The sequence below is a fragment of the Fringilla coelebs genome, assembly GCF_963513975.1.
Source record: "Fringilla coelebs genome assembly, chromosome: 5".
NCBI classification, from domain to species: Eukaryota; Metazoa; Chordata; class Aves; order Passeriformes; family Fringillidae; genus Fringilla; species Fringilla coelebs.
The window spans coordinates 50,615,400-50,719,420 of NC_140033.1; the positions used below are offsets into that span (position 1 = coordinate 50,615,400).

Here is a 104,021-nt window from a genome sequence, read left to right on the forward strand (position 1 = left end):
AAAAAAAAAAAGAGCAGAGTTTTTGCCAGGCCTTGATCTCTGTGTGAGACAGGCCAGGCCGCCAAGCAGCACACAGCAGAAATCCCTGCTGGCAGAAGTGCCTTCAAACTCAGCAGCAGCCTGCATAAAGCCAGGGAACGTGTCATTTCTGCTTGGTCCGGGCCCCACATGGGCAGAAGTCTAAAGAAAAACGTAGCCACGCAGCTGACACCTAATAGGTCTGCCCATGTTTAGAGACATATAAAGTATTCTAAGCCAGTAATTTTGAACCATGCTGGTGCTCTTGAGTAACAAGGGCTGGCTGTTGCACAAGCCCTGTGCACAGACGTGGAGTCCACAGGCTGGAAAAGATTCATCTAATCACAGAATCACAGAATAGTTTGGGCTTGAAAGGACCTTTAAAGGTCATCTATTCTTCCCAGCCTCTTCTGCTGCCTGGCCAGACATGATCAGCAATCCTGCTACAGCAGAGTGACAGCTGCTGTTACAGGATAACCTGAGGGCACCACAAATCACTGAAGCAAAAAACCACATTGCCACCTTTTAATGTCTCAGGTGCACCCCTCCCCATTTACTGGCACTATGGAAGGGCAAGGCAAAGGCACCCAGGAGCAGCCAGGCTGTGATGGAGAGGAGGCAAGTGCAGAGCAGTGCTGCTGGTCCCTTCCCAGCCCTTGAAACACATGTGAGCTCTCTCTCCAAGGGTAGTAACAGCAGTAGCCAAAAGCCTGAACTTTGCTTCCAGAAGGAATCAGCTGTTGAGCGGAGCAAATTGTGATGCTGCTCAGGGTGGGTGGAAGAAAGGAGGGAGGAAGGGAGGGAAGGAGGGAGAGAGGGAGGGAGAGCCAAGCCTGACACGGGCCAGAGCAGGAGGGGAGGCACTCACAAAGGCCTTGGAGGCAGGATGGAAAAGACAGTAATTACATAAGAGCACTTGGCGAGCATCTGGCTGGAGTCAGCTGGGCCCCGCCGGCCCTCCCTCCCTCTCTCCCTCCCTCCCGCGCTGCTAACCAGGAGCAGCTGAGGATACGGGATACGGGATAGCGATAACCCAGCGCGGGACCCGCCGGGGAGCGGAGGTAAGGGCTGCCCCGCTGCCCCTCCCGCCTTGGGGCGCCCTTGAACACTGGGGGCAGAGGAGCGGGGAGCACGGGGAAGGAAAGGCAGCTGTGGTGGAGGAGAAGCGGTCAGGAAGGGGAAGAGAAGCGGCTCTTGCTCTGGCTCTTGGTGCAATGATAGCCCTTCACTCTGGAGGTCTGGCGAGGGAGGAGCTGCGAAGGGCGAGCGTCTGTGCCTGGTGTGCGTGGATGTGCAACAGGTCCACGTGTGCTACAGGGGAGCTGAGCCGTGCACAGGGGCTGGAGAGGAGAAAAGGCATCAATTTCCTTCTCCATACCTGTGGTAGAGGGGGTAATGGGATGGATGCAGCCACTGAGGTAGAGACAGTCTTTGTCCCCCCACTTTGCCAGTGCTGTGGTGGGTACAGGAAAAGGGAGGAAATGGAGAGGAGGAGGAAACAGCTGCTTTTGAGCAGGGATTGTTGCAGTATAATCTGGACAGTGCTTGCCTGGGCTGTCTCCAAGGCAAAGTGTGATGAGGGAGAGCGAAGATCCTTGGGCACACAAGGTGCCCTCAGGCTTGGACCGCACTTTAAAGCATGGCTGGCACAGGTTTACTGGATAGAATTCTCAAAATCTCCTGTAAATGTGACAGCCCTGGCAAAATATTGCTGGTACACACTGTTCCCTTTGGGAAGCAGGGCAATATTACTCTAGCAAAAGTGTCTTTACTGGCATAAACTTCTGCCCAGCTGGGCAATGCCACCAGAGCAGGTCTTTGTGTGCTGGCTCCTGGCAGGCTCCTATTCAGCCCAGATGAGACATTAAATACAAAGTCCTGCTCACTCCCCAGTGTGAGCTGTTCTTGCAATCAGATGAGACACAGGCAAAGGCCCCAGCTGATGAGGTCCCCCGTGAAGAACATCTGCTTGGCTGTGAGCAGCTCAGGAGTGCAGATGGAAATGTGGGACGGAAATGAGGACAATGGCCTCCCTGCTACCTGTTTCCCTTGGAAAGGTGGAAGAGGCCAGGCATAAGGCCAAGAACCCCAAGTGGGTAATGTCATGCTTGGAAATAAGCCAGGCAGGAAAACCTGAGAGAGGCACTGCAGAAGCTTTGTCTTCCACATCAGTCTCCAAGTTTTCATGCACCCCAGAAAGTTTTCTTGCCTTTAATAGTACTGTCAGCTGCCAAAATTCCCACCAGCAGCAGCCAGGAGAAGGCAACACAACTCATCACAAAACCCCTCTTCTGTCAGCTGGTAAGGCTCCATTAGCAAGAAGTTTTGCCCTAACCTTTCCCCCCCCTCGTTTCCCAAAAGGGGAAACTGAGGCACGGGCAGACGTGGGCAACTTGCAGTGGGTTTCATTGCCCGTCCGTGCTGGAGCCCAGTGAGGAGCTCACACGCTCTGCAGTGCATTTCTCCGTCCTCTTCCTGCCCCAGCTGGAAGGCATGTTCACTCCATGTTCATTGAGCTCCAGGCTGACAGGCAGCCTGAGAATATCTCCAGGCCTCCCAGCCCCCATTCCTCCCTTCCCCCTCAGCTCACAGTGCATATTTTCCCAGAGTTTTCCGCTTGCTTCTCCAGTGGTTCTGGGGTCCTGCCAAACGCCAGCCACTCTCTGGGAAGCGGGGCCTCCCATTCCTAAACCAAACAAATGGGAGAAGGGAAACAGGGGAAAAAAATCCCAGCACACGTAGACACGCTCAAAACCTGATTCCCCTCAGAAACCTTGGAGCCTTCTGCAGCTCCTCTTGGAAATTGCAGGAGGCACAGTGCTGACTTGGCATTTCTGACCCCTGCAGAACACAGATATTGTCCGTCCTTCCTTTTGCATCCCAAAGATCCCTATAAGCACACACCCCCCGCCCCACACATACCCAGGGTATGAATACCCAGGTCAGTTTTGGTGCAGGATAGAATCCTCCAATCCTCTTCCCAACAGACTCCGCCACGTGAGAAAAATCTCCCATCTCTCCCACCCCGCATTCTTCTCCCCTCCAAAATGCCCTTCATTCCAATGTTCTGGAGCATTCACATTGCGCTTACCCCAAAGGCACAAGCTTGTCAGCCTGGCGCCGAGCTGGGGACAATGGTCACAGCCAGGGTTTGTTTCCGGGTCCCCAGGCAGCTCTGGGCAGCCAGGCTCTGCTTCAGGCCAGGCACACCCCTCCCATCCAGAAACCTCGGCCTGAAACCTAAACAGGGGACATGACCGGGGGATGACACGTGCTGGAGCACAAGGCTTGGGGCTCTGCCCAGGCAGGGGATGACCAGAGAGGGAAAAAACTGATGCCTCTCCCACTTGGCAGCTGCTCCTGCTAGAAATATCATGCCTGGGGCAAGAGGCCACAGTGATGTGCAGAAAAAACAATGCAGGAGAGAATGAAAGATGAAGTTTGGGGACTATGAGTGGGTCAGGCACAGCTGGGGAGAGAGCATGGCCAAGCATGGCCCTGGGACAAGGGACTAGCACAAAGGACTGAGGGCAGAATTCCGTAGCACCCTGCCTGAAGGAAAGCCTGTCTCTTGCCCCAATGCACCTTACCTTGACATCCTGAGGTGCCAAAGGTGGGACACTGCCCTGCTACTGTCCACCCCTTGCACGTGGCCTGGGCTGCCTGCATTTTTTGCTGGCTGGAAGTGAAAAGGCAGAGAATAAAACCAAACCAACATCGTGCACAAGGAAAAGGAACTTGCTAGGAAAGAGTTAAAAAGACGCTGAAACCCAAGCCGGTTTAGGATGGAGAGCACCCAAAGCCAGGGAGGGAGAAGGCGGGAGAGGAGAGGAGAGGGGAGGGAGCCGGTCCAAGCCTAGCTTGCGCACCCGGCCAGCGCGGAGCGGTGCCTGTGCCAAGAGCCGGCTTCCTTAAAGCCATGGCTGCGGGGGCCTGCCCTGCAGGCAGAGGGGAGCCGGCAGCCGCGGCTGGGATGCGGAGAGGGAAACCTTCGGGCCCCGGGGTGAGCAGCCGCGCCGTGCCGGGGGCAGGCAGCACGATGGGGGCACGGGCTGCCAGAGGGGCTTTCTCAGCTGCTTGGCGTGGCTGTCTTTCGTAAGCATACTTCTCTGCAAGCTGCGGAGCTTCACGTCCTTCACCCTCGGCAGCGAGGCATTTCCCCTCTGGTCCGCCCAAAGGCTGCGCTGGGGGCCGGCCGAACCCTCGGGAAGGTGCTGGGCTTCGCCTGGGAAATCACTGGGCACGGGTGGGAGGGCACCGAGCCGCCGCCACGGGTGGGATTTGGTGGGGAAAGGAGGGGGCTGGAGTCAGGGTCCCAGCCCACAGGAGAAGAGGCATCTCTGCTGGGACGTGGGGATTTTGGAGTTAGATTCCTATAAAGAGTTGGTATGCAGTGATAGGAGGGCTGGAGAACTTTTTTACAGCGCTTCCCACAGACTGAGCAGCCTACCAGAGCCTACCAGAGCGTGCTTTTGCTGAAGAGCTGTTGAGGTTGGACTCAATGACCCTAGAGGTCTTTTTCAATCGTAACAATTTTATGATTCTGTCTCCTTCCTCTATCCCAGCCTGGGGACTGAATATTCTAGCGGCTTTAATGGTTTGCCTAGTCAGCACCAAGCCTTCTCCCAGGGTCAGCACCGAGTCTCCACTGGCCTGGGCAGAAGGGCGTGGGGCATCCTCTTGGGCCATGTGGTTGCTGCTCTGATTGCAGCCTTGAACAAGCCTGTAAGCTGCCTCCACAGGACAATGCCATTTCATCCCACCCCTGTTCCCGCCACAGAAAGATGTTTTATCATGATCTCTCTTCCATCTCCTGTGTCCTCCCCCTTCTTATACCTCACTCTTGGCACTTCCTCGTATCTTCCCAGGTCACCATGGACATAACCTACCTGCGCACATCCCTGACCTTCCTTTTTCTCCCTCTTGTTGTGTTTGGGGCACCCGCTGATGAACCCAACCTCACAGAACCAGGCCCTGGTGCTTGCAAGCGCTGTTGTGACTCACTGGACTCTTCCACAGATACCCCACCGGTCCCTCCCAGCCACCACCACTTTCCCTACCCAGTGCCAGAGGTCCGTCCCTACATCAACATCACCATCCTGAAGGGTAAGTCTTTGCCCTGGGATACCAAGGCTGGCTCAGGGACTGATGGCATTGCAGTGGAGGTGACAGCTGGATTGCTGGCCTGCTGGTTGTGCTAACAGACCACCAGGAGCCATCCTGGAGGATAAATGACCACACACTCTGTGCCCAGGCTTTAGGTGTTTTGTGCTGTGATGAGGAGTAGCCTGGGGGGATAGAAGTCAGTGCTATCTCTGCTGTGATGCCCGTGTCTCAGGATGCTGCCTGCTGCTAACTCTTCCTCCTTGCTAACACAGGACAGCCTCTTGCCAAGGTGGGAGAACACATTCCTTGTCTCAGACTTAGAGAGTCCTGTAGTGCCTGAGGGAAGGAACACTTCTTATCAACTGCAAAATAAGCATGTTTGGAGGGTATTAGTACCCAGGGAGATTGTGGGGGAGCCTTCTCCAGCTCCATGGGTCATGTGCATTTTGGGAGTGGGAGGAGGGCAAAGGGAAGCAGCAGTTATTTGTAAGCCCTTCCAGGTTAAACTTGCAGTGACCCTCAGCTCATTCCAGCCTGCAGTGGCTGGCTTGGCTAACGGGAAGGGGTTCCCTATTTTAGATCAGCTCCTCCCTTCAGGACTCCCCTTTTAGCCTTTGCTTTGGGCAAAAGCCTGTTCCCAGCTGGATGCTGCCACACGCTTCTTGTAGCTCTGTGGTTTGTCGAGGTTAACTGGGTGGAGGCTCGCCCTTCCCTGCCCTGCCTGGAAGTAGCTGCAATCCATCAAAACTCAGAAGGGCAGATAGAGGCCTAGGCTAGAGTGGGGTGTCATAAGGGCACCTTCAATACCATGCAGGGGATGGAGAGGAGGAAAAGAACAAGATACAGATTTTGAATGCTGTCACTTAGAGCTGGAGGCTGCTCTGAGTCCCATTTCTTCTCTGTAGACACAAAGTATGTTATGGTGCTGGTCTCTCTATCTATTGATGCCTGCCCAAGTGTGCGATGGGCAGTGCACACACCCCATGTTAGAACTGCAGTATTAATGATACAAGATGCTCAAAGCATGCCAGTATTGTGAAAGCACCATCCCTGTATGCTGCAGTGCTCCATCTAGCCAGTCAAGCTTGGATCTTTTCCCTCTGACCCACCCTATTGTCCCTCCCCAACCATATTCCCCCACAGGTGTTAGCAGTTCTTCCCCTCCTCCAGCCTACAGCCAGACCAGTGTGCATCCTCTGTGGATAACTGGGTCATAGGAGAGGGGTGTGGGAGGGCAAGGCTGTGCTGGAGGTAAAGGAGTGTGGGGAGGAAGAGGAGGTCAAGAGCCCCAGTGGTACTTTGGACTGCTGGGCTCCCTCTGAGGCTGAAGTCTCCTAGGGAGACATTCTGGTGCCTCCAGCAGAGCCACTTCATTTGGTGAGCAGGGGATTCATTGGAGAAGAGACTCCAGTCGCTCCCGGAGTTCTGCTAGCTCCTTTCCCATGAAGAGTAGTGGTATTGTTGCCCTCAGAAGTGTTCCTTCTTCTGGCATTGCCCCATTCTTGTGCAATCCTCTGCCTCCTCATTAGGCTTTCTCACCGCCACTTCCACGTCTTCTGGTATCACACAGGAGTTGTGTCCTCTGCTTCCTCCTGCAGGAGAGAAAGGAGACCGGGGAGAGCCTGGGATGCCGGGGAAATGGGGCAAAGAAGGACCACGAGGCGAGCGGGGTGCCCAGGGCCAGAAAGGCAGCAAAGGACAGATGGGCACAGCGGGAGACCCCTGCAAGCATCAGTACGCTGCGTTCTCCGTCGGTCGCAAGAAAGCGCTGCACAGCAGCGAGGGCTTCCAGGTCCTCATCTTTGACACCGTCTTCGTCAACCTCTACAGCCACTTCGACATGTTCAATGGCAAGTTCTACTGCTCAGTGGGTGGACTTTACTATTTCAGCCTCAATGTCCACACCTGGAACTTCAAGGAGACCTATATGCACATCATGCACAACGAAGAGGAGGCGGTCATCCTGTACGCCCAACCCAGTGACCGCAGCATCATGCAGAGCCAGAGCCTCATGCTGGAGCTCCAGGAAAATGATGAGATCTGGGTGAGGCTCTACAAGCGGGAGCGGGAGAATGCCATTTACAGTGATGATGTTGATGTGTACATCACCTTCAGCGGGTATTTGGTCAAGCCCAGCATTGAATAACTCCTCTTCCTTAGGGCCTCTTAGGCCTTTTCCTTATTCCTCTTTCTCCCTCTCTCTCTCTCTCTCAATCTCTTTCTCTCTCTCTTTACTGCCCGTAACCACTGCAAATCACTTGGAAATGGGCCTGTCAAATCTCAGGCACCGAGTGTGAAACTTGCCACACTGGCTCCCACCTCACGCTCTCTTGTAGCCAGACCTGTATCTGTCCACTTTACATCATGGCACTACCGCCTCTTGCCCCTCACCTCAAAACCCCAGCTTAGGTTATTGGCTTCTTCTCAATCTGCCAGCAAGCTGCCTCTGGAATTTAGGGCTCTAGAGCAAGAGGAAAGCCAAAAGGCTGCTCCTGGGCCTGTGTCCCTCCTTGGGGCTTCATACACAAAGGACTCCTGTGGAAAGGGCTAGAAAGTCCCCACTGCTGAGGTACATCCTGGCTCCTCTCCATCCCGACTAGACATACCAGTTTTGCAGCCTGAAACAAGCTTTTGATGTCACCTCTGATATCTGTAGTCTGGAGAGCAGACTGGGGTCTGATGGTCTCCTGTAGCACAAGGAAGATGTAGGAACACTGGGAGAGGATATTATCTTTTCAAAAGGGGAACACTTGGCCTTCTAAACTGGCTTTCCATAGACACACTTCTGTTCACAGAGTCTAGGCTGGCTGTCAAACCTAGATCTGGTGAGACTGTCCTCCTCTGTGCCAGCTCTAGCTGTTCAGAGGGATGAAGGGCGAGACACCGGGCCAGACCCTTCATGGGCATCTGCCCATGATTCAGTAGAGGCAACCATTCTCTTCCCACTAGGGATCACCAGTAGAGAACAAGAGAGAGAGAGATAAAACCTTGAAAACCCCCTCCCACACCTCCCCTGGCGTGCTACTCAGTCTTGGCTCATCAGCTATGGGAAGCTAGTCCAGAGAGGGAACCCAAATCTGCTCTCCTTTGGCAGAGGTGCCATTGCATTGTCTTCCTGAAGGTGGTTCTCCCGCGCTGGTATTGAAGGACCACTGTTTCGGGGCCTGAGCTCCAGGCTGTAGGGGCAATTGCAGTTCAATCCATTCCAAACGTGGACAGGCTGCCACATCTTTGCCTCTGTGATGGAACAGAGATAGAGGTGAGACAACAGCACCTTGCCCAAGGGTTAAAAGCTTCCCTGCCGTATGCTCCATGCCCTTTTCTGGCAATCTCATCAGAGTAAGTGAGGAAAGCACGTGGCTAAAACAAACCCTTGCCCTTTTTGTCAGGTTGGAGATGTCGCAGTGAGAAAGGAATGCCAGCGGTAGGGTTTTCTAGTACTATTTATTTTGGTCTCACACTGCTCCCACTGGCATCCCTCTGGTGGGGATGCTGCAGTCCTGGGGGAGCAGGTGAGGCTGGCTCAGCACTTTAGGAAACCTACTTCCACATGTGATGCTCCCATAAACAGCAGTGCCAGGACTTGTCTCCTTTTTGAGTCTCAGGGCAGGACAAGCAGGAGAGACACAGGTACTTCTCCTCTGCTCATCACTGGTCATGAAGTCTTCGGACTTACCCGGGTTCTGCTGTCTCATTGATGAGCCACGGTCTCTGCCTAAAGCACCTGGGAGTTCCAGGGCTGTCCCAGAAGAAATGTGCATCATTATACAATCTTATGTCTGGTACACACAGCCTGGGATAGCAAAGGAACAGGGACCAAGGCTAAATATTAAAACTGACCTTGAAAAAATTGCAGGGCATTTTCGCTTTTATCCTGTTTACTTACTCTCCATGCATGTCAAAGGAAACTGTACAGTCTGCAGTGAGTTTCAGGAACTTTGCTCTGCATCCTCCCCACCACTGTCAATGAGGCAATGGGCATAAAAACAAAGTTTCACTAAGGTAAGGCTGACTTTTTCACAGGGAAACACGTGATGAAGGGATCATGGAAACTAAAGGTGACCGTGGGTTTCTTCCTCTCCCTTAGCAGGTCAAGTGTGTTGAATTGCTCAGAGACAGGACTTCAGATAGCAGAGGAAGCAGAAAGCTGGAAGTGATGCTCGGGACCCAATCCCTTTCTCTTTTTCTCAACAGGCTGCAAACCCAAATATAGTCAGTTTACAGTGTATAGTGCCCCATGCCTCCCTGAGGAGAAGCGAGCCTCTCCAACACTGAGTATCTCCATAAACAAGCTTCCTTCTTTCTCCTTTCCGATTTGGTGGTTGAATGCTGGTGACAGGTCTCCTGTGGTATCCATGAGCAGCCAGAGGGTGCCTGATGCACATGAGAGAGGAGAGCAGGGGGACCAAAGGATGTGTTTAACAGGCTTCTGGTGCTAAACAAGATGGCATTCCCTTGGTGCTAAATCAGATTTCAGGAGTATTGGGTGCTTTCTGGAAAGTGCAGTAGGCTGAGTTGTGATGTACTCTGGAATTAATGGTGCTTTATGTAACAAAACCAAACAAACTCCAAGAACTTTTGTATATATATATTTTTTCAGTGGTATTAAACTTTTTTCCTTGGTTGTTTTGCACTTAAATTTGTTTTTTTCTCCCAGCCTATTCCTTCTAGCTCTGGTTATTGCTGAGTGATGTGATGGAAAAGACACTGGCCTGAAATTGACAGGTACAAAGTTTAACTCCGCTCTGAAACTTCCCTGAGTAATCCTTGGCAATCTTGTGTCTGTTTACTTTGCAAAGAACCATTACCTTAAAATATTAACTGCTTGAACACTTCTAATTATGACAACCCTCTTCCTTTTGCTGGAAAAGCTTTCAGCAAATTCAAAAAAGGATTCTTTGGAGATTACCAAAAAACTCCCAGGACAATACAGTGGATTGTAGGAGTAGGCTTCAAGTACTTATTTATATGGAGGAAGGCTGGGTTAATGTTGGAGTTCTCTTAAGGGAAATCAGATCCCTTTATCTTATGAATTTTTTTAGCACATTCTTCTCTCAAGTACTTGGTAAGCACTGTTTTCCCTATGACATTTCTCTTTTCTCTGCCAAGAGCTGAAGGCCAGGAAGTGGAGTGTAGGAGGGATAGTAAACTGTTGATTGGACACTTGTGCTTCCTAATATTGGAATGAGTGGGAGTTCCATGCTGGACATGCATATTTTGGAAGACCTGTGTGTGAGGATGAGAGAGGCCTGAGATTCAGGTCAGAGGTGGAAGGACAAGTGGCAATTGGTCATAAAATTGAGGGAGAAGGGAAGACACGAGCAGGGACTGGAGACTTGTAAGCTTGAGTGAAAGATCTGGAAGGATAGATTCCTAAGAACAGGGAGATGCCTTCTGGGGTCTCAGTCCAAGTGAAAGAGGTGCATGGGGTTTTGTTTATCATCTTTGGACTGAGGGGACTCCTGCTGAGGTAGAAGGACAGGCAAAAGAACAAGGCGAGGTGCCCATATAGGACCTTCTGTTTTGAGTTTAATTTGCCTTCACATAGTTTCTCCTGTGGTTTGATGTGAACCAGACTCTTCATTTGGCAAAGGGTGGAATACATAGTCATACACATCCCTACAGGCCTCTTTGGTCCTGTGACAGGCCCAGAGCAAGGGCTATATATATCCTAGTAAATGCAATACTCTGGCAGGTCAGAGCCCAGGCTTATTCCCATTTTATATTTACTTCTGAGGAAGCAGATAAAAAATGTGTCCTCAGGAAGTGTAGTGGTTGTGTTTGCGCATGTTCTTGTTCCTTGAGGTGAGATGCTGGCAGATTGGAAGTGACTTTGTCACACTTACCAAAGGTGAGGAAAGGAGAGAGGGAGGGAGAGGGGACAGGAAATGTGCAGCCAGATCTTCAAGAAAAGTTTTCTATGATTCAGCCTTTCAGCCTGCCACCTGAAGAGTCTCCTCAGCCAAATCCCTTGGGGCTAAGGTGCACGGCGACGGGCAGGGTCTGTCACTGGTGCCACCCATCACACCACGAATGCCTGACCAGGGAGTTGCTGCAGGTGGGGCTCAGATCAGGCAAGGTGAACCCTGCAGTGCTTTGAAGGAACAAGGTCTGGAATGGGTCAGATCAGCCCTGCTGGCCAGCCAGTAAGTGCACCCATGCCCAGAAGGCCCTGAGACTGTTTGTTCGTTCATTCATTCATTCATTCATTCATTCATTCATTCATTCATTCATTCATTCACCCCAGGTCTGTGTTTTTTTCCATGCAATGGAGCTGCCCTGTGGAATGTGATTCAGGGGTTGGTGACAGCCGGAATCTCTCCTGGACAAAGCAAGTGCCCTGGGATGCACTACCCCTGGAGCTGTGCCTATATTTTCCCCTGAAAGAGTGATCCAAACTCTGCTGCAAAAGGCTCTGTGGACGTGTCTGAAGTTTTTTCAAGGCATCTGTCACAGGGCTGTCCCTGAAAACTGCCTTCCTGCAGGTCCCTGGTCTTGCAGGTATGAAAAGAAGGGAGTGGGAGAAAGGAGGTGAAGTGCAGGGCATGGTGCTGTTCCTGGGAAAGGAAGCACATGCCAGGGACAAGCCAGGAGAAGCTGAAGGCCCTGCAATAGCTCCTTGCCCTGTGGTAGCTGTGGGAAAGGGGAAGAGAGAAGCAGGGCAAGAAAAGTATGAAGGAGGCCTTTGGCCCTGCAGTGGGCACAGGCAGAGGTGCCTGCACCCAAGCACCAGGGAGAGCAGGGACACAGGAAAGCAGGGCCTGGCTCCACATGCCTTCAGAGCCTTTGTCACAGGAGGGGCAGCCACAGGAAGAGTCTCTGGCCTCGCCTCAGCTGCCAGCTATGGTGCAAGGTCTGCCCCACACCAGTGCACTGTTCAGGGGCTGCCACGCTATACTGGAGCAAGTTTCTCCTCTGCTGCAGCCTGCTGTCCTTCCTCCTCTCCCAAACCTCCCAGCCAGCCTGCTTCACTCACACCTCAGCCTTGTTTATCTCCCAGGGTCCGGAGAGGGAGAGGGGGGATGCAACACCCCCGTGCCAGAAGCAGAGCTGCCACCTCCCTCCGTCCAGCCCCCTGCAGCCAGACATCAGCAGTGGATTCAGCCTGCCCAGACCTCCTATCTCCCATCTTCCCTTTCCCACTGCTGGCTGGGAGCTCCCACAGGATTGGAAGGGCCGGATGTGGACCCTGCTCGAGGCGATGTGGAGGATGGTGGGGCACAGCTGCATTTGAGGGCAGCTGTCAATGCACACTGCCTGGGGTGCTGTGGCCCTTCTCTGACCACAGGGGCAAAGCAGGACTTGCCCAGTCACACCAGGCTCCGGAGGCCAGCTCTGTGCACGCTCTGCTGCGACACCCACACATGCCAACACACAAACCAGCCTCATCTGGACACCTCTCACCTCCCTGACGGCGGAAACTGTTGCCCTTTGCAAGCCTGAAGATGCTATCAGGAGGTGGGCAGAGGGTGCTGAGGCTCCAGGCCTCTTTGGTACAAGCACAGCTCCCCCATCTAATGAAATGCCTTCTCCTTCACCCACGAGCTCTCTGTGATCTCTTGCCTTGCAGTTACACCACAGTGAGGGCCAGGGCAGAAGGTTTAAATCAAAGGCTTCCGACGGTTTCTCATTCCACAGACCATCCACTCTCTAGAGTTTGTGTCACTTAACTCACAAATGACCTGTGAATTATTGCAAAATTTCACACTTTTCCCAGTCTCTCTTTGCCACAGTTAAGATGGGAAGGAGCAGGATGTAGAGCTCTCATCTTGGACAAGCTAAGGATTAGGGAGCCCCCTCCTCTACCTGGGCAGGCTGTAAATAGAGCTCTGGCTGAGTGGGAGGCAGGAGTCTGTGTTCTTTCTCGATTCATTTTAACATGCTTGCACCCGTTGCCAGTGTGGGAGAGGATGGAGAAGTGCTGAGGTGCCTCCCCTGCCAGTGTGAGCTGCAGTGCACCCCTGAGAGGCAGATGTGCCCAAGCCTCTCAGGTGCTACTGCGGGCAGCTGCAATGCTTCAGAGTAGCCAGAGGAAGAAATGGTCCATGGAGAAGAAGGAGGACAACAGGTCTCATGTCTAACTGACCCACATCCTGCAGGCATCATTTTCACTGTTCTGATCCTCTGCTATGGAGCCCTGATCACCATTGTGGTGTTTGACACAACAATGTCCTAGAGCAAGCATCTTCCAGGGGATGCCTGATGGTCACAGCATTCTGTTTGCCCCACACATGCTTTTCTGGGTTTGTGGCATTCTCACATTCACCCCCACAGACACTATTTTTCTCCCCACACATCCTCAGTTCTTTCCCTGAAATAGTGGAATGGGGCAGATCACTAGAAAGCACATTCCAGGCAACCAAGCCCTGTCACCTGCAGCCACAGCCAGCCATTCAGCAGATCTTTAGGGCCAAGGGTCCACAGGATTACTATTCCACACACAATCCAAAACACCTCTCAAGCCCTTGCTTTGCCCCAACTCCCACTTTTCTGTGTGTGGTGTGCTGGTGGCTTTGTTTTAGTCTAAGACAATTTTACAGGCTTTGACAGCTGTACCACATGATTTTAATTTATTTTTTTTTAAATCCTATTTGTTCATTATATAGCAGATACTGAAGCACTCCCCTGACCCTCAGACAGGCTTCCTTCTCCATCATCCCCAGTCCTGCCAGCTGTGGAGGCAGAGCATTGAGCCTTCAGCTCAATGGGTAGAGCAGGCAGGGACAGTGCTGAGTTGGCTGAGCCCACGACTCTCATCCTGCAGGACGGCAACCTGAGCCCAAAGGAAATGGAGAGAGGATGAATGCATAGCTTTCCCTTTGCTGCAGGTCCTTCTTTTTTTCACTCCCCCCTCCTCCTTTACGTTGCTATGCCAGCCCTCCTCAGCACCTCAGAGCACTGTGCAGAGAGCTCCCGTAGTGCAGAGGGCAGGGGAGCAGCGGGAGGGCAGGTGAGGACAGAGAAGGCGAGAGGAAAAGGTCAGTGACGACAGCCCAGAGCGATGGCTCTCAGCTGAGCTGCGGTGTGTCCGTGGTGCACTGCTGCTACTCGGCAGCACTTCACACATCTGGGGACCACAGCTCCTTCCACCGCCCACGCTCATCCCTCCCCCACCCCGGGGGCTGAGGCAGGGGAGGGGGAAGGAGGGAGAGATGCTGCACCAGCCTGCCTGCATCATTTCCAAAACCAAAAGGATGAAAACCTTGAGCAGTCCTTTCCATCAGCCACCTTCCCTCTGAACACGGCATCCCTGATGAAGGAACCTGCTGCCTGCAAAGAGGGTGGGGAAAGTAGCAAGAAAGGGAGGGAATCTTTTGTGGTGCACAGAAGGTCAGCATGGAGAAATGTAGTGACACTCTTGTCCTTGAAAGATAAAAGCAACAGTACATGTTTCCTATTAGAATGAAAGCCTCACCTAGGTGGGCTGTGGCTAAGAGAAGGGACTCTGGTGCCTGTGGACATGTGCTGTCCTTGGCCTGTTTCCAGGGTAAGCATTCAAGTGGAGCCAAGTGCTTGATGCCCCTCATGCTTCCCCACCGGGCCTGAACTGTGCTCCGTGTGTGTGTTTGTGTGCACGAATGTATGCTCAGGTGCAGGCACAGGGCAGTGCCCCCACGGGCCTTCCCCGCAGCCTGCTCCAGCTGCAGGACACAGCACCTGCCTAAAATAGCCCTCCCAGCCCTGTCTACTGCTCTTTGCAACTGCAGGGAGAGGGAGGGTGCCATTCTGAACTGCTTCGTGCTCTGTGCCCTTTCCTGCCTCTCATGTGGGAGCTGTCAGAGCAACAGGGAGCAGTGATGCACAAAATGACATTTCCCCCTGCCCATGCGTGTCAGTCAGGAAGAGAAGAGGAGGAAAGTGTAACCCTGTGTGTCTTTCTCTCAGTGAACTAAGTCCCATTTTCCCTGAGACATATGCATCCCATTTCCCAGACAGGGGCACAGCCTGTGGAGCAGACGAGGTGAGTTGCAGCTTGGGCTTTGTGTTATGGCAATGAGCTTGACAGGTCCTACATGGACAGGGCTCTGGGTTGGATCTCTCAAGGACCATCTACAGGTTCCTCAGAGACCACCACAGTGAGGAAAACAGCAGTGTACACAGAGCTTGTCTTTCCTCCAAGTGGTGGTCTTGCAATGTTCTCCAGGATCTTGTTAGTAGTCTCCACTGATATGCAGCCTTGCCTACCCATAGCCACAAAATAGTCTTTTCAGTTGTGTGCAGCCTCATGGAGCCACAGAGCCACTCTGCTGCAGGCAGTTCACCTCAGAGGAGGGCTCCACAGGAGGAAAATCCTCAGGGGAGCAATCCCAGAGGTAAGACCTTGGCAGAGGTGTGCTCTCAGGAGGGCTGGGGGGCTGTGTTCTGAGCTGATTCACAAGGTAGTGGTACATCCCTGGAGGGAGTGAAATGCCCTCAAGTCCTGGGGTCAGGTGGTCCACCTGAACAGCACTCTTCCCTTCCATTCCTTACACCCAAGTACACTGGCTGCAGCCTTTCTCATCAGACCTTCTGCCTCCCGAGCTGGGGAGCAGCAGTGTTAGAGGGCAAATGGGGGGAGAGCTGAACCCAGGAAACCACAGAGCAGAGGGAAAAGAGCTCTTCAGGCTGAGCCCAGGGGAGAAAGAGGAATGCAGCTCCTGAGCAGTGAGCTGTAAGGAGACAGGAAGCTGCCTCCAAACAAGCAATTTCTGTTCAGGCATTTTAATGACATGAAAGTTAATAATTACTGCAGTCACAAATCACTAACCCCCAGAAGGGCTTAAGGGGGAGTAGGAGGTTGGCCCTTGGATATGCATGACATCACCAACCATATTTTAAAACAAAATCAACAATCTAATTAACTCCCTTTCTAGAAGCTGCTCAGGCAAAGAGATGAAGAAAACGGAGGAGCAAGGAGAGCTCTGAGCAGAATGGGGGTGGTGGCTGTAATGATTTTTTTCCTCTAGAGAAGGAAGGGAAATGTGATTAAACTGGAAGCAAGCCTTGATAATCAGAATACCTGAGGGTTTATTCTCAAAAATCTCCTTACAGTATTGTGTCTTGCCTTCAAGCAATTTTGAATGTACAATAAATCCCTAAATTCTTCTCAATTTATTAGGTCTGGAAGCTGTCATTGCTTCATATTAGGCTTGTCAAGTATTTGTACCCTCTAACTTTAAACAGAGAGAGATGTAACACATTGACAGGCTGAAAAACAGAGCAGGGCTTTATCTCTCCAAGACTGCCCAGGTAATAAGGTAATGATTTCCCTCAAGGACAAGAGCAGCCACTGATGCTGAATAGCAAATCAGCCAGCGTTCAGCTCATTGCCTTGCTTGGGCATAGACTTGGTGTAAGGCTGTTCTGTGCGTCCAGTGCTGCCTTCCTGTGGAACATGTCACTTGTACAGGTAATCCATCTGCAGTACAGGTCTGTGGGCAAGTCCTGTAAGCAGTCTAGCCATGCATCTTCAGTATTCAATGCCAGGAGAACCCTCAGGGACTTGCAGAGGCATGTTTATATGCTGTAAGTCAATAATGGCCCTACAGACCTGGGCGGTGGACACCTGGGTGTGGTGCAAGAGCCTGGTCTATGAGTCTGTTTTTGAGCAAGAAGGGAAGGTGTCCTTTACGTCCCTTTCTCTGCTGTGGAAATTGAGACTCAGAGAGGATGTGAGAGCTGTGCACACACGGTGATAGTCCCGTGGGTACGCACCTTCCTTCCAGTTCCCGCTGCTGAATTTTCCATCGCAGTGCACCAGAATAGGAACATCTGCATACACAGGCACCATGATTAAGCTGACAGAGATCACCTGCCACACTGCTGTGGCTCAAATGCCTGCTGGGCCTCAGACACAATGTTCCCACACTCAGACAAGGGTGTAGGCAGTGGTCTTCATGTTACTGAGCCGGGCCAAGGGTGGCAGCCCAGGTCTTCCTTGAGAGTCTCTAGGGAGGGACTCTGGGTCTGAACAGCCCTTGTGGCACCACAAGCACTCATCAGGGAGACAGACATCCACTTCTAGGAGCTCTCTTAAAGCTTGACTCTGCTGCTGACACTGTCTAGTTCAACCCAAACACAATGAGGAGCCAGGGCTCCGGTCCCAAGCAGGAGCATCTCGTGACTGTCCCATGCTCCTCCTCATGAGATCATAGCAGTGTGTTCCCAGCCAGGCAGGCTAAGAGTAAAACTGTTGAAAGTAGCATGCTCTCCCTCCCACCCTTTCCCTCCACTCTTCTCTAGGGCTGTGACCATCACTATCAAGGAGTGAAAGTGAACACCTCCTCCATCACCTCCCACCTCTGGCCTCTGACTTGCCTCAAGTGAAGGTGCCTGTGAATGCCTCAGCCTCCTACCACTTTTGTCCACATTCTTCTATAGTCTACAGGGCTATAGAAGGGCTATCCCTACTTTTGAACATTTTGTGTGTTCATGTGTATATTTGATGTCTGCTGCCTTTATCAGGCATGTCTACCAGGAAACTCTGTAGGGCAGAATTTGGAAGGAAAGAAATGCAGGAATGTCATCTGCTCTATAGGTAGGCTTAGCACTTGCTGCCCAGCATTGTTACTCCATTGTGGTATCCAATTCCAGATCTTAAACTCTATTTCTTAAATGCCTCTCCACTTAAACACAGTGATGGAGATTAACCTGAGGGCAGTGTTTAGCCAGTAGCAGCCATATCTCTAGGAATCATGGAGCAGGAGGGAAAAAAATCTCTCACACATCAGCCCAAGTTTGCTGTTATGATGCAAAGTAAAACCTCTTACAGGCTTGTAATGTGAACAAATTCAATAAAGACCTCACTTATACACTGAGCAGTGGTTTCCCACAAGGCCATTTTCACAGACATTTTTCGGAGTAGAACCACAGTTTAAGGGGAAAATAACTTCAGATGTAGAACAACAGCGTAGTTTTGAGAAGCGCACGCATACGATTGGCAGGAAATTCAATGCAAAGGTTATAGTTGAAACAACATTATTTGGAAAGTACCAGAAATAACTTGCAGAGCTTCTAGACTGTGTATCCTGTCAGGAAGCGAACTTTAGTGGCCATCAGGGCATCTCTGCCCTCATGCCTTCGCCTCCTGCTGGTTCTGCGCCCTTTCCACTGCTCCACTCCAGAGGGCCGTGGGGACAGGACACCGAGATGGATCTGCTGAGCCCTGCACTGAGCTCACCCCAGTGAGCTGGGCAGTTTGCAAGGCATCCCAGTTAGCCTGGCACTCTGGTCCCACTGAGAGCCAGCAAAGGGAAGGGGAGTCCCCAGCCTAACAAAGGTGATGAGCTGATGAATCGCAGGGTAATTTGACACCACACAATGCTTTTGCCCTTCACGCTCCTTCTGTGTCTGCTCCCCTGTTTGCCTTTGCCATTTTGCAGAGACTCTCGGTGGACACACAACTGAAAATGAGCAGTTTCAGCAGCACTCCTCTTCTCTAATGAAAGCAGTGTGAGGGCAAAAAGTCTTGTGCGTGAGTATATGCCCCAGTCTTGAGTATTTTTAAAACTTATGCTGCGCCTGAAACGACTCTGGACCAAACAACACCTTTAACCAAACCTCCATCATCACACTTTTACCTACCACTTTAACACTGAACAACAACACCGAGTGCAGAGTTTACCTACCTCAGCACCATTATGGGGACAGGAAGGTAAAGCCAAGAACACCTCTATGTGTTGCTGACATGTGGTGGTGTTTGGCTTCTCACCTTACGAATGGTGCAATTCCTAACAATATCAGTGTGAAGGAGATAAAACGTGCCACGTTCTCACTAGCACAGCATCTTGGGCAATCAAGTTCAAAAACTGTGCTGACAGCAGGTATAATTTACATGTGCCAGGTGGGGCCTGGACATAGTACCATTATCATGTCTCTGGAGGAAACCCTCTCATTTATGCCACACGGTCATTACTTCAATCCATTTTAAACTGTGTTTCCAAGGAAAATGTGCTGAGGAAGTTCGTGTCTCCACACAGGCTGAGGTTTGGTTGTATGCAGCTGATCCATGGGATCATTCCCCCTCCCTTCACAGTTTTGGAAAAGTCAATCAATTCCAGTTGTCCTTGACAAATGGGTATATCCCTTATTGAGCAAGGGTATCCTGATAGAGGAGTGCTGGTTCTCCATTGGGACCCTCCATGGGAAAGTCTTCAACGCGACATCAGTCCTTACTAGATGGCAGAAAATCTGCACAAGAATCTATCATAGAGAAACAGATCTAGAAAAAAACAGCCTCCAGAGAGGCAGCTGATCACACAGCAAATCCTTGTTTCCAACTGCATCAGCCACCCGTCCCCTACAGGGGCTGACTGCATCTTAAGTTTCCTTCTTCCACTATTTCAGGTGCCATAGTGCACATCAACCTCATATGACTTTTATGCATATATTTTTAAAAAACCAAAAAAGGAAAAAAGCGAATCAGTGGAGTTTTTTTCCTTGATACGCTGAATAATTAAAAACCTGTGCTATGTGCATTTGCTTTCCCAAAGTGATCTCTGGTCTCAAGGAAGGTGTAGGTTTCTCTGGCCTGAAGGACAAACAGGAAAAATTATAGTTAATATAAATGTTCCATTTCAGCTGCAATGGCAGCGATTCCAATACCTTCCTCACAGGGAATTTCATTGCTTCAGCTGAGGATTTCTGTGCCAGAGCAAGCTGCATTCCTGGGAGAAAAGGTCTGTGGCCTGCTGATCCATGCCATTACATCTCCATCCCAATGGGAGCCTCCAAGGTGCAGCATACACAGCCAGCAGTTACCAGAGCAGGAGAGCACACAGCAGCCCACCCTCTCCCCTGCTCCTCTTCAGCAGAGGCTGGCTGGTTTTGATTCCCTAGATGTCCTCCCCAAGCCTGGCCCAACAAGAGTTTTCAGATGCATTCCAATGACAGCTCTCAAGACTCCTGGTCCTTGTTGTGTGTGGTGAAGAAAGAGGTGCTGCACCCCACTACTGCTGGCTAAGTGAGTGCTTGGTTCTGTATCAACTGCAATGCTTTCCCAGAAATGGCCATGAGGGTTAACTATTGCAGCCTTCTGCAAAATGGCTCTGCTTCAAACTACTGTGTTTTTCTCTGACACTATTTCTTTTTGAGGTCTAGTATCTTCTGAGATCCAGTCTCTGGGCTGGGCCCCTCTGACTAAGAACTCATCTTCCTCCTACACCCTTTTTCCACTACCTGAATCCAAGATCACTTTGTTGCTATACTAGGTGCCATCCTCCAGGTTTATAGAGTCCTCAAACAAGAACGGCCTGGAGACTTGAGATTAGCCTCTGGCAACTTTTGGTCAGCAAAACCTTCTTGCCAAACCTGAGTTTTGGCCTTGAGCTGCTCTAAGAGGGAGAGATGGGGAGCACCAAGTGTGGTGACCCCTGTACCCGTGAGAGGAGGCTCTCATCATGCGGCCTCACGCGAACGGCCATCGCTGTGCAGCCCAGAGCAGACAGGAAGCGTGATGTGCTGCACTTCAGAGAATTCTATTTCTGTATGGAAAAGAGAAAGGGGTGTGAGGACACATTTGCGGGTCCGTGTCTCTCTGTGAACCGGGCAACCATCAGGCTGTGGATTTGCATTTGTTCATCTGCCTTGGCTTGGGACATGAAGGCAAGGAAAAGGGCTATCTGTCTGCAAAGGGGAGGGCATAGGAAGCTCTGGAAGAAGGTGAAAATATTTTTTATATCTTTTTCTGGGCTGTTGAATGGACAGGCCATGCCAAACAGGCACTGCACCTACTGCAGAGCAGTATTGCCTGGCTGGACTAGCTGCAAGGCTCAGGTCAGAGAGGGGTGGTTCTTCCTTCTGTGGAGTGAATGGGGTGTTTGGCCTGGTAGGGAGGCAGTGGGATGGTGTTCTTGTGGTGTCACACCATCTGCAAGTGCGAGGGTGTGCCTCAAATGTGTTCACACTCAGCATTGACCTGGTTCTACTCCCACTGTGACCCAGCATGGATCCTCTAAAACTGGGGCACCCATGTCTGGTTTCATTCAGGTGTTGCTCAGGTCAGCAACTCCAGCTATTTTTCACAAAGTAGTCCATGGTATTTCTACTGTAGACAGACTCCTACCCCCAGTTTCAAAGTGATCTGTAAACTTGTGTAGACCCTGAGAGCAATATGAGTGATCCATTTAGATGTCCAAGGGAGGAAGCTATGGGTGTTGTCAGTATCCCAAGAGGTCCTTTTTGCTCTCTTTTGCCTCTCAGCAATGGTTTGAAGCTGGTCCTGGAGTGTCTGAGCATTGCTGAGACCGACCCCTCTAACCTGCGTCTGTACTTACTGCTTTATCAGCAGGAAGTAAATGTGGTTTGGTTTTGGTTTTTTTATTCTTGGCCTTACTAGCCTTTTCGATACTCTGGGGCCTTGTCTCAGTCTGACAAGACAGGCAAGCAGCAGCTTCCTGTGCACAGGTAGAGGGAGACGACAGAGACCATGCGCGTATGAGAGAAGCAGCTTTGGAGCAGAACTGCCGGGCTGTAAGCACCTCTTCTCTCGTGGACATGCACTGAGCCAGGATACCTGCCTTCATCGCTCTCCCTTTTCCCCTCACCCTGCTTGACATTCAGCACCTGCTGCCGTCCAACCTCACGACCCCAGGGACTCCCTTCGTCCGGACTGCTCAGTGCCTGGAGCTGGAAGGTAAAGGGGGTAATGCCAGCTCTCTCCCACATGGGGGTGGCTGATCTGAAAGCAACTTAGAAGGAGTTTCAATCTGACAAACTGTGCCTCGCCGTTGGGAAGGGCTGAGAGCATATTTATCTCTCTGTCTCTCCACAATCCTCTCAAATCATACCTCGCATCTCACAACCATGCCGCCCGCTTTCTCTCTTTCTCTCCCCGTCTGCTAATGTGTTGTCATCATGTTTTTCTTCCTCTGAACCTAATCTTTTATCACAAGGGGAATTGGTGTTAAGCTCATGCTGGCCCTTTATAAGCCCTCTCTTCACACCCCTCTGGCAGTCCTGGCAAGGTCCAGTGGGGCTTCCATCCTGTTTTCCTCAGGTCTGCCTGAGCTCCGGGGTTGGTGAGAGGTGAGGGCGGCTCCTTCTCCTGTGGGCAAAGGCTGATCTCAAGGTCTGGGTGTCCGAGTGGATGGGGAGAGAGAGAGGTTTGGATGAGAAGACTGTAAGGCCAGTCTGTCTAATATGGAACACAACTGTACAGGCTTTGCAAGACAAGGAGGCTCCCTGAGTGCCTGCGCTGGATGAGGGCTGCTGCTGAGTTTCCTAATTACAAAGCCCAGATTTTCTGATACACCTAAAATCATTAACTTCCAAGGCAGAGCAAGAGTCTGCTTGGAGGGGATGATGCGTGGTTTGTGCACTACTATGTAATATTTCTTGATATGGTAAAGCCTTGACTTTCTAGAATGTGGTAAACACTTCTCCCTGATTCCCCCACCTGTCCCAAACCTGCTATTCAAAACCTGTCTCCTATTCCATGAGCTCTGCAACTCACTTCTGCCAGTTGCATTCAGGGACCCTCTTACTCAGCAAGCACCTAGTTATTTCAGCCCTAGGGTTTACCAAAAAAAGAAGCTCTTCAAAGCGCAAGCTGCGCTCAGCCGAGGCAGCACTCTCTACCTGAGTCAGCAGGCAGCCTGAGACAGCGCGCACGGACTGCTCACGCCTTTTCAGAAGACATGATTCCTGCAAACAGCCTCTGTGCTGCCCTGTGAACAGCCTCACTGCTGAGCAGAGCACCCAAGGCAGGAGAGCAGCGAGGTGCTGAGGGAAAGGTGCAGACTCCGGAGTGGAAGGGATATGAGTTTCTGGACCTAGAAGACCGGCACTGCATCCTAGGACAGCAGATGCCTCCTGTGGGATGACATCTCGACATCTTCCTAAGTTCCTCTGCTGAGCTGTGTTGTGGGGGTGTCTTCTCTCTTTCAGTGTGTCACCAGTACTGATGAAGCCCTCATTGCTGCTTCTGTCTCACCTCTGCCTGTTCAGCCTCATGCCTCCCTCATGGGCATCAGACTCAGCACAAGGTAAGAAGCGATTCCTTTCACCTGTGCCAGCTGGGTGAGCAGGGAGGGCAGTCAGCCAGGGCAGTGTGTGCGCCACGTGTGCTGCTGTGCAGTGTTTGTGTTGTAATGTGCAGACGGAGGAGGCTGCAATATTCTCTGATATAAAAATAGTCTCTGATGAGCACTTCAGCCTACAAAGATATAGAGAAATGAGTGGCACTGCCTTTCTTACTTGGACATGTCCAGCAGAGGATTCAGTCAGTAGTTTGGGATGGGGCAGCGTTGTCCGGGGTGATGATTAATGCCAAGCATCGTTGCTAATTGAGCCACGTTGCTGTCTGTCCCCTCTCTGCTGGCAGGTGCCTCCAGCCTCACTTGTTGGTATGACTCACGGGCAGCTCTCTTCTGCGACTGGAACCCGGGCAGGGACCTGGCTGAAGCACCATGCCAGCTGGAGATTTTATCAAAGAAAGGCTTTTGTGACAGGTGGGTGACTGGAGAGACTGAGGAAAAACAATGCCACTTTACAAAAATGTAGGCTTCCGCTTCCCAGGCCAGGTGTAGTGCAGAGAGCTGAGGTGTTTTGTCTTGAACTCTGTCTCTATGTGGGCTGAGATGCTGGCAGCCACTGCTCACTGTTGGCCATCTGACAGTCCCAAACTGTCTAGCACAACCCATCTTCCAGCTCCACGGCTCTATCTGAACTTCACTTTTCAAAAAATCCCTCTTCCTTGGCAGACACCCTTGGGACTGAAAGGCATTTTCAATGGAAAATGAGGATGTATGGAGATGGGGCTGGAGAAGGGTGGAGCTGAATTTATACAGAGGCCATTTGGCGATTGCTAGGATGAGCTGAGATGGTGCACCTTGAGTAATAATGAATGAAGAAAAATACTGTCCCCCCCCACCCTTCTCTCCCCTGGCTCTTTCATCTCTTCCAGTTCATGCTGTTTTCCTCTCCCATGTGCCTCCCAGCAGAGGGGAGGTGTCTGGCCAGTACTGCAGTGGGGGCTGGCTGAGTCTCTGTCCTCTCCAAGTAGGACATCTGTGGCCAAGAGGCTTACCAGGACTGCCCTGGGTGCCTGCCATAAGGCCAGGCTCAGTGTGACTCTGTCATTGGGTGGATTACTTGTCACTGTCATAGAGACACCTCCAGTTGGGTTAGATTGACAGATATCTCTTGGGGCTGGTGCATGGCCCTAGAGAGCTAAAACACTGATGTTGCTCCTTGGGTGTGAATCAGAGACTGTGGCTGGAATTGGGGCTGGATGTGGAACTGAGCCATTCTTTGGCTGGGGCTCTAGGAAGAAAACCCTCCCCACTGTCAGCGAGTCCCAGGCCTGATCTGACCTTAGAGCTGAAGAGGCACCTCAGTCAGACGCTGCCCCAGCTGCAGCCCCACAGACGTTCTCCACCCTGCCACACCCCATGCCAGAGCTCAGCTGGGGCTCTCCTGTCAGGGCAGAAGAGAGGTTATGGTGTAGTGCTGCCACTTGTGATCTACTGTCCTGGCTGACTGAGATGTGACCTGGCTCAGAAGGTACATGTCACTGAGTATCTGAGATCCTACAGGACCGTCAGTGTCTGGAGGGAGAGCTGTAAATCCTGCAGGGGCTGAAAGGGGCACCTGTCTTCCAGGGCCGTGTTGCTGTAGGTGAGTTTGGGCTCATGTGCCCTTTGATATCAACAGGAGGCAGAGAAGATAGGGAGAGGGTTTTGTGAAATCTTTGAAACTGGAAATCTGCTGTTATCTCTGCCCTGAAATAACTGGGGTGCATTGACTTCCATGTGCCGGCACATAAAATTTGTCTGAGTGATCCAATGGGGAGAGAAAGTAGGATTAAATCTTTCCTGTAACCTGTTCAGCAAATACAGTAGGATGTAAAGTGCTTTGAAAGCCCCTTAGTGTTACATAATATTTGACTAACTACAAAGCTATAACTTTCCAGCTCACTGGAGTTCTATCCCTCACCTGAAAAACGCAAGCACTGCAAATTGTCCAAGGCAGAGCATGTGACAGGACTGAGGAGATGCATCAAAACCTTCAACCAAAATGTTAATGTGAGTTACTCATCTGGGATGTCCTGGCTAATGACAAAGGGGAAAGGATTTATATGTGCATTTTGGGTGTATAAACAGTGCAACATCCAGGGGTAGTATAAAAAGCCCAAACCTGATCCCTGAGTCTGGATCTGGGATGGGGCTTGGTGCTGTGTGTTGTTGATATACGTGCCTCCCGTGGGTTCCCCTGCAGGAGGGATTGGCTTCATTGTGAGCTGTGCTGACACATGCAAAAGAGCTGCAGGACAGACAGACCACATGCAGTCTGTGACATGAGTCCCACGTCTCTCTCTAATTTTCCTAGAAATTATCAACACCACTTTCCAGATCATTAGCTGCTGTGAAGTGTGGTTAGATGTGTCTAATGCAAGATGCCACAGCAGCACATCATTGGAGCTAATGGTGACGCAAATCTTCTAACTATTATTCTTTTTTTAAATCAGTCTTATTTTGGATCCATAATGTACTTCCTCAAGTCACATCCAGTGTCACTGCAGTTTCCATGTTTTCAGAAAACACCCACCCAAATTTGAGCTAATATTTTTATTGGTAAAGTCACAACCAGTTCTAATGACAGACAAGCTTTCATACATTTGCATATCATGTGCAAAGACAAATTGCAGGGCTGGTATATAGCTCCAAAATCTTTTCTTTCTAATCAAGCTAGTTTCTCTGTTGCTTATTCAGTACTGTATGATGTATGTGACTCTTCAGTATCACTGCATTTAAGTGTCAAGTTTAATACTAATGCGGTTTCAGTCTTACCAAGGAACATAAAATATTCTGATAAAAATAAGATTTCTCAATAAATGTCACCCATAGAGAGTAAGTTTTTCTCCTGCTTAGTCAGCACATACACACAAGAATTCCAAGAAATTAGCATATCACAATATTTTGTGCCTTTCTTGCCAATAAGCAGACAAAAAAAATCCAACCACATGAAATATAAATTTTTGGTACCTCACTCACCACAGAGATTTATGCCCCAACAAATACCTTCCATATTTCTTGCCAAGTATGCCTTATCATCTTATGCATAGGCAATGCTTAGAAATTTGAGTGATTATTCATGAGGTTTCATTGTCACTAATGCTTAATTCTCTTTGCAGACTCAGTGCTTCACTATTTCAGACCGTCTTAACTTGTCTGTCCATTGCCACACTGGAGAGAATAAAACCAAAACACCTGAGCAAATAAAAAACTTCAATCCATTTGCAAACAGTGAGTACTCATCTGCCTTCTGGTCTCTGAAGCTTCCCCATGAGAGGATAGCTAATTTTCCTTCCTCATCCACTCCGATGCAGCACCCACAGCTGACTTTTGGCCTTTGCCTGTTGCTTGTCCCCTGCTAAAATGAGCACAATGTTGGCTCCTGCCACTTGCTCCTCTGTCACGCAGTGCCATGCCAGCCACATCCTGCCCTGTCCCATATCTGGCTTCAAACAGGTAATGATAGTTCAGCTGCCCTCGTGAAAAATGTGCGCTGCAGGAAGGATGGAAAGTCTTGCTGCTCTTCTTCTGCCCCCCTCTAGCTATGTGCTTCCACCCTTCTTAAAGACTTCTTTGGCATGTTTCAGTCTTTGCTGAAAGGATTCAGCTCACTAATCCAGAAGAAAAACATCTGCTTGGGACATTGTGACATTGTTTTTCTGGCTGTGTGAGTTACCTGTCTCAAGGAGATGTCCTGCTATGAGGGGCTTGGTGTGCAGTCCTGTTGTGGACAGACACATCAGGGACATCAGCCCTGCTTCTTCTCTCTTTCCAGTAAAGCTGAGGCCTCCAGGAGACCTTCAGCTGGTTAACATAACTGAAAACACCTCCAACCTAACATGGAGCCTGAATATTTCCTCCCACTATTTGGATGGGATGCGGGAGTACCAAGTGCGGTACCGACACGTGAGTCAGTCCTGGGAGGTGAGTACAGAGGGGGAAGCTGGGACATGTTACCATGTGAGTCCTGGACGAATCCTGGTCTTGTTTATGTACCCCAAGCCTTGCTCCTGGGGCTCCTCTCAGGATGTAAGTGGTTTTGGTGAAGCTGGAGGGAGGATGACAGCCCCTGCCCTTTTATCTGTGTCACCTACTGCCAGTGTTTGGTGATGACAAGGAGGCAGATGGGGATCCTGTTTTACTTAGCATTGTCACCAAAAAAATCAGACAGTTCCAGGACAGACCTGAAAGGTATGGGAAAAGCAAAGCAAAGAAGCATTTTCCTGCAGGGGGAACAAGCCATGCACAAGGTGCAAGGACTTGAGACAAGTCTTCTCTGAGGGTTTTGGAGAAGATGGGTATGTGAGGCTGTAAACCAGGGTGTTTAGAATGTTCTAAATTTGCCCTACTCCCAGGAGGCTGCAAACTTGCCCATTGAACAGGACCAGATGTGGACAAATTTTGAGAGACTCTCACCCAACTCTAAATATGAGGCAGCTGTCCGTGCAAGGCCAAGTGTCAGGAGCTCCTACGAAGGCGCGTGGAGTGACTGGAGCAAGCCGGTCCTGTGGAGGACACACGCTGACCATAAGGGTAAGTTGGGTAGTCTGACCTGGAAGGGAAAATGGGGACTCAGGGCAAACAAGGTAGAATGACCAAAACAGGGAAACAGGGTGAGAAGCTGAAGGAAGATGTGCAGGGAGAGCTGTGTTGGCCAAAGAGTAACAGAAAGGTTGATAACTGTCCCTCCTGATCAGTTAGGTGAGATCATCTCAGCACCACAGCTTAAGGACAAAGACCCCCTGACCCCAGCAAAGCCCCTCTGACTTCCAGAAGCCAGGCAAAATGCACAAGGTGTAAATCAGGCACTGCTTCCCCAGAGCAGTAAGGCCAGATGTCTGACCAGCAGAAGCAGTGGCCAAGACTGGCGTTTTCCCAGATGCTAATGTTACCTGGGAACGTTCTCCCAGCTTCCTAAAATGGCCCAGTTTAGTGGAGGTATTGATCAGTGAAATGCAGTGAAACAGCTCTCAGCTCCTGAGCTGAGGAACACCCGAGCTTGGGAAGCAAAGTCTCATGGAAACTGGGAGAGCTTTACTGACTTACATGCACGATAAGGCTCTTTCTAAAAAGGTCTGCTGAGATTTGCATCAGTCACTGTATGAACTTCCAGCCTTGGAAGATAGCGCCCTTCGGTGAGTCGGTGGCTGTGGCCTCTGTCATTTTTTTCCCAAAAAATAAGCAGGTAGAGGTTATTCCTTCTCACGTTGCCCCCATCCTGCCTCAGCTCAAGCCCTCCCTGTTGTTCCTGGTGTTGGTATAAACAGAGGAGCTATGTTTAGAAAGGGCACTGTGTTGCTGTGGCGATCAAATTTTGACAGTGTGTGATGTCAGTGAATAGGATACAGCCGCAACCAGTTGTCATAGCAACCAAGACCCAAAGATAACCAGGGTACCAGAGGCAGAGGAGACAAAGTGATCTGAGTAGCATCTCAAGGACAGGGAAAGAAAGAATGTGCTAAAAATGTCCCCTCTGTCTTTTCTTTTTCTCTGTTCTCTCCTAACTGCTCCAGAGATTCTCTGCATGACCAGGCCCAGGGACACGAGGGGTGGGAGGAGATGAGGGGCAGGCAGAGGAAACAGGCACAGAATAGCAAGACCAAGCAAAGGTGCACTGGGGAGATACGTGTGAAAGAGACAGATTAAGGGATGTTTGAGATGATGCCAAACACTGAGGAGTGCTGGCAGCCCTGGCCATGTGGGAGCCCAGTCTCTTTGTCCTAACCCTACAATCCAAGTACTAAAATATGGTGTGAAGTTGTAACCTTCCTAGCCTCCTAACGCTTCCCCACACCTCTCCAAAGAAAGAAGCTGGTCCCTTGATCCCTAACCTTCTCTGTCCTTATCCTTTTGCCTTCCCAGAGACCTGTGAGCCCCATGACTCCCTCTCCCCCACTGACCATTAATGCTGTTTCAGGCCTTTAGCTGGTTTTAGGAGTCCCTGCTTTCCTTGGCAATGAAACAGGTTGGTGGACACCTCAGCTAGCAGAATGTGCCACCTCATCTGTGGCCACCCCTAGCTGTGGTGCTGTTATGACCAGAGAGTTCAGGCTTTGTTTGTTCAGCACAAATTATCTGTTAAGCAATGCTTAGGCTCTGAAACCCGTATCAGCTCAAAGGCATCCTACACAGCACAGCAGAACTCACATATACTGACCTGTATATTAAAATTCTAGATAATATTATAATATTATATAAAATTATAACAAAGGCCCACTTTGATCACCTTGAACAGCCATGAAAGGGCTGCAGCTTCTACCTACAGAATCCTGGTCAGATTTTAGCAGCCGTTTCCTCATTCTTTCTCATCTTGCAGGAACATCCCAGCCAGTCCTGCCAGTCCTGATAGTGAGCACTTTCATCTTCGTGATCATTGGGACTGCCTTCCTCATTAACTTACGGACCCTGAAATGGTAATTGAGAATTAAGTTTACGTCTCTGTTCCGTTCCTGGATCTTGTGGGTATTCTCAAAACTCAGATTATTCTTCACCTGGTGTTACTCAGGATAGAGATGGCTTTAAGGGAATCAATTTATGGTTTATAGCCCAGCCTCCTGAGACTGATATTTGCCTGTGGAAAAATAACACCACCCAAGATGATGTGGTTTCACCAGCACTGTCGTATTGTGCCATTCTCATGGCTGCCCTAACTACATTTAAAACAGCTGCCTCAGCACATCTGTTGCCCAGGGGTTAGAGTGGTGTTTCCTGGCAGGGATGCATCAAAATTGCCTCTTCAAAAGCAGGTCACTGGGCTCGAACTCTCCCTGTAGCAAGGACCAGGCAAGCCTGGTTACCACTTCCTTCTCATTTAAACATTCCAGCAAGAGCTCAGGCAGGATGAGATGACATTGGGCCTGCAGGCAAAACTCCTGAGTGAGGAGCACAGTTCTTGTTCTCCCTGGTCTCGGCAGTCCTCACACACTGATAAAACCTACATGATGCTTCAAGACCTCTTTGCCAGTGTTTCTACCCAGACACTGCTTTTATTTAGGACTGAAAGTGTCTCACAAGGTTACTCAACACAATAATAGGAGCAGTGACGTCTCAGCTTGGCACAGGGTCAGAAACAGTCACAGGTTTTTCTCATGTCAGGTCATGGGTAAAGAAGCAGGGTGCTGATATTCATGGCAGGGACCAGGGACAAATATTCTCAGGGATGAGGTTGCAGAGGCTGATGGTTTGTTTCTCTGTAAGGAAGGACAGAGAACCATGCTGAAGGAAGGTGGATACTGAGAAAGTCACTGGTCACTATTTTACCCTGAGTCACTACACAAAGCTGAGGAAGTGCTAGATGTACAGCACAGAGGGAGTTAAAAAGTCCTCCTTTCTCCACAAAGTATAATTAACCTAGGGGAATTGAGTGCAGAATAATGCTGAGGTAAGATGCAAGGAAGGATTAGACATGCATGAATAAAAATAGCATCTGCAATGATGTAAGGTAGTTTATATGCAAGAGCTAGCAAGCTCTGATACTTCAGAGAGTACACTGATTGCCTCCAGAGGTCAGGAGGGTTTTTCCTTACAACATCCTACAGCAAAGCTTCAGCAAAGGGATGACAAGATGATCCAGCCACTCTGAGAAGCTGAGGAGCAGATTAGATCATTCCATGTTGCTTCAGGATGACAACACACTGGTTCCAGGGAAGGAGAGGCCTCTGGACAATGCAAGACACACTCAGATGGCTTGCACAGCCAGTGTGCCCCAGCTATGCCATGCAGCATCCTGCTAGGAGGAAAGAGAGCTGTGGCAAAGCTTTCCCAGTGATGGCCCTGCTCAGGCCACATGGTCCTGAGTCGTTGTGGTGATAGCAAAACAGAGAACAAACAGCTCACAGCAGAGGGAACTTGGAAACAAGGGAGGCCTGCTCAGTTTGTCATCAGGACAGGGGACAGGTGGAGAGGTTAAGGTGACCAGCCAAGGCAGGGAAGAAACCAGTAAAACCAGGGGTTGTCCTTCCCCAGGGAAAAGGCTGGGGGAAATGTATTTTCCAGTGCCAGGTTTATCTGTCTCACCTCTATACATCTCGTGGCTCAGTAGTGCCTCTCAGACCACTCAAGCCCTCAGGCTTGACTTTACTTTACCTCTTCCCCCATGCCAGGGCAGTACCTGTGAATTGCAGGGCACCCCTTCACCCCCACCACAGTGACAGTGATCAGGCCCTGCTTCATTTGTCCTTCTCATTGTCTCTCCTCAAGGTTTAAGAAGATCCTGAAGATTCACATCCCAGACCCTGAGAAGTTTTTTCCCCCACTTGTTTCGGTTCACGGAGGTGACATTCAGGTATGGGGCTGGAGATGGAACCATGGGGGGAGGAATGAGGAAAGGAGCACCCAGCTGCACATGGCCAGGACAGACAGACCTACCCATGCACACATGATATATGCACCTGTAGCACCAGCTGCTGGGTTCTCTGCTCAAGTTCTATTTTCTGACCTTCTAAAATCTGACACTCAGCTGAGGCATCTCTAATTACAGAACAGAGAAATAGCAAACCACACAAAGCTCAGCATCCTGCTCCCATAATCAGCAGCCTGAGAGACAGCAAGGGACCTGCAGGAGGGAGCTTGGCCTCTCAAGATCCCCCTCTCTCCCAGTTCAGTTCCTCCCTACTTGCCCTAGGCTGCCCAGCTCTTCCCCAGATTTCCTGCTGCGAGCTTCTCCTCTGCTCCTGTTGTGAATTGCCATCACACTGGATAGCACTTGGCTATTCCTTGCATTCTGGTCTGTTTCCCTTCTTTTCCCACTCCACTGTTCCCCTCCCCTAGGCTCTCTGTGAGTATGGGCAGCTGCAAGGAGACAATTACCATTCTGTGCAGCATTAAAGGGAGCGTCAGATGCAAGACGTGGGAGGTGATCCCGAGGGGCATCTTGCTTTAAGAAGGATGGAAACAAACTGCAGAGGGATGAGAAACAGCAAAGCTTTGGAAAAGCCAAGGTCTAAAAAGACTTAGAAAGCTTAAACTACAGGGAAAGAGTACAGAGTAGGGGGACAGGGTTGTGCAGCAGGCACTCAGGACACGATCACTGCAGAAAGAACTTGAAAAATTTGAAACCAGTTTATTTTTAAGGATAATGATGCACTGAAGGATGTTGCTCATAATGACTATGAAAATTAGGCACAAGGGGCCTGGAAGAGCACTTTAGACAAGAAATCTGTGTATGGCCATGTGAATATATCAGGAGCTGTTCAGCACCTAGGAATAGATTACATGAGATGCACCTCAATACTGTTTTTCATGCTTCACTTCATCTTATGGTCTTGTTAGGGTTCTTCCTACCTTTTTTATTCCCTTTGTTTCATTTTATTTCTCCATCTTAAATTCCCTGCTTCAGAAATCTCAAAACATAGGCTGACAAGATCCACTCAGTGTTAATGTGGCAGAATGACACACTCTCTCTGAAAATCCTGCAGATGACACATCATGAATGGGAATTTCCCTCCCCACCATCTCTGGTAACCCTTGCTTGGACAGAAAAGAGGCCACTTGATTGCTGTGGCCAGTCAGCAGATGAAACCTTTGGTTCCTCTCTGAGTGCTATACTTTGGTAGTCACAGTCTCTCTCTCTCTCTCTTGTGTTTCTTCCCCACCAGAAATGGCTCTCCTCCCCATTCTCCACATCTTCCTACTGTGTGAACAGCGCAATCCCAGAGATCTCCGTGCTCGAGGTGATGCAGAAGAATGACCAGGAATCCCGGTTTCTACTTTCCAAGGGAGCCCTGTCTCCTGATCCTCCCATAGAAACCAGTGCGCACTCTGGGTCCAGCTGCTTCACCAACCAAGGCTACTTCTTCTTCCACCTTTCCAACTCCTTTGAGATCGAGCCCTGTCAGGTCTACTTCACCTACGAGCCTTTCAGCCAGGAGGGCAGCGGCAGCAAGGATGGCGACTGCTACCAGGCTCTCCCCTCTCCAGACCTCTGCACACTGGCAGAGGACATGAATGTGCTGCCCAACAACTTCTTCCCCTGTATCGAGGCGACCCAGGGCTGCCAAAAGAGCTCCTTCACGGAAGAGACAGCAGGTGGAGCCCAGCCGGCCGTGGCTGTTCCTGGGGCTCTCCAGGCGAGGGAAGGCACTTCACCAGCACCGCTTCTGGAACAGGATGAGCAGGGGATGGACACAGCAGCTTCTCAACCAGCTGAGGCCGTGTGCCAGCTGCACGCTGACTTTCCTGAGCCACTGGACACTGTCAGTGTCACGGAGGGCAGCGGGAAGGGGGGGCCTCCAGCTGACCCCTGCACGCCAGCAGCAAATGCTGCCCCTTCCTTCTCCCAGCCTCCACCTCTAACACAAAGACAGGATGAGGAGCCATGCAAAACAGCCTTCTCCAGCCAGGTCCCCAACACTGGTGCCTACCTTTCTCTGAGGGACCTCCAAAGCCAGTACAGCCATTGCTCTGTCTAGGATCCGCCTGGAGGAGACCCACAGGTGGGAAAGGCCACCCCTGCAGGGAAGGCTAGATGGACAGTTTCTCTCCTCAGGACATGAATGTAACTTCAGCATCAATCCCACTGGGACTGCTCACTAATGAGGCTGGAGAACACGGCCCAACCAGGACTTACCTTCACAAGCAAATCTGTTTTACTGTAAATACTGGCTCCGATGGCATAGAAACTCCTCACACTTCTCAAGTGACATTCCAGACTTCACCAGTTCATTTTTCCCTCCCCAGCTCCCAGTAGGAGACTGTGCCAGCACTTCCATGCTCTGCATTTTGATGTAAAATAGCCCTCAGCTTTGAGGCTGAGCAGGCAAATAATCAGTTTGCCTTATAGTGGCCTAAAAACCTCTAATGGGACAGAGAAATGCCTGAAGATGTGGATGTTAGATTTTATGTGGATGTTAGATTTTATACAGGGGCCAATAACACTGCCAGTCAGTGCTGGGGTTGATGATGGAATGGATGAAGACATCTCCTCCTGACTGACCAAGGGTGTGATTATTTTTCTATGATGTCCTCACTTTAAGTTTTAATCAGAGATTACATTCTAAGCTACTTGGTCCAGCTTTACACTTCAGAGTCTAGACCTTGGAGTCTCTAAGTTTGGCTCAGAGCCACAAATGCATCAGCTGTCTAAGCAGTGCAGTGTAAAAAAGAAATCCCCCTTACCGAGTTAAAAATACGGGGGAAATCCCCTCCCTCTCTTTCTTTCCTCCAGCTCTGATGGTGGCAGTAAAAAGAACTCACACAGTTTCCCATTCTTGCTACAATATTTTTCATGAAATCGAAAGCCTTTCTGCCCTGCTGGCAAACTAGTTATTTGACTATGATAAGCTGATTGCAGAATAGTTCATCCCACATCCTGTATAAGTGGAAAACATCACAGCAGTGCTGCCCATTCCTTCCACTGCTGAAGGGAAACCATTGCCTAATTAGCAGCAAAGATGTGGTGAATAAGCCCAGAAAACTAACCCACGAATCAGCACCTTTACTGAAAAGAAAACCTCAATCCATTTGCAAAGGATGAGGATAGCGCAGACTTCGTTTTTCTTCATCCTCTACATGCCCTGATCTGGCTTAGAAAAAGCCACAGAAGAAAATGGGTAAGGCAAAGGAAGATCCCTGCATTCACCATTTGTACCATCTGTCCATTTTCTTGCCGTATTTCTGGACTTTTCAGCAGTGGGAGGAACACCAGCCATGTGCTAAGATTTCTTCTTATCTCTTAAGAACTCTTCTAAGAGAATTCATACCAAAAAGTTCAAGGATACTGAACTTGTTAACACTTTTGTCACAGCTGTGAGTGTCAGCTAGAGCTAATTCTTTCCTATCTCTGTGTAGCCAAGCACTGAGATTCCTGCTCCTACACTGTCACCTGACATTGCAGTATGCATCTGGATGTCATTATGAGTCCCAGTGCAGGGTCACCCACTGGCTTGGATTTCACCTGAAAAGGGCTCTTCAGAGGAGTTGAGCCTACTCGTTGCTGGGATGGCTTGGGGAACTATTCCTCTCCTCTCATCAGTTCCTTCACCACCTGTCTCAGAACATGGACTGCTCCATTGTGTTCAGCAGAAAACAGGAGACACAGTTTCCCAGATAGGGAAGTACAAGGCTTTCCCAGCTGTTTCCTGTGCTTTGAGAATCTTCCCAGATGGACTTTGAAAACCTTCCCAGAGACACTGCCTCCCTTGCCTCTGATGGGCAGTCTGCTATCTTACATGGGCCAAGGATCCAAGCTGCACTGTCCCCATGTAAACTTTCTTAAGCTTTTCTATTTTCCTTCATAGAATCATTAAGGTTGGAAAACACCTTTAAGATTATCTAGTCCAAATTTTGACGGAATACTACCATGCCCACTAAACTATATTGCAAAGTGCCACATCTACTTGTTTTCTGAACACTTCCAAAGATGGTGACTCCACCGCTTTCCTGGAGGGCCTACTCCAATGTTTAATTACTCTTTCAGTGAAGAATTTTTTCCTGATATCCAGCTTAAACTTCCCCTGGTGCAATTTTTATTTTCCTCTTGATCTATCACTTGTTATCTGGAAGAAGAGACTGACCTCTACCTTGCCACAACTTCCTCTCAAAGAGTTGTAGAGAGAGCAATAAGGTTACCCTTGAACCTTCTTTTCTCCAGGCTGAACAGCCCAACAATCCCTCATCCTGTGCTCCAGGCCCTTCACCATCTCTGTTGCCCTTCTCTGGACATGCTCCAGCACCTCAGTGTCCTTCCTGTATTGAGCATCCCAAAACTGAATACAGGATCTGAGGTGTGGCTTCTGTACAGAGGGATGATCCCTTTCCTGGCCCTGCTGGCCACACCATTCCTGGTACAAGCCAGGATGTCATCAGCCTTCTTGGCCCCCTGGGCACACCTGGCTCGTGTTCAACCAGCACCCCCAGGTCCTTTCCCACCAGGCAGATTTCCAGCCACTCTTCCCCCAGTCTGCAGCACTGCATGGTGCTGTTGCCACCCTGTTGCTAACAGGACCTGGCACCTGGTTGAACCTCAAACCATTGGCCTTGGCTCATCAATCCAGCCCGTCCAGAGCCCTCTGCAGAGCCTTCCTACCTGCAGCAGATCAACACTTCTGCCCAGCTTGGTGTCATCTGCAAAGTGACTAAAGGGGAGCCCTTGATCCCCTCATCTAGATTTTCAACAGATATTAAACTTCTGGCCCCTATACTAAGCCTTGTGGAACACCACTGGTGACTGGCTGCCAACTGGATTTAACTCCAATCACCACAACTCCTTGGGTTGGGCCATCCAGCCAGCGTTTACCCAGCAAAGAGAACACACATCCATGCCATGGGCTGCCAGTTTCTCCAGGACAATGCTGTGGTAAGATAGTGTAAAAGGTTTTACTAAAGATTAGGTAGACACCATCCACAGCCTTTCCCTCTCCCACTAAGTGAAGATCACCCTGTCATAGAAGGAGAACAGGCTGTTCGAGCAGGACAAGCCTGTCCTAAACACATGCTGGCTGAGCTCTATCCAGTGATTTTTCTGCACCTGCCATGTGATGGCACTCAAGGTGACCTGTGCCATGATCTTCTGTGGCACTGAGGTCAGGTTGACGGGCCTGTAGTTCTCAGATCCTCCTTCCAGCCCTTTTTGTAGATGGGTATCACACTGGCTAACCTCCAGTCACCTGGGACCTCTCTGGCTAGCCAGGACTGCTGCTAAATGATGGAAAGTGGCTTGGTGAGCTCTTCTGCCAGTTTCCTCAGTGTTCTTGGGTGGACCCCATCCAGCCCAAAAAAATTTGGGAGTGTCTCAGTGTCACAGCTGGTCACTAACTACTTCCTCCTGGATTATAGGGGGTTTATTCTGCTCCCTGTCTTTGTCTTCTAGCTCAGGGGGGTGGGTACCCTGGGGACATCTGGTCTTTCTGTTAGAGACTGAGGCAAAGAAGGCATTAAGAAGCTCAGCCTCATCCTTAATGACAGTATTCCCCTGCCAAGTCAAATAAAGGATGGAGCTTCTCCTTGACCCTCTTTTTATTATTAATGTATTTGTTATTTTGATAACAGTAACTGGATTGAGTTCTAGCTGGACTTTCTCCTTTCTAATTTTCTCTCTGCAGGACCAAACTATATATTTGTACTCTTACTGAGTACATCTTGCTGCTAAGATGAGTACAAAAAACCAGATTGGCTTCTTTGTAAATAAACAAAATATTAAGTAATCTACAGTGTTTTTCTGTCCTTTGGGCGAGGGGAAATGATTAACAACATTTCTAAACGGGAACTAGGTTAAGTTTTGCTCCAACTAATACACTTTTAGCTCTCCTTCCTACTCCCTGCCCCAAGGGACTCCAACACCTAGAAAAGAGAGCAGAGTTAGAGGTGATCCTGTGGCAAGCTCCTGAGGACTGTCCTGCTGGCTCAGTATTTTTTCACAACCTCCCCCCACCCCCCTCCGCCCTCGCTCTTTGTGAAAATGTTGACAGCTTTGGAGCTGGCAAGCTGTTGGCGCAGCTTTCGCAGCCATGCTGGGTGTGATGTGTGACACACTGCGGCAGGAAGTGCTCAGCGCCAGATCTGGCGATAACCGGACCTTTCTTCCAGGAAGGCGAGATCATGTGGTCCTGTGTGTGAGTAACGCGGGTTGGGAGTGCCAGAGTCATTGCACTCTCAGTGATTTGGGGACCTTTCGCTGCGGGGTTCCCGATAGCCCTTTGGAAATGTCACTCGGGGAGCAGTCACACGCCGCGCTCTCCCCTCCCAGCCCACGAGAGCGCAGCCTGTGGCTCGCAAACCCACAGAAACACGGCTGTGTCCGTCAGTACCAGGGCAAACCAAAGCTGAACAACAGCCCTGGGTGGAAAATACTGGAGTGGAAAATGTCAAGCCAACGACCACAGGCACGAGTCCTCTCTTTATCTTAAGCCGAGAGACAGCAAAGATAGCTGTCACATCTCTCATCTCCTTTCCAAGATAACTTGTTCGTTAATCGATACCACTCCCACATCTCTTACTTTTTTGCTGTGGAGAAACAGAAAGCAAGGGGTACTTGCAGTAAAAAAATTCCTCTGAAGTCAGATCTGATCAAGGGTTTGGGTCCTTGGTTGATTCAAAAGCCTGTGGTGATAGATGTGGTATGCTTGCTTAGATAGATCAGATTGAGATTCTACATTTTTTGTTCTGCTGAAAACATCAGAGAATGAAGATTCTTCTTTCCAGGAAAATTTAATTCAAAAAGGTAAGGTCTTTGGCATTGAGAAATACCCTCAGATGGGTTCTGCCCCACTGTGGAAAGACCCTCACAGCGTAAACTCAGAAAAGCTATATATATGAATACATTTGTGCCTAAAGATGCTGCTTGTCCCTCGTTATCTGTGGAAATTCTGGTTCAAAGTAACTTTTAAAAGTGAAATCAGGTCTCAAATCTCTTGAGTAGTTCTGAAAGCATTCCCAGTCAAACACTACAGCTTTCTACCTACATTGAATGTTTATCCACTAGAATCCACCATGAGGCAACTACAACTAGCAATGGCTTTTGGGCTTCATGCAGTCCGAGACTAAACCTGGTCTAGTGACAGAACTGAAAAATATCTATCCCTGCACAGCTGCCATAATGAGCCCAAGTGAGCCCTGGCCCAAATAAGCTCAACCCCAGGTCGATGTCACTGGCTAGAGCTCAGCCCTGGGTCAGGAGTCACCCATGTATTGATAGAGTAACTCTGTTTTCTCTGCTCCAGTTCAGTGTCTCTGCTCTCTGTGACAAACAAAGGGGCACATACAGACCTGCAGGACTGTAAGCAGAAGGTCATGTAGGAAAAGTAGCTGAGGAGGACCTGGGTCTGGAAGAAAAGCAGACGCTGCAGGGAGGTATGAGGGGCTGTGCAGCTGAGTGTGGGGAGCCCCGCGTCAGGAGACTGGGCAGCAAGAAGTGCAAGGAGACAAGAGGGAGTCTCTGAGGTGGGCACTGCGAGGCACTGTGCTTTGCTTTCATCTGATGAACACTGGCGACCAGACCTGCTCTCTGCTGCTGTCTTCCCTCCTTCCAGCCATCTACCCCTGCCAGCCAGCATCTGCTCCATCCCTGTGCCGGGGAGCACACACCAATGGGACCAAAGAGGGTGGCTAAGAAAGGCAGCAGTTGCTCAGCAACTCCCCGTCCCCTGGGGAGGACAACGTAAGCCATCTGCAATCTCCTGGGCTGCTCTTCTCTGCACAGCTAGAGGTGCTCCTACCTTGACTTTTTCTGGATTTCCCCTGCTCAGCCTGCAGATCTTCTCCCGCTTTAAGCCTCCAAACCCTCCATTTCAGAAAAGAAAACAGCCACTGTGCAGGGTGTGCTGACCCACTGCAGCAGCATGGTGCAGGACAAAGGCCGAGCCGAAGGGACATGGCACCAGGTTATTGATCACTGAGGAGACCTTGAGCTGGGTAAATAGATGTCCTGCTTCCTCCCCCACTCCCTGCAGGTGTGAGCTGGGGTGTGGGCCAGGTCTCACAGGCAGCAGCAGGTTTTAGAGGTAGGTCTGCAGCTCTGGGGGAAACCTCGGAGCCTGCCATCAAATCTACTAACAAAGAGGCTCTTTGCTGCTTCCTGCCCTCCCTCCCCTGCCCCTCCATCTGCGGTCGTGTGCTTTTGCCTGCGGTTTCTGAAGGGATGCTGTGGTAGTGGAGAAGTGCCCTGCTCTCCTGGACTATCCCGTTTGGCTCCCTGGGGAGGAGACCCTTCCCAGGGGCTGCACAGAGAGGTGCCCCACAAGGAGCAAGGGAGGGCAGTCTGTGCCGGGCCTGTTTGTACCGCCTGCCCCTCTGGAAGGGTGTGTTAGAGCAAGTGGATGGATGTGTGACTGCTTGTCCGAGTGTGGATGTTCACCAGGCTGGGTTTGATGTTCTGGAGTGAGTTACGGGGTGCTTACATTCTGCAAATGTGTTTCCATGTTGCAAGGCAGCCTGGAGGGCCTGGGGCTCTGTAACCGGGGGGAGGAGGCTGAAAAGCCCACTCCTCCTTATCAAGTGATGCTCAGTGGCATCCACATGGGCTAAAACATGCAGGAGGGCAGCCACCTCTTCTCTCAGCTGCTGCAAGTCCCTCCCATGCACTCCTCTCCCCATGTTCACATGCACCACCGGGAACAAAGACGACTCACAGACAGGACACAAGCATTCCACAAAACCTCCGTGTTCTCCCATGCAGATGCATCCACATCCATTTCCTCTCCAACTACGGAAACGCAGGAAACCTTTGAGGGCAGGCATGTACTGTGTGGTGGCAGAGGAAAGGAGGAGGAAAGTGGATGACAAGCATTAATGTGGCTCTCTTGGGCAATGGCATTTCTCACCCTCAGAACCCGGGGCTGACAGAAGAGAAGCAGCCAGGAAGAAGCAAAAGAAGCAATTTGGGGGAGATGAGGGGCAAAGGAAGACAGAAGGTGTCCCCTGGCACAAGCAGGTGGTGGTGAAGGGCTGAACATTATTCAGGTGCTCTCTTCTCATTAGCTCAGCTATTGAGCCAGTGCCAGCATTGACTTTGCCTGGGAACACACAGCCTGGTGGGAATGGCAACGTTTGCTTACTTTTAGGGATCAAGATAAAAATGGCACAGCAGGCAAAGTGTAACTTCAGGTTCCCAGGCACTGGCGGCTTTGTGCAGGTTTTGCTCACATTTCAGGTCACCGATATTCTTCCGCGTTGATTTCTAGATCCAAAAAAAACCAGTTTTAAAACAACTCCCAGCCTGGGAGGACAACACTTTTGTATTCAGAGAAACTCATTATTGTACTAATTTGCACTTTTGACAGAAGCAAAACCCAGGGAATGTCTTTGAATACCAATGGATTACCAGGAGATGTAGACAAGACAGTGTCCTGGAAGCCTGTCTCCCACTGATTTAGCAGTTTCATTCACATTTGCTCTGAGCAAAGTCTTTGATATTTGCACAGTGATCCCTTGGGGCCGTACATCTTGGGAGAGGAGGACAGATTTGGCGTAACACCTTCAGAGAGGGTGGAGGGGGAAACAGAAAAACCAGCCTGACCCTGGCATGCTGTGTCACCAGACGCGCCTGATGGAGGCCGAGGAACAGGAGGAAGACTCCAGCTCCCTCTCAAATGACAAATCAGAAACTAACTCACGTCGCTGCCTCCGCTATGTGCCCCTTGGGATAGCCTTTCTAGTGCTGGCTGGAGCTGCTGCAGCAACCTGGTATTTCCTAGGTAAAGATTCATGCGCTTTTTCGCCCCAGCAGGAGGTGGAGGGGGGATAGTCAAAGCAATGCCCAGCCCAGAGCACATTAGTGACTCTGGGTGGCCTTTAGACAGTCACACACAGAGGTAGCCCCCTCTTTCCTGTGTGTCACTAAGGTAACCCTTAGTGTCTTCTCTTAGTAGTGTCTTCTCTCTGCAGACTACAGGCCATGGCACCTGGAGCCGTCCATCCTGCAGTTCTACTGTGGCAGCCTCCAGGTCCTCAACCGCCGGTACTCCCCGGACCTGGGGCAGGTGGAGTCCAGAGCCTTCTGGGTGGAGTCAGCTAAGCTCCAGAACATGGTGAGGGCGCTTCCATCCACACAGCCAGCCCTGAGGCTGCTCCCTGAGTAGAATGAGGAAGGGCTCAGGGCAGGCTTGGGCAGGCTGTGCATCAAGGGGGATGGAAGGTGGGATCAGCCGCTGTAACACTGCCCTGTAGTTATGGGACAACGTTCTCGTTGCAGCTGAAGGAGCTGATTCGTGCCACAGAGCTGGGTCAGTACTACAACTCCAGCACGGTGTATGCCTTTGGGTGAGTAGCACCCGCAGCATATTTGCTTGTTCCTTTCTGAAAGCTTCCAGTAAATTGTACTCTGGTTTCACTGAAATCTGCCCATGACAAACTTCTGCAGTCCCTGCCATCACCTCCAAGCTAGGCTGGACAGTCCAGATTCAGAATGGTTCCAGCACAATAGAGCTGGGGATATTTTGATGCTCCTCTTTATCCCAGGTCATGATGAAAAGCCAAAACTGAGAAATTTTTCAGAAAGGCAAAAGTTCAAGAGAGTAAAAAAAAATAATTGGGAAGAGATTAAAAAAAAATTGTCTTGGCATTGTCAGTAGAAACCAAGCAGCTGGAAATTAATTTTTCTAATTCAAGAAAGCTATTTTATGGCCTGACTCTAGGCACCAGAAGGGAGAGGCCAGAATGCAGCACGGAAAATTTATTCCCGCCAAGAAGCCCAGACCACCTGGGAACAGGATAACAGTGGAATGGGACAGATGTGGGACTACAGCTTTGCAGGTCATAACAGTAGAACAGGATAGCAGAAATGGTTTCCAGACTGATGGTCATTTTCTTCTGATTTTTTTCCTATGGAAAACCACACCCCTAAATTTGTCCTTTACCTAAGGAACATTCCAACTTTGATGTAATACCGTTTTCATCTAGGGAAAGAAAAGTTTTACTTGCCCATCTTCCTCTAGCCTTTTACTGGACAAAGATGTGTTTCAACATCTCCTTGCCCTCCCCCAGCCAATTTTCTCTGCCAGCTGGTTGAACAGAACTTTCCCAGGCACAGTCTCCTGCAGCTTTAGCCTTCCCAGCATTAATGGGTTGAGGTAAGGTACCTGGTCATAAATCATCCATTTGTCACCACTGGGAGATGAGACAGTGAAGTCTTGAGCTTCTCTTTTCAACCCCTGGTCAGTAGTACCCAAAGGTCATTTCTACCTGAAATGAGACTACTCATTAGACTGGTCTTGATTAATTATCATAATAATTTGAGCTCATATGGTCATCAGTAAGGCCAGATGGCATGGAACGGCTTTTTCCCACAAAGCACTGACTCACACCAAGGATATTGCAGCTCTCCTGCCCCACTCAGAGAGGTTCCTCTGGGTCACAGCAGCAGAGTTGGAAAACCTACACAGATATGTCTGATTTATGGAAAAATAGTGGGGAGGGTAATTCTCCAGGGCTTGTCTCTCCAATAATTCTGAAGATGATGAGCAAGAATATTTTACACGCTATTTCTCTGTTAGGGAGGGAGCTCTGACCTTCTTCTTCTGGTTCACCCTCCAAATCCCTGAGAGTCAGCAGAAGGAGGCAACTGCTGAGAGGGTAAACACAGTGCTCCACCAAGAGCTCTCCACCAGCTTCAACAGCTCAGGCAGCCTGTCCTACCAGACAGAGTACAGGGTCAACCCAGACTCTCTGGTTCTCCTGGGTAAGTACTAGCTGCTCAGCTGTGGCCTGAGCAGTCAAAAATGCTCCATGATGCAGAAGGTTAGGAGAAAAGGCCAGGAGTCTATTGAAGGAGACAGAGGAAACCTGAAGAGGATGAGAGAAATAGTAAAGATCAGGAGATACAATTTAATGCATTTTTTCCTGATAGAGAAGAACTGAAGTTTGATTTTAAAAAAAGAAAAAAAAATCCTTCCTTTGAAGGATTGAAATTATTGGAGATACACCTGACCATGATCAGATAGGTGATTCTTTTTTCAGCTTTGGCTTCTGTAGAGCAAGGTCTTAGACAGGTCATGACTTTGATCAGCTCAGCTTGAAAATACCAAGCACTTAGGTTTGCTACTTTCCTTTGGGAGATTATTCCAGACTGTTTGATAGAGACAACAAAAGCAACATATCTGAGTCACCACTAAGTCTTCCTCTGAGACAAAGCATCATTGTCACTTCAGTTCCTGACAAATGATTTTAAGGATTATTTATTGTTGCCCACAGTGAAGGTCACAGCCTGTTTAAAAAGCCACCCATGCAAAACTGCTCCAGAGCTGTTGTTAGGTAAGGGGCTAGGGATGTTTATGTAGTCAATGCATACAAGTCCAATGGAATTTATATTTGATCGTTGTAATGAGGCTTAACTTGTCAGCCTTGTCTGATCCCTCTTACAGAGTACCAAATCTCACAGGTTTTAAAATACACTGTGTTTCTTCTCCTCCTCTTGGGACTCCTATTTCCAAGTTTCTTCTTCCCATGAGATGTTAAATCTCCAAGTTGTTTGTTTTTTCCCCCCAGGCATGTGATCTTAGATTATTCTAAGATGAAGCTTCTTTTATTATATCCTACCCATACTTTGTTTAACTTTTACCCCCACATCCCAATTGTTTTGTGGGTCATTTTTTGGTGCCTGTGAAGAAAATTCGATTTCCTCTAAATGATTTTCAGTCCCTCATCCAGACCATCATTTTAAGGTCTTAGTCAGAAGATGCATTAGCATCTCATCAAGACATCTCCTCCCACAGTTACCATTAGCTCCTTACTTCTACTTATGATTTGTTTCCAGCATACCAGATCCTATGCTCAGCCAATTTAAATGAATTTTCTTTACAAAGATTTCACAAGGAAATATGCTAAATCCTTCCAAGTCAGCTCATCTAGCATTTTCCTTTTATTTGCTCACTTCATAATGCAACTCATAAACAAATAAGAATGATGGTGCCATAATTTTAGCTGTTCCCAGTTCCTTCTTATTTGCTTTGCATCTGTTTCACTGTTTTATTCATTTCAGCAGACCACACTTCTTTCTATTTTGGACTTAACACACCAGTTGTAGTTTATCCAGCTCCTTCTGCTTTCCCTAGTCCTTTCCCCCTTCAGTCAGAAGCACAGTCTGATAACTGAGACAATTCTTATACTGTTGAGCCAGGGTGACCTCCAGCCAGTGACTTCACCTCTGGTTTCATTTGCCCTGTACAGTCAGAGTGAAGAAGCAGCCAGCTAATAGCAGTCATTAGCACTCCATTGCTTTCTGGCAGACTCTTGCAGGCCTGCTCAGCTCTGAACTCTGCCTTGAGACACAGAGCTGCAAACCATTGATGACTACAGGAACCTCTCCAACATCTCCACTGCTTTATTTTTACTGCAAACCATTGACTACAGGAACCTCTCCAACATCTCCAGTGCTTTATTTTTACTAACAGCCACACTAAGTGGCCACCTTCCAGTACACTACCTTCCCCCTTCCCCAAAAATCATTCAGGACCTGCTGTTCTTCACAGGAACTCGGTTTTGTTACCTTCAGATAAAGGAGTACTTACTACCAGCTCTGCACAGACTATTTCCTACAGCACATGAGCCTGCCTAGGAGCCTGCCTTATGCCTGCAGGATCCTGTTTTCCACAACAAACAACTGTTTTTGCTATGACAAAACCACTCATCTCTCCCCACAGATTTGCTTGGAAGCTACAAATGCCCAAAGGCCTGACCTAGGCAAACCCCCAACAACAATCCTCACACCCAGCTGGCCTCACAGTGCCTTTTATTTTGGCAATTATTCCCAGTAGCACCTGATCTCTGGCTGATTCCAGTTCAGCTGGAAGGCTGGAGAAAAGCCCATCTCCCTTAAAGGGTTATCCACCCTGTGGCTGTTTTGCAGAGATTTGTAGCCCCTGATGGTCACTTTCTGTGTAACTCCCCTCTCCAAAGGTGGGCTCTACGAGGATGTTGAGTAGCTCATTGCACGGTGGTCATCAAAAGAGAGCTCCTTCTCCACCCTCAGTCACTCCCATATTTTTGACTGGGCATTCTTTCAAGTGGGACAGCAGATGGTGAAGGCTCTGGGAAGTGGGGTTGTGCCCTGTGATGTGGCTGGCAGAGGAGAGGAATGACTGCCTGAAGCAATGTCCAGCCCTCCTGGGAAAGGGAAGAGGTCCTGGAACAGCACACCAAAATGGGCAAGGAAAAAGGCAGAGAAGTCCCTGGTGGGCTGGAAAGCAAGAATAAGGGCTGTTGGATTTGGGTCAGGGGCAGAAAAACTTCCCAGAGAGATGGGCTGGGGAAGGCATGACTGAAACAGGCCCCTGAGAGCAGACAGAGAGGTATCTGGAGCATGCCCCATGCTGAAGCTGTAAGTGAGCTAGTTACAGAAGGAAGGAAGGGAGTCCTCACCTACCATGCTAGGTGATCAGATTGTCTTTTTTTATCCAGTTTATATTTTTGTTTATCTTCCTTTATATATTTTTTTTCTAACAGAATCCAGTGTGAAAGACATAGTAGTGCTGCAATCCACTCTGGGTAGGCTACCTTCTCCTTTCCTTTTGAGTTCATGACTTTATGGGAGGGATTTTCACTGGGGACAGAAAGCTTGTTGGCCTCCTGGACTTGTAAATCCTGGGAAGGGCAGAGTAGCAGCAAGGGAGCACCAGTGCTGCTGCTTGGCCAGATCCCAACTACATGACTGCTATGCACTGGATGGCTCTGGGCAGAGATGCCAGCTGCCAGGGGCAATGCAGCCACCTCAGACTTGTCCTGGTCCTAATGAGAACTGTGAATTAGCTGGGTGTGCTGGTACCACAGTACTGATTCCAGGCCCCATGCAATGCTGCTGCTGGGGTGGGGGTTTCCTGTGTGGCTCTGCACTGGATGTGCCTCATTTAGTAGTCTGTTGTCTTGGCAATGTTTGAAGATGCTTTTAGTAATTTCAGGCAGTCTTGTAAGTTCTCTGTCTGGCAGCTTGCATTAGATATGCTGTTAGAAACTCACCTTTAAGCTGATATTTACTCAAAAATCCTGGTGTGAAAGTCTTCTGAAACCTGGAATTCAGATGAGGGAGATCTAAAGCCAGGAAGAATATGGGACTGAGAGGAGAAAGAGGTGAAAAAGTAAATAAAGCCAATGGAAGATAACTGTGCTGTGCTGACATTTAAAGCCTGAGGAAGAGGGGACAGTTCTTAGAGAAACTGGGGCAATGGTACAAAAGGATCGGTGCCACCACAACATACGTAAATGTAAACCGAGATCACTGGGATGAGTCAGCCTTACCCCAAAAAAGGGCTCACACTGATATACCAAGTGACAATCCCATTTCTTAATTTCTCTTACAACCACGTCTATTTCAGGTTGCTACAGGTACAGCTATGTCCAGGAGGATGATGTCCTGAGGCTGGAGGGCCCTGACTACCTGGCCTCCAGCTGTCTTTGGCACCTCCATGGCCTCAAGGGCCACATGATCAAGCTACGCCTGGAGTGGACCCTGCCTGACTGCAGGGACCGCCTGGCGATGTACGACGCCGCCGGGCCCCTGGAGAAGCACCTCATCACCTCGTAGGTAGCTCTGAGCAGGGAGAGCACGCTGGGGAGGGCAGGCAGGATGGCACGACACACCACAGCAGGGGAAGGTGTCAGACGACATCAAAGGAGGTTCTCCTTGATGTACAACCTGTCTTTTGCTGATCAGCTGAAGTCACTGATGTGGGATATGTCTTAAAACCATGCTGCAGGAGCTGTTGCTCTTGGCCCTTTGTTTGGTTCAGTTAGTGCCTTAAAACTGCTGTGTGTGGATCACACAGATATCCATTGCCTCTCTTTCTCCTTCTTCTCTTCCATTTGTTTGTTGCTTGCTTCACTCCCATCCTTTGATCTCTTTCCCCGGAGGATCTACGGCTGCAGCCGGCAGGAGCCCATCATCGAAGTCCTTTCATCTGGCCCTGTCATGTCCATTGTGTGGAAGAAAGCCATGTACAGCTACTATGACCCCTTCATCCTCTCAGCACGGGCGGTGCCCCTCAAAGGTGAGGAAGGCTGGAGGAGAGTGGCTGTAGTTACAGGAGAAGATTGGCTTTCTCCTACAGTGTCACAGCTCCTAGAGGTCCTGCATCCCTGTTAGGGGCAGAATTCATTCTGGGTTGCAGGGGTAGTCAGTATAAGGCAGGTTACATGGCCTCCCTGGGCTGAGGCTGAGCTGACAGAGAGCAGGGCTTTGAATGTCTGTATTTACAGCTTGTGAAGTGAACATAACTCTGCGGGAGAGCCTGGAGCTGCAGGGGAAGATTGGCACCCCACACTACCCCAGCTACTACTCGCCCAACACGCAGTGCACCTGGCACATGACGGTAAGAGCCAGCTCCCACAAGAGCCTCCACCCAGTCCCCAAAACCAGGGCAGTGCTCTGCACATTGTGGGGGTACAGCCAGGGCTCTCAGTCAGATCATCATGAGAAACAAGAAGAGGGTGACAGCCTGCCCAGCCTCCACATAAGGTGTGTTTCTGAAGGGGAAGAAGTCTAATATTGCATACCAGCACAGAGATGCTGTAGCTGAGGAGGAATCTGAAATCTGATCTCCAGAGGGGTTCTTCAAAACAGAACCAGATTGATAGGAATTGATAAGAATTGCCAGGCTTTGATACCAGCAGCAGAGCCACCCTGGGCTGTGGCACGGCTCCAGTTTAGAGGGTGCTTCTTTCTGACTGCAATGTGGTCAGAGACATCTGGCCTTCACATTTGCTCTGCTCATTTCTGACTTACAGAGTGTGCTGTAACACTCCTAGGAGCCATCTGCCCTCCTTCCTCTGCTCTGCACCCCCTTGTCTGCAGGTCCCATCCCTTGACTATGGGGTCACCCTCTGGTTTGACGCCTACGCACTCAGCAGACAGAAGCATGATCTGCCCTGTACCCAAGGCCAGTGGATCATTCAGAACAGAAGGTGTGTGGTGGGATCCTGGTTTCTGTCTTTCACTTCCCACCTGGGATAAAACTGGGATTAAACCTCTGCAGGTTCCCTGCTCACTTCAGCCACCGTGTGTGAGGAAGAAGGGCCAAACACCGAGCTGCGCTCAGTGACCCCTCTTTGTGCTGGTGCCTCCTGCTTTTCTGCTAATCTTGTTCACTCTCTCCCCAGTGAACACATTTCTCACAGATTTGCTTCGAGCTACCAACCTGCTTTCTCTGTCTTGCTGTTCGCATCAGGCTTCTTAGTTTTCTCCTGTGTGTGTAACCTTGGCGTCCTCCCACGTCTCCTGTGTTTGCAAATCTGCCTGTCACCACCTCTGCAATATTATCTGTGTGCCATTGCCTTGCAGCCACCTCCGTACAGATCTTCCCCTTAGCTCCATATCTTCCTGCTTTGACTGCAGCCATTTCCCCTGCAGGACTTCCCACAAATAGCATCCATATGTAGCTGGGGCTACTGCTTACCACTGCCCAGGTGCAAAGGATGGAGACCTGTTGTGCTCCCATCCCCTCAAAGCAGGCTCTGAGAGAGGTGGACCTATAGCTTTTGGTTTTCCTCCCACTCATTGCAAAACTGCTTGTTTCCCTCCAAAACCTCCCCCAACCCACCTCATTAGTGCCTTCTCCATAGTTCCTGTAGGGGTAATTTGCCTTCCTAGGAAGGATCTGATCCAAAAGTTATGTTACCTTGGCTTAAGATTTCCACTTTTTCCCTCCCTACCTTCCTCTCTTAAACTGTCAGTGCCACAGTTTCTACAGCGTGGCTTCTTGGAAGATGACAAAGGAGAATCTTCTTACACTATAAGAACTGAACTGCTTTGCATGGCCTGATCTCAGTGCTTTCCAGAAAGCAGGAAATGTCCAAAGACAGGAGGGTCCCTCTGGGCTCTGTATTTCATGCATACTGAAGGCATTTTGTAGTTCCTGGTTTGCCCACAACACCCAGTCTGCGTGACCCCCTTCCCACCCCAGCCCCACCGAGCCCCCTTGCCCTGCTTTGTCTCCTGCCTCCCTGTCCATCCCACCTCGCCTGTGTTTGCCCCTCAGGTTGTGTGGCCTGCGGACCCTGCAAGCCTACGCTGAGCGGATCCCGGTCACATCTTCTGCTGACATCACCATCACCTTCACCTCGCAGATCTCCTTAACCGGCCCTGGCGTACAGGCAGCTTACAGCCTCTACAAGCAATCTGACCGTAAGCTTAGGTTCTTCCCTGCTCCTTTGGGGGGCCCAGCAGCCCCTCTGCACTTGGCTTGTGCTGGGAGAAACATAAGGCACAGCCCAGGAGCCCTAGGTGCCATCCACCCTTCAGGAAGGTGCTCACAAAGGAGTGATGCACCAGTGATCCCCCCAAAAGAAGAGGCAATTATGTGCAAAGTTGTTTCTGCCCATGTGGCCCTGCCTCCTGTGGCCGAGCATCCATGCAACAAAATCCAAGGTCACAAAATGGCCTAAGACCTTACTCTTGTGTCAACATCACAGATTGGCCTTGGGAATTTAATGAGAAAGCACCTCTGCTTGAAGCAACATTTGTTTTGATTACAAGATCTCTTAGAGAGAGCTGTTTCCTGCTCACCTTGGAATCCGTGCAAACAAGAGATAAATAAAACTGCACACAAACACACACATATGCAAATGCCACCCACAGTCTGTCTTTCCAAGGTTTCACCATCTCCCTCCTAAAGGGTGCCAGTAATGCACACCAGTCCCTGAACACGTGCACCTGTCAACATGTCTAACAGCAACCCCTTCAAGGTCCCACGTAAGTTTTGATAGCAGCTCCAAAGAGCCTGTTTCGGCTTTCCTGTGGCATTCAGGAGACATGAAACAGCCGTGATCCTGATGAATGGCATGCCAGACAGATGGTTGTCCTGGATATTGCCCATTGGCACCCTGCAAAACAGTGAAAGCCCTCTTTCCCCTGGTGCTTGTCCTGGGTCCATGTGTCCCTGTTAAGAGCAGATGACATGGCAGATTTTGGGGCATGCAGTACACTGCAGCACTCCTGTGGTCAGGAGGGTGTGCAGTTCCACCGTTTCAAGCCATGGTGCTCTGCTCCCAGGAGGTTTCCAGTCATTGGGGACTAATTACTCTCTTTTGGTTCCACAGCCTGTCCTGGAGAGTTTCTGTGTTTGGTGAATGGTTTGTGTGTCCCAGCCTGTGACGGGATCAAAGATTGCCCCAATGGGCTGGATGAGAGAAACTGTGGTGAGTGATTTCTTCTCCCTGCTGGCCCCTGGTCTCAGCAAGACACAGCCCCTTGCTCCTCCGAAGTCAGGGAGAGATGGAGAGATTTGGGTGGCCAAGGCACAGCCTTGTACCTCAACTTTAGGAGCTTAAACCTCTGTGCCCTTACGAGTCTCATCCCACTGGTGTATGGCTTTAGCCTGTTCTGGAAAGAGTAGTGATGCTTCTGGCTCCTGTCACAGTACAGTCTTCCTGGGAGAGTCCCCTAGGAGCAAGAGCACCAAGAGTTCCAGGCAGTCTGAAAGAAACCCCCAGCCAAGCTGTCCCCCACCTTGTCCTGCCTTCATCCCACCCAGGGTCTACAGCCAAGCCCAGCCCTGGCCTACAGCCCCCTCTGCTGTCACACCCCTCAGCATCCCCTCCCTGCTCTCACCTCCCCAAGCCCACCTGCTGCCCTTCTTTCTCCTCCTTCCCCCCAGGCCATTTGTGACACTTCATCTGTACAGATCCTCACTCATATATTTTGCCCCATTTTGGGAGCATCGAAGTCCTTGATCAGCCTCAATCAGTTCTTCATGCCAAAAGCAGTTAGTGCTGATTCAGGTTCCACTCTTAGCATCTCAGAACTCCTGCAGAGCCCCATTCTCATAGGAACAGCAATTCAGGCTTAGACATGGCACCTAATTCATCTATTCTCTCACCTCTGGTGTGATGGGGGGCTCATCATATTGCTGCCACCACTAACTTTTCATTAGTTGTATCCCACAGATGTTTTTTCACCGATAAAGAGCCCTGAACCACTGGAGAGAGTGGCCAGTTTTGAAAGATTCAGAGGGAGCTGTAGGGAAAGTCTAAAGTCAAAGGAAGGAAAAATCTTCCTAAAGAAGCTTTAATTCTGTGCTAGAAATGTGAGAGCTCACATAAGATCGCCGAAGTTGGGTTTTGTATTGTCTGCAGTGTTGCTGACAATGTGCTCTGTCCCATCATCCAGCTGTCTGACATCAGGGTTTGCATGCTTCCCTCCTGTAGACATGGATACATTTGCATCTTATGAATATCTAATCTTTTCTTGAATCCCAGCATCTCCTTGGCCCCAGGGATATCATGTCATTCAGTTATACAGGCTGGCACAGACCAAGACTGACAGAAACCCCACACTCTCAGTGTTTTCCAATATTACTTTATGTTTGAAAAAGAAAATAGAAACATTATTATTTCCTTCCCTTCTTATAATCCTGCCACTAACGCATCTCTGATTATTCACTCTATGTTGGTATGGAACAATCCCTGTCTCTAAAATCAAAGTTCAGGTTGCCTCAGACCTTTATGTGCCTTTAGTCATCTAGAAGCTTTATGCTATTAATGAAAAAATTATAGTCATTGCAGTAAGAAAATGGAACACACAAACAGAACAAGTTCCTGCTATGGAAATCTGTGAACAGAAGTCAAACTCTGTGGTGGGCAGGCAGCTTAGATCCATCTCCATCCTCCAGTGTCCACCAGAACTCATAGACATTGCAGAATCCTTTGTTGTTTGGGACCCAGCTGCAAGGGGAAGTGCTGGTCTGTATGAAACAGTGACCCATGAGCTGGGGTTGACAGCAAGGCAGGAGGAACAGTGGCCTCACCAGACAGGATGCAGTACAACAAAACCCTAACAAGGCAAGCAGACCAGGACTGATGGTGGTAACTGAAGAGTTCATGGACCTCCAGACAAGTGCATAGTGCTGAGGTGGGTCTGAGGCCAAGACAAGAGAAGCTAAGCCAGCAACAGCAAAGTGTAAGACAGGGTGCAGGCATGCCTACAATGCAGATCAGGCAAAAGCTACACAGCTGCACTATACTGGAGCTGGTCTTAAGCACAACTTATGAAGTGGGGATAGAGGCTGCAGAGACTGCAGGACTCACGATCCTGACCTCACACCTTGTCTGCCTGATTCCCACATGCTTTCCTCCTGTGCAGTGTGCCCTGCAAAGTTCCAGTGCCATGAGGACAGCACTTGCATCGAGTTCAGCAGGGTCTGCAACCAGCAGCTGGACTGTGTCAACGGGAGTGATGAGGAGCACTGCAGTGGAGGTAGGGAGGGGACAGTGCTGGGATGACAAATGCCCACCCCTGTGTTCAAACCAAGGCTGTCTGTAGAGTATTTCCTGCATGTAACATAAGGGCACCATCGGGGAGTTAGCTCGCCCAGCCTCCTCACAATATTTGTGAGCTGTTTGTTTGACCAGGAAATTCCCTGTCATCGTTTATGGAGTTCCCCCAAGCTCTCTGCTGCACTTTCTCCTCATTTCAAGGACTTCAGGCTGTATCTACAACCAGCTGCCCTCTCTCAGTCTTGGCTTCCCTTCCTTTTGGCAGGGGTCCCCTGCGGTCCTTTCACCTACCGCTGTGAAGATGGGACCTGTGTGAAGAAACCCAACCCCCTGTGTGACACCACTGCAGACTGCAAGGACCTGTCTGATGAGAATCACTGTGGTGAGGAAATGATCAGCCACACGTCAGCCAGGCAGGTTCAGGATGACACGTAGCTGCAAGCTGCCCCATTTTCTCCCACCACCCAGAAGAAGCAGCCACCCTCCCTTGTTCCACCAGCTTCTCCCCACCTCAGTCCCACAGAACCAGCGCCCCTGCTCCACCCTGCAGTGGCAGGGACAGCAGCAATGAGCCAACTCTGTGCTGAGTGTGAGCAAGCTCTTGCTCTTTGGACAGCTGCTCCCTGCCTCCTTCAGGCAAAGGCATCAGACCAGACAGACATGTCTCATAGGACAGGTTCAACCCAAAGGCTGCCTGTTTGACTGCTGTGTCGGCTTATATGACATTGTACAAGGATACAGCCAGGAAAATCACCCATGTCTGCATGGCCACTGGCAGGGAGAGAGTTAATGTTTTGCTTCCCTGCTTGTTTTTTCTGGAGCCCCAGTAGGCAGTGAAGGGGAATGACCAGGAGGGTTTCCTGACAGCACAGCAGTTAGCACAGTCAGCATGCTGCCCCAAAGGCATCCCCAGGCTGCAGCTGGGGAGTGCTGGGAGGGAGTGCTCACTAGACCTGTCCTGGGCACTACACAGAGCATGTGCATGTCCTGGCTGGGTAAGACGAGCGATTAGAAGTCAAACTCTTCAGTCAACTAAGTAGGAAAGGAAGGGCAGGCACAGTATTTCATGTTCCCTTCCTTCCTTGAAGTACCTGCTGTGTCTCCTCCTCAGATTGTGGGATGCAAGCCCCTCTCAGCAGGATTGTGGGTGGTATGAATTCTGTGGAAGGGGAATGGCCGTGGCAGGCCAGCCTGCAAGTTCGGGGCCGGCACATTTGCGGGGGAACACTCATTGCTGACCGCTGGGTGGTCTCAGCCGCGCACTGCTTCCAGGATGAGAGGTAAACGGAGAGGGGAGGTGCTGGATGGAAGGATTTGCATTGCTTTCCATGTCATGCCTGATGGGAGGCTCTTCTGACTGATGAAAATGTCATGGGGCACCTGCACTCCTCTGGCACCTCAGCCATGCTTCTCCATGGCTTGGAACTGAAGAAAGGGGTATGGATATATGCAGTATTATCTGGTGGTGTGTGCAGGGGAAAAAGGGGCAATGCTGGGATTTGCAGAGCAGCTTCCAGGGGGCAATGATAGCAGAAGATGCTGTGCAGCTCCACCTTTGTTTTGGCTCTGTGTTGTCCCCACGCTGTCACAACAATGGACATGTCAGCATGTGATAGGATGGGGAGAGCATTACCTGCAAAGTGTGCCCTTTGGGTCCCATGCTCCTCTGCTGCATCCTACAGGCTGGCCTCCCCCTCCATCTGGACCGTTTACTTGGGTAAATACTTGCAAAATGCCACCGGCCATACAGAAGTGTCCTTCAAGGTTATCCATCTCTTTCTCCACCCTTATTATGAGGAGGACAGCCATGATTATGATGTGGCCCTGCTCCAGCTGGATCATCCTGTGATTATCTCACCCTTAATCCAGCCCATCTGCTTGCCTGCTCCGTCTCACATCTTTGAGCCTGGCCTTCTTTGCTGGATCACTGGCTGGGGAGCCCTCAAGGAAGGAGGTAGGGTCAAAGTCTCTTGGTGGCCTACTGCAGCAGCGCTGAGGCAGAAACATAGGTTCAGATGTGTCATAAGCAGAACAGGCTTCTGTTCATCCCAAAACATTGTGCCTCCTTCACTCCTTCTGATTTTGGGTAATGGGTTGACCAAAGTTACCTGTTGAACGCCCTGAAACCTCATGTGGAGAGGCAGGCATGGCAGTCTGGTAATCTGTATGGGGACAGCATCTGTTTCCTCATTCAAAGACTAGAATAGCCCTTCAGGTCAGCTTAGTGCCTTAACCCACTTACAGACTTGTTCCAGCTGCTTCCTAACTGGAAACACTCAGGAGACTATACAGAACTGGACACTCCTGGTTTGTACTCTTAGACAGAAGAGCTTAACATCCATTTCAGTGAGAAACAAACCCAAGACTCTGACAACCCAGGGGTTTCCCCAAAGCAGAATAGTCCTTGTCCCAAAAGCAGAAGTGCCCACAACATATGCCTGTAGGGAAAGGAATGAAGGGGAATTTTATGCCTTCCATGCAGAAAAAGTGCTCTGCTGAAAGCCAGAGGCTGTGATGCCAGTGGAGAGCAGAACAGAAATTCCAATGGCAGGTTTCAGCATGCAGTGAGGTAGGCATGGGCTAGGGGAAGTTCCACCGTAGCTCACCTGCGCTAATTTTGGTGCTCTACTTTTCAGGGCATATCAGCAATGTTCTGCAGAAGGTGGATGTGCAGCTCATCCAGCAGAACATCTGCAGTGAGGCTTATCACTACATGATTACTCCCAGGATGCTGTGTGCTGGATACCACCAGGGCAAGAAGGATGCTTGCCAGGTGACAGAGGAGTTGTGGGATCAGGGTTGACTACCAGAGGTGGGATGTGTCCCAAGTCTCACAAATGCAATGCACAGCCTGAAATGAGGGGGGAAAGACCATATAAGGTCACCTTCCCAACACTTCCTCTGATCTAAGCAGCCAACAACAGCTCTCATGACCACTTCTTCCCAGCATCCTTGCCTTAGACAGGATCCAAATACAGTTAAATTACCCTTTTCCCATTTCAGTCCATTCTCCACTCTACCTCCCACTTTCAAGTCAGGTGACTACATCACTCTCTTACACCCTCAGCCTCTTTAGCACCTGTCAAACACAATGATCTGTGTGCTCCTTCATTACTATTAATCTCAAGGAATTCTTCTCTGCCACCCCTTATGGAATCCAGTCAAATTCCAACAATCATCCTTGCCTGCCACATATTTGGAAATGCCATGTGGACCAGGAGGAATCAGTAGAGCAATCAGCTTTTTGGGACCTGGCTGAGGGGGAGGAATTTGCATGATGAAGTAATAACTGAGTCAGATGTTTGCACCGGAGACTGTTTTTGACATCTGCCTAAAGTACAAGGAATGTTGCAGATGTCCCAGGCATGAGTTGAGGGGATACAGGGATCTGTATACAGAGGGGCTCAAAGAAAACCTAATCAGGCAGCAGCAGAATCTGGTGGATCATCACGACTTGATTTTGCTTTTCTTTTTTCTAGGGTGATTCTGGAGGTCCACTGGCCTGCAGAGAACCCAGTGGCAGATGGTTTCTTGCTGGTTTGGTCAGCTGGGGAATGGGATGTGCACGTGCAAATCACTATGGAGTGTACACCAGGATCACTCAAGTGCTGGGCTGGATGAACCAAACCATGAGCTGAGAAAAGTGCATCTCTGTCTTCTCCCCATCACACCTACACTCACATGGCACTCATTCCTGATCTTGCTCACTTGCCTTCCAAAGAAAGAGAGTGTGGGATTTTGTCAGACTGGGATGCTCTTCTGAACTAGGAAAAAAAAGGCTGCTGCAGGGTTTGTGGAGAAAAGCAGGCAGACCCTCTTCCCCATTAGTGTTTCCCAGGGAGCATCCCAAGGGGTTTTTAGGCCATCCATCCAAAAGCAGGGAGAAGGGAGGCAGGTGGGGGAGTTGGGGGCAATGACATGACACACAGCAATAGGCCCAAGCTGATGGTTTCTGAGAAGAGGAATAAGGGGAGTTGAACTTTCCATGAACCATGTGATTCAGCCACAGTCTTATGCTGGAACATTTGCTGAAAGAAAATGTGACTGATGTAGTTAGAGATTCCAGTAACTGTGAAATCAATCTGCCTCCCTCTTCCTTCCTGCTGCTTATCCTTCATCCCCCTTCCCCTCCCATCACTCCTCCTCTTCCATCTCCCTAATTGCTTCTTTTCTTAGCTGGCGTGTGCTGTTCAGTGTGCTGTTCAGCTCAGCCAGCCAACTCTTCACGTCTCACTGACTCCCAGGCATGAGCCCAGCATCGCACCCCCGAGCACGTGTCCTGCCTCCCTGCTGGAGCAGCACCCAGCCTCCACTGCTGCACTTCCCCCAGTAAAAATGCTGGAGCAGCCTCCCATCCCCTTCCCTCAGCCCTTCTAAATACCTTTAACATCAGGGTATCTCGACCTCTGCCATCTCCTATCTCAGGTAATGCAAGAGATGAAGGAGAAGGCTTCTGGGCACAGGGCTTAAACTGCAACTGCTGCAGGTTTGGTTTTCTAACTAAAGATATATGTGTGTGTATGTGTGTGTGTGTACATAATTGGCCACTCTCTGGAATTATAAATAAAATTAATTTGAGGATTTTTTTGGCTCTGGCTTGCCTCACTCTGCTAAAAATTATCTTGAGGTTTGGATGTTTCTGACCAAACTCCAGTCCTGGCACTGGCAACTGGCAAAAGGTTCCACTCCCCTGTCCACCTCTCCCCATCAGATGTTCCTGGGATCAATAAGTTCACTAGACAGGTGGTCCTCACTTACTGACATGATTTAGGGCTGCAGATAAGCAAACCTGCTCTGTAGCCCAGCTGCCTGCACTGAGGATGCAGCAGCACAGACACAGTGGGAAACACCTCCAGCCCCCAGAAGACAGGCACAGCACAAGCTGCTTCTGGTGGCTCCAGGTGATGAATCCAAACTCCTTTTCTCCAACTCCCACCCCCTTAGAGCAGGAATGAATTCTTGCCACTTAAAATGAGAGGCAGCAAGGAGGAACAGACTGTGAATTTTATTCAGGAGTCTTCCGACACAGCAGTGAAGCAAACACCCTGCTCCCCAAAACTGGGATCTGCTTGGTGCTGGCTGACACAACATCAGGTACCAGCATGTTCATGGTACCCAGGCAGCACACCAGTCTCCTTACACTGCTGGCACAGAGCTGCTTTGGGGGACAGGGAGGGAGGCACCAAGGAACGTGATACCCAGCACAGGGACACCTCCGAGCGATACAGGTGGCCCAGAAAAGGACGGTGGCTCTGCATTTGTCCCCCGGCCACAAGCCCACACCAGTTGCCTGCAACAGTGAAAGGGCAAGGGCAGGTCCTTCCACAGCTGCCACCACCTCGGTCGGCATTTGCAGCCAGGGTGCTCAGGAAGGGACCGCAGGCTGCAGTGGCTGATCGCTGATGTCCCCACCAGGGGCCACTGTGACATTAAGGAAAGCCAGACTGCCAGGCATAGGAGGGGGCTGTGGGCTCCCGCTCCTACAGCAGTTCAGGGGCTCCATGCAACATCTGCCCTCCTCCAGGGTTGGAAGCTCAGGCCTCCGAGGTGAGTTTGTAAAAAAAAAAATGGCTGCATGTGAAGAGTGAAGGGGGCTGGGGCGTCACTGTGGGAGAAAGGGCTGCCATACACTGCAGTACAAAAATAAAGATATAAACAAGAAATGAAAAGGCTGGAGTGGAGTGTTCACATCACATCCTCAGATCTCTGGCTTGTAACAGCTAGAGAAGGAGAGAGAAAGAGAAACATAATCAATGGTAGGAAAAAAAGCAACTGAGCATGGAGGGGAGAGTGAGAAACAGAAAAAGGGAAAAGACAGAGGAAACACAAACAGAAGAAAAAGAAAATAAATGAGGGTGGGAAAACAGAACAGAAGGAAGAAAAAGTCCATGTGATTAACATAGACTGAGTCTTAAGATAATATAAGTCAGGTCCCACAGCCACAGACAAGGAGGCTTTCAAACAGAGGGAGAGAGAAATGTCAGCCAGCTAACAAGTGCCCTCCATCAGGACCAGTGGAGATTGACACTGAGCATCTCCAGTTTAACAAGAGCCTCACAGTTCTGCAGTACGGAGAGGAATCCTCCTTCTAACACTTTCCATTCCCAGCCCCACACGTCGCCCAGCCAGCCTTCCTATGCAGGAGGCAGAGCAGAGAGGCTCATTTTGCACACAGCTGTGAGAGCATCTGCAGCAGGGACCAGCTGCTTCTGCTCTGCCTTTGCCACCTTTCCCACTGCACTCTCACCCTGGCAGAACCTGTGGGGGAAAAGCCCAGGGAAGGAAAAATAACAGGCTGCCTTCTGCAAACTGCCCGGGCTGGCAGGCAAAGGAGCTGCGGATGCAGTCTGGAGAAGCGATCTGGCATGCATGTCACGCAGACACGTGGCAAAATTCCACCCCTTCCCCGAACCACCCCGGCCTGCTTTGCATTCATTTCCACCCCTCTCCCAGCTGCACTCTCCTTTCTGCTGCCAGAGCCTCTGGTCCACAGCCATAGGATCTGCTTGGCAGGTAAAGGCAGGCATAGGATCAGAATATGTAAAGCCACCTTAGGGATGAGTCAACCTCACACCTCCCTCCTTCCCCTCCCCAAGCTCTACAAACCAGGGCCATACCCACAAGAGGGAAGTGAGTCACTCATGCAGAGCTCAGGCTGGCAGGAGCTGGGAGTGCAGACAGGTAACATACCTGCAGAGGAGGAAAAGTGAGGAGCAGAGAGAGACAGGGCCCTGGGCAGAGACCACTCTGAGCCCTGAGGGACAAGGAGAGCAGAGGGAAGGATGCTGGAGGCTGGCGAGTGGGGCAATGTGGGAGGTAGATGGCAGTGCTGGGATGGACACGGAAGGGAGCAGGAGGGAGGGTCCGCAGGAAGAGAGTTTAGCACAATCCCGAATAGATGGACGGTCTGCAAATAAAAATAGAACCGTAGATAAACAAAACAGTTTAAAATACAAAGCAGCAGCCATGGTAACAGCTCTCCCCTATCAGCTTTATCTCCAGCGAGACTCCAACTCCTGGAGAGGACAGCCCCCACACCCCACACCTGTTCTAGTCCTTCCCTGCTGCTAGCTGTGAGCTCTCACCAGAAAGGTGGACGAGTCTATGCCTGGGGGGTTATTTTTATCATTTTCCTCAGGGATTTGCTGCACCTTTCTCCTCTGCTTCTGCTTCTGCCTCTGCCTCCTCCTCCACCTCCTGCTCTTCCTCCTCCAGGTCCTCCTCTGTGTTCTGTGGCCCAGCATGTGGGACAAAAGGAAGAAAGAGTGGAAATGCTTGCAAGATGAGCCATGGCAGTTCTTTCTGACACACAACGGAACAAAGCAATTGTCATAACACTGGAACAAAAAGGGACCTTTGCCCATGGCCAAGACAATTCTAGGTCAGGGAACAGAGAGGGTTGCTTTCCTCTGGAGTATCACATCAGGGTATCTAACCCACTTACAAGTGCTGTGACCCCACCGTCCAACAACTGCCATCAGTTGCTAGTGTTCCTTCCTGCATCCTGGGTGTCTACAGATTGTCAGGCACTGCCACATGTTTCTGTCCTTCCCTCTAAAGGGGAGCAGGAGATATCTGCCCCTCAGGCTGAGACTCAAAAAGGAAAGAGAATGCTGCAAAACCTTCAGGGAAATAATACCCTATAGGCAGTGATACACACAGAATGGGCATGAGGAGGCATGAGGGGGATGTTAGAGTAGCATGAGAGGTGCCAGGGTGACTTGCTAAAGCCATTTGCCACACACAGCCATGCACCACCCCTCCAACACACACACTCCTCCTTTTGGGCAACGGGTGTAATGCCACAGTGCTGAACACCAGGACAGGCCCCTGTATTTCACCACTGGGGTGCCCCAATGTTGCAAGGGAGAGAGAAAAGAGAGAAGAAGCAAAGAGCAAAGGATCTCATAGGCAATGGGAGCAGGGTCATAGCAAAGTTAATCTCACCTTGGCCTTGTGGCTGGGCTCAGAGCTCAGGCCATTGGGGGAATTGCACAACTCCTTGGAGACCACGCACAGGAATTCTGTCTGATCCTCATTCCCATAATTATAGGATGAACCAATGTTCACAAGCTAGAAAAGATGAGAGCCAGAATCACAAGCACATATTTCTGGAAACACCCACTCCACCTGGGGAGCAAGGCAGAAAGCCCACCATGCAGCACTGAGTCCAGTGCAGAATCCTGTTGGAAAGGCCTCATAAGTAAGCTGAGGAGACAACACAGAGAAGCAGGAGAGAAGTCAGCCAGGATGCAAAACAGCCTGGCCTCACACAGTATCCTCTAAACCTCTAGAAAGGGGCAAGAGAGAGTCATTGATTGAGCATGATGAGTCAATCAATGATTTACCCAGTATTCTCAGAGAGGGAAGGAGCCTTGCCTGGCAACTGTATGGTATCCATGATCTTTTCCCCAGAAGACAACTCCTCCCCCTGCTCTGCCTTACCCATACCTGCTCAAAGCGCCATCCATCTGACATAGTGGAAACCATCTGAGTGAGCTCCTCTTCCTGGCACTGCAGCACACGGTAGACATGCTTAGGAGGCACCTGAGAGCAAAATTGCAGAGCACACTGACAACTGTCACATGCTAAAAGCTGTTCCCCTCCTGCAGAATGAAGTGGTAATACCCCTCCTTGACAGACCTGTCCTCTTCCCCATGTCCCAGGTGAAAGGGGAGTGGAAACCACAGTCCAGCTTTCTCCTGTGCTGTCATTGGGGGCAAGAACAGTATCTCTGCTGAAGAGTAGGGACTGAGCTGAGTGCTGCCTGCATCGTCGCCAGAAGATACTGCCCTCTTTTGATGGGGAATATGCATTTGTAAGTACAAAATCATTTTTTCAAATGCAACAAATGCTGATGGGGCTTTGCAGCACCAAGTGTCTGTGCTGCTGGAGACTTACAATCTGAGGCAGACAAGATGAAAAGTGAGAAAGCAGACAACCCTCCCTCTAAGAAAGATTTTCAAAGGTTGCTGGCCAAGACAGTGTGTGTCTGTGCCACAGGATTGATTCCTTGTCTGCATTTAACTCTTTCACAGCCGTCTCTTCACCTATTTCCTCCAGGTTTCTCTACAGGTATTTCCATGCTCTTCATTGTGATTACACTCCCAGGACTCCCCACACCAGTCCTCCTCTCCATGACACCTTTGCCCTCCTCACAAACATTCCTCTATATCACACAGCAACCAGCTAGTTGCCTTCTTCCAAAAGCTAGAGAAGCCCTCTTAGTTTCAGGGGCTACATCCAGCATTACTTCTGGGATGCAAAGCAAGACTGCAACTTGTTTATTGTAACTAAATTGGTGGTAGCTTTTCCCCTGCAAGATTTTGCTGCATTGGGATTAGCACATAATCTCTAATTAGTTGCTTCCTTCCATTCCTTGCTGCTTCTCTAAAGTTTTCTCTCACTCTTGACTCATCTCTCTCCTTTTTTACACCCCTGCTTTCACCACCCCACTCTATCTTGCCATACCTGTGTTACTGTATAGTCCTTCTCCTCCATTCGATCCTTGATTATTCGGATCAAAGGACCAATGTTATAGAACTCAGCTTCTTCAAGGATCCCTGAGAAAGACAGACAGAAGGACCACAAAGACAGAAAATTAGCAGCCCATCTTTATTTTTCGACTTGCAAGAGATCAATTCTGAGCTTCACAAGGTCCAGAGGGAGAAATTATATTACTGCCTTACTTTTTAACAGGCTTGAAACCCTTACTGCAGAGGATTGAAACTTGGCTCTCTGCATCTTGTTTCTAATGCTCACCCCAACTTCCTCATGCTGCCTGCTACTACAGAAACAGGCACTGCCAGTGAAGGCCTTTGCTGAGGACTGCCAATACCTTTCCCAGATACCTGGCCAAGGAGAACAGCTGTAGGCTCCAGTCTCTCTCAATGACCATTTGTTTGACCTTGCTCAGACTCTCTTAATAAGGCAGAAAACCAAAACTTGCAGTTCTGACAAGTCACCAAAAGAACCTAGAAAAGCCTAACTTACCTCCTAGGCCACTTGGAGTTGCAGCCCCCTTATGACTTTATATGATCTTTGGCTTTCTTCCCTGTGCTTCAAATTAAAACAGGTAAACATAAATGTTTTTGTTTTTTTCTCTATGGTGTTTGCATCCATCACCTCTCTTGAGACTCACCTGTTTGCTAACAGGCCTTCAGGAAAAGGGAGGTGGTTCCCAGAGAATCAGTGAGGGAAAAGTGGCTAGAAGCCGACACTCATATGTTCCCAGAACAGTATAAAGAAAATATAGATGGGGAGATTGATCCTTCACTACCTGACACACTCAGGCCTCTTCTGTGTCTCTCATTCAGCAGTGAATTGTCTAATGGGTTAGTCTTATGCCAGCCTAAATGTTTGCAGGAGGATAAAAAAAGGCAATGCAAATGAACTCGGCTCCTGTTTAAGTTTCAGATTTGATATTAAAACCTGCAGATGAACTCTCTCTGAACAGAGGATTACAAAAAATGTAAAGTAGGAAACACCTCAAAATTGTGCTTATTACAATCCTGTACCATTAGTTGGGTATATTTTTGGAATTATAACTGGAAAGACTATTCTGAAGAAAAGTTTCCTTGCTTTAGGTAAAAATGTGAAAGAAAGGCAAGAAGACAAATGACCATGCAGAAACTGTGCTTGGCAAGGGCTGGAGAGCACAATCTGTATTTGGAATTGGCTCCTTATTACACCCTAGCATCCAAAAAATAACAAGGCACTGTGGACTGCTGACTGGTAACACTGTGATGTCACCAAGTCATCCTATTAGACCCACTGTCACCCTCAGATGAGGGATTGGCTTGTCTGACTTGCTCCACTGGAATTTCTGCAGTACACAACCATGAGAGCACAAGCAGCATACAGTGCATATCACTGATTAATGATGGTCTTTATTGCAGTCAGTAGAAGAGACGAACTTGGTTTTGTTTGGTCTACTGGGCTTTCATTCCTAATTAGAAACAGACATTAATAGAAAACTCAGTCATAGAGCCTGGTTAAAAGTAGATCAGGAACCAGTAAAAAGTGGCTTATTAAGGCTCTGAGATCTTGCCTACTTCTTTCTTGGTGACATCTCTGCTGGACAGTTGTGATGCCACAACACCTGCAAGGATGCCTTCCTTCCTCACTCACTCCAAACCCCTTTAGTAAAGGAGACATCGTCATGCTTTGCAGGGATAGCTCTCTGAAATTCCCCCACATCAACATCCAAAACAAAAACAAGGGACAAGAAGGTTGACCACAAGTCCTATTTTTCCTGAATATGGTAAGTGGGATTTTTCTGAGTTCCACAACTCACCCTCTTCAGCCATATCTTTATCCAGGACCAGCTTCCCATGACGGAGGAAATTCAGAATCGGTCCAAAGTAAGTGGGGTCCCGATCTATTAGGTATGCACCAGTTTCATCCTAGCAACAGATATAGATCACAAGGAGAAAAAACCCAAGGAAAACTGTAACCAACTGTAAAATACCCTAGAATACAAGAAAATACAAACCTAAGCAAAAATGTCCACTATTTCTAAGATTCTTTGGAAACCACAGGTCCCTGAGGTTCCCTAGCCAAGTCAGTCCAGCTTGAATTTTAACTCCTGTATTGATCTGCTCAGCATGCCCACCTCAGCATGAATTAATCCAGCTGAAAAAGCCAAATAAATAGGCCTCAGTCTCTTTGTATAACTGTGAATTCCGGCCTGGTGCAAGAGAGCAAAGACCGCCTTAGAGGAACAAGGCTGAGTCAGGCAGACACAGCTGGGAAGGAGACCCAGGATGTGGGGTGACAAAGAGGAAGGCCAGCAGAAGCAGAGGGGAGATGGCCTCTCTTTTCCCCAGCTCGGATGGGCAGGTGACAAGGTGGAATCTGGCATGGGGAAATCCTTCCCGGGAGGGGGGGGACAAAGAGCAGGCATTTCTCACTCAGTTGCTCCTGCAGCTGCCGGGGTCTGGCTCTATCCCTGCACCCCTCCAGCCCTCCCCATCCTCGGTGGGCCACGGTGCGGGAGGCAACCCAGCTGCCTTACCCGGTCCGACTGCAGCTCCTCGCCCTGGCACAAGCGACACAGGAAGGATTTCTGCTCCCGACACAGAGTCTGTCTGGTGGTGAGGAAGACGGTGCCCCCCACATTGAGCCTCACCCACTTGGCCTGGGTGCCAGCGGGTGGCGGAATGTCCCAGGTGCAGCGTAGCCCCACGGCGCCCTGCATCTCCTCCCTGCCCTCCATCCTCATCCTCACCCCCACCTCCCCCACGGCGTGCAGGGACTGCCGCAGGTGCTGCCTGTCGGAGAATGCCGGGATCTGTAGTTTATCGGCCTCTCCCTTCGCAGCAGCCGTGCTTCCCGGGAACCAGGATCTTCCCTGTGACTACCAAGGGAGTCCTGAGAGGAGGAAGGTTGCTCGGCGCTGGAGAATATCACTGCGGCTGTTGGGGTGGGCAAAGCCACAGCTACACAGCGCTGACACTCCCTTGGCTTTTCCCCTGTTCCCGTTTTCACAGACTATGGGCCGGTCAGCCCTCCGGAGGCGCAGGGTGTTATGCAAAAATCGTCGGCATTTATTTCCACAGACATCCTCTCTGGCTCGTTAAAAGGTTCTGGGAACTGTAGTTTCGCAGGGACATGCACAAAAGGGTGATGGGAACTGTAGTTTTCCCAGCTTGCTGTTCCTGCAATGAGGATGCTGTAACAAAGGGCACAGCACACATGACGCCAGCCCTGCGGCCGGTACTCTGCCTGCTTCCAGTCCTTGGTCTTGTCTGCAAGCTTCCTCGGAGGCAGGAAGCACAACCTCCTTCCTGGCAGTCGGCAGATTGAGCCCCTCAGGGCTGTACTTCACAGCATTCCCTTCAGGACGTCCATTACCCCAGGCTCACCACTCAGTGCTGCCTCAGTTGCCATACTTTCTTGCAGAAAAATATGCAGACAGTTGCCTTCTTGCTAATATATGTAGGGACAGTTCTGGGAACTATATTTTGGATCTGCATGAAGTGCTGGCAGAGGGCAGGAAAAATTTTTCTTCCAGCTCAGAAGAGTTGCTGATTCAGCAAACCCCCCCTGCGCTGCTCTACCAGCGCAACCCCCCCACGTCCTTCCCCTGGGCTCCTGCCATCCCTGTTTGTGTCTGGGCAAGAGAGAGCTCAGACTCTAACTCAGCTCTGTGTGGGGTTTTACCTCTGCCCCAGGCATGTATCACCCGCCGAGGCTGATGTGCCAATCCCGTGTTATGGAATCTAGCCCTGCCTCTGCCACTCGCTCCTGCCAGGCGGAGCCTGGTGCTCAGCAGTTCATGCCCCAGGGGACTCTGTTCAAACACACTCCTTGGCACAGAAACAATCTGAACAAGCTCTCTCCAAGAGCTCTGCTTTTCCCACTCCCACCTAAGCACAGCTGTGCTTGCCAGCAGCTCAAGCACATTAAGAATGGAAAGGAAAGGCTGGTGTTTCACCCCATTGTGGCTCCAAACCTTCCTCCACCTAAGCAACTTCCTGGCTCTTCCTTGACAGGGCAATGCAGCACTGCAGAGGCACACACTTTCTTTTTCTTGCATTTAGATCTCAGTACCTTTGGACATGGGGGATTATTGAGTGAAGAGGCTGGGTAAAGATAAACATTATGTTTTACTCTTACATTCTTTTTCTTCTTGTCCTTCCTTCTTTTACTTGCAAATCACTCCCTTTTTATCACTACAGAAGAAGGCAGCATTGCCCTTCCCCCAAATCACCCAGGATTTTCTTCACAAAGATGGCATGTGAACTTTGCTCCTTCTGTGGAGGAGTGCCACAGGGAGGAGAGGAAGAGAGGGTAACACGGAAGAGGTTTCAAGATTGCTGACCTTCAGCTAATTTAAGTACAGGAACCATTCAGCTGCTCCAGGATGTAAATTCAAATAATTTTGAACCAGCACTAGAGTGACCATTAAGAGAGCATGAAAAAATATTTTTGTCTACCTATATGGAGCAAGCTCTGGCCAAAATTACTGCCCAGCCCTGGGACCAGTCTCCACTGAGCAGTAACATGCATCAAAGATGCTCAGACTAACACTGACCCGGGCTGAAGTGTCACAGCGCAACACAGCTCGGGGCTGTCAGACTGCTGTCCTCCTAATTGTGGCTCTGAGTCAAAGCACAGCAAGTTGGAGACCTCTGCCCTGCACACTGCTGTGTGAGGACTACAGGACCCTGTCTGTGCTGGCTGCAGCTCCAGCACAGAACTGGGGTGAGGATTATGGCTCTCCGATATGAATGCAGCAGTTGGGTGGCAGCCTATAGCCCCTTATCTCCCTGTCCAAGAATTCAATTTTTTTTCTTCTTTTACCAAGGGTTCACCCTCTCCTTTTCCTCCTCTCACATCCTCTCACCTCTTTGTCCTTTTTAAGGTCCATCTCTTGTTCTCAACACCTTCTTTTCCAACCTCCCCCATGACAATGCTGCTCAAGAGTCCAGGATGGTCTATATTTAAGGCATACTTCCTTCCACCAATACCAGTCTCCCCTTGTGGCTAGAACCTCAAGTCTTGCTCACCCCAGGGCCATGGGGTGAAAAGTTAATTGCTAAATCTAAAGAGGTATATTGTGAGTAAGGAAAGATGTCAAGGAACACCACTTCTAACATCAGAGCCTTTCTTCTGCAATATACACAAAAAAATCATTGAAAATGCACCAGGCCAGGGATTTCCCCACAGTATGTGAAAATCCTCTTTAGGAAGAAGCCAGTGTGGGGTGAGTTACCAACTGAAATGTTCTGATGAGTTGGTGGCATGGGCTAAATACAGACTTGTTTGCTATCAAGTCACTATCACTAGATGTAGTTCTGAGATGCGATTAAGGCATTCTTGTTCAGGTCCCCTAAAATCAAGAAATAGGACACAGGAAAGTAAAGTTTAAACAATCTGTGGTGTTTGGTCAAAGGTTGGACTTGATATCAGTTCTTTCCCAACCTTAAGGTTTTATGATTCTACGACTTCTTCCTGCTGCCTTTATGACAACTGAATATAAAACACAGGCACGGAAACAGAGGGAGAGCAAGTAAGAGTTTACACAGGGCTATGTGATGCTGTAAGACTGTACAACCTTGCAGAGTCCGCAGGGAAATCATGGGGACCATTGTTCAGACAGACTGGGAGCAGGAAAAACGTGACAGCCACTGGATACTGAACAAGAGCTGAGGAGAGCAGAGCAGGAGGTATACTGAGAGAGTCTTGGTTCAGCAGTCAGGCCTGCAATGTAATCCTGCAGAAGGCTACACACACTGCAGCGCTCTGCAGCTAGGTACATGGCATATGATGCATCGCTGGCATTGGAGAGCTGCTCTTCTGGAACTGCTGTGCTGTGGAACAGCAGTGGGAGCAGGGATCACCATGTGTTGGCACAGAGTGTCACCACTCTGACAGGCTGGGAACACATATTGGGGATTACACGGCCGGAGGCACTGGAGAAGAAACCAGGGAAAACCAGTTTGGATGGCCATGTAGGATCAGTGCCACTCTCTTTTCTGCAGCAAGTGGAGAGGGGAAGACAAGTGATGTTCTGACATTCTGCTGGTAAGCCAACAGGGAATCAGGCAAATTAAATTCTGTACACTGAACTCGGGGGTGGACACAGTTGAATAATAGAGTCCAGCCTGACTGCCAGCTGAGCTAAGCATGTTGAAGCATGAAGAGAAAGGCTCCATGGCATACAGGCAAGCTAATCTTCCTCCAGCTCCTTGTGCTGCATGAGGTCTGTGAGCAACATACCTGCATTCAAAGCAGTGTGGAAAGCCTGAGTGTGGATGTACATCACGCAGCACCTTTTCTGAAGACTGCTGGGAGGAGACATAATGGTTGTGTAGCACCTGGCTGTATGCTGGGACCAGGAGAGATGGGAGGAATATGAAATGTCCCTGCAGGCAACACCAATTACCATGGCTCATGCAGTGCTTGGGCCAGTGGTGATGGTAGAAGAGCAGCTTTAGAATTTGGAAAAATTTGCAGTGGGACAAAGTTTGCTGGGAAATGAAGGATGAAATAGTGCAGCCTGGCTGCTAGAGAGCAGGATGGAAGGAAAAGGAAGAGAGATGACAAAGACAAGTGAAGAACAGGGGACCATGGGATTACTTTTGACTAGACCAGACTGCACAGAATCCAAACCTCCTTCAGGACAAAAGTATTGCAGATAGTAAAATATACCAATAAACAAATAAAGAGTTTACATGCTGGAATTCTCAAATTTATATAGAGAGGTGTAAAAACTCTAGTCTCAAGGTAGCCACAGGTCAGTGAGACCTTCCTCCTACATCAGGGCTGTTGTTTAGGCTACCTTTTTGGCTACCATGAGCCCTATTTCACCAAAGATATGCTATTACCAATTGCCTGTGGCAAATTTTTCACAGAAAAGTCATGAACATTAGTGATTTGCATTATATCCACTTCTCCCCAGCTTTTGGTTCCTATAGGAAACCCACCCACTGAGTCAGGGACATAAAGATCTGCAGAACATTTATAGTCCTGGTGTAAGTCCCCTCAGCTGTTCCATATGTCCAGTAGCATCTGTTATAGCTCAAAATAGGTTTTTCAAGTCTCCAGGATTTGAAAACATTGTCTCGGTCTTCACAACCTTCTCAGTGCTTTGCCTGAATCACCAGAAGGGAACTCAACTTAAAGGAGGGGGAACATCAGAAGACACTCTGGGATAGATTTTTGATACATGATATAAGAGGGAATACCTCAGAAAAACAAAGTATCTTGCTGTGGGAAAGGAGATCGTTTCACCTCTGTGGAGAAATCAAGGCAAAGTTAAGCATCTGGGAAAAGATGTGCCAAAAGCTGGGAAGAAACACCAAGATTTTGTAGCAGAAAATTCAGCCCCCAGAAAATTCCCCCCAGACAGGGGGAAGGGCCCTGCTAGATGTCATCAAGCCACAGGGGTGAAATGTAGAGCAAGGGCAGAGGGAAGTTTTCCACATAATTTGCAATCTCCAGGTGGATGGCTGGGCTGTGCCACACACCTCCCTGCAACACACAGGACAGAGAAAAGCATCTCAGTCTCAAGAGGATGCAGAGAGATTCCCCACTGACCCACAGGACTGATGGGTCAGTGGCAAAAAAGGAACAGTGCTTAAGATGCATCAAAAAATATTCTGTAAGGACACACAAGAGCCAGCCCCCTGCATCTATTGCAAATAAGTCTGAAACAATATGTCAATTTTCCTAATAACTAAATTTTCCTGAGCAGGCACTCATCTGGCCACATAATCACAAAATCAACCTCTCTGTGTTGTTGTTGTTGTGACAAGGGTCACTTGCTTCAGACCCCTGTGCACTTGCTGCAATGCCAGCTCCAAGTCCTCCAAGAGCTCGGTTGTCAGTCTGGATGCAAACAGGGAAATTGCAGGCTGTCAGTCACTGGGTGGTCTGACCCTATGTGTGAGTGGGGAGGACAGAGGAAGAAATAAACTGGACAGTGAAACTCCAGCTGCCCAGGAGGTGAGCAGAAACAGGACTTCCATGCATGCAAGCCAAGGCCAAGAAGAAGCAGACAAACGTAGTAAGAGGAAATGCAAAGAACAAACACTCAGCCATAGGGAAGAATCCAGTCCTTACAGTCAAAACTATGACAATAAGCATCCACTGCATTCCCTAGAAAGTGCAACTCCATCATCCATAGATGTTTACAGGTACCTGTTGTTGCAAGCCCAAGACAAGAAACTGTCACATTAACTTTTAAGTTACCAGTAGGCCAAAAGAGATACAGACTTTATCTTTATTTTTGTGGGATGTTTCTGTGGGGTTTTTTGTTTAGTTTTGGGCATTTTTTGTAGAGGAGAAAATCCCAGAGAGAACAAATTCTTGAACATCATCAGGGATACCTGTTGTGCTTTCAACTTTTAGACATGAAAGAAAAAGGTCTTGGGGGAAAATAGGTGTCAGTGTGGGCTATTCCTCTGAAGGTCTCAGTTCTGCTAAGTTTGTAGGGGAAGGTTACATGGCAAGAATGAAAATACCCATGCAGTCCATTTTTCACTATGTAAGCTGACATCCAGTGTCTCAAGAACAGAGATGTAGCCTACAACTGTGAACTTCAAGGCAAAAAAGCAAATGGACTAGGACTGAAAGCAGGAAGATGGGGTGCAGAGACCCAAGAGAGAGGCATGCCATTGTCCTTCTTGGGTCAAAGAGCTTGTTGAGGTTAAGAGGTGGTTCTACTCACAGAGAGAAGGAAATATCTCATTTGAATCCATAAAAACAGAACTCCTGAAAAGTATTCACCTAAGCAACACTCAGGTAAGTTCCATTCAGCAGAAAGACCTTGAAACATGTTTATTTACATTGTTTAAATCCCATTATCTTTTCTTTTTCTCAAGGGGGATTTTGGACAATGGGGCTACAAGGCTGGCTAAGTACACATTAGAGTCCAAGTACGAGATGAAATACAAATCAAGTCTCTAGCCTAAGTGCCAACCTGAATGCTGTATTTGCTCCCTTAACAGCCATCTCTTTCCACAAAGTTTTGCACTCAAAGTGGCCATAACATGCATGGATGGGACTGAAGCAGAGAGCAGTATTATGAGGCACAGTTATATAAGTATGACCATCCCGTGAATGAGCATGACTGAATGTTTTGAGTCAGGAGCTTGACTCAACTCAATTAATTCCCCATACTGGCAGCAGCACTCTCTACCATCCACCTGATATGGTGAAATGGTCACACAATCACAGAATGGCTGAGGCTGGAAGTCACCTTCAGAGGACATCTGTTCCACCCTATCTTCTCAAGCAGGATCACCTAGAGCTGGCTGCCCAGAACTGCTGTCATCTTCATCCTCCTAAGCAGCAGCAGGGTAAGGAGAAAGTGCTGAAGCACCGTGTGCGCATGATTGTTATCCAATGTCTTCATCTCAAGACACTTAATCAGGAAAGCTAAACCCATCTTTTCCAAATCCTGTTTCAAGGCAAGCTATGTGCACAGCTGGGAAACAATGCAGCTTATTACACTGTTTTCCCCTTTCCCTCAGAAATGATATTTTCAGGCTGTGCCCGCATGTACCATTCCACCCAGGCCCCGTCATACACTGCCACATCTGGCTTGCCACAGAGGTAGGCCCCCAGAGCCACATGGCAGGCAGTGACCCCTGAGCCACATGTGGCTACCACTGGCTTCAAGAGGTCCACCTTCTTCTCCTGGAACAGAGTGCGGATCTGCTCAGGGGTTTTCTCTAAGCCAGACTCTGTGAGGAAATCAGTGAAGGGGATGCTCGTCGACCCAGGGACATGACCAGGCTCAATTCCTAAAGAAAAAACAATACAGTCAGGAATTAACCTCTATTGTCTGGGACAAGTCTATTGCAAAGCCTCTTCTGTTTCACTGAGAGGAATATTTATTGCTTAGAGTACTTTGTTAAAAGGAGTACATTTATTTTTGTTACACTTTGCTTTACTAGATTACTGATTACTCAGGAAGGATGGCTCTATGTGAAACCTTCATGTTACCACATGGGCACAACCCTGTCAAGTTCCATTCTTTCCCCTAGTTCCCTCCACATCTTTCTCCCCATCAGAGCAACCCACACGGATGAAGCACCTCCACAGGCCATTCTGAGGGGAAGAGTAGCACCAGTACTTGGAAAGACCAATGAGAATCTTTGGGATGTATCGAAAGCTATCTTCCTCACCCCAGCCCCTCTTGAGGACAAAAAGATACATGGCTTCCCTACTGCTGAATTTTCAAAGAGTAGCACTTGCTAGTCAAAAGGGAAGGAGGACAGGTGGACACACACTGCCTGAAGTCCCATCCCTTAAAAGACAGCCATTATTTCCCAGCATTTCCTCTACAGGAGTCAAAGTGATGGGCACCTTAAATGAAACCCCTCTTTATAATGCCACTGTCTCAGAAGGCACATTACCATCTCGGGGCTCTGGCTCTACTCCCCGGAACCGTCCTGCAGCACGGGCATCCACTAGTTGGAAGCGACGGGAATCCAAGTTATCTAAGACGTCCTCATATGTTTTCACCAGGGACTTGTCCAAGGAAGCATGGAACTCAGATGGAGCTACCTGGGTTTTCCCAGAGCTAAGTGCATTTCCCTCTCGCTGCCAGTTCTTCAGGCCACCATCCAGAAGGGAGACAGCTTCGTGTCCAAAGACCCGGAACATCCACCATACCCGAGGTGCTGAGAAGAGACCTTGGTCGCTGCCATCATACACCACAACATGGGAATCATTCCCCACACCCAGCTTCCCCACATACTCAGCAAAGTCACTAGCCTTGGGCAGCATGTGATCGTAAGGCGAGGTTCGGTCACTGCACTGGTCAATGTCGAAGAAAACCGCACCAGGGATGTGGCGCTCCTCAAACTCCCGCTTTGGATCACGCTTCATCTTCGGCAAATACCAGGATGCATCCACGATTCTCAAGGCTCGGCCAGCTTGCTGGGACTTGATGGCTTCTGAAAGCCATTTTGCAGATACCAGAGCTCGGTAAAGGAGTTGTTGCGACATCGCTCCCGAGTCCTGGCTCGGATTAGCCAATTTCTGGATTCTGCCTGAGTCCACCTGACTGCAGAAGGTAGAGAGTCACAAATTAGAGACCAGTCTTTCAAAAAACAACTGGACAAGGATGCATTTTGGGACCCGTGTCTGCATTGAGGTGCTGGCTAAGCCTACAACGAGGGGCTTGAAATGCTCCAGCCCTGAAAGTAGTTTCCCAGAGCTCATCCCAAACAATGCCCCGAGCGGGACAGCCACGGCAGTCGTGCCCTGCGCCCGGCCCCACGCAGCTCCTCTGGCCCCATCCAGGGACCCCAGCCAGCACCGACAGCAGCCAGAGCTGAGCGTGGCAGCCCCAAGGAACAAGCGCTCGGCGGTCAGGCGCGGCCCCGCGCCTCTGCCCGCCCCGGAGGCACCTGCAGCCGGGGCCTTACCGGGGCCCCGCCGCCGCCCGCTGCGAGCCCCCCCGGCTCGGCGGGGCCGCGATTGCCGCCGCTTCGCCCCGTACCTCCGTGCTGGGCCTCGCTGCCCGCCAGCCACGGCCGCCGCCGGAGGGCGGGAGCGCTCCCAGCGGGCCGGTCCCGGCCGTGCGGCCGCCTCCGTGCCGCCCCTCGGGCCGCGCCTCCCGCCGCCATTTCGTGTGTCGGGCCGTGTCGGGCTCCGCGTGTGAGGGGAGCGCAGCCCGGCGCGGCGCCCCCGCCGGTGCCCCGAGATGGCGCGGCAGAGCCTCAGCCGGGCGCTGGTCACGGCCTCCTGGCTGGCGGAGGCGGTGCGGGCCGGGCGGGTGGGCGCCGGCCTGCGGGTCCTGGACGCCTCCTGGTACCCCCCCAAGGAGCGAAACGCCCGGCAGGAGTTCAAGGAGAGGCACATCCCCGGGGCGTCCTTCTTCGACATCGAGGAGTGCCGGGACAAGTCCTCCCCCTACGACTTCATGCTGCCCAGCGAGTCCCACTTCGCCGACTACGTGGGGGGGCTGGGGGTCAGCAATGACACGCACGTGGTGGTGTACGACGGCGACGAGGTGGGCACCTTCTACGCGCCCCGCGCCTGGTGGATGTTCCGGGCCTTTGGGCACAAGGAGGTCTCTGTGCTCAACGGTGGCTTCAAGAATTGGGTGAAGGAAGGGCACCCCGTCACGGCAGAGGTCACCCAGCCCACCCCGGCTGTCTTTAAGGCCAGGCTGAACAGGGCCCTGGTGAAGACTTTTGAGGAGATGGTACAGAATGTGTCGTCCCTAAGCTTCCAGGTGGTGGATTCCCGCCCGGAGGGCCGGTTTCGGGGAACAGAGCTGGATCAAGGTAATGGAGGTGGGACTGGCGCCTGCCCCAGAATGGGATGAATGTCAATACTAGACAGGGAGTAACAGCCCTCGACAGCCATCAAACAGGTTTTCCTAACGCACAGGCATGCCTCAGCCCGACTCATTGATTACCTTAAGGGATCCACAGTTGCACGTTCAGACCCCAGTGCCATCACGGAATGCTTTTGTTGCAGTTGGCTATAAAGCTGCAGGAGGAAATACCAGAAAAGGGCTGCAGTCATTTAGTTCCAGGATCTCCCATCCCACACCCTGCAGAAGTTTATCAAAATGCAGACATGGGAGGTGAGAGCTCCCAGGGATTTGTTCAGGGTCCTATCTAAAACCAGCAGACACATAAAAACTATCAGTATTCATACAGGCGCCTCTCACCATAATGAGTGCACAAGCAAAAGCCAAGGTTTTAGGTAATACAGTAACCCAAGGGACATTCTTCTTATCAGTCTGAGTTCCAGCAAATAGAGAATTTGCTTGAGCTGATCTTTGTTCTTTTGCTTATGTAAGAAAAGTCTGAAGCCTTTAGCAAATGTATGGGGTGTCAGCCTCTCTCTTTTAGGTGCCCCAAGTTACAGGAACAAAAACTGATTTCGTTACCTCGGTGAAACACTGGACACCCAAGCAGCAGGGGTGGGAGAAGTCCTGTGCAGTGGGGATAGCAGGTACAGCAGTGTGCCTGGAATGAAATTGAAGTTGGTTAAAGGGGGCCCTTGCTGTGTAATTTAAGCCTTGGTGTATCCCAGAATAACCTCCCTTCTGAAAGGGTATAAAGGAAACTTTCCTGACTGACCATTCAGGAGGCACTCTGGCAATCACACTCCCAGCACCAGAGACTTTAACTGCTGGGGCCAAAGCCCCTTCTCAGCAGACAGTTCCACTGAACTGATGGGTGCCCCACTTGACTACCTACACCCCCCACACACACGCTCAGAGCAGGTTTTCTTACCGTCTCGAGCCTGGGTTTTCCTTAGCAGAGCCTCAAAAGTCTGGTTCCTTAAAGCAATTTATTAACAGTACAATAACACAGAAACAGCTTGAGCTCTTGCTTCCAAGGAGGGACCTAAACAAAGGAAGCACTGAACTTCTATGCTCTTCTAATCTCTGTGTGACAAAGTCCTGGCTCTTCCTGCTGAGTTCTCGGCTCCTGCTGTGTCTCAGTGTCCGGTCACCTGGCTGTGCCACAGGTCCTGTGCCCTCTGTTGTGCCAAGGGTCAGCACCAGCTCCTGGCCTCTTGCCTGGGGCTCTCATGGCCCAGAGCCCAACCTGCTGCTGACACTGGGGCTGCACACTGAGCTGCCAGCACTCAATGTGTTCTTCAACAAGGGAATCACAGAAATGGTTGGAAAAGAAAAGAGTTTCTAGAAGAAAACACAGAAAAGCTCAGCAGCAGCTGTGGGGTCTAAGCAGAGCCCACCCTGCTGGTATGTGCAGAGGGTTTCTGTGGTCCCCAGGCTGTGCTGTCCTGCTGCCCCACAGGTTGTTGTCACTCTGTCCGGGCTGTTCACATGTGTGTGTGTTGCTGTACAGCCAGTTAGTGTGACAGCATGTCCTGAAGTACATTCCTGCATCCAAACTTCAGGAGCATTTGGCTGTAAATGACTGTACATGTGGGAGGCCCAGGTGTCTACAGGGAGCCCCTCAACACATTTGACCTGCAGAAAGACAATGTGGAAGAGGTAATGGGAGTGATGGAGGAGACTGTGGCTAGGGAAAGGGAAAGTTAGGCTTATCACTCATTCTATTTCTTCTCCTACAACAGCCCATCAAAGCGAAGGTTGAATTTTAACCTCAAGAAGTGACTAAAATACTCCTTACTGGGAGCTGGTAGATTTTGCATTCTTTCCCAAGGTGAGAGTTGTCACCAGATGACAAATACAGCAGACCCAACAGCATCTTCAAAACAGATTTTTCCTTTGAAATGAGTCAGCATGGAATAGCTTATTTGTGGTGGTCCAGTTTTGCTTCCCACAGCAGATCCAGCAGGATAAGCACTCCAGCTGCAGCTGCTCATTCCACAGGAGCTTGACAGCTCTCTGAACCAAGCTAGCCAGTAGCAGCACATCAGCCAGCAGTGGGTAAAAGACAGTGCTTACACCTAAAAGAGCAATTTGAAATCAATGCTGATTAATTGCAGGGGTCATCCAATTAGGGAGGACGCAATTTAGAGAAGACTAATGGTCTTCAGGTTAAGGAACTTGCTGCCTTCTCAGGTGATTTCAGTTTAATTATTGCTTCAGTTCTTGACTTCCTAATTAAGTCAATTAATCTCTCCTGTTCTGTGAACTTCATCTTTAGAAGAGGCTAATTGCAGCTGACTCTTTTCCCCTTTAGTTTTTCAGTTCTTTGTGGTAAGAATTAATTGAACCTGGTTTACTTTTATCCTTGCTGGGATTTAGACCTCTGTACTAGTCAAGATAAGCCATAACATAGTACTAATTTTTATTTGGTGGGAGAGGTTCACCAGAGTTGCTAGAGGGGAAAAAAGTGGACATCTCTATAGGCCAGGTCTCATAGGTCTTAAATGCAGGTATTGCTTTGGATGAAAAGCTTGGATGTTCATGCAGAGTGTGCAGCAGAAGCCTGACAGATGTGCAGCCCTGACCTTTCCACTGAGTAGTTCGAGGTGTCCCTGCACAGTGCTCTGTTTCTGCAGGAACTAGCTGTCCAGGGCTGATGATAAAAATAATTACGTGATGATTGCCAGTGCTGATCCTCTCTGGCTGTTGGGCACTGAAAACTGATGAACAAGAATTATAGTTAATGAAATGCATACAGAAAAGTTGTGAATTTCTGAATTCTTTTGCAGACATCTGAGAAAAGAGGCGAAAGTTGCCAGGCTCTATCATCTAAAGAAAGAGAGCAAACCCAAAATCATTTATTGAGCTTACAGGTATTTTTCTTCTCATCCTCAGCCGTGAAGTAGTCCTTGTCTCCCTTCTGCATGTAGAACTCTTCAGATTTTGCCTATTTTCCCAGCTCTCCATCCTGCCTCCCCCAAACATAAAGCTTTTGCTAATCTTGAATGTTCAGTGGGAATGAGAATGAAATGTACGTTTTTCTTTCCCCTTTCCTCTGAGAGGATTCTGCAGCTGGGAATGGGCTGGCTTTGCTTTGATCGTGTAATAATACTTGGGGCACAGGAACGGAGAGTGAGAGACTTTATCAAAGTCTGTTTCAACCCACAGGAACCTACGAGGACTTTCAGGGAGCTGGCCAGGACCAAGCTTAAAGTGTTCCTTACAATGTGTTCACGGTAGGTTAGACAAGATCAGTAATTGGCTCTTCTAAGACATACCATTTGAATGGAAGAGAGAGATAAACAAGGAGGCAACAGAGGAGGCATTTGGAAAGGAACTATCTGCAGCCAGCACTCTCCAAAGCCACAGGGAGTTAAATATGGGCTGAGCGAATCTTTTATCTTTTTGACATTAAGAAATTCCATCTGGAGCTTTCATCGCAAAGGGAAGGCTAGAGAGGAGGGGCTGTGGTCTTAGATAAATAGCCAACAATAAAAACAATATGTAAGCAGAGAATCTAACAGATGTGGAAAAGGGGATTAAGTAGTGAAGAAGATAACATATTACAGGTTATAAATTGTGAGGAGGGATTGCCAGACACCAAGCTGAGTGAGACTTGGCAAGAGGAATTAAATAACAAAATCTTCTGGAACAGAGTGAACAAAAGAGAACAAAGGAGAGAAAGAATAAATAAGGTTGCTGTGCAGTTAGTAGGGGTTCCAGGTGGAAGATTATTTGTGTGTGGTCTCAGCATTATACTAAGCCCCAAGTCTGTGCTACCATGTTTTCTTCTCTCCTAAGGATAATTCTGCAGAGCAGGGAGAGGACTAACTGAAAGATATTCCCATGCTCAAATCAGTGAGGCAGATGATCTCCATCCTAAATATGTGTCAAAAATGAGTCATGTGACATTGGAACTTCATGAGGCAAGAATTTGATACATTTATTCAAAGCATGGTTCTATGGAACAGAAACGATTTCAAACTTCATATTTGGAATAGGGGTATAGCACAACCTAGGCAGCTGCTGGTCTTCTGACACGGATAGACTGGGAAGCTTTCAAAAAACTCTTCAAGAAAAAATATTTTAAACAAAGGCAAAGTTGAGTAAAATATGTTGGTAGATTTGCACTTTATCCAAGGGCCTTATTTCCTTGCTAACAGAATTGGTTGGCCAGATAAGAGAAATGGAAACATGCATCTCTGGAAGTAATGTCTGATCTTTTCTTCCAGCCATTGGAAGTACCTACGAGATAGAGTTGTGCCATTTGCACTTTATTAATGCTTTGCGCATAACATTAGAGGGGCATTTATTGGGTCAGTATGAGGAGAGGGCAAATAGCACAAGTATTGTTAGATTTTGAAGATTGACTGGAAAGGAGATAAGTGAGATAAGAACAGCATGTACTGAAAGAAGATCTGTGGGGTTGGAAGTTGTGAGCATGGTCCCATCATTAAGCTTACGTGTTTTGTTTTGTATTTCCCTGAATCATCAAGGCTTTGAAAATATGGAGTTGTTACTGAAATGTGCTGTGGCACAGCCATGGGAAGGTCTAAATGATCACATGGGGAGTATTATGTGAAGTGCCACCTGCAGATGTACGAGTGACAGGAAGTATAACACTACAGAACGCAAACTTAAATTCTTAGTTGCCCAAAACACTGAACTGCTTGTGTTGTTCCTACAAGCCGATAACCCACATTTGGAAGCAATAGAATAGGGTAAGACTTGGATGAATTCGTTGGGTGCAGGAACATCACATCTGATTTAACCTTGGCAACGGCCTTGGCAACTCCTGTCTGCCACTGTGATGGTAGGAAATGCCACTTCTTTGTCCAGAAGCCTGCTGAACACCTAGAGCTGTTTCTAGGGTGACCAAGACAGAGAAAGGTGTATCTAATTGGCTCTTACTTGGTTTAGGCAAAGGACATGAAGTTGTTGGGAGTGCTGAGGACTTGCCATCAGTCTGTTGGAGCAATAGCAGAAGGGCAGAAAAGCTATTTCGCCCATAGGGCAGTGTTAGCTCAAGGATAAATGATGTATAGACTGACTGTGATGATCTGAACACTGGAAATTAATGTTCCTCCTCACATGAGCCAGGAGGTGCTTCAGTGGGAAGTTTCATGACAAGAATCCAAACTGTTTCTGAGATGGATGCTTTTTTGAAAGGCAGCTTATAAAATGATTGCTGAGGTAGCTGGGGCTCAGGCTCTGTAGTCCTAGGGTTCCTTCCTGGAGTTTCTGACGGTGACTGCATGAATCTGGTGTGGAATGTCCTCCGTTTCATATGGGACAGGAGCAAATGTATCCTCTCCCCTGTTCAGATTCCAGCTGCATCCAGCCTTGCCTTCAAGTCCTATGTTTCTCTGCTCTTGACCTAGCAGAGAGAGATTATGAAGCTTCCTCAGCCACTTGAGAGCACTTCTTAGGCAGTCCAAGTGATTGTGGTTGTGCAGTTTCAGCTCTTTTTCTCAGCTGAACACCCACATATGTGAATAAATGCAGCTTCTACAGAATTCCCCATCTTTCACCCACAGAGTGCAAACACTGGTCTCTGACTCCAGCAGACTTTTGAATCTCTGGAGCAATAAAGTCTCCCTATAGATCAAAATCAAAACTGCTCTAAAATGAGTGGTTTTTTTCAGATCTGCTCAGCTCCTACCTGAAGAGTTTTTTAAGAGTGGTGAATTGTCAGTCTCCAATAAGAGAGGGGTACAAACCTATTTTAAGGCATGTGATCAGTCTAGAGAAGTGATAATGGTCATGGTGCCTGGGACACCTATAAAGTGAATCGATGACCCAGCAAGCCTCATTGAGCAAGAGTTTCCTTCTAGTTCATCCTCCAGGACTTCTTGATCTCAGTACACCTCTCAGTGCCCTAGGATGGCTCACAGACTTTTCTCTGTTGGGGTGATCACCAGTACTGCAGCAGAGCCTTGCAGAAATCCTTTGCTGAAAGCATCCTTTTCCATTTACTCTGTGGGAAAGTGGTAGCCTAACCCAGGCATGTAAGAGGCTTCAATAAGCAGCTTTGCAGTCTGAGAACTATATACAAGGTTTGCTCAGTTTTTGCTTCATTTTTTATTTCCTCTCTGTCATACAGACACTATATTGATGAGTGAGTTTTGCAGTTCCGTGTACTGAAGTGATAAGCTGTTGTCTTCTGGAGCTGGAAAAAATGTGGTGAAACCATCAGTCTAAAACACTGTCTCTTTTATTTTTTCTTTTCCTTTTTAAATGTTAGTCCCTGCAGAAGTCAGCAGTTTTTATCCCAACTTCTCTCAGTAATGCTAAACATTTCTGAAGGATGCATGAGGTGACTCCTAGACAACTGTGCCGTATTTTTAATGCACCCGGGGAGGATTAATCAAGAGACAAAGAGGGTCCATCTGGAACAGGAAGAGAACTTGTGAAGCTGACTCAGGGCAGCTTTGATTGTCTTTAGGCTCTGTCTTTGTTCAGCAGAGCAAAAATTCCCTTCAATTCTGTGCCAAAGCCATTTTCCCCTTATATCTCACTATGTCATGTTACCACTCTGCATAGTGAGGAAACTGCAGTGTCATTATGTATGATGTCAATCTCTGCCTAGGTATACTTTAATCATTTGACTGTACCAAAGTCAAATTATTGAACTGCCCCAATAACTCCCATCTCCCAAGACCAGTTATCCCAATGATTTGGGCAAGCAGAAAGCTACCAATGAAACAGATTACTATTCATGTGATTTTTTTCAGATCTGTCTCATTAGAAGTTCAAACCTAGCAAGGAAACATTTTCAGTGTAATATAAAATGGTTTTGGCTCCAGTGAGGCTTGATCCAAAGCCTCTCTAAATGATTGGAAAAGCTTCCATTATTAAGCCTTAAGAGTCTGAATTTCAAGGGTGTGAGGCCGACCTTGTCCATCGTATTATTATATCTGAAACTCTCTAAAGACCTTCTTTTGACGTGCAGTTTTGAACTTGCCTGAAGTGGTCAGATACACCAGCAGAAAAACAGAACCTGTGCTGATTTCATCCATGGAGTAGATGAGAAGTGATACAAAATTTAAATTTTGACTTCTTTGACCCCATTGTTCCAGAATAGCTGCCTCAGAAGTGATGTGGCTTACTTTAAGGTTGCTTTATGATTTCTTGTTTATTTTTCTGAAATACGACTTTAAGGTGATGCAGGAATAAACTGAACAGATAACCACTTTCACAAATTCCACATACAGTCCACATTTCCTGCTTCTGAAAACTACAGTGTGTCACTACACACTGATGGCATACGTGGGGAAGGTTGAAAATGCATTGCTTTATTCCTCTTATCACAGGTGCCCTTAATGCCTTTGTTGAGTCATTTTCTATGGAAGTTCTTTGATTCCTGTCATGTTTAGAGCTTCTTCAGGTTTCTACATCTCATTGCTTTCAGCGAGGAAATAGTTTGCTAAATATTCTGGGAGTTTTGACTTCAACAAAGTTGAATAATATTTGTCCTCTTCTTTTTAGCCTAATACCATTTTGCATCTTCATCATCAAGTGGAACAAGTGAGTCTTTTGGAGGGAGTGAGACTCTCTGCAGTGATGTCTCTGATGTCTCTTGTGCGTGTCTTTCATCACCTATGTTAATGTGTCCTTGCTCATGTTTCATTTTCTGGTTCACTCTTGCAGGGTTGGAATCTGGCCACATCCCTGGTGCTGTGAACATACCCTTCCACTCATTCCTATCAGAAACAGGGCATGAGAAGAGTATTGAGGAGATCCAGGAAATATTCCGTGAGAAGAAGGTGGATCTCTCGAAGCCGCTGACGGCCACGTGCCGCAAGGGCGTCACGGCATGTCAGATTGCGCTGGCCGCCTTCCTGTGTGGCAAGCGCGACGTGGCCGTGTACGACGGCTCCTGGTCCGAGTGGTTCCACCGAGCCCCTCCGCACTACAAAGTCTCCGAGCTGAAGCGCAGCAAGGCCTAAGGGAAGGCTGGGTCTGGGTAACATGGTCCAGCAGTTGTCTCCAGCCCAGGGTGAAGCAAAAGGGAGGAGATGGAAGTAAAGAAAAAATCGGTTTATTTAGATTTTTCCAATTTTTTTAAGAATTATCATTAGGTTTCTATTGAACTTTTGATTTTTGACAATTAATAAAATGTTAGATGATGCATCTGTGAGTATTTCTAATTCTCTTCTGTTACCCGCGACCTGCTTGTGTTAGGTGGGAAAAGCAGCTCTGCAGCATGAAAGAGAGTTACACTCTGTGCCTGAAGACCTGCAGAAATTCCAGTGGCCTGGTGAAAGATCAGGAGCAGAATGAATGGAAAGTCCAGTGCTAAAATACAGCACTGGGTATTGGACATGGGAAGGCGAAGCTGTGGTTCTGTCATTGACTCTATGGAAGACTTGACAACCCACCATCTTCCCATTTGGAATGTGGAAAATGGAGGTACCTTCCATATGGCAACTAGACCCAACCCACAGGGAGGTGTGTTGCTTCCCTGGGGTCCAGGTAAGGGACATCAAAAAGAAATGTATGCTATCAACTGGTATGGCCTGCTGATTATTACCCTCTACTGCTGTTCAGGTAGGCAGCAGCAAGGTCCCAGCAAGAAGGCTGAGGTCAGAGAGCTCGTGTTCAGCCTTAGCATTTGGAGATGCTAAAAGATCCATTTCTACTGAAATACAGTCTTGTTGATTATCATGACCATGTTAGCAAAGTCTCCATGAAATCCTGTACGTGTGATGAGAACTTCTGGGCACAGATGCTTCATGAAATATGAGCCTTTTACTCTGCTCCTTGTCTGTTTTTCCATCAGCAAGGATAACCCTTCTCTACACTGTGTAAAACTCCATGTTTCCCATGGAGCTGGAGCCCACAGCTCATAGAGGGAGGGAGCATTGTTTCCTAGCAACCATCTCTACTCTTCAGCCTTCATCCCACCTCCATACCTGGACTTCAGCAGGCCCTGCCTGCTTCTACAAACCACCAGTCACCACACCAGGATCATGGACCAGGTGAGAGAGGTGGTTATGGAAGAGGTTTTGCCTCTTGGTAAATCATAGGTATTTTGATTTTTTTTATCAGTCCAAAAAAAGAAGAGAGAGAAATGTCATGTTCACATCCATGGGGCTCCTCAGGGTTGGAAAGTCACTGAAACCTCCTCCCAACTTTGGAGACCCAGTCAAATGTGGAAGGCCTGTGAGACCACTCTTGGCCATGTCTGCTGGCTGGTGAGAGTGGCCAGTTCCCACCCCTGTCTGAGGAGGTTTTCTGCCTGGGAAGAACAGCTCTCTCTTTCCACAAAGGCTGCATGTCAGGAAAGTCAGAGTTAGGCTGTGCTAAACATTTCGTTCAGAAAGAAAGATCAAGTTTAACGCTTTTTAGCTCTTTGATCAAGATACATCTTTCCTGATTGATTGCCTATTGTCGCTCGCAGAATTGGTTTAGCAAAGCAATAAGTAGACATACTTCTGTGGTTTCTGTTATCCAGGATGATGGTGAAATGGCCTTAAAGTCCTTCTTGGCCTTAAGATGGATTCTCTGAGCACTGCTTGGATTTTGGACCTTCAGGGTCAGAAATAAAATTAAAAATAACAACCATATGCAGTTGCAGTGTTTTTACAATAACAGTGATGGCAACATCATATACAATTACAAAGTAGAAAGTAGGAGTGGTTGCAGGCTTTGGTGTCATTTTGTCTGAGAGGAACTGGGGGAATTATTGATGAAAGGGATTTGGGAAATGAACAGATTGCCTCATTACACAGAAATTCTGCTTTGTTGGAAGAACTGGGAGAGGAGGAATTTCTACATCAGCAGACTGGAAAGTTCTTCCTACTGAATATAGTAATAATAACAAACAGACATGTTTTTGTTTTAAGTAGGAGGTGGGAGTTAGCACAGCAGTTTATTTAGCAGCAGCTTCCTGCACTTTGATCATGTGTAAGTGTACGGCTCTTCTTTAAAAAGAAAGAAGAGTGATAGAGAAAAGAAGCAGATCATTCCCTGTGAGTCAGGACTGGCTTCCTCTCCTCGTGTCTTGTGGCTCTGTTCTTTTTGTGGGAGAGGTTCTGCAGAGCATGCAGCACTGACTCCTGGAGTCTGGCTGATACAGTAACTTCAGCTTCAGGATCCCGATACTGGGTAAGACTTGGTGCTGCAAAGACCCATCTCAGAGTAAAACCCAAGCTGCTCCTCATCAAGGCAGCCCTGGTGGAGCACTAGGCTTCTATCCCATGGGCTGGCACCTTCATTCCCACAACTGCCTCAAGAGCAGAAGGTAAGCCCCGAGTCATGTCCTGAGCTAATCTGATGTATCCAAACAGACATTCCTACCTGATCCAGATCCCATTTGTCCTGCTGCTAGTGCCAGCAGGCTCACAATTACTGTATTCCACCACTGTGGCAGTACCAGTTGTCATTTTCTCTGGGTCTGGATTGAAGGCACTTGGCACGGTAGTTCATGTTCGGATCCAAGGGTTTATATTTCTTATCAGTAAAACAGTCTCACTGCTGTGAGTTCGGCAGCTTTTCATTAGAAAGCACAAAATGGCTGACAATCTCTTGTTACAAGGGCTTTTAGGGCTAAACTATCCAATTAAGAACTGACACCTGGATTATTTTCCCTTTTAACCCATTAGCTGATCCCAAAGAGCCCCAATGTGGGCTTTTCTGCCCTATTACAAAATGCCACCCAAACCCATGAAGAAGAAGAAAGAAGCAGCATGAAGAAGAAATCCAGGATGACACCCTGTGCCCTCCATCTTGCTTCCATCCACAGCATACTAAAAATCCCAAAACCTAAATTTCTCACCAAGTGACACCCCTACACTACTTTCTATAATCTATTTCACACTTTTGTGGGTTCTAGTCTATCTTGAAGCCTAGGAAACTTTCTCCATGAATGAGGATCAAAGTCAGTGCTCCCCTGGGGGTCAGAGCGCCCCAGAGCAGACAGAGAAATATTCCCAGTGCCCTGGGTTTCCACACACCACTATGGGCCAGGGCTTTGGTTTTAACTTGTCACAGCCTTTGGCATAGGCTAAACCTATCAAGTCCTCCTGGGATGAGGGGCACAGCCAGCCAGCAGGGCATGACTGAGGTTACACAGATGCTCCCTCTGCCCAAAAGGCTCTTCTTGTCCTAGTTGTGCCTTGCAGATTCAATGCCTACAGAGGCTGCTAAGGGAGACTCAAGGACAGACCCTGGTCCCAGGGATTAGTCATAGCTGAAAGAGCTGTGCAGGGGTGGAAATGCCAGGAGTTTGCTGCACTTTGGGAAAGTGGATTGACAGAGTTTCCCTGTTGTTTGTATTTCCAGAAACATCAAGCTCAGAACAATGCAGCATTAGAAACAGGACAGAAAAGACCCAACAACTGTACTGAAACGACAAAAAGCTCCTTGGCCTGGGCATCTCTTTCAGATTACCAACAGCTGGATTACAATTTGAGAGTAAATCTCTTCCAAGGTGAGGGGACACACTGCCTACCCCTGACTTTCAAAGCTGGTTCCATCTATGCTTTGCCAGGGCTCAGGCAGCCGCATTGCTGTGGGTAGGGACCATAGGCAATACTCACTTTTCCTTCTTATTCCTTCTATCCAAAGTAACTGCTTTTCCAGGCTGTTGTACCTGAGGAACTGGAATCTAGACACTCCCATTTTATGTATTCTATCCCTTTCTTTTCTTTCACTTTTTTTTTTCCCACAGTGTGAAAAATGAACACCAATCATAACCCCTGTCATCCTGTCAAGAGTTGTCCAAATGGACACCAATGTTCCCTGCCATCTCCAATTGCTAGTTACCTCCAGTTCAGTGTCAACATAATTGCTCTTCCAGACCTTTAGACATATGGAGCTCTGAAATATCTTTCTTTAACCTGTGTTTCCAAGGTTCCCCAGGATCCCTCCATCTAAGCAAATATTGGAAACTGAGCATTCATCCAAGAAACTCAGAAACAATTGTCCCTGGTCCTAGTTTCTCATGTACCAGCATAAGGCAGATTCCTTTTCCTTATACAGTATGTTCCATGACAAGACCTTGCTGGGTATTGAGGACTGCATTGTCCTGGGTTTGTGTGGTCACTCAGAAAAGAAGGACATCTTTCCTCAGGGAGCTCAAAATCAATACTGTCCAGACAAAGGTGTGATTAAAAGGAAGGTGAAGAGGAAAGGGTTAGAGATTAAAATAAAGCCCCCTTGCGGCTAGAAGTAAAGAGGGGACAAAAAATGAAGTCACAGTTGGCAACTCTTTGTTAAGTAATGCGGCAGAAAATGAGATCAAAAGGCCTGGAGTGGTAAGATGGTGGGGATTTTGTGAACTTGTGCTGCTGGTTGCTGCTAGGAAGCTAGTCACATGGATGAGGACATTCAACAGGAGGTAAGTGGGCACTTGAATGAAGAAAGGGCACTGGGTTACAAATAAAGATGATACCTTGCAGCACCCTCTGTGTGCATCTCATACTTGAGGATGAAAAGCAGATAAATTGGCAAACACAAGCAACCTCCTGGGTGATGATGCTGAAGCTATTTTTCAGCACCCTGATCTAAGGTACTGCAGTCAACACATCCCTTTTCTTGAGCCCTGGCAACTGCTGGTGTTGCTCCCCTTCTCAAATCCAGGACTGCAGTAGGGTGATTTCTACATACAATTCCTTATTTGCTGTTCCTTTCAGGTGGCCCACTGAAGATCCAAAGCTTGATGAAAGATTCCTACACCCCTGACGTATTTCAGAAGACAGCCATAGATCCCAGACATTGGCATGGAAAGAGAATTAGTGAGCTAGGTATGACTTCTGCTAGGAAAAGTACATTGCTGAATTCCTGAGATGGGTGCTGCTTCTGCCAAGGACAAAGGATGAATTTGGGCAGAGGCACAAGGGGAGCAGAAACCAGCATTTTAACAAGAGAGAAGCTCTACAGCTAGAATAGTCCTTGGAATATGATAGCACTAGGAGGGAAGCTGTAACTGAACTATGATTTCCCTTCTTTACAGGGAGATGGTATGAAAAATATTTCCAAGCTCTTAATGTGCAGAAAGACATGAAGAAGAAACATGGGAATAAAAAAGACAATTCCTAGAAGATGAAGGTTGGAGTGCATTCAACAATGTGTCTTTTTCTTCCACCATCTAATAAACCTGCCTGTGAAACCTGAACCCATTGCCTGCTAGCTGGCAACAGCAGATTTGTTCCTGGTGCTTTCTCCCCTCTCTTTTAAAGTGTTTCTGGGGAGAGCAGCGTGAGATAAATCTGAATATGCAAAGAAGAAAAAAAATCACTGTTGTTTCCACCACTGGTATGGTGGGAAGGATTAGTGTGTGAGGTCCATACCCTTGCAGAAGGATGGGGTGTTGAGAGAAGCCCACACAGAAATTCACCTGCTCAGCATGTAAGTTGGAGCAGGACCTGTGAGTGGTGTAAGAGGGCAGTGGTGGAAGGGGTGTGTGCTTGTCAGCAAACCCATCTTTGCAAGAAGGTTCATGACACTTTGACAGCTAGCACAGCAGTCCAGAGAGTACAGAGGATGCACTGGGATCCAAGGAAGGTTGTCCCAGCAGCAGAAATGTGCTAAAGCAAATGGAAATTCACCTGAGAAGAGGCAGCATCAGGCTGTTTGTGAAAGCTCATGCTATTTACAGGCCAAGCCAGTGAAAATAAAACCAAAGAAACAACAGGTTATTCCACCTAAAGGGAACAGGAAAGCTGCAAGTGGCCTCAGGAGTCCTCCAATGCACAAATCACCTCACAACGTGCATGTTCCCTTACTGGAGCTCTCATAAGCCCCACTTGCCCCTTGCATGTTCCCTTACTGGAGCTCTCATAAGCCCCACTTGCCCCTGACAGACCTTTGCCTAGCTCAGAGGCAAGTGGCTCTCAGAGAGAAGCACATGCATCCAGCGTCCAGTCTGTTCAACCTGGAGTTCAGGAGCGTCTCTGGGCAGTAAGTAAGGACCACCCAAGGGTTGAATGATGCAGGATATGCAGGGTCTTTAGTGCTTCTGATGTGTTTTTCTCACAAATGTAATGGTCTTTATTGCATACTCTGCCTTCCAGCTCCAAAGTGTAGCAATTTGGTGCAGCAATCACAAAGTACATTTCTGGGAATAGCAATGCCCTGTCTTCCCCATCTGGTCCTAAGCTCTCACCATTGATGCTTTGCTCAATAACATGAACTGTTTCAGGACAGAAGTAGGATTATTACTTCACCATTGGCTGGTGATTAGATAACAGTATGCTGACTTTGTTAAAGTAGTGAAGGAGGTTAAAATTTAACTAATATGATAATCAAGTGATAATCATTTTCCACCACCAATAATTAACCGAATATTTCCAGGCAGATGTCCAAGTCTTTCCAATTAAGGAGACTGGCCAAATTGCAGCTTGTAGAAACCTCCCTGTGGGTCTGCTTTGTACATCAGTACTGAGTGGCTGCTGTCTGAGCACACACCACTCTGGCCTCCCCTGAACAGCATAGCTCTGTAGGAACAGCTGGTTCTCTGTGTTGCACCCAGCACTGATGGCCAATATAACTCCAGGTACATAATGAACACTGTCTTCTGGGACCACAGCAGGTCCTAGTCCAGAAAACATGGAGCTGAACAGAAATCTACTGATGTTGTCTGGCATATTGGAAGCAGGCCATTCAGGGCACAGTCAGCTAATAGGCAACACATAATGTTGCATCTGATGAATCCACACATAGATGTACAATTTGTTCCTACTAGACATTAAAAATGCCTACTAACATTAGAAATCGACACTAGGGCGAGTGGGCAGACTGCAGGATTAGGGTTCAGCTGGAAGCAAATACCCTTTTACTATTCATGAAGGGCTCATTAAGAGAATAGCTCAGAAGAGAAATGGACTGAAAGGTCCTGTTGGTGCACCACTGGGCACAAAATGGGGTATTTGCCTCTTGCAGTGAAATGAAGGCACTCTGTGCACCTTTTACAAATGAAAATATTTTATAAGCCCTTAAATAGTATAAAATACTTGATGTTGTATATTGCACTCAAATGGGTGACTGCTGTTTGATGACAAATGAACATACCTGTGTCAATCCCCCTTCATCTTCTTGGCTTTGCCAAATGGTACAGCTCAGCCAGGAAAAACCACTTTCAGACAGATAACACATGAAAGCTGCAGAGATAACTGAGATTATAGTGTTCAGTAAGGCAGCACAGCCGCTGGGGACAATCAATACCTGAAGGCTCTGAGTGCTGAACACACTGATTTAGCCACAAACTTGGCAAGGAGCATCTTCCTGTGTGGCACTTTGTGTTTCAGAGTGCTTTGGATATCCAAACACATGTATGGAAAGCCAGCCTTGGAATCTCCAGGTACCATGTCATATGCAGTTAGACAAGAACAGAGCTGAAATAAGTGCTCATGCTCACTGCAGCTGAAATCTCCCTTCTATCCATTCTTCAGCTCTCAACAGTTCATTCCTTCTTGCTTGTTTTGTGCTGGTGTTGGCACTTCCCCCTGCCCATGCTCTGAACTGAGTCAAATTGATAAACCAGGAGAAAACCAATACGGAAGGATAAACAAAACAAAACAGAAGTTAACAGGTTAACCAATCAAAATTTCTAAGCAAAGGACCTTGTTGCAGACAAGGCAATGAGTGATGGGATATGCAGATGGGGAAAGAGGAGTAGAAGGAGAATGGAGGTGAAAATGGCCTTTCACTGCCTTTTTTATGCAGCAAGAAATTAGTTTGCCTCCACTGTATTGTCTCACAGAATGCAGTGCTTTGCAACACAGGTAGCCCGTGTTTAAGTGACTTTACAGGGTCTGATCATTGGGTGGCAGCTCTGAGCCAGTGTTTTTATCTGACAACTCAGAAATTGGAAAAAAAATGAGTTCTTCTCTGGTTTAGCTAAACCATTCACTGAAATTGCTATTAAAGAACTGTTTAGGTTACCTCTAAACAGTCAGTGCACTTGAAATACAATCAGACTACAAGGACTTAAAGTAGAAGAAACTGGTTTCACCCCAGCTTCTGCAGCATTCTCCCCACAACTTTTTCTAGCAGTAATGGCTACTTCCCAGTTCAGCTTTATGCATCACTGCAGTTAAAGCGCAGGTCATTTTGCAGGATATCCCTTTCAATAAATATTTCCTATTATCCAAACAATATTTTATTTTTCTTTTCATTTAACCCTTTCACCTCTGCCTATCCCATGCTTTCCTGAATGATTCCAACCTTTGGTATCTCCACTGTGAATGACTTTGAATGGCTCATATAGAGAGATGGTAACAGCTGTAAGAACAGAAGACAGACACTGCAGAAAACTCCTTTTAGCATCTTCGATTCAATCCCTTGTGCTGTAAACTTGCACGGAAGTAAAACTCGAATTCAGAGCTACATCTATCCTGAGGTAAGCCCAGTATTCCTAAAAGAATGGAATACTTACTGCTGATCCTGCCTATAATGGGATCAAAGAGAAATCCAGCACTGCTTGAAGTGACAAGAGATCACAACAAAAAGGGAGCAGGTGAATTGACTTCAGTGGATTTCACTCTCAGGCACTGAGTTTAAAATACAATTGTGTCTTACATTTGAAGGTTTTAAAAACTCTTACTCATCAAGAGAGAATGGTGATTTGAGGGTCAGGAATAACCTGTGGTGCTCCACTTGGTAGTGGTAGAGCAAATGAGCCAAGGAGCAAGAAAGGTACAAAACAAAACCAAAACTCAAATGGTGTGTTCCTCAGGGTTCACTTTGTGTTTTCCTTGCCACAGACTCCTCTCTGACAGGGCAAAGGCTTCATGGATTGGAAGAGCAGTGACCTGCTGTCAGGGGTGGGATCACTGTGCTTGGAAAAGGTACAAGAGGTTTAAGAACAACAGCTCCTTACAGATGGAGAGTAGGTACTCTCAGCTTTGGGCAAAACAGAGGTGAGGGCTACATAAAAAAAATTAAATAAAAAAAAATAAAAATGCAAGAAAAATATGCAGAAAAATATGCAAGAAGGTTCTATTGCTGATTTTAGTGAACAGGCCTAGAATTTTTATGCTGAGTTGCCATTTTATCCTTCTTAATAACTTTCCTTTTCTTTTAAACCCTTGGATTCATTGCTTCTGAGCAGGAAAACTGATTATCCAAGCTCATTATGTGCCCAAGTGAAATCATTTTCTTTTCCTATAACCCGAGAGCCTTGAACTGAAATTGATTAACTATTTTTAGAAAGAAGCTCTAGCTAAATCTGACTTCTTCCCCTGCCAATCACACCTATCAAGGGAGTGCAAAACAAGCCTATCTGAATGCAGGTGCATAGGAATTATGGCCTGTCCCTTTTACCAAATACATTAATATGACTAAGAAAGAAGTGGGGTTGTTCGAGATCTTTCACCATCTTGGACTAGAAGCTGGAGAGGGGAGGTAGCATTTTTGGAAAGAAAATGAGATAATAGTGGTGTTATATTGTGAATTTTGGTTTGGTTATCTAACACCCCTGCAACTCCAGCAGGCTTTTCTGAATCTCAGGGCTGGCTACTTTCCTTTTTCAACAGCTTTCTTTAGGGTCTGAAGACCCTTGCAGCGTCTTCCTTGCCACTGCTGGATGAAAAGCAGGAAAGGACTTGGCTGCTACTGACAGCTCTCTAGCTGGCAGCTCTCGGAGGTGCCAACTGCATACAGAGAGGAGATTACCTAATGGGGTACACTGTCTTCCAGGAAGCCAGAAGGAACCTCTGGCCACATCTTTTGTATCTTCCTCAGAAGTTGCAAGCCTCAGACTTTTCTGTGACCCAGGAAGAGGTCAGCTGTCTACTGCCAACTACAAGTGTCCCAGTTCCGAGATATGAAAGCACAATTCAGCTTTTGAGAAAAATCGATGTTTTTCCTGTAAATAAAACAGGGGCAGGGGCCATTCTCTGGCTCTCTGGTAAAATGGTACAGTCTGGCTGCATCTGCAGACTTGCTGGTCTCCTTGGTCTCCCACAGAGCCTCTGCAGTGTAAAACACAGATAAAGTTCTGTGTCTCTTTTATTCAGCTCAAAGTGCCCGACACACTGTGTTACAGCTGTACTCAGAGTGGAAAAGGGTGTGCTTTCCCAGCCTGGGTGCAAAGCCTGCTGGAATGCTGCTGAAGGACGCTGCCTACAGCCTCCCCCAGTACAGCTGTGCCCATGATGCCCTGTGGGAATTGTTGCTACCCTGTGCAGTCTCCCAAATGGTGCCAGGTTGTTATCTTGGGGAGCGCTGGCTGGCACAGCCAAAACCATGGCAGGGGGAATGCTGACAACAAAACGGTGCAAGCAGTTGCAAGGCAGTGTGTGGTACTACATCTTGGCCCTGATTTATTTGGCACTAATAACTCAGGCAATGTGACTGCTAGCATCAGCATTTATGAAGCTCACGAGCCTTCAGGGGCATTTTGCAGTCAGGTTTTTAAAATAAAGGGCCCTTGTCTCTTACAAGCACTGAGCGTGAAACTAAACAAAGGGAGAAGACAACAATTTCCAAGAAGCTGCAAACAACCCCAACTTTCCTTCACATGACTTACAAAAGTACAAATTAAAAAGACCTGACCCTCGCTCCTAAGAGCCAGATAATTATCATGAGACCCAGGAGTCAATTAAATTTGTATCAGCTTGCCTGACTGCTCTGCAACCTAGGATATTTTCCCAAAGAGAGTGTTCTGGTCACCTTCCCACTCTGTCTTTGAAGACACGATATAAATTTGAGGCATTGTGGACCATTTGGAGCTATTTCTGACCAGCCACACACTGGCTGGGACCAATGCAGCTGTTCTTTGTTTACATTCCACTTTCAAAGTCAGACTTTGCTTCAAGGAGCAGAAAGTATGCCATTTCTAAAGGATGAGGGGGTAAGGGACTATCTGTGTTTTCATGAGAGAGAAGCTGCGTTCAGGCAAGCTGGGAGGAATTCAGCCAACAAGGTTCCCACTGCCTTTTATTGAAACCTGTTTCCAAAGGAAATGCAGAAGAAGAAAGCAAGCAGTTTTCTATCCTCAGACTTCCATCCAGGGAGGTCACAGACTGCAGCTGCAGTAATTCCTTACAATTTCCACCGGTGTTTGGAAGGTGACACAGGAGATAAATGGGTGAAAATGCTTTGTCCCCACCGTCGCAATGGGTGATACCCATGTGCAGCCTGCTCTTACCCTATGGCTAGTAAGGAATTTAAGGATTAGATATTCAATAACATAATCTGAGAATGTTATATAATAATATCATCTTGAGAATACTCAAGACTAGAGACAAAACTTAGTGGATCACCTTTATCATTCTGAAACAAGTAGATATTTATCCCTGCCTCCACTATCAAGTCAAATTAGAAGTTGTGGTTTTCTTGATCATATCCATGGATGTGACACACCCAGGATATTGTGGAGGTCTGGAAGTCAGTGTGGTTTAGACCTTTGTGGGACCTTCAGGTCCATTTCTTTGTTCAGAACCATTCATTTGTTCCTGGTTAATCAGAAGGAAAAAAGCATGAGTACCTCAGTAGGATGCTGCTGCACTGCCCTATGTGTGGTTGCTGAATCCTTCCCCACATATATTTTATTCTGTTTCTAAATCAATATTACATTATGCTGGCATACTCCTGTAATTCTTTAAGTGACATGAATAAATTCTCTAATATCAAACACTTCTGCTTTACTCTGTCTTTCTTTCCTCAAAGGAAGGTGCACTCAAAATAACTATTTTGGGCTGCTGGGTGTCTGGGCCCCGAGCACAACCTTTTTCATGCCTCCCCTCAAAAGGGGTTTGGCTGCCTATGCTCAAGGCTGCCTAAACTGGAATCATCCTGGCTGAGGGTCTCCCCACCTTCACTCAAAAGATGCTTGTACATTCAGGCCCTTGCCTGAGCTATGGCACAGCCATATTTATGCCTGGTGATGCACATTGCTGATTGTGATCCATGGGATTGGCTTTCTAGCTTGACCTTAGGTCTGGCTACTGGATAGGGACTTCCTATGGGATCTGGATTGATGGCTGATTCTGGTCACTCTCACTGCTCTGCATTTCTTGTTACTGTGGGATGGCTCCATTGTCACTGAGGTCAATGCCTTGCTGTCATCTTCAGCTCTCAGCTCACCTCTCAGCAAGCAAAACTTGTGACTTCCATGGCAGCAGGCTTAGCATTTTACATGTGTACACACATCTGTTATGCTTGCTCACACTAGAGAATACAAAGCAGGGACACCAGAGAAATGCAACCAGCATTAGGACAGAGGTTTTGTGAGGACTGTGGGACTGCAGAGCCCTGCAAACAGAAAATTATTTCCGTGCAGACCATGAAGTCCTTTATGCCTCAGGAACACTTCTGTGGTTTGAGACTTCAACCCACAGCAAATTGCTAACTTTTAGAATGTAATTCAATACTCTAGGCATTGTAAGAGCCCCTTTCTCCATTGGCTTCACAGCTGTCAAGTCAATTCATGAATGAAATCTACAGCTCTTTCTCAAAGTTAAAACCAAGGTAATTTCTTCCTATTCTTATTTCATGTGTTTTTTTTTCTGCTAATCTCTGGCTGTTTATCCCTCCATCTCCTTAATCACTATTATACTTTTTCTCTTTCCCCTATCTCTTCTTGATTCTCTGTTCCTTTCTCTCTCTCATACTCTCCAATCTGACTGTTCTGTTTTCTTCCTGAAAGGAAGCAGAAGTAGCAACAAGATAGTGCAAGACATATCTAGTATATCTGGGAGGAAACATAAGTCAAACACATACAGCTTCTGTTTTTCTCACAGTTTTTGTTTTGCAGAAATAATTTCAACATAGCTATGCTCTTGCTGACATAAGGAAGAACCAGCCTTATTTGCCAATCTGATTAGTTATGATCACCACTGTCTCTAGTGTAACACATTCTCCACTCAAGTGCAATTATTAGCAAGTTCTGCTACAATGTGTCTGTGTGCTCTCACAGCAAGAGCAGGGGACAGTGATTGAAAAGCTAATGAAACCAGATGGATTAGCATGCTTTGCTTCCTCTTCTTCTTCATCCTGTACAGAGCCAGCTTCCTCCCTAGTCAGGACATAACACCGGTGTCTGCAAGCTGGATACCATGCTAGCTGCAAAACCAGTCCATGTCTTTTTGCCCAGCTCCATCTCTTAGGCTCATCAACAAAGCCTCTTCAGGCCCTTCACGGGACACCAGCCAGGAATTTTGTTTTTACAGCAGTTATTAAAGCTCAGAGTCCCACTCATGATTTGATGAGCCTGAGAACACCCCACCCATGTGCCAGCTGTAGGAGATGTAGCCATTGTAGGGTCATATTGTAGGCACTGTAGGGTCTTCACTAGGAGGCTTCCTGAATAGAAAATGGATCAGGCTGAAGAACACAGTGGGAAATGGTGAAATGAGCATGGGCTGGAGAAGGCAGAGACACAGAAGGTGCTGGGTGATGAGAACTGCTGGGAATATCCACGGTATTGATCTGCGCCAAGATTGGCTCTTCATGGGAAAGCGGCAAGAAGTCTCCAACATCAGTTGCTGCTCTTAGAACAGGCTGGACTCTTTGCCTTTTATCAGAATTTTATCTGAGCCTTAGAACTGAAAAGGTCTCAACTGTTTGACTCTGCTTGTTTGTAAATCAAAATGATCATGCAAGAAAAGTAAGACTCTGGCCTACAACCTGTGCAGGAAAGTTGGAATTGTTTTCTCATCGGTAAAATTAATTTTCAATAAATATGCTAATTCAAAAGATAGGTCTAAAGGGTTAAGCTTGATGTTTTTAAGCCTCATTAGGCTTCATGTCTTTGGATCAAAAGGGCCTCATAACACTTGCAAAAACTGCAAATGCATCTTTCCCTTTCCCTCTCTCAGCCCCCAAAAGGAATCAAAGTCATTCTGACACAGTGAACTATCATCTAAGACTTGTGATGGTACCTTTGTGTCTCTTCCTGAACTGCAGAGGCCTGTTGCTCCGTGAAACCCCAACACAGATGGAAGGCTGGTCAAGCAAGTGTGAGTATAACACAGAAAGCCTAAAAGAGCAGCTCTCCCCAGTGAGAAACCTGTTCTTGGAGGAAATGAGAGTGCCAACACAACTGGGTAATGCTGAATGGGAATTTATTTAGCTGAGCACTCACATCAGTATCAGTGTCCTGGGATAAGCATAATTCTGATTTGGTAATTCTCTGCACAGTTTTGCAAAAAGCAAGGGTCCAAGCTGAATGAGAGGACCCTCAGGACCTAAGCAGTGTAGTGTTGACTTCTGTACCCCTTAACAAGAGAAGGAATGTGGCAGACATTTAGAAATACAACTAAGAACATAATTACAGATTTTTTAAAAGCCAAACAAATGCTCTCAGCAATCCACTGCTTTTCTAGCAGTCAAGAGAGATCTCATTAAAAAGTCAACAAGGGCAAGATATGAGTGAGTGATTTATTGTTTAAGGCAAAAAACTAGATGCCTCATTAAGCAAGACATTCCACTTTGCCTTTGTGGGTTGTTTTTATTTGGTCAATACATTGCCATGCCCACCAAATAAGCCCACTTGCCTTAGCAAGAGTTCTGCCTCTAGCAAGTCATATGCAAAAGTGAGAGACACCCACTCTGTTTAGTTCCAAAGTCACAGGAAGGAGAAAGATTCCTGGCAAGGAAAGCATATTTCAAAAACCTAGCAGCTGAAAAACTCGTGTCCCTCTATCAGTAAACAATCATGTCTCACAGGTGGATTTGCTGAGAACCTGCTTTTCCTTTTTCTTTTGTGAAAAACCTCCATGCAAGAGGGAGCTGAGTCTGTGTTGAGGAAAGGTCGCTATTAAACAAGAAAAATGAATGTGTCCTTCCCTGAGAATTCAAACTCCAAGAATGGGAGCTGAAGTTGTCTCTGCTGTCATAAGAACTACTGGATCAGCTTGGTTGAGTGCTCTGTTTTTTAGAAACAGCAGCCAAAAGATGGCAAGGAATGATTTTGCCTTTCCTAGCAGCCCAAGGACAGCTTAACCTTGCAAGAAACACCTGTGCCTGAGCCAAGTCACTGTCAGGTCCAAAAAGTCAAACAGGCTGCCAAGACTGGGTTGTTTCAGCCATTGTAGAGCTTCTGCTTGAGAGACCACAGAGTCCATGGCGTTCAGTACTGTGAGTCATATGTCAGGCAAGGGATCTTCCCAGTTTGTGTTTACTTCTGGAAAGATCAGGGTGCAATGATGCGCTGGTTTGGGCTTGGATAGAGTTAATTTTCTTCACAGGAGCTGTTTATGGAGCTGTGTTTTGGATTTGTGCTGGGTGTTTTCTTTACTGCTGAGCAGTGCTTACACAGAGTCAAGGCCTTTTCTGCTTCACCCCTCCAGTGAGGAGGAGGAGGAGGCTGAGGTGCACAAGAAGTTGGGAGGGGACACAGCCAGGACAGCTGACCCCAACTGACCTAATATATTCCATACCACATGTGATATTCCATACCACATGACATCATGGTCAGCATATAAAGCTCAGAGAAGAAGAGTAAAGGGGAATGTTTGTACTCATGGCATTTGTCTTCCCAAGTCACCATAACATGCAATGAATGGATGGAGCCCTGCATCCCCAGGGATGGCAGAACTCCTGCCTTCCCATGGAAGTGCTGAATGCATTCCCTGGTTTGTTTTGCATCTATGAGCAGGTTTTGATTTCCCTATTAAATTGTCTTTTATTAAACCTCAACCCACAAGTTTTCTCACTTTTATTCTTCCCTTTTCCTTTATTTTTTCCCCTTGCACCAAGAGGTGCTGAGTGGCAGTTGCCACCTGGAATGAAACCACGAACATTTTCATCACCTTTTGTTTCAATACCTTTTTTTGAGCACCCCAGAGGCTCCAACACTTATGAGCAATGGCTGAGTTCCTCACTCACACAGGTGCTGTGCCTCTGCTCTGCCAGTTGTGTTACTAACTAAATCTTGACTTTAGCGTAGGTCCAGCAACTAGGTTCCTGGTGAGATGTGATAAAATTAAGAAGAACAGGGAAGTAAGTATTTTCAGTGTTACATTTTGCTTAAACAATTTCCCAGAACTGTGATATTTTTCTGCCAGTGAGATGTAATGATCTCTTACCAGAGGCTGAACTTTTTCTTGTTCCCTTTTCTGTTAATCTGCACTCAGAACCTGTCCTTTAAATCACCATTCTCCTGGTGTGCAATGTTTTCTGAAAAGAAAATTAACTTCCATAAATTTAAACAGTCATCAAACAAAATATTGGTTTTACACAGTGAATGCTGTCTTAAAGGCACATTGTTGTTGCTAAGCCTGATGTGTATAAAACTGTCTCCATTCAAATAGTAGCACTACTGACTATGTAATGGCACTATTGAGTACTTCATAGTAGGACTACTAAATATGGATTCTGCTTAAACCAAACCCACACAGCTGAGGGATTAAAATTCAAGCCACACTCTGATTATGTATTTTAATTTAATTGATAATATCACTCTGCATCAATAGAAGTGAGACAAATACACTCAAACAGAGACAGCGTAATGTAACATACATTTATCTTTTTCATCTTTGGGGGAAAAAGGAAGGGGCTGGTGGTGTCTGAAGAAGTGAGAGGCAGTGAAATCTCTTACTGTTTTCTCTAACCTGGACTGCAGCCTCTGTGAAGAGAGTTTTGCAGGTTTGGGCAGTGCCTTCAGCAACTGAAAGTAGCAAAGCTCAGGTGAATTACGTCCACCAGAGTGTACACAGCTTCTTAGGAATCAGTGACAGCTGGAAGTGCATCAGAAATAAAAAAAAAAAAAAAATCTAAAAGAAAAACGGAGTAAGCCAAAGAGTGGAAGAAGAAGGGAAAGCTCCTTGACAATAATTTTCAGAGTATACTGTAAAGATGAACATTGGACACAGTGCATAGACATGAACTTGAGAACGGAGACTTTTCATCTTCACATTTCCCAAAGGGCACACATGTAGACATGTTCACTTCTCTCTTCATGCTCTTTTCCCAGATTAAAAAAAGAGAAAAAAAAAAGAAAAGAAAAAAAAGAGGTGTGTAAACTTATCCTTTTAGTTTCTTCTTAACAGGCAGAAGAATTTTCCCACTTAGATGGAGAGACCTCAGTGGAGAAAGATGAGAACTGGTTGTGAATACCCATGCACTGTGTCTCTTGAAACTTCAGTCACTCATAAATAATTGCCTTTTCTTTTTTTCATGCTTGTTAAACACACTGTGTGTGATTCCAAACAATACTTTGTTACTCCTCTCACTTAATTTACTCCAATTAGGTCCTGGCGTCCCCAGACACCAAGGATCTGCCTATCAGATGGAGTGTTTCTGCAACAGAGCAATGCTTGGTGAACATGAGATTAAAGTTCCCTGGGGTGGAACTGAGGCATCTCTGTTCAGCAAAGCTGTGGCAACTTGTGCTTGCCTGGAACGTGACGGGATCAGTGACAGCAAATTCAGCACGCTGGTCTCACGGCAGGGACTGGCAGCATCACTTACCTCGGTAGCTTGCACTGAACCAGCAGCCTCACTGTGCCAGGGCATACCTGGGCTAAAAAGGCCTGACAGCTCCGGCTTGGGAAGGTTCAAAGGAAACTGCCTCTGCAGAGCCAGGCTGTGAAGTGGTGCCTTTCTTCTTAAAGGTCACACAAAAGGAGTTATCGGGCATGTTAATTCCCTGTTTAAAGTGAAATCCAGTTAGAGCCTTTAGCAGCAGCTTCGGGTAGAGGTTCGAAAAAACTCTTCAGATATAAAGAGCAAGCAGGAGAGATCAGTCCAAATCCCAGAATTTCTCCTTCTCTATTTGCTGAGCCTTAGTGAAAGCAACTTTCATGGGTGTGTATGAAAAGCAGTGGGCAGATTGCCATAAATTCATAGGTAATCTCTTCAGGGCTACTGGGATGGGCTCTTCGACCAGAAATACTTCAATAAATCCTTTCAGGAAACACAGAATCATGATCTGACAAGACACCAAAAGGCCATCTGTAAAAACTTCCATCCCAAAGTGGGACATAACCTGACTGAATAGGTAGACAAGTCAAACCTTTTAACTCCAACCCAGGACATGAGGATGAAGCCAAATCATTGTTTAAACACCGTGTGGCCATTGCCATCTCTATCCAGGCCATCCACAGCCTCTCTAGGACATGGTGGAAGCTTTGTCAGGCATGTGATGTCACAGACTGAGGTCACAGCAGCCAGGTACCCCCTCCGGGGGTCACCTCCCAAACGGAGATCGGGAGTTACATGAACACTCCCAAGACTTCACCAGGAGTTATTCCACAGGTACCATGTGCAGCAAAACCTGAAAGGTGTCTTCTTAAGTAGGATGGGCTCCCTTCAGGAGCAGAAAAAAAGAAAACATCTCCTTCATTTCTCATGACCAAGTAAATACAAAAATGGACAAATATTTTTACTAGAAAAGACAAATGCAGTTGAAAAGATGATAGAGCACAAGGCACCTAGACATTCTCTCAGTATGTGCCAAGAAAAACCCAATGGTTGGGGCCCAACAAAAAAGAAACAGCAGGTGAGAGGTTCTGAAAGCAAAGTTTAAAGCAGGAGGCTGAAAAAAGCAGTCCTACATAGTAGCATTCTTCAATGGTCCTGCTTTTATACACTCTGTCAGATAAGAGTCTCACTGCATGATTGATTAAACTCTGTGGGGAAAAGGGGATTATATTTATTAGTATCTGGTAACATTTTGAAGCAGATTAAGTTTATATAAGATGGATTCCACCTAATCAAAACAGAATCAGTTCTGCTGACATTTAAGATTAAAGACACTATGAGGCAATTTTAAAATGAAAACCAAGGAAATGATGCCAGATGTGGAAAATAAATTGTTCGGATTGATCTATTTGTGTGGTCTGAAATCACAGAAAGCCTGGGACTTAGAAAAAGGGATAGGATAGAAGGTAAGAAAAACACAGAGAAAAAACAATAACCTGGATAAGCAGAGCATATAAAACTATGCAACCAAATCAAGACAAATGCTTTGTTTTATTTTACTTTATTTGCTAGTATGAATCTAGCCCCAGAGTCTATTTATTAGCCACTGTAAATGATTGCTTCTTGAAGTTATTTGTGAAAGCACTCACAAGAAAACAAACAGATTTAGTCCTGAAACATATACAAGACCTAGTACAAGTTGAAACAATAAAAGGCACAAGTACAATAATGTTTTAAGGAAAAACTGGCAAAAATAAGGCTAAGAAGCTGTTAAAGGATGAAATGTTTTCAGTAGACAAAGAAGCTGTTTAAAGTATCATATACAAATTTTAAAAGTGAACTTAGGCCTTCTGTAAGTCTACCCATGCAGTAAAGGTAGAGTTATTGTAGCCTTAATGTTCTGAAAAAAGTAAATGAGGCAAGACATGAAGAGAAAAATGATAACTTAGAATGATCTTTTCCAACTAAATTTTACTGTTTAATAAAACATATTTACTCACTTTACAAGCCTTGCATTGCCTATACTATTACTCAATTGCTTTATTATCATATAAATCTGCAAAGGAATTTAAACATTCAATTCCTGAACAAGTAATTGAGGTAAATAATCAAAGGCATTAGCAGGCCTCAGCATCAGAGAAAAAGAAAATGCCAAAAGAAAGCTTTTGAGGAGTACTCAGAGAACTATCCAGGGAACTACTGACCAATCAGGCTGGTTTTTGTACAGGATGATACAAACTATAAGGAAAAAGAGAAATAGTAGGGAAAAAAGATGTTCTGGAGAAGTGTTAGCATCTCTGTATAAAAGAGACTTGTTTATGCCTCATAAAACTGGTAGAGTTCTTGGAAGAACTCCAGAAGCAAACTTGCACAGGGTTATCCAATTAATGCCTCACACCTAGATGTCTAAAGAGCTTGAAGTCCCTCAAAAATGTATTTCCAAGAAACTAAGAGATAAAAGGAAGATTGTCATGTAGATTGAAGTCCTTTAAAGACAGAAAATTAATGAGAAAAATTAATGGCTAATTTTCGTGTTGGAGAAAGGATTTAAGTGGTTTCTCACAGGAAAATTATACTTTTCAATATGGTTATTAATTATCTGGCAGACCAAGTGGTAAGAAATTTCTTACCTGAGAGATCTGAATGACTGAGAAAGGCAATGTTTCTTCTGAGGTACTCCAACCAATGATGAAGGAGAAAACACTAAGCTATTAGGCATAAATGGAATATGAGATTGGAATCATAGAACCAGAGAGTCACGGAGTGGTTTGGGTTGGAAGCATCCAAGCCACCTGCCATGGGCAAGGACATCTTCCATTAGACCAGGTTGCTCAAAGCCCCATCCAACCTGGCCTTGAACCTTCTAATGAATAAGCATCCACAACTTCTCTGAGCTGCCAGTTTCTTTGTCTTGTCTCTCATTATAAAAATTTCTTCCTTATGTCCAATCCAAATCTCTCCTATTTCAGTTTAAATCTGCTGCCCACTGTCCTGTCACTACAAGAATGAAATCTTGGGATTCCAATGAGGATAAACTGGGCAAGCTTCCGTCCATATTCCTGCACTTAATGTCATCCCATTCACTTTTATTGCTTTCACTTTGATTCAGAATTGCCTCTTTTTCTCTTAAGCATTGAATTTCATCAGTTTCGTCTCCTGTCTCTTTGTTTAGCTTTCCTCCCTGATTTGGGGATTCCAATGAGAATACTTTTGGCAAGTTTTCAGTCCTTTTCACTGCACCTCTTTTCATCTCAGTTTACTTGGCTGCAGTCACTCGATTTCAAAATTCTCTGGGTTTCTTCAATCATGTTTTATTGGATCATATCTCTCTTCCAGAGAGTTTGTTCCCCTTTCTTCCCTGATTTGGGAACACTGCAGTTACAAAAGCCATGCCAAGGTGAACACAGGACTGCCACAACACGGCTCCCTCCACACCTTTCTGCTTGGCACCAGCCTCAGCCCAAGGCTGCTTTTACTGCTGCACCTAGGGTTATGGTTACACCAAATATTCTGAGATGAGAAGAGGTGCATTGAAAAGGACAGAAACTTGCCAAAATTATTCAGATTAAAATCCCCGAATCCATGACTAAAGGAAAACAAAGTGAGAAGTCAAGGAATGCAAGGGTTGAATCTGCAGTGCACGAAATAAACTCAAAAATGTGTGTCAACAATCTATGTAACTTTGAGTGCCACAGAGGGGCTATCAGCTTAGAAGATTAAAAAGTGCTCATCCCAAACCCTTGCAATGTTTGGGCACACTGCAAGCAAGGAGCTGGAAATTTTTTTAAAAGAGAGTAGGCAAAGCTGTCCAGTTGTTTCACATAGCTTTACAACTACTTCTCTAGACAAACAAATCATCCTTCAAGAATGAGGACCAGATGGTTCCCTACCAACGAGCTGAAAATTACACAACCAATCTACAAAGGTTTAGGCCTAAATCTGGTTCATGTTGCACAAATTTGTAGAGGAGTTTGGGTTCACCCACTGAAGCTCATGGCGAAACATCCATTGTGTTGTATGAGGAGTTGTTAGGGTCAGGGTTGGAACATATGGAATCCTGGCACACACTTGAAAGGACTTCTAAGGGGCAAAAAAAGGCATGAAGCCATAGTGTTACTTATTCCCCATGTACAGAACATGACATGTTTCTTTTCATGGAAATTCCATGTCCA

At 48.0% G+C, this 104,021-nt stretch overlaps 6 protein-coding genes across 8 annotated transcripts; 4 read left to right on the forward strand and 2 right to left on the reverse strand.

Annotated features, from left to right (window-relative positions):
* Positions 1-3,981: 3,981 nt before the first annotated feature.
* On the forward strand, positions 3,982-7,270 carry C1QTNF6 (C1q and TNF related 6; the record flags this gene model as incomplete). Its single annotated transcript, XM_084205807.1, has 3 exons — positions 3,982-4,021; positions 4,887-5,124; positions 6,723-7,270. The coding sequence occupies exons 1-3, from the start codon at positions 3,992-3,994 to the stop codon at positions 7,268-7,270; spliced, it is 816 nt and encodes a 271-aa protein (XP_084061933.1). The 5' UTR covers positions 3,982-3,991.
* Positions 7,271-22,990: 15,720 nt separating this feature from the next.
* IL2RB (interleukin 2 receptor subunit beta) lies at positions 22,991-33,526 on the forward strand (the record flags this gene model as incomplete). Its single annotated transcript, XM_084206337.1, has 9 exons — positions 22,991-23,087; positions 23,426-23,552; positions 25,016-25,127; positions 26,237-26,348; positions 26,893-27,041; positions 27,473-27,650; positions 29,434-29,530; positions 31,317-31,401; positions 32,714-33,526. Exons 1-9 carry the CDS (start codon positions 23,006-23,008, stop codon positions 33,524-33,526), a joined length of 1,755 nt encoding a protein of 584 aa, XP_084062463.1. The 5' UTR covers positions 22,991-23,005.
* A 7,547-nt stretch (positions 33,527-41,073) lies between these two features.
* TMPRSS6 (transmembrane serine protease 6) lies at positions 41,074-56,386 on the forward strand (the record flags this gene model as incomplete). Its single annotated transcript, XM_084206832.1, has 17 exons — positions 41,074-41,245; positions 41,436-41,578; positions 41,743-41,810; positions 43,043-43,227; positions 45,990-46,031; positions 46,856-47,060; positions 47,391-47,527; positions 47,736-47,848; positions 48,331-48,440; positions 49,514-49,659; positions 50,574-50,672; positions 52,615-52,728; positions 53,014-53,130; positions 53,860-54,028; positions 54,431-54,702; positions 55,385-55,521; positions 56,228-56,386. 17 exons carry the CDS (start codon positions 41,074-41,076, stop codon positions 56,384-56,386), a joined length of 2,388 nt encoding a protein of 795 aa, XP_084062958.1.
* A 1,397-nt stretch (positions 56,387-57,783) lies between these two features.
* KCTD17 (potassium channel tetramerization domain containing 17) lies at positions 57,784-64,971 on the reverse strand (the record flags this gene model as incomplete). 3 transcript variants are annotated; one of them, XM_084206834.1, is made up of 8 exons in its annotated part: positions 57,784-58,468; positions 59,439-59,655; positions 59,900-59,978; positions 60,696-60,821; positions 61,200-61,295; positions 62,220-62,311; positions 64,045-64,153; positions 64,765-64,971. In XM_084206834.1, 8 exons carry the CDS (start codon positions 64,969-64,971, stop codon positions 58,447-58,449), a joined length of 948 nt encoding a protein of 315 aa, XP_084062960.1. The 3 variants fall into 3 exon arrangements, with proteins under 3 accessions (XP_084062960.1, XP_084062959.1, XP_084062961.1); XM_084206833.1 differs by lacking the exon at positions 57,784-58,468 and having other exon boundaries at positions 59,399-59,655; XM_084206835.1 differs by lacking the exon at positions 57,784-58,468 and having other exon boundaries at positions 59,592-59,655; positions 59,834-59,978.
* A 5,500-nt stretch (positions 64,972-70,471) lies between these two features.
* MPST (mercaptopyruvate sulfurtransferase) lies at positions 70,472-75,760 on the reverse strand. The gene is made up of 5 exons (XM_084205388.1): positions 75,464-75,760; positions 75,115-75,193; positions 74,635-74,708; positions 72,620-73,272; positions 70,472-72,004 (listed from the first exon to the last, which is right to left on the reverse strand). The coding sequence occupies exons 3-5, from the start codon at positions 74,673-74,675 to the stop codon at positions 71,706-71,708; spliced, it is 993 nt and encodes a 330-aa protein (XP_084061514.1). The 5' UTR covers positions 74,676-74,708; positions 75,115-75,193; positions 75,464-75,760; the 3' UTR covers positions 70,472-71,705.
* On the forward strand, positions 73,819-82,668 carry TST (thiosulfate sulfurtransferase). Its single transcript, XM_084205389.1, has 2 exons — positions 73,819-74,500; positions 82,186-82,668. The coding sequence occupies exons 1-2, from the start codon at positions 73,915-73,917 to the stop codon at positions 82,482-82,484; spliced, it is 885 nt and encodes a 294-aa protein (XP_084061515.1). The 5' UTR covers positions 73,819-73,914; the 3' UTR covers positions 82,485-82,668.
* The last annotated feature ends 21,353 nt before the right edge of the window (positions 82,669-104,021 follow it).

Coding starts and splice junctions, on each gene's coding strand:
- TST (XM_084205389.1), top strand. CDS start 73,915: ATGGCGCGGCAGAGCCTCAGCCGGGCGCTGGTCACGGCCTCCTGGCTG. Junction 74,501..82,185: donor GGGAACAGAGCTGGATCAAG/GTAATGGAGGTG, acceptor TCACTCTTGCAG/GGTTGGAATCTGGCCACATC.
- MPST (XM_084205388.1), bottom strand. CDS start 74,675: ATGGCACTGGGGTCTGAACGTGCAACTGTGGATCCCTTAAG. Junction 73,273..74,634: donor GCAACTGTGGATCCCTTAAG/GTAATCAATGAG, acceptor TACCTTCTGCAG/TCAGGTGGACTCAGGCAGAA. Junction 72,005..72,619: donor AGAGCCAGAGCCCCGAGATG/GTAATGTGCCTT, acceptor TTTTTTCTTTAG/GAATTGAGCCTGGTCATGTC.